General features: G+C 35.9%; 2 protein-coding genes, 1 long non-coding RNA gene, 1 other non-coding gene and 1 pseudogene across 8 annotated transcripts; 4 read left to right on the top strand and 1 right to left on the bottom strand.

Moving 5' to 3' along the window:
• The first annotated feature begins 15918 nt into the window (after positions 1-15918).
• Positions 15919-54039, top strand: IPO7 (importin 7). Its single transcript, XM_032489046.1, has 25 exons — positions 15919-16161; positions 27597-27678; positions 30765-30918; positions 31618-31776; positions 35042-35198; positions 36588-36677; positions 38465-38559; positions 38673-38757; positions 39614-39748; positions 40428-40527; positions 41353-41429; positions 41536-41652; positions 43515-43604; positions 44016-44181; positions 44363-44523; positions 45596-45724; positions 47033-47099; positions 47183-47308; positions 47750-47847; positions 48323-48418; positions 49134-49354; positions 49458-49663; positions 50422-50628; positions 52428-52544; positions 53356-54039. Exons 1-25 carry the CDS (start codon positions 16078-16080, stop codon positions 53451-53453), a joined length of 3117 nt encoding a protein of 1038 aa, XP_032344937.1. The 5' UTR covers positions 15919-16077; the 3' UTR covers positions 53454-54039.
• On the top strand, positions 43750-43934 carry LOC116666774. Its single transcript, XR_004323668.1, has one exon. It is a non-coding gene; the product is annotated as a small nucleolar RNA SNORA23 (small nucleolar RNA).
• An 8603-nt stretch (positions 54040-62642) lies between the features above and the next one.
• On the top strand, positions 62643-121339 carry ZNF143 (zinc finger protein 143). 5 transcript variants are annotated; one of them, XM_006180837.2, is made up of 16 exons: positions 62643-62739; positions 79470-79588; positions 79913-80005; positions 80839-80922; positions 81466-81546; positions 83660-83856; positions 84383-84457; positions 95744-95863; positions 97077-97152; positions 97842-97967; positions 99082-99261; positions 105865-106092; positions 108367-108515; positions 110664-110825; positions 119356-119502; positions 120340-121339. In XM_006180837.2, the coding sequence occupies exons 2-16, from the start codon at positions 79477-79479 to the stop codon at positions 120421-120423; spliced, it is 1914 nt and encodes a 637-aa protein (XP_006180899.1). In that variant the 5' UTR covers positions 62643-62739; positions 79470-79476; the 3' UTR covers positions 120424-121339. The 5 variants fall into 5 exon arrangements, with proteins under 5 accessions (XP_006180899.1, XP_006180898.1, XP_014411453.1 ...); XM_006180836.3 differs by having other exon boundaries at positions 81463-81546; XM_014555967.2 differs by having other exon boundaries at positions 62664-62739; positions 79474-79588.
• On the bottom strand, positions 106504-113829 carry LOC116666448. The gene is made up of 3 exons (XR_004323300.1): positions 112543-113829; positions 106978-106990; positions 106504-106513 (listed from the first exon to the last, which is right to left on the bottom strand). It is a non-coding gene; the product is annotated as an uncharacterized LOC116666448 (long non-coding RNA).
• Positions 121340-125880: 4541 nt separating the features above from the next.
• On the top strand, positions 125881-126450 carry LOC102524425 (annotated as a pseudogene).
• The last annotated feature ends 6590 nt before the right edge of the window (positions 126451-133040 follow it).

Here is a 133040-nt window from a genome sequence, read left to right as displayed (position 1 = left end):
ACACAGCAGAAGTCAGGAGTAAACAGAACTCTTGAGTATGCAGAAACAAAATGAGAAGTTAAGTGGTATAGCAGGAGCAGCAGATGCAGAGATAACATCCTTACATAGTGGCAGACCATAGAAAGGGGTCCAGACAAAATACCTGATCCCTGGAGCTGCCTTGGATCCACTATAACCTTCCAGTTCCCAGACGGAATTTAAACCCCTACAAAGCCTCAGTCCTACATGATTGAGATTACTGTCTTCTTTATTTTCCCACATAGCCTTTATCACTTAAGGTAATGTGATCTTTGCAACCAAAGATCCTAACTACCACCTTCTCCCATTTCTGTGCCTCTGCCGTCTCCTCTGCTTACAGTGTTCTTCCCTCACAGTCTAGTTTTTGCATATTTCAGTGTTATGTATCCAGAGTGCAGCTCAGATGCTACCTCCTCCATCCTGATATTTTAGCTGCAAGTAATGGCTCAGCTGCAAGTAATAGCTTCCTCTCTCCTCGGAGCTCCCATTTCTACTTTTAAGAATATTTCTCACTCCCAACTCTGTTATATAAGAGCATCACCTCTATTAGATTAGAAGTACCTTGAAGTAAATACAATGACAATTGCATCTCCTACCTTCATAACAGAGCTAGATAGAGCCATACATAAAATAGGTGCTTAATTATTTACTACTCCTTCTACTGGTACGTTGCCTATCCTCTCCCCATTTCTCAGATCTTAATTCTTTCACGGTGTCAGTTATCTTTAAGAACATGGCACTGAACCAGGACTGGCTTGCACATAGTAGAATTTCAATATACATTTGCTGAATGGAAGATCCAACTTTCACTTGATATCTAGGTCAGCATCATGTCCTGTTCACTGGACATCTCAAAGATATACCCAAATATTTCAAATTAAGTATTTTCATTAGCAAAACATGCTCCTCCTACTGCATTGTTGGTTTCTTCTAATGGCATTACCACCATCCAAGTCACTCAGACTTAAAAACCCTAAGTCAATCAAACAAACCAAATCCAAAACCAAACAACAACAACAAAACCAAGCTGAATTTGACCCATGGGTCAAACACCTGGTCTAGAACCCTAGAAACATGTGGCAATTCTCCTTTTGTAGCTTATAAGAGACACCACACAGTGGTTCTCCTTACCATGGATTCCTCTGGTGTATCGCATCTACTGAGTCACATGACCCAAGTGGCAGGACAGCTTTCTCTGTTGCTTGCAGCTGCTACAGAGCATACAGTTGTTTGGGCCTCTGTAACAAGGCCCTCTCTTGCTCTTCGTCTCACTCAAAAGTGGGAGCTTTTCTAGATACTCAATAAACAAATAAAATAGTATTCCCAAAATGGTACATGCTGCTCTCATAATTAAAAGAGGTCCACCAAGCAGTTTCTTTTGCTGTTTCTTAGCATAGGGTGGAGCAACTTGGGATGCCACAAACCATTGGATCCCTAAACACTTTACTGATGTGGCAGTCTCTAAAATTTTCATGCTTTTACATGGCCTACATATATATTCCTAGGGCTTTTGGGGGAATATTTATCACTCCTGTTCACCAGGCTCAATTAGTATGATGTTTTTACTATCAGACCAGTGTGATGGTCTGTAGAATGTTAAGCGATCAAGGCCACTACAGACTATACAGTGATAGAGCAGGAGAGTTAAATAAAACAATCCTGGGGCAAGACAATAAATGGGTACTAATGTGTTTTCCACTAAAGACAAACTGGTTTTGCCCCTTAACTTTCTACAGAGCCATCGCCACTTACTAATTGCTAGAAGCTGTGCTGATGGGTTGCTAGTTCCTTGTATTCAAACTTCAAAAGAGCCATCCCCAGCAGGATATTAGGACCAGCTCCAAGTGTGCTCTTGCCAGAACTCTGAATCTGAGTCTTGGCAAGTGCCTCCATGTCAATAAATTCTCACCTATTTAGTCTTATATTCCACGTCCTTCAAGATACACTCCTTTGGTTTCTGTTGGGACATTATAGCAAAATCCTATACTTTTGGTGTGTAATTTATTTTCTCTTGGAGTAGAAGGGATATTCCCCCTCCTGGGCTATGCTGAAACATAACCCTGTTATCAGTATAATGAGCCTGGAGCAATGAAGGGTAGATCTTAAGGACATCTGCCTCAGGTTAAATCTTTGCGGGGGTCCTCAAGTGAGGGGAGGCTCTTCTCCTTCAGCTAGGGGAGGGAGCTGCTTCTGCTAGCCTGGAGGATTTTAAGAGAATCCAGAGGTTCAAAATTCTCATGCTTATCACACACACCCACAAAAAATTCTAGTGCTTATCCATCTATGTATCTTTGTCCCAGATCCGGGGTCCACCTTCTTCCTATTAGGGACTGGCTTTGACTTAAGAGATCTATTGAGGCTTTGAAGCAATGCTGCCTTTCTGATGAGAACCCAGGCCCAATTTTCAGCACAGGCTGCCCTATTATTTCAGGCATTGAGTCTCCTGAAATGCTTTTCCGAATGAAATGTCATAAAGGCCCTCTTGATTTCACAGCTAAGCTAAAGTTGTTGATTGGCTGACAGGAGTTTGTCTTTTTCCTTTTTTCTTTAAGTTTCCTAATGTTTCCAATGTTAAAAAAGTGAACCCCCTCCACAGTCCTCATAATAATCACCACCTCATACTCTTCCTGAGCTGTGGCCATGGTATACATAGCCAACATTTCCCTTTCACCTGCACCTTATCCAGATCACCCTTAGTAAATGCCGTGCTAGGCAGGTCAGAGGCATCACTAATCCAGTTTTCAACAACAATGGAGCCCTCATTAGGTGATGCAATTCCTTCCTAAGATTCTGCTTTCTAAGACCATTTTATGTAACACCTTTCTTAGCGTGGGTTGCCCTGAGAGCAGAGCCTGAGACAAAATCTTACATGATTACTTCAGAGTGTGATTTCAGAGGGCAGAAGTGACGGACAACGTGGATTAAAACAAGGAAAGAGGAAGAAGCCAATATAAAGGTGGGCTGTGCAGTTAGCTACTGTTCTGGACAATTGGGTACTAGATCCTGTGAGACCAACTGAGGGATTATTTGCAATGCATCTCAGGACTATCCACCTAAGGGAGGAAAGAGAGAAACATTTATTTGTCCATTCCTGTTCTCATTGGTTAAGGGTTGCCTCACAAGGCTTAAACCTCCTTGGCCACTTCTGGGTTGTGATGTGGAAATACCCAGCAGGTGCCCACAGGATCCCAAGAAGTGTAATCAGACAAGACCTTGGATAGGAAGTGACAGGTAAACTTCAGGCCTGGAAAGAGGTGCTGTCAAGTTGCACCTGCATGAAGGTGGTTGAAACTGCACAGAATTGGTCACTACAGCTATAGCTAGGAGGATTTGAAGTCGTGCATAAGTGCTGTATGAAAGCTTTACGTGCATTTTCTCATTTCTCACAACTCACTGAGATAAATACCATTATTATTTAAATTTTCATAATGAGAAACTGAGTCTCATTGAGCTTAAATAACTTGCTCAAGGTCATACCACCACCTGCCATGTGGTATAGTTCAGATTCAAATTCAAGCTTTCTGATTCAAATCTGAGCTTTCTAACCACTCTACAGTACTCTCTTAAAAAGTATCTTAAGCTGTAGCACAAAGCCTAACATAATGCTTTTCCATTTTGGCACTAACTGACCTTTCTGAATTCCTCTCTCATTACTGTCCTCCCCTTTCCACTTTGAAATGCCATGTACTCTCATTATTCTGTCCCTATATACACCTGCTATGCCTTCTTACTGCAATGCTCTTCATTCTAACCCATTTAGAGTAGTATCTCTTTCTCATCCTCTAAGTTCAGGAATCATGATATATAGTCAGCTGAAAAGTCCTCCTAGACTGCTTACAAATTAATAATTTTGACGTATATGGTCCTTCCTTCCATTTTCCTGCCTTGCTTTTTTCCTTCTTTCCTTACTACTTTTTTGGATCTCAGATGTGAAGAGTTGAGTTAATTATAATCTCAGTTCATAGCACATTATCATCAGTGGTCCATGTGAGACCGCCCTCTCCCTTTCCCCCTCTTCGTTTGTGACTTATTATCTCTTTCTCTTCGATGGGCAACTATTTTCATATGTTTGATGTGTATCCTTAATTAATCATTATCCTTGTAGAACATAAAATATTATTTTGTGTAAGTACTTTTAAATGTCAATTTTTAATGAAAAAAATTACTGAGATAAAGAGAATCATTTCATGATGATAAAGCTTCAGTTCCCCCTGTAAATAACACAGTCCCAAATATGTAGTACAAACTGACTGACAGAATTCTAAGAATACATTTAGAAATCCACATCATAGGTGATTTCTTTTTTTAATATTTGAAGAAATGAAGAGGAGTTAGGAAAGAAAAAGAGGACTAAGAATGTTACAGGCTGAATAGCATCCTCTCCAAAATTCATACATTAAAGCTTTAACTATCAGAATGTGTTTGGAAATAGGGCGTTAAAGGAGGTAAAGTTAAAGTGAAGCCATTAGCCCTAATCCAACCTGACTGGTGCCTTTATAAGAAGAAGTTAGGACGCACAAAAAGAGACACCAGGGGTGCAGTGTCTATAAAGGAAACACTCTGTGAGGACACAGTGAGAAGACAGCCATTTCCAAGCCAAGGAGAGAAGCCTCAGGAGAAACCAACCCTGCTGCCACCTTGATCTTGGACTTTTGGCCTCCAGAACTGTGAGAAAATAAATTTCTGTTGTTTAGGGGGAAAAAATGTGACAATGGGATATTTTTTATTTTTTAACTTTTTATTTTGATATTTTTAATTTTTAAAATTTTAATTGTTTTTTGTGGGGGGAGGTTTATTTTAATTTTTTATTTATCATTTTTTTAATTTTCAGACTTTAGAAGAAGAGTTCAAGAATTCCTATATACCCTTCACCCTTCTCAATGTTAACTTCTCAATGTTAACATTTTACCACATTTGCTGTATCATTCTCTCTGCATATATTTCCTCCTTTCTTTTTCCTGCACGTATTTTTTTCTTGAGAGTAAGTTGCAGACACGAGACCCCTTTAATGCTAAACTCTTCTATGTGTGTTTCCTAAAAATATATTAGGTCATCTTTGAGGACTTGTTTTTAGATTTTGTCAACTTGAATCTAGCACTGGTTTGGAGTCATACGATATATATTTTTGTGTGTTACTTCTTTCATTCAGCATTGTCAGGGAGATTCACCCATTCTATGTGTGTATCAATAGTTTGTCCTTTTTTGTTGTAATGTAGTATTCCACTGTATGATTTTATTTATCCATTCTATTAATAGATATTTGGGTCATTTCCAGTTTTGAGCAATCACAAAGAACACTGCTACAAACATTCTTCTGCATGTCTTTTGACAGACATAAACTCTAGTTTCTTTAGGGTGTACATCCAGGGTCATATGTATGCTTAGTTTTTAGTTGGACCTGCCAAAAACATTTACCCAAAGTGATTGTTCCAAGTTACACTCCACCTGCAATGCATGAGAGTTCCAGTTGTTCCACATCTTAACCAACACTTTGTATTATCAATCACTTAAATTTTAGACATTCTTTAGATGGTTAATGCTACTTTATGGTGGTGTTAATTTGCATTTCTTTGATGACTTAATGATGTTGAACACATTTTTATATGTTTATTGTCCCCTTTGTTTTTCTCTTTTTCTCTTGTGAGATGTCGATTTAAGTCTTTTGTATATTTTTAAATTGAGTTGTCTAGTTCTTTTTTTTTTTTTTTTTTTTTTTTTTTACTGATTTGTAGGAATGCTTTATATATTCTGGATATAAGTCCTTAGGTACTTGGATTTATGTATTTTATTAGCTTGCCACGATTTATTTATTATTTTAAAATAACCTTTTAATTTAGAATAGCTTTGCAGAATTACTGCAAATATAGAACAGAGTTCCACTGTACTCCACATCTAGTTTCCTCTATTATTAATATCTTATGATGGTATGGTACATCTGTCACAATTAATGAAACACTACCAATACATTATTATTAACTGAAGTCCATACCTTATTTAGATGTCCTGTTTTCCCTAATGTCCTTTTTGTCATCTAGGATCCCATCTAGGATGCTACATGGCATTTCACATGTCTACTTAGACTCCTCTTGGTTACGATATTTATTATTTTTCAAAACTTTATTATTATGCAATTATAGATTCACAGGAAGTTGCAAAGAAAGTACAGAGAAGTCCTTCATCCACTTTCCCCATTACATCTTATATTAGCACAATATTAAAACCAGGAAATTGACATTCGTACAATGTGTGTGTATAGTTCTATGTCATATTCTCAAATGTGTAGGTTCATGTAGCTACCACTGCAGTCAAGATACAGAGCTATTCCATAATCACATCTCCCTTGTGCTACCCTCTTTTTAGTCATACAACTTCTTTTCCCCCCTTATTCACCACCATATCTAACCCTTGATAACCACTCATTTGGTCTCCACTTACACACTTTTTTCATTTTGCTACTATTGATTTTTTAATTGACTCTATTTTTTTAGAGAAGTTTTAGGTTTATAGAAAAAGTGATTAGAAAGTACAGGGAGTTCACATATATCCCTTCACCACTCCCCACACAATTTCCTCTATCTTTAACATCTTGTGTTAGTGTGGTACATTTCTTATAACTGATGAGCTGATACTGACATATTATTAACTGATGTCCATAGTTTACTATAGTGTTCATTCTTTGTGTTGTACATTCTATGGATTTGACAAGTGTATAATAACATAAATCCACTAGTACAGTATCATACAGAATAGTTTCAGTTCTAAAAATCCCCTGTGCTCCACCAATTCATCCCTCTCTCCCTCCCCTGAGTCCTTGGCAACCACTAATCTTTTCTCTTTTTTCATAGTTCTGCCTATTCCAGGATGTTACATCGTCAGAATCATATAGTATGTAGTCTTTTCATATTGGCTTCATTCACTTAACTGTATGCATTTAAGCTTCCTCTGTGTCTTTTTGTGGTTTGATCATTCATTTCTTTTTATTGCTCAGTAATATTCCATTGTATGGATTTACTGTGCTTTGTTTATCCATTCACCTTTTGAAAAAACATCTTGGTTGCTTCCAAGTTTTGGCAATTATGAATAAACTTGCAATAAATATTTATGTACAGATTTTTATTTATATGTGAATTTTCAACTCATTTGGGTAAATACCAAGGAGTGTGATTGCTGGATCATATGGTAAGAGTATGTTTAGTTTTGTAAGAAACTGCCAAACTGCCTTTCAAAGTGGCTCTACCATTTTGCATTTCCATGCAGCAAATAAGAGTTCTTGTCACTCCACATTCTTGTCAGCATTTGGTGTTGTCAGTGCTTTGGATTTTAGCCATATACTACAATAGTTGTACAGTGATATCTTGTTGTTTTAACTTGCAATTCCCTAATGACATATGATGTTGAGCATCTTTTCACATACTTATCTGCCATCTGTCTTCTTTGAAGTATCTGTTCAAATTACCATTGGTTAAGTTACCTGCACTCTTTGAACTCTGCATGCAGGACTTGTGCTAATTGCTTGATATACATGATCTTACAACAGTCTAATGATAGAATTGCTGTTGTTCCTATTTTACAGAAAAGAAAATTAAGGCCCTCAGTCATGTCAAAACTAGGAAGTTGTAGAGTCAAGATTCAACACACGTCTGTTTGCCTTTGAGGGTAATGTTCCCTCTACTAAATCATAATGGTATTGAAGCTCTATGGCTAAATAGAATAATTTTTGCAAGTTAAAAGCTAGTTTTTTTTCTGGGTCAGTTCTCAATTAGATTGCCTTCCTAGAAAATGAAATCTACCAAATAAGCACCCGCAGGCCTCCTTCCTGGGAAATAGGTAATCTGACCTCAGGTCAGAGTTTTCCGAGAATTGGGGTCAAAGCTACATGTGTTCTGACTTTGTTTCCCTTTTCAATCTGCTTGTTGTGCTGGCTCTGCATATTAAAGGACTGTGCAAAGTAAGCATCTCTCTCCCACATTATGAGTGAGCAGGTAAAAGGAAACTTTTTCACTGTAAATTAAAAGAATAATCCTGATATGTGATTTCTCCTTTGATCTTCATGATTATCCTGAACACTTTGGGGGATAAAGAGAATATCCACCTGTCCACAGTAGCTAAAAATTGCACGAAGAATCTTCTGCTTCCAACCATGGTGGAGTAATAGTGAACACAATACCTCCTATTGTAAACAACTAGAAACTGGACAAAATATTTGTGAAACAACTATTTTCAGACTTCAACCAAGGAGCAGATTAGGACTGCGATCCTTGAGAAAAGAAAACAAATAAAGTAAGCCCTATAGTTTTCACCATTTTCTGTCTGAAGGCACAATCTGGACCATAGGGCAGGAAGGGGGTTACCATAAACAGTATTGTGGTCTTACTGAGTCATGGAGACAGAATTTGAAGTTTAGGGAGGCCAAGGTGAATGCAGATAGCATGGTAGGGTTTCTGAAAGGAGGGGACTCCACAGAAAATGAGCTCAAGAAATTCACATGGAGTCCCCCTGAGTCTTTGTTGAATATTAGGGTGTTTATATATAGTGTGAAACTTCAAAGATTAGGCAAATAGTAACCAGGAAGCTGTGAACTGAATAGTTCCTAGAGTTCACACAAGGCTGGGACATAGGCTGGGACCCCACCAGCCAGACTTCAGACACCTTGTTGATCACTTGGGATATCAATAGAACTGCAAAAGCCCATACCATAGTTTTACTGTAAAATAGTCCTATAATAAATGCCAATTCAGATTTACCCTTAGAAGCCTTATAAACAAGACTTGAAGGTGTCAAGCTGAACCACAAATAACTTAATTGCCCACCAAGGACAAAGCCCAACATTTATTAAAGAAAGACAAGAAAATTATTCAGTCAATAACATAAAATTTATAATATGTAGCATCCAATGAAAAATTACCAGACCTGGCAAGAAGTAGCAAAATGTGGCACAAATTACTAATATCAGGAATGAAAGAAGGGATATCACTACAGATACTGAAAGATTAATATGTGAATATTATGAACCACTTTATGCTAATAAATTAGACAACTTAGATGAAAGGGACAAATTCCTTGATAGACAGAAATTGCCAAAACCAACTTCAAAAAAAGTAGGAAATCTGAATAGTCCTATAGCTATTAAAACTTAAATTCATAATTCAAAATCTTTCTAAAAAGAAAACTCCAAGGTTCAGATAGTTTCACTGTTGGATTCTACCAAATATATAAGGAAGAAATAATACCAGTCCTACACAAATTCTTTCAGAAAACAAAGGAGGAAGGAGTAAATTTTATGAGGCAAGCATTACCCTTATACTAAAACCAGGTAAAGCCATTTAGGGAAAGAAAACTACTGAGCAATATTCCTCATGAAGACAGACGTAAATACCTTCAAAAATTTAGCTAATTTAGTACAGCAATATGTAAACATGGTAATACACTATGAGCAAATAAGGCTTATTCTAGGAAAGCAACTTGTGAAAATCAATTAATATAATTCACATTGAATGCAGTTTGGTGCGGCCATTGTGGAAAACAGTATGGAGATTCCTCAAAAGACTAAAAATAGACTTACCATGTGACCCAGCAATCCCACTCCTGGGCATATATCCAGAGGGAACCCTAATTCAAAAAGACACCAGCAACCCAGTGTTCATAGCAGCATTATTTACACTAGCCAAGACATGGAAACAATCTAAATGTCCATTAACAGATGACTGGATAAAGAAATTATGGTATATTTATACAATGGAATACTACTCAGCCATAAAAGATGATAAAATAATGCCATTTGTAGCAACATGGATAGCCCTGGAGATAAGCCAGAAAGAGAAAGAAAAATACCATATGATATCACTCATATGTGGAATCTAAAAAAAAAAAAGACAAATGAACTTAATTATAAAACAGAAACAGACTCACAGACATAGAATACAGACTTGCTGCCGGGGGGAGGTGGGTAGGAAGAGATAAACTAGGAGTTCAAGATTTGCAGATACTGACTAGTATGTATAAACACATAAACAAGTTTATACTGTAGAGCACAGGTAAATATATTCAATATCTTATAGTACCTTATGGTGAAAAGAATATGAAAAAGAACATATGTATATTCATGTATGACTGAAGAATTATGCTGTACACCAGAAATTGACACAACATTGTAAACTGACTATAACTCAATAAAAAATATATAATTTACCACATTAACAGAATAAAGAAAAAACTCATATAATAATATATATAGCTCTTGAAAAATATTTGACATAATTCAACACTATGTTCATGTCAAAAACTTTAAGAATATTAGGAGCAAGTGGGAACTTTTAAAATCTGATAAAGAAAATTTGTGAACAGTCTATGGCTAAAGAATAGGAAAAAAAAAACTTTTTATTTGCAGAAGACCTAATTATGTGCACAGAAAATTCTAAGGAACATAGAAAAGAAACTACTAAAATCAATAAGCTAGCTTAGCAGAATTGCAAGATGCAAGGTCAAAATACAAAAATCAATTGTATTTCTTGAAACAAGCAACAGCAGTTGGAAAATTATACTTTAAAATACCATTAACAATAATATAAAACATGGGGACATATTTAAGAAAATATATGCCAATCTGTACATTGAAAACTAACAATATTACTGAGAGACATTTTTAAAATAAATATCTAAATAAATAGAAAGATATAACATGTTTGTGGATTACAACACTCAATATTGAGATATTAATTTTACCCAAATTGATGTATGGATTAAATGCAATATCTATCAAAATCCCAACAGACTTTTTAAAATCTCTTTAAATATTTTCTCAGGTCCTTTCTTTTTCTTCTCTTTCTCAGACCCCTATAATGCAATATTAGTTCACTTCATCCAACAGACTTTTTTAAAACTAGAAATCAACAAGCTGAATTTTTCAAATGTATTTGGAAATGCAAATAACCTAGAATAGTCTAAACAATTTTGAAAAGGAGTAACAAAGTTGGATGACTTACGCTACCTGACTTTAAAGACTTACTAGAAAGCTTCACAAATCAAAACATGGCATAGGGACAGATAAATAGATCAATGGAACAGAATAGACAATTCAAACATAGATCTACACATATGTATTTAGTCAACTGATTTTTCAACAAAGTGTCAAGGTAAGTCATGTTCAAAGGGTAAACTTTTTAACAAATTGTACTAACTGGATATCCATATGCAGAAACAATTAACTCAACCCTTACCTTGCACCATACATACACAAAAATAATTCAAACTGGATCACAGACCAAAACATAAATGCTAAAACTGTAAAATTTCTAGGAGAAAACATAAGAGAAAATCTGTACAATCTTCAAGTGGGAAAGATTTATTACATAGAACATAAAAGGCACAATTATGAAAGAAATAATAGATGAATTGAATTTTATCAAAACAGAAAACTGCTTTTTGAAAGATCAATTAAAATAGAAAGACAGACTTAAAAGAAAACTGGAAAACAGAAATCTGACAGAGAGAACTGTACCCAGAGTATCTTACAACCTAATAGCAGTAAGGCAACAACCCAATTTTAAAAATAGACAAAACAGATACTTCTCAGAAGATCATAAAATGGATAATAGCACATGAAAAGATGCTCAACATTATTAAGTCATCAGAGAGATGTATACTACCCATGACATGCTTAATGACATATCCACTCCACTAGATACACTTAAAAAGACTGAGCATTCAAACTGTTGATGAAGGTATAAAACGATGAAATGCCCATAATTGTTGGTGGGAATGCAAACTTGTACAATTTCAGAAATGATTGAGTTTCTTATAAAGTTACATATATACTTACAGTACAAACCAGCCTTTTCATTCTTAGCTATTTATCAGAGAAATGAAAACATATATCCACACAAATATATGTACATAAATATACATATCAGCTTTAGTCACAATAGTGAAGAGCTGGAAGTAACTCAAAGGTCCACCAGTGATGAATGGATAGTTGTATACCCAGTCAATAGACTACCATTTAGCAACGAGGAGGGAACTACTGATACATTTAACATCATAGAAATAATCTCAGAAACACTATAGTGAATGAAAAAAAAAAAGCCAGACATAAAAAGTGCTTACTGAATGCTTCCATTTACATGAAACTCTAGGAAAAGCAAATCTAATTGATAGTTAATAGAAAGCACATTGGTGAGTATATGTGCATGGGGCTGAGTATATAAGTATTGACTGGGAAGAGCTGATGGATATAAACTATATGTCAATGATGGTGGTCTTACATGGGTGTATAACTTTGTGAAAACTTGTTGAATTGTATGTAAATTATATCCTTTTTGGTTTGTTTGTTTTTTAATGGAGGTACTGGGGATTGAACCCAGGACCTCGTGCATGCTGAACATGTACTCTACTACTGAGCCATACCCCTATGTAAATCATACCTTGATGAAGTTGACCTTTAAAGATTTTTATATGATTTAAGGCATAAACTTCAATTTTGTGTAGGTCAGTGTACTTAAAAGAAATGCAATAGTAAAATGGTCTTCATGTGACAGTTTCAACACAAGATTGTCTTTTAATCTTTCCTTGCATACACTAAGCTTTATAAAGACACATATGTACCAAACTGCTGAAAGTGCAAACTTACAGCTGCTGGGAAGGATGCTTTGCAGAGTCTCCATTTCTTCACTGCCTATAGCTCTCCTTCCTTGTTCTCTTAGCTCCTTTTCTCCTCAGCCTTTTCCTTAATACCAATAACAATTTATGTTTATACTGAGCTTTATAATTTCAAAGCACTTTCCAACCTCATTTGATCCTCAGAATAATTTGGGGAGCCTGGGGTAGAATTATTTACTCATTTTATAGATGATGGAAACAAAAAATGAGGGCCAAGGGGAAGGGAAGGATAAATTGGGAGTATGGGATTGGCGATACAAACTATGTATAGGATAAACAACAAGGACCTACTGTATAGCACAGAGGACTATATTCAATGGCTTGTAGTAACCTGTAATGAAAAATAATATATATAAATATATATATACACACACACATATATATATGACTGAATCACTATGCTGTAACCAGAAAGTAATACAGCATTGTAAATTTTTTTAAAAATTAAAAATAATTTTAATGTCAAAAAAAAATGAGGGCCAATAAGGTACAAAAGATTTAGCCAAGGCAGCACAGCTTGTACGAGCCTCAGAATGTAATCAGTAGCTCTTTTCTTAGCTTCCATGTCTTTTTTTTACCCCCTACACTTTAAATTGTTTATAGTAAAAATCTCACCAGGTATAAAAATGAATCCCACTTAGTTACAAAGATAATGATTATCTTTATTGAGAAAAACTAAATTTCATGAAAAATTTTGTCTGAAATGTTTTAGATATCGGAAATAGGCCTAACATAGGCAATATAGGATGTGGGCTTTCAGTAATTACAGGATGTCTTGACAAAATCCAGTCATGTCAGACAGATTAGACCAAGTCTTAAGATGTCTTTGAGTGCTAGACATTTATGCTCAAGGGCCTTGTCATTGGTGTTCACCCACAAAAGCCTCCAGTGGAGGCTGTAAAGGAAAGATTAACTCTTTTTATTCCCTCATAGCTATTACGGTCACTCCCTGAACCTCTCCCCCTCCTCTTACCTGCAGCCAGACAGGCTTTTTCTGTTTGACTAAAAGAACCATTATGTTTATTATAAAATCAGTTAACCAAATCACCACTGCATTGTTCCTTATCTTTTCTTGATTTTTGTGGAACCTCACCCTAGCTCAAAACTAGCTCTGAAACCCAGTGTTTTATACCTCCCTGCATTCCTTAGACTAAGTAGCCCAAGCAAGCATAGATATGTATATTCCCTTTGGCACTGGGTACTGGGATTGAGGGGTGAGGTAGGGTTCTCTATTTATGTTTATACTGGCCTAACATGGTGCTTTTCCTTTTACTCTTCCTACTCTTATTTATTGATCACACGCTCATTTCTATGCCTGCCACAAAGAGACAGACATGGTCCCTGGCCTGGAGGCAATGACATCTAAATTACCAGTCATATAAGTCACATTTTCTGTGTTAGTAGTTTAACAAAATAAAAATAAACCTATAAGTAAGTTGGGTGTGGTAACTGCGCCGCCAGCTCTTGAATGGTCCTGAAGCCAAGCTCCTTGTCTGGATAAAGGAACTCTGGCTCCCTAGACAGGGTCTAGTACCCTATGGGCTCTACTCTCTTTGAAGCATGAGACGCAGGTCCCCACTCCAGCTGTAGATCTGCAAACCTTGCTGGATCTCAGTTCCCAGTACTATAGCTTAAAAGCAATCCCCCATAACTCCTTGCTCCTTCCAGTTTCAGGGAGAGGGAATTAATGGTTTTGGAGCACTTTCTATGTGCTTTTTATACATTGTGCTATGCTGTAATTGTCACAATTCCATGACATACAAGTGAATTCTGGAATCTAAAATAGCTATGTAGTAAAGGAAAGGCTTTGGAATCATGAAGATTGAGGTATCGATGCTGTCTCAGCCACCGAGAAGTTATTACTAGTTCATTCATTCCTTTCTTCATTTACTCACTATTTATTGAACTCCTGATAGACATTCAAACTCTGTCATAGGAGGTGAAGATGCAAAACATAATTCTTATTTTCAAGGCCCTTACATTTGAGGAATGGAATAGGGAAATGAAATTCTTAGACTGTATCATTACAACGATAGATCTAGCTACAGGTTATATTATGAAAACCTTATGATCTTTCACAATTTAAGTAAAATGAGCCTTGGAGTCTTCATTTGTAAATTAGGAATAATTATACTTTACTTCTAGGCACAGTGGCTAGCACCTAAGGGATTAGTATTGCAATGCCCACTATTCCAGAGAAAGGCTTTTGTGCCCCCTTTTTCCTTTTTGCAAACTAAAAACAATAAGTGATCCTTTAACAAACTGGATTTGAAGGCTTATGATTCATTTTATACATAACTTATTACAAAAATAACAGATATGAAAAGAAATTACTCAAAATCTCACCATCCTAGAAAATCAACTATTTTCATTTGCCAGCCTTGTTCCCCAGTTTCTGTCTGTTACAAAGCTGTATATATAATACATATATATATATATATATATACACACACACATATATACATATATATACACAGCCATATATAGATGTTACAAGGTATATAATATTTATAATTTCTGATGGCTGTGAAAAATTAATTGACTGGATTCCTGTAATTTGCTTAACCATTCCCGTATTGTTCCACATTTCTTTTGAGAAGCAGGGTTCTCAAAATTCAGTGGAGAGAATGAAAACTTTGAAAACAGGAACGTCCTAAGTTTGAAATCCACACTTACTAAGTGGCCTTGGGAAAGTTATTTAACCTTTTTAAGATTGTTTGACTGTTTTGAAGAAGGTGGGTTTTAATAGGGATTTTGCTTTTATTCTGTATTTAGAGGTGATTTGTATAAAGCTCCTGCCATAATTTTAGTATGATTTTAAATATGTAAGTGATTAAGCACCTTTCACACATAAAGCTCATTTAATCGTTTGTGCTATTTTCTGAGGATAGTCTTATAAATAGGATTACTTGGGTCAAAGATTATGAACATTTTTATGGTATTTAGAAATTCATCTCAAATTGCTTTTCAAAAGGCTTCCTTCAATTACACAGCTGCTAGCATCACACATTGCATCAGACTTACCTTATGGCCACCATAGGTATATTATTACGTGAAATCTTTGTAATTCATTGTTTTAATTTTCTTTCTGTGTACTTTGAACATTTTTTCTTTTTGAATAGTAAGTCTCGTCCGTAGGATCGACAGCTCAGGGCCACGTGGGCTGCGGACCGCACAAGTGGACTACAACTCCCAAGGTTCTCTGCGAGCGCGCCGACAGGAAGTGGCCGGAGCATCTCCCGCCTCCACGCCGAGGAGAAGAGGTTCTATCCGGGGCCTTGGCGCTTCTCTTTCCTTTCGCGCCGGTTGCCGCTGCGGAGTGCGGCGGGTCCATGTGCGCAGTGAGCGGCGCTATTCCTGGCCCAGTAGCACCCGAGTCCCGGGTTTGACCGCGTCCGCCCTGCGATGGACCCGAACACCATTATCGAGGCCCTGCGGGGCACCATGGACCCAGCCCTGCGTGAGGCCGCGGAGCGCCAGCTCAATGAAGTAAGGACGCCGGGCTGGCGGCGGCGGCAGGCGGCGGGCGGGCGGACTCTGGCAGGCCGAGCCCTCTGGGCCTGGCCAGAGGCGCGGACGGCGTGGCCGAGGGGCCCAACTGGAGGGGTGGGGCGGGGACCTGACAGCGAGTGCCATGCCAGGGCCCTGAGGCTGCTGCGGCGGCGGCGGCGGTGGCGGCGGCCAAGGCAGCCTTTGCGTTGGATCCTGAGCTGGGCCTCTGGCTGCGGTCGAGGCATGAGAGCCGGCTGAGGCGAGGCGGGCGTGACGGGCTGGACACATGGCTGGCTCGGGTGGCCGGCCGCCCTCTGGATCATTCCCAGCTCGTTCCTCGCGCCCAGGAGGGGGCGAAAGTCACCGGGAGGTTTTTCAGACGTTTCCGGGAGCAGTCTCGCTGGCGCCGGATTTGGAGGGGCTCCTGGGAATGCAGAGCTGATCCACTGGGGGCTGCGCCTGTCAGCTTGTCACTTAACTGGGCTGATCGGTGACCTGCACAACTTTCTCTCCGGCCGAGCTGTTGGGGAGCGCCTTCAGAGGCGAACCCCCGCCTCTCTGGCCGGGTGAGGGTAGTGCGGATACCTAAAGGAGTCTGATTCACTGCTCTTTTACTCTAATAACGCCTCAGTCGGGGAGGCAGGGCGATGTATTGAAAAGTGTCAGGTGAAGTGCACCCTTCTAGGTAGAGCTGCACCACTAATTTCTTGACTGACCTTGGGCAAGTCGCTCAATCTTATGATGCTGAGTTTTTCCCATTCATAAAATTAGGCCACAGCGTTGCTGGAACGGTCAAGGGAGACTGTAAGAGTGCCTTGAAATGTGCCAAGCTCCATATGAACTTCTTTTTTCCTCATATTTTTTGGGGAGACCACCCTTTGGAAAACAGCCTTATTATGTGGGTACTTTATTGTACTATCTTCAGTTTCGTTCTTTGTTTCTGAATTTCAGAAACTTATATTCTAGTGAGTATTTTAAAGACTTCTTAAAAGGATCGCTGTCACTTCCTATGCCTTCCTATGTATTTGCCCAGCTTTAGTGAGGTTTAGTGTACTCTTTTTTTTTTTTTTTTAACGTAAAGAGAAGTCCCTCTTTAAAAGAGAAATTCAGTTATTTTATACTCTTAACTGATAGGTACGTAATTAAACAGCATTATTTATATTGACTTCCAAGAGTATTTCTAATTGAATATCTTCAAGATACAATTCTGTTTTAAACATCTCTGGCCTCAAAGAACTAATATTTTAGGACCACCTACAGAATTTAGACAAACTAAGTGTAAGATTATTTCAAAACAAAAAGTTAAATCTATTTTATGTGTAAATAAAACCATTAGATCATGCCAAGAGTGATGCTTAAATTTCTAGGCTCAAAGTCACCTTGGGAGGTTAGCTTTCTTTTGGATATAAAATAGTAAGTTGAAAGAAATCCCCACTTTGAACCATTACTAAACTGTGGAGGGAGATATGGATCACTTTTTATTTTGATTTGTTTAGTGATTGACAGATTAAGATGAACATTATTTTGTTCATAATGTGTTTATGCATATAAGTCTTGAGACACTAAAAGTTTAGTAATAGTGATTTCTACCATTACTTTACCCTAAAGCACATTATTTTGACTAAACATACTTGTGTGTAGTTATTAATTTTAAAAATTATTATTTGAAAAAATTGGTTCCTTTGTGGAAAAATTGAATAATATGCCCTGCAAATTTGAAATTTATTCCTCTAGTGGGTATTGAATGTTGAGTTGTAGGTACTCATGTCTTGTAGTAGAGATCTGGGGTAAGTATTTCACAAGCTAGTTTTGGGGAGATAAATAATCAAAATAATATTCAAAGCATTTTTTACTTAACTGTTAAGCTCCTGTTAGGGTTTTGGAATACTCCAGAATAGTGAACGCTGCTTACCTTTTCTGTCGAAGAAAACTTGATATTTGGTCCGTGTTTCTGTGATTGTTAGCTATTTACATTTTGCAGAATTTCTTTCAATTATTGCACCTAGATTTTTTTCAGTAATTTTCCTTAGGTAACTTTTCTATTAATTAGAATATTTATTCTCATTTCTTATCTTGATTCCATTTTAATGAAATGCTTTCGTTTGAATACTTTTTGCCTTGACTTCCTTGTGGCAGAACTTTGATTTAGGAAATATATCCCAGATAAGTCTTCAAGAAGCTTGACTGTAGTGAGAATAAGAAAGTAACATTTTATTTCTGACAAGCTCTTGCTTTGGATAAGATAGGGTAAACCGATCATTCTGTGATGTCTCATTCATTGAAGTTACATCTTGATTCATTTAGTTAAAGAAAAAGATCAGTTGACATTTGAATGGATCTCTTCAGCTAAGTGAAGTAATCACTAACTGTAAAAATTATAAATGTTATCAAAGCATTATAGTGCAGGTAGTTTAAAAACGAAACAAAAGTGCGCTCATCTTGTAGTGATTCCATCTGCTTGTAACCCCCTCCTAGTCAGTTATCTCCTAGACTTGTTCTGTCACTTCTATCAACTGTCTCCACATCCATAAGGAGCTGATCTGACTACCACACTCTCTATCTTCCTTCTCTTATTTTTCTCTATAGTACTGATTTATCATATGTATTTTACTTATTGTTTTCCCCAGTATAATTTTTGAATTTCATGAGGTCAGGAATTTTTGTCTTTTGTTACTGCAATTCTTTGGTTGTCGATGGTAGGCTTTACTGTCTATAGATAACAATATAGGCTTTGGATCTCTTGTACCACGTCCACTTCAAGGATTTTTAGGGTGTTTATATGCTTTTTTATATTACATATAGATAAAATTAAACTTTCATTAGATTGTTAAAGACACAGTAGGGACACTCTTTTTGGCAGATATTTTCAAGATACATCTTATTTAGTATTCCCTACTGACTTACTGTGTAATATGTTACAAATTTTTATCTTTCTTGAACTGCTGTTATTATTTGGAACCCACTGTTCATTGTTGTATCACAATTTGAAATATCTTCCATCTAACAAGCTTTGCCTTAAAGATTGAAGAAAATCATTTAAAAGTATAAGTATAATTGAAAACTCCCTTAGCCATTTGATTTTTTTTTAGCTACTGAAAGATTTTTATACTTGCTGGAGGATATTAGAAAAGTTATTTAACCTCTAAGCATCATTTTCCTTATGTGTAAGATGAAAGTGGTAATAGTATGGTATGTCATTTTGTTGTGTGTGTTGAGTGAGATGATGGATGTAAACATTTTGGGAAAGCATTTGGCACCTATTAAGTTCTCTCCACATTATTTGAACTATTGTTTAAGTGCCAGTTGATTAACCAATTCAATAGGCAGTACATTTCATTTCCTATCTCCATTTACTAACTTAGTAGTTGTACATATCAGTGGAAAATGATCAGCACTAAGGGAGAAAGAACACAAGTACATATTATTTGGACACTGAGATCACTAGTAGATAGCATTATTGCAGCATGAAAATTGGCACTGTTATAAGCACAGTGCCTGGCACATTATAGGCTCTCAGTAAATATTTGTTGAATGCAAAGAGAAATGAGTAAGTTAGAAATGTTAAGAATACTCATCTTTGAGTTGTTAAAATAGATTTGTGTTACAGAGATCTGTCACTTATTTAAATTTTAAGCTATGTATTCTAGTATATGTAGAAGTGCAATTAAAATTATTTAGGTACTCTAGAATATGCATTTGGTATTCTTTCATTCAACATTAACTGTTTCTTACATTTGAGAGACTGCTCTTGGATACAAGGACTGTCCTTTCCTGCCTGTATGCACATGCTGGCACATGTACACACACACACACACACACACACTCAGAAATACTTGTTTCTTCATTTGTAAGAAAAAAATAACTCTGAAGGTTTTGGCAGATTACTATAACAGACATTAATGTCTCTGCTCTCTTCTTGCTTTAGCTGCCAGCATTCTTCAGTGGAAAACTTTCTATATGCAGACCTTTAGTCATACTGCTCATCTCCTTCTGTTAAGCTCTTACAACCTGAAACTAAAATTTTTCCTAACCATAAATCTCATTTAAATCTCTTATAAACCTTCAATTCCTAAGCTTAATGTGCTATAAAATGGTTATGTAGGCAGAAATGCTGCTTTTTCAAATGCTTTCTGTGAAAAAAAGTAAGAGGACTTAGCTTTAATAAGTTTCTTGATATTTTGTGTTTATCTTTAAAATTCATGAGCTTCCTAAGTCATATCTGGAATCTTCACAGATGATTGCTATTACTACTGGAAGTGATATATTTATTTATAAATGGTTAACTTTATTTTATTAAAGGCTTATGAACTGTTTAATTAATGAAAATCTTAGATCTGGAGAAATGTAAAGTGATAACACGTTTATGGGACGATTTGGCATGTCTAGAAATTCAGCAAATATTTATGAGAGTATGGTATATATTTTTGGAAGACAAAGTATCTTGTAGTCTGAGCAGGTAACATTCCTTAATTAGAAATATCATAAAGTAGATACTGTTAAGAATTAGGAAGAGGGAAAGTCCCTGGATTCTTGGACTGTTAGACAGGAAGGTATTCAGTGACACAGCATGTTAAAGATCTGAAAGAAAGATAATACCATGTAAATATTTATAAGAAAGCAATTTTCTTTTTCAGACATAGTTGTTGCATATATTATTTTACTTACTGTTTCTGTCTGTGGCACATTAACGATAAGCTTGATTCAAAGTGGGTTTTTCTTTTAGTCACTGAGTAATTTGTGGGGTGGACTGGCAGGCTACCCATTAGACCATGTCCATTTTGGGGACTTTGAGAAACAGGGAAAAGGAGGCTGAAGAATTGTGCATAACAGTGGGAGGAAGTCGAGAAAAGGAAGTAAGTAAGAAGATTGGTGTTTGAGGTAACTTAGTTTCCTTTTACTTTAAATAAATTTCATAGATTTTCTACCAGTAAGCATGAATTTCTTTTATAATAAGTAAAAAGCTATTAGAAAAAGAAAGGATTGTTGACATTTCTAAATGAGGGAAGTTAAAGTAAAATGAAGACTTTGGCGGGGGGATAGGTGGGGAGCTTTTAAAATATTGGTAGCTTTGGAGAAAACAAATTTCTTATTGCAAGGTTAGTGAGTGAAATGCTAGTAAGGGGGCAGGAATAAGATTGTAGGCTTAAAGGGAGTAGGGTCAGGGGCATTTGTTTATGAGATATGTATTTTTTCTTTTTTTATAGTTAGACTTGGGGAGTAGGGGAAACTGTGGGGTAGAAGTTTTTCAGGCCTGTTATTAGTTATTAAAGTAATAATAGTTTTCTACCTATAATGTTTTATTGTCTATCTTAGAATTACATCCTTCATACTGGTTCAGGACCTTATCTTCCTACAGCATAGATCTGATCATGTAAAAACTTCCCCCAAAAGTTCACACTTAATAAATTTTGATGTGGTCACAATTTACGTATTCATTTTTGTCTTTCACTGTTCGCTTTCATTCTCTGTCTCTTTAACATAACCCATACTTCTTTTCCTTTTAAAAATCTTTTCTCTGCTCTCTGTGGATTCACGTTCTTTAGGGTCTAATAAAAAGTGACCTGTCAGTCTAATTAGAATTAGTCTCCCGTCCTACTTTATAGTGGTGATCTTTTATCTCTATAGTATCTGACACTTTGTAAGTACTGGTAAGTGGAGTTAAAGTAGATAGAGATGGAGTTGGGGCTATTGAAGAATTTTGATGAGGTGGGTTAAGGATGAATGTTGAATTATCTGGGCTGATGAGAATAATTAGAAGGTAAGAAATTGTTTAGAAAGGTAGTTTTTTGTTATGGTTAACAGTTTTTAAACCTGAGTATTAGCAGTTTTACCTCAACTAATGGCATATAATGACCCATCTGTTGCTTTAGTTCTCCTGGTTCTTTGCTAGAAGCCTGCAGCTTGAAGAGGGACCTATAATTAGTATTAGCATCCAGAAGTTACATTTATACTTTGACTCATATGAAAGATTTATTGTAGCATCTTCTGAAGCCTAATCAGTATTTGCCGAACTGTTGACAGTAACACCATAATTACTCACATTTTAAGGGGTTTATGTGATTAAAGATTGATGTTAGTGATATTTTAACTTAAATTTATTTTTTAAATTATGAAATTACAAAGATCTTTAAAATATATGATAATTAATAGCTGTAATAATAGTTACCATGTGAATTTAGAAATTCTTCTTAATATGTGATAGTTTGTTATATCCAAGAATGCCAGAAAGTTGTTGATTAACCAGTGGTTGAAATAATATTTTTTTCCTAATTTGAACAGTTAATATATGTCTTTATTTGATTTGTGTTTTATAATTTTACAGATCTGTGGGCCCTTTCCTTCCTGTTTTTAAACTTTATTTTGAGGTATAATTTATGTACTGTAAACTTCACTTGTTTTAAGTGAAAATTAGTGATTTTTAGTAGATTTATTGAGTTGTACAACTATTACCACCACAATCCGGTTTTGGAACATTTCCATTATCCCAATATGATGCCTCTTTCCAGTTTATGGTAATTCCCAGCCCAGCCCCAAGCGATGGCAAATCTACTTTCTGTCTCAGTTTTCTTGAGGATCTGATGTCTGATACTTAGTACTAATTTAAGTCCATTTGTTAACCTTCTTTGGGAGAGTATAAGGCTTCCTGCATTAGAGATTTCAGTTGGATGGGGCCAGTAGATAGATGTCCCAGGTTGAGATTGTTTGTGCTAATCCCACTGACAGTATCCTTTCTTACCCTTAGTCCTAGCTCAATTGTCTGAAAGTAACACTTTTTTTGTCAGTTGCACTTTTTAAATTTATGCTGGAGTGTTTTAGAAGGCATTCAAAGTGACTTAAAATAAGAGTAATAAACTGATAAGTGCTTCTTTCAATGTTTAGTTTTGTTGATTTTTTTAAAAAAATTAATGTGTTGAATTCAACCACTTTAGTATCCAGTTCAATAGTTTTTAGTATATTCAGTTACACAGCCATCATGACAAACTTTAGAACCTTTTCATTACCCCAAAAAGAAACCCCATTCCTCCCTGACACCCCCAGGCCATACTAACTGTCCATAACCTATTCTGGAGATTTCACATAAATGAAGTCATACAATCTATAGTCTTCTGTGACTGTCTTCTTTCATACAGCGTAATGTTTTTGAGGTTCATGCATGTTGTAGCGTGTATCAGTACTTCATTCTTTTTATTACTGAATAATGTTGCTTGTATATATGGATATGCCACATTTTGCTTATCCACTCATCAGTTGATGGACATCTGGGTTGTTTCCACTTTGGGGCTATTATGAATAATGAATGTTCAGATAAAAGTAGTCTTGAATTTTTTTCTTTTAATTGAGGGATAATTTATATATAATACAAAACTCAAAAATATGCACATCTCAGTGAGCTTTTACCTAAGTATCACTCTCCAGATGAAGATAGATTGATAGATAAAACATTCCCATAGGCCTAGAATTTTTGCTTGAAACTCTTCCTAATCATACCTTTCTCCAGATTACCATTATTCAGACTTCTGTTAACTATAGATTGGACTTGCCTGTCCTCAAACTTCATATTAATAGAATCACATGCTGTGTGATATAGTCTGCCTTCTTTCTCAACATGTTTTTGAGATCTATATTATTGCTTGATTCCATAGGTTGGTTTTATTTTTTTAAGTTGTTGTATAGTATTTCATTGTACAACAATTTATTTATACATTCACTTGTATTATTATGGACTTAAGCACTTACTTCTTTTGGATATATAAGGGTGGAATTGCTAGGCTGTAAGACAGGTGCGTGTCAGATACTTAATCATTGTACCGTTTTATACATCCACCAGCAGTGTGAGTTCCATTTTTTTAATATCTTCACCAGTGCTTTGCACATATTGTTTTGGGTTAGGACTGTCTTGTCCAGTTGTACTGATTCTTTTGTATTTTGATTGCATATATTTGCTAATTTTTGTTTTGGAGTGATTAACTCTTCCTCAGATGTTGCAGATTTTTTTCATCATTATTTATACTGATGGAGGGAGCTTAAAAAGTTTTACTTTTTATCTCTTTGACACTAAAACTATTTCATGGCTTTCATCTTTTGATATCATGCTTAGGTTTTTCCCACCAAGATGTTAAAAAATATTTACCTTGGTTTCCTTCAAGTACTCTTCTGATTTTTTGTTTGTTTTGTTTTATTTAAACCTTAAGAAGTTAGAAATTGGTAAAGGTCCTTTGTTAATGTAACATTTATGTAGTACCTTTTGTGCTATAGGAAGATACAGTGAGGGGCATATGTTCACTTTTAACTCACATATAGCTAATTATGTGTCCAGCCAACAAAAACAGTGGTGCTTTGTGTGGTTTTCATTGTTTAAAAGTGACTCCTAAACATAAACCAACAATTTCACTTGGGGTTCCAATTATAGAAAGCAGTCTTTTTTAACTCAGAAGGAAAGGCTTAGTTTTGGGAACTTCAAGAGAATGTTGTATATATATATAAAAACAACGTGCTGTATTTTATGAGTGATTAAAGGAACTAAAGTAATTTGACAAAATTGGTTTATGTCCTACTGACTTTAGAATATACTTTCTGAGAAAGATGAGATTCTCTTGTGTATGGGTTTGTAAACAACGTAACATTTAGTGTGTCTTGATATTTGCTCAAATATTTTCTGTATATATTCCTTGGAGCTAGCCTGTGAAGTAGATTTTGTTATACTAATTTTGTAACTTTGATCTGCTGAATCAATTTGCTCAAAAGTTAAAAAATGTAGGGACTGACATCCCCTATATTTATTAACTGATTCTAGCAGTTCATTCCAGGAGTTCATAATTTGATGCAGGATATAAGATATATACTGTAATACTAATGTCCTAAAACATGCCATAGTAGTGGCCTTTGTGGGCTTATCAGTCTACCCCTAAAATATAATACACTTTTTTGTCCTGCACTGCCCCTAGGTGATTACAGCTACTTCCAAGGCACTTTTTTTGTTGTTGATTCATTTATTCTTTTAATAAATATTTGAATATTTTAAATGCCGAACATAAGAGGAACTGGGTATACAAACAATAAAGTCCCTACTCCCAGTGGAGCTTGAAGTCTAATAGGAGAGGCAGATATAAAGCCACTCTATGGATATAATAATTGTAAATATGTAATAAGTATTATGAAATAAAAAACCTTGGCGCTTATGAGAGTAATAGGGAGCCCATAGTGATCAATGAGGAAATGCTTCTTTAAGGGAATGTTTCAGCTGAGATAAAGAATGTGAAGTTATGGACCAATTAACTCTGGTGAAGCATTAGAGAGAAGAGTGTTGTAGGTAGAAAGTCACAGCATGTACACAGACTCTGAAATGGGGTAATATGTTTGTTGTTGAAAGAACCTAAAGAAGGCTGCTAAGGTGGGGCAGTGGGGGATGAGAAGGTTTCTTTCAATGAGGCTGAAGAAATGAGCAGGGATAAGATAATACGTGGCCTTTTAGGCTTAGGAAATAGAGTAGAAAATTGTTAAAAGGTTTGTTTAAAGGGGATTAGTTTAGAATTTTGAAGATCATTGACTACGAGATGGATAATGGTTGGCGGGGGTGGATAATCTTCACTTGGACTAGGTTGGTGTTAATGGGAATGGAGAAAAAGGATATATTAATTATACAAGCATTTTGGATATAGAATTGACAGGGCCTGATGTATTGAATTGGGATAAAGAAAATTGAAGTATTAAAGATGAGATTCAGTTTTCAGACGTGAATAACTTTGAGGGTAGTGATGACAGGGTTTGGGAGAGATGATACAAGGAAGCCGAAACACAGCTTTTAGGGAAAAAGATGATTTGGACATAATTTGAGAATCCTGTGAGCTAACGAAGGTAGGGATGTTGAATAGGTCTGTTACAGTGATCTGGACTGGAAATAACATATTTGACATATTGATAGAATTTAAAGATAGGCGTTGGATGAATTCAGCTGGAGAGTAGAAAAGATAGTCTAAGTCCTGGCACCAGGTTCTAACATTTGTAGATAGAATGAGAAATGAGCCAAGGAGCATGAGAAGGTACCAGGAAAAGTGGTGTATGAATTACATAGGTGTTTCAAGAAAGTGATAGTGGTTAACTGTTCAGATCTATTTAGAGTACTGGAAAGTGTAAATTCCTCCCCTTCATCTACCTAACTGTTTCTGTTCATATCTTAAATTTAAGCTTTACTTCTGGGTTAGGAGTTGTACTTTTGGTTTTTCCATAGTGTCTTCTACTTCCATTTACCTTTATTATCTTGTTTTCCTTCTCTGTTAAGTTTCCATGAGGTCATTGGAGCTTCATTTTCTTGTTCAACCCTGTATTCTCAGCTTGAGGCATACTGTCTTATACCAAGAACACCTAAATAAATAATTTGTAGAGTGACTGAATGAATGAAGTATCACTCTGGGTCTAATGTGGAAGACATTTTTTATATCCAAAGGGAAATTTTTCTGTTTGTAGAATGAATGAAAAGTCTGTAAAGAGGAAACTTTAAAAAAAAATCACTATTGTCCATGTGAACATGTGTGGAAAAATACTAAAGCTTGGACTGAAAGGAGATGACATTATACCTGGTGGTTATATCAGAGGAGAGGGAATGAAACTGAGAAAACATACAAGAAGGGATTTCAGTTCTTTTTAAAAAATCAAAAGCAAATATGACATTTAGGAATTAGTAAGTAACTCTTTTGTACTGTTAATGAAACTAACCCATGATCATAGCATAAAATTTGGAAAACAGAAAATATATAGACTAGCTCCTCTATTAATCCCATCACCCCAGATATAACTTACTGGCATTTTTGGTGTATTTCATTCTTTTCTGTATATGTTGCATTGCATATTCATATAAATATACTTCCTAAATGATCATGATATAGTTTGTATCCTACTTTTACTGTATGTTCAAAGCTGTTCATTGTTAATATTCTATTGAACTGTAACGTGCATGCAGAAAAGTGATCATGAGGGTATAGCTGATTAATTTTCACAAACTATACACTTTTATAAAATAGCCATATAAAGAAATAAAGCATTATTAGCACTTTGGGAACCACCCCTCAGGCTATTAAGTTTTACTGATTTAGTTTTTGTCTAGCTACTTAATAGAACGTCTCTATGGAGAAATTATTACTCAAGTGGGAAAATAGGTTATCACAGAAGTCAGTGTTTTTAAACTGCTGCCACCTGTGTAGGTTAAGGATGCCACCTGGGATAAATGGAAAATGCAGTGGTATCAGGCAAATACAAACATCTGAAAGTTTTAGGAGTTCGGTTACTGAATTTTTTTGAGTTCCTTATACATGAGTGATAAAAAGTAAGGCTGGGACCAACTTGTGGAGGAGAGCCTTTTGTACTAGACAAGTCATGAAATAGAGTACTGTGAATATTTACTTTAAGAAATTTAAAATGTTTTTGTTTGTTTGTAGGCACACAAGTCTCTGAATTTTGTTTCAACACTGCTTCAGATTACTATGTCGGAACAACTGGATTTACCTGTGAGACAGGCAGGCAAGTTTTCTGAATTATCTTGTTTGATGTATGTAAATAATATTGTTTAAAAGGTTCACAGTTGAATAGCAGAAGTATCTTTAAAGGCCCTTCAGTGATTCTCCTTCCTAAACATTGGTTTGCCCTCATGTGTTTACTACAAGCTGCTGCAAGTGCCTTGACATTTGGTGGCAGGGTTTAAAGGAATGTGATATTTCATTGAATTGAAAAAGAAGCTGGAAAGAATTTGAGGGGGTTTATTAAAAGATTCTCACTATCCCCTATTTCCTTCCATGATGGATGATTCTAAGATAGAAACCTTTTTTAATGCAATTGTTCCTTATTGCTATTTGCTATTACTGTTTTGTTTTAACTATTTAAAAGGTACTATTTCTGACTCGTGGACATAGAAAACAAACTGGTTACCAAAGGGGAAAGGAGAGGGAGGGATAAATTAGAGTTTTGAGATTAACAGATACACATTATTATATATAAAATAGATAAACAACAAAGACCTACTGTATAGCACAGAAAACTATTCAGTTTCATGTAATAGCTATAATGGAAAAGAATCTGAAAATAGAAAAATAAAAGGCACCATTTCTTAGTTCCAGTTTTAATAAGATATTGAGTATCAAATGAAATCTATGAACATGTGGCATACTACTTCTGATATTATCTGTTAGTCTGAAGAATAATGTAATTCACATCTTTAATGTCTTGTTACTTAATTTATTAGCAGTAGGAAATATAAAGTGCCAATAACTTCACTATTCTAGAAACGCCAGTTGTATTCTGGGGTTGTTTCTTCCTGTACTTTTTCCCTATACCAATTTTGTTAAAAATTTTTTTCCCTTGCTTTCTTTATTTAATGTATAATAATCATTTTCCTTTACATAGTGTTAGTCTTAAAATGTATATTTTAATGGCTCAATAATTAACCATAATGTGCCAGTGAACCATTTCTCAGTTTAATCTCAGGTCTGTTTGATTAACTATTGTATTCCCAGTGCCTAAAGTATTGCCTGACACACTGAAGATACTCAGTAAATGAATAAATGAATATAAGTTGCTTATGATTTTTTTAATTGGTATATAAGTAGCATGAAAATGGAACATTTTTTTGTGCCCATAAAATTCAGTAATTTCACTGGACCCTGGTCAGCAGTAAATCTTTAAAAAAATTTTCTCATTAAATAGGATAAGGTTATTGTGATTATCTTAACTATCATTTCTTTTAACTAATGAAGTTGACATTTTCCCATTTATTTTTTTTAGATAAGAATTTTTGCCTTTAAATCTCGAATTTTTACTAAAATGTTGAAAGTGTTTGGCTTTTATGAGGGATCCTTAACACGTTAGAGACTTGATTATGTGTATTAGTAAAATTAAATTCCACTAGAAAGTTGTTTATTAGTATGTACAAAAACCAGAAGCAGCCAAACTATGGAATTGGTCTAGATTTTAAAAATACAATCATTACTTTAAAAATTACATTCTTGTAATAGTAGAATGATACTCTGTAGTGCATAGCGTATGGTGGTTTCATCTGCTAGAGTTTGAAAGATTCGTTCGGTCTTTGTAGCAGAGTTCAAGCATTCTGGATGGAGTAGACTGAATCATGAGATTCTTGCAGTGCACTTCTCACTTATTTATGTGTTTTGTTGGACCAAATAATTTTTAAAATACTGAATCAAAATTGTATAAAGTATATATAGCCAATTCCTTTGTGCATTATGATAGAAATACTCAGAGGCTGTATCTGGAAGACATAGGGGCTGTATCAAGTCTTAATTTATCTTCGTTCTGTTTTGGAGCTAAAGAATAAAATGGTATTAATTTGAAATAAGTCAGTTCCACATACTGAGTCAGTGTTCTTTACTGTAGATGTGGTTTATCTTAAAGCTTTTGTTGAAGGTTATTTTAATCTGTAGTTACAATTTTTTTGAAATGCTATAAGATGGGGTATTTTAATTTCCAAGATAAAGCAAAATAGAATATAAGAATCGTAATTATATCAGTTACTCTTATTTGAATAGATACAGGACTCCAGGTAAGAGTTAATTACTAATCAGAGAAGAGTCAATGTTTTGCAGAATTTAGGAATTAGTTAATTTTGAATAATTTCCCTTTCCTGTACACCCTGTACATCTGTGATTGAGGAATCTCATTTGGGTGGAGAAGGCTGGGTAAAAAGCATTGTTAGCAAGTTAGTTCAGTCAGAGTTAATTAGTGATGTACAGGATGGCAGTATGAGGACTGAAAGAAAATAGTAATCTTTAATTTCTGAACACAGCTAATTCTGCCATAAAGTAACATGAATTTAAAGTGGTGTGATTGTGGTGTATGATTGAAAGGCTTAGATTTATAGTCTAGACTGTAGTTTTTCTGTGATAAAAAGGACAGCCATTATGTGTCTTGGTCACTCTGCTGTGACAGAATACTGTAGACTTTATGGCTTACACACAGCAGGAGGCTGGGAGTCTAAGGTGGAGGCTTTGGGAATTTCACAGAACCTTGTGTGGTAGAGGGGAGGACGTTCTCCGGGGTGTCTCGTACACGGGCGTTAATCCCATTCATGAGGACAGAGCCCTCATTACCTGATCACCTACCAGAGGCCTCATCCCTGCATCACATTGGGGGTTAGGGTTTCAGTATGAATTTGGGGGGCCACAAACATTCAGCCTACATAGCAGGGTTATTAATTAGAGAAACTATCAGTATGTGTATGTGGTTTTGTTTTTAGAGGCTTCATTTAGAAAATGGATTTGGTAAAATTAAATTGCTTTCCTATGGAAAACAGATGAAAAATATTATGTATAAATGGGATATAAAATGGGATGTAAAAAGTTTTGTTCATAGTGTGTTTACTTGCAGGATCTCTTAGGCTATACATTTAATAACTTTGTGAGTGATTATTGTAGCTGAGCATTAAATTTGTTTTGATTATAAACTTTTAAAATAATAGAATGCAGTATTTTGATTTTCAAAAGAATAATTTTACTAGCAATGGCTGGTCTGAAAGAAATATATTGAAGTGTGGACACAGGGATATTCACAGTTCTTTCACAGTAAATACACTTTTGTCAAACTGATCTATATTTTAGGTGTTATCTATTTGAAAAATATGATAACACAGTATTGGCCTGATCGGGAAACAGCACCAGGGGACATATCCCCTTATACTATTCCAGAAGAAGATAGACATTGTATTCGAGAAAATATTGTAGAAGCCATTATCCACTCTCCTGAGCTCATCAGGTATGTATATATTTTAAACTTAACTATTGTTGCAGGTATGTAATTTGCATGGTTTGGGAGGTGTAGAAGGAGGTATTTTCGAAACATAAAAACCTGTCATTTTTGTAGCAGAAAACTTAATAAATGCTGTTACAGGAGAATTCTTTTGTTTTCTTACTGCAATTTAATTTTACATTATAAAACCAAAAACTTTAAACTTCATGTAAAAGCTTGTGAAACATATTTTGAGCAGATGAAAGGAGGTATAGAAAGTTATAGAATGCTGTCATATACTTTATAGTGGATGGTCTTTTTTGGGGGTGGGGTGAGAGGGTAATTAGGTTTGTTTATTTGTTTTTAGAAGAGGTACTGGGAATTGAACCCAGGACCTCATGCATGCTAAGCGTGTGCTCTACCACTTGAGCTATACCCTCCCCCTTGTATGGCCTTTTGATATTTGAAAGTTCTTGTTTTTTACATGATTTTATAGAATTTTTAATGAGAATAGTTGAAGTTCTAAGTGGAACTTCTCAGTTGGTGATAGGTGTGAAAAATAAAATTACCTTCATTTGTAACATTTGTTGGGTTTCTTTTAAATTGGTAGTGACAGTTTTTGCTCAGTGACCTGTTTTTTCTAAACAACCTTTTTCTTTGTGTGAATTAGCAAAACTTTATCTAGGTAACATTTCTTCCTCCTTATTGTTTATTTTTGAATTTCAGGGTACAGCTTACTACGTGCATTCATCATATCATCAAACATGATTATCCAAGTCGCTGGACTGCCATTGTGGACAAAATTGGCTTTTATCTTCAGTCTGATAACAGTGCATGTTGGCTAGGCATTCTTCTTTGCCTCTATCAGCTTGTGAAAAATTATGAGTAAGTGTCCCTCTCAATTCCTGTAGAGTTTTAAGAAGTGGAAAAAGCTTGGGAAATTTAAGCTAATTGGTTTGAACATCTTATATATATTAAAATTAGTGAATTACATGTTGATTTTAATTGTATTTTCTTTTGAAATAGTATTCTTCTGATTCTGCAGTCTTTTCTGTTGATTCAACTATGAAACTCCTTGTGCCCTTTTTCCTTAAACATTATTTGTTTCCCTATTCAAAACCCAGGTTATCTCTAGCTCCTCAATATGGGCTCCTAAGTTTGTGCTTGAAAAGGCCTAAAGATAAGCTTCCCCCCCCCCGAATACATTGAACATTAGAGTTATTATTTCTGACTTTCTGTGATTTTTATCTTAATTTGGGTTCTTGATAAGTTTCAAGAACCTACTTAGAATTCTTTAAGAAGAATATGGGGATTTCAATGATCAGTTTTAATCATTGTGTTTGAAGGATTCATAGTCACCTGCTTCTGTGTTTGCATATTTGAGTAAATTATAGTTCACGTAAGTAGTATTGGTAAGAAAGATTTAGGGATCATTTTAGACCTGGGTTTAGGGACCAGAAAAAAATCGAACCTTGAAAGTTGAGGTATAGTACTAAAAGTAGTAAGCCAGATGTTGCAGAGATTTTCTCTTAAGTATATGGTGAACGTGGTGAAATTGGTAGGCACTTGAAAGTTTTGATAGAAAATTATGAGGAAGGAACATTTACACCATGATGGTGACTTTATTTCCAGTTCTAACAGCTACACAGATGCCATTGTGAGCCCTCTAATTCTGGGACTTGTAGTTAGCCTCCGACACCCTTTTTGGGTCCTAACTCAAAGTGGCTGATGAACTGCTGCTTTTGTTCTGAGCAGGAGAGAAATATACCATTTACAGCACTGGTACTGGTGTTTTCTTGTGTTCCCACCAGCTACCCATCTTCCTGCTAAGGAATGTTCCAGCTGTTGCTCCAACCTCTGTCAGAGTGCCAGTTGTTGTAGTTCTGGTAAGTGAGTGACCAAAATGAGAGAGAATAATGGTAATAAGCTGTCATTGTCATCGAGGAGGTTCAAGTCTCTCCTGTCCTATAATCTTAGCAGGAGAGAGTGTGACAGGCATTTTTTTTAAATGGGAGACATAGGAGGCTGCTACAGTATTGGAATTCCAGTTCATTTTCAGCCAGTGTTTGATTGTGGAGCACAAGGTTTTCACAAGGGATCTGTGTGGACTGAAACATTTCTAAGAAAATTCATGGAGAAATTGAAAGTTGTGGTGGCCTTCAGGAGCATAGATCCTCAGGAAATGCTTGTCAGTTGAAGGAGCATAGAAGGAACATTTGAAGAGGAAGGCATGTCACACCACACAGAGCAGTATGAACAAAGTAAGAAAGGTACAGAGGTAGAAATGATACACTGTTCGTAGTGGGTAGTGAGGAGACCACTAAATGGCATGGATAACTTTTGTTGAGAGATTGGGATCATTTTGGATTGGTAAGTTGGGATCGTGTTAAAAAGAGAATTTTGAATGCCACGATGGGGAATTTGCATATGATCTTTCAGATACTGATGAAGCATTGACTTTTTTTTAAATGGAAAAGCGATGGGCTAGTATTTGAGAATTTCCTATGAGCATGGTTCACCAGATTGACAAACTGTCTTGTGGTAGTACGCTTTTAAAGTGTCACATTTTCATGCTTTCAGAAACTTGCAGGTCTTATGGAATAGTATTTGTTTTCTTCCATAAATTACTTTCATACCCATTAGTCTGGATTAGCAACTAGTAACCACTCAACTTCCAGTCCACTACTCAGTGTAGAGAAGGAGGTAGGAAAGAAGAATGTCCAACATGGAATGGGCATTCAAACCCTCTTAATGTGGGTAATCACCTGGGTTGGATAACAGAGAGAGGTGCATAGTATCATATAGTTCTCACTTTATTGTTAAAAGGAAGTTTTGTCAATAATTAATATACTTTGTCTAATCAGGTTGGAAGTACAAATGGCTTCCTTTTGTAAATTGTTTTTGTTTTATTGACTGAAAGAAATGTACAGATAACCTTTCAAAATGTATGCTAGGTGTAATTTCTCAGTACACTAAAATAATATTTAAAACAATCTGTCAGTTAATTGTTTAATAATATTAATCATTATTAGTGTGAACATTTCTCTTGGTGTTTTTTATTCTTAGAAGTTTACTCTGGTTCTCATTTCAGCCAGTAAGAAAAAAGAATCAAGCCTTTTAAGAGCGTACTTTAACCTTTTAAAAGTGTTCTCAGATATTCAATTTTTGACATTTTCTCCCTTCAGAAAAGCTACCAGTAGATAAAACTGGAGGCTGGTAGGGAAAACCAATTATTTTAAAATTAAAAACAAACAAACAATAGACCTTTTAACATTACTGTTAAAATGCTCTGGAATCTATATGGGGGAGTGTCTCAGTTAGTCAGCAATTCTTTACCCATATCCTTGGAGCAAAATGTGATTCAGAATTCAGGATTTTTCTGAAAAGGTAATCAGAAGGTTCACATAATACATGTTGTGTAACACTCATATTGAAATGTACCGTACCAGTACCCAGAGGTCAAACACATTATTATATCTGCTATAAAATATGTGAATATTCACTCCAAAATGGGATAAATAGAGATCATAAATAGCCTGTTGAGATCAGGTTTTGTTGCCAAAAAGGTTACAAAAAAACTGATTTATACTGCTTTTCGAAGTAGAATATCTGCTTTATAGATGCCACTTCTGCCTTAATGCTCTTGATAAGTAATTTATTTAACGATGATAATATATAATCTGTTTCATATTGATAAGCTGCTAATGTTTAAAAGCCATATTATTGTAGTTTCTCAGTTGTATCACTATTCATAGTTAGAGCATAGTGAAGTGGTTAACAGGGCAGATCCTGAAGCCGCTGAGGTTCATACCTAGACGTATACACTGGGAAAGATACTTAACTTCTCTGTGCTTCAGTTTCCTCTGCTACAGGGGTGAGGATACTAATGGGACCTTAAAGAGTATTTACCTCATAATAAATGCTCAGTAAACTTAAGATATTGTTATTATTTGAGGTTTTTCTCAAGTTGCTTTTGCTTGTGGTTTGATTCCATAGGTTTTTCTTTTTCTTTCTAGGAGTATAAAGTTGCTTAGGAAGTATTTGCTTATATTTGTATGAACAGACAAATAGTTTAAGTTTATATGTCATAAATATGTAAGTAAAATTGTGAGTAAATTCTCACAGAATTAGTTTGTATTCCTACCCAAAGGTATAAGAAACCAGAGGAACGGAGTCCATTGGTAGCGGCAATGCAGCATTTCCTGCCAGTTCTGAAGGACCGATTTATTCAGCTTCTTTCTGATCAATCTGATCAGTCTGTCCTCATCCAGAAACAGATTTTCAAGATCTTCTATGCCCTTGTTCAGGTAATTTTATAAAGTAGTTTTTACATAAAAAGTCAGCCTATCATTTGCCACCTTGAACAATGATAAAGAATTTCAGCATCTGAATAATTTCATTTGAAAAACTAAATTAAGTGAATGATTTGCTAATTAGATATAAATTGCGAAAATTATAAATACATTAAAAGTCTAACCAAGCACACTTTCCCGAATACAGAAACAACTCTAATAAACCTTAAATTATAAATAAATGGTTAATCTTAAATTCTCTTAAACTATCCAACACTGTTTACAAAATTAGTAAAAAATTTTTATCTTTCAACCTTAAGAGTTCACGAGTCTGAAAATCAGTTACTCAATTAGAGTTTACATCGTACATTTGCTCTGATATGCCAAATATACAGAGATTGTCCCAATTATTACAAAACCTATTCCTGAGCTTAACACAAAAATAACTAACACTGTGACTTGACTGGTACACAGTAATGGGCTTTATTATCTTTGTACCTTGTTTTAAATCTTCTTGGGATAAAAGATCCCACTAAGGAAATTGTTGTATCTATATTTGCAGTGGACTGTAATTACTTATGAAACAGAGTTTTTGACTAAGATTAAAATTCTGGTTCTTTTTGTGCCTTATAAGGCATAAAAATATTCATCTCTTCTACGAGGACTTTGGTTCATTTCATATTATTACTTATTTTTTAAAATCTCATTTAAAATAGACCTGTGACTTTACTTCCACTAAAATTATTATAACTGACTCACTCCACTGTTTGGTTGGATTTTTCATGTCTTTGCTAGATCTTTAAAGATAATCTAATATCTCCCTAATGGCTCTTTCTTATTTAATTATTTAAAAGTGATTTGGATAGACAGTATCTATACTGTTAGCCTTTTTTCCCCTGGTAGAATCACAACTTTTAGATTATAAAAATAAGTTTTTTATTAATTGTTCTACGGCATAGGACCCACTTAATTTTTTGAGGCTAGCATATCCTGAATTCAAATATAGTCCTGTCTCATTTGTGAAAATAGAGGTCCTAAAATCCTAAGTAGTATATTAATTTTATGAGCCTGCTTTTAAGAAAAACTCTAAGAATACTAGAATAGAAATTTCCTTATCTTGATAAAAGATGTTCCCTAGAAATCCACATTAAATACCATACCTAATGGTAAAAATAAGATACATTTCCAGTAATTTGGGAATAAGACAAGGATGCCTACTGCCTTTGCCACAGTTTACATTGTAGATAACAAACCATATCAGCCAGATGAGAAATTTGCTTATGTACTAGAAACAGGAAATGCGAGTTGAATGAAGTACTTTTTGTAGATTTTGTGAAGACTAAAAGAAAGTTGGATTTTCTTTTGTAAGGGTCTAAAAATAATTGACTCTTGATTTTAATTTAGTATACACTACCACTGGAGCTGATAAACCAACAGAACCTGACAGAATGGATAGAAATTTTAAAGACTGTTGTGAACAGGGATGTACCTAATGTAAGTCTCTGTGTGTTCTCTTGTATCATTAAACATAAATATTTAGTTACCTTTTGAGAATTTTAACTGACATTTGTTTACTATTACATTCTTTATGAACTTATAATTTGTGATGCAGATTTTTTAAAGAGAAAACCTTTCATGTGTTTACATATGTGCATATACTAAGTGAAAAATTGTAAAGGGTTATTTCTTACGTTATTTAAGTGCTTGTATCTTTGTTTATTCCATCGTAATTCTCTTTTCTTCAGTTTTTAATTTAGTTCATAACATGTATCACCTGACACAACTTTTTTTCTTGTGATGAGAACTTTTAAGATCTCTACTCACTTAGCAACCTTCAGATAAATAATACAGTATTGTTAACTACAGTCACCATGTTGTACATTACATTCTCAGAACTTTTTTATCTAACTGGAAGTTTGTACCTTTTGACCATCTCCTGAAATTTACTGTGGTAATCATTTCACAGTATATACAGACATTAAATCATGTTGTACACCCTAAACTAATGCAATGTTATATATCAATTATATCTCAAAAAGAAACAAAGATTCGATAAAAAAAATTAAAGAAACAAAGAGCCCATAGCTAGATTTTAGCCTGCTAATTTGGTAGGCACACATGAATAGGGGAAGAATTTGATTTACAGGTTGGTCAAACTTTGTAGTTAGTAATGTTATTTGCTTTTTAAATAACAACTTTAAAGAGATATAACTCACATACTATAGCATTCACCATTTCAAAGTGTACAATTCAGTGGTCTTTAGTATATACAGAATTGTCTCTATTTTTTCCACATTAATGACAATTCGTAAAATAACTACAATTTTTCAATATAACCTAGTTTTCTAGAGAGGTAGGGAATTTACAAGTCCTGAATACCTAGTGTGTTTTAAGTTCTTTTACATACCTTACTTATTTAATCTTCAAAAAACATCCCTCTGAATTTATTTTAAACAGAGACATGGGAAGGTTATGTAATTTATCCAACATAACTTTATTAGTGGATAAGTGAGACCAACTTACTGTTTTGTAGTTTATTGCTCAAACTTTTATCTTAAAGAAAATACAGAAGAAATAAATAGGACATCTCCCATTGCGTAGGAAACTAATTTGGTTGGTTATTTTCTGTACATATTTAACTTAAAGTTATATTTTATATTTTTTTCTTATAATTTATAATAATAAGGATGCATATATAAGTAAACATTTTGGTGAGTTATGACAGTCATAGGCATCCATGTAATGATCACCTAGAATGTTTGCTCATGACTGGGTCTAGTCATTCCTACCATCAGCACCATTCTGATTCCTAGCACCATGGATTAATTTTACCTTTTCTAGAACCTAATATAAAGGTAATTTTTATAATTTTTTGTATCTGCCATCTTTTGTTTAATATACTTTATGGTATATTCATGTTGTGTTATGATAGTTTGTTCCTTTTTATTGCCAAGTAGTATTCCATTGTATGGATGTCCTACAGTTTATTTACAAGTTAATAGACATCTGGGTGGTTTCAGGATTTTAGTATTACAAATAAGGCTGCTATGAATGTTCTTACATTAGTCTTTTTGTGGTCTTGTCCTTTGCAACTAAGTAGTGAAGCAGTGAAAGTCCCCTTTATATTTAAATAAGGCTTTGTACTTTTCCGAAATCTAGCCTTTTATTATGAAAGGCCGACATTGGAGGAGCTTTAATGTTTTTGTGAATCTGTCTCACCTCATGCTGTTCTTTTAGATTATATCATCTCTTACTATCATTAAATAAATGTCTCTTTAAAGGCAACACTTCAAGTTGAAGAAGATGATAGACCTGAATTACCATGGTGGAAATGTAAGAAGTGGGCTTTACATATCTTAGCAAGGCTTTTTGAAAGGTAAATTCTTTTCAGTATAGGATGATTTAAGTTTATTTTTTCAAGCATTTGGTTTCATAAGTGCTAATATAAAGCATTATAAAGACATAATGGGTATGTTAATGTTCTTTTAGATATGGAAGTCCTGGCAATGTTTCCAAGGAGTATAATGAATTTGCTGAAGTATTTCTGAAGGCGTTTGCTGTTGGTGTCCAACAGGTAAGATTAAGATAATTTTTCCAAGTAGAAACATGGCATTACTGGTTAATTTGTCTTTCTTACTTCTAGCTTCTTTGGCATCAAAAGACTGTATGTAACAGTCTTTAACATTTTGAACCCTGCAGTAATTCTCAAGTGCTTTTGGTCTCAGGACCTCCTTATGCTCTTAAATTATTGAGAATCCTGACAAGTTTCCATTTGTGGGTTATAATTAGTGATATTTACCATATTAAAAATTGAAGCAAAATTTAATGGTATTAATTTATTTTAAAATAATAATAAACCTATTATATATTAACAGAATAAGTGGTTTTTAATTTTGGGGGGGATGGTAGTTAGGTATGTATGTTATGTATGTATGTATGTATTTTTAACAGAGGTGCCACTGATTCAACCCATAGTAACATTAGCATTATTATGAAAATAGTTTTGACCTGTCACACCCTCTGAGACTACATTTTGACAGTTGCTATTCTGAAATACCAAGGGAAATTAGACCTGTTGGCAGACATTTAAATAAGTAGGTTAATGGTTTGGGTAAAATTTTCCTAGAAGTTGATTTTAACGATAAAGTGCTGTCTCAGCATGTTGTGGAATGTTCAATAAGTAGCATATGGTTTTCTTTTCTTTTTATACTTAATCAGAAGCTAGTCCTTTGACACACAATATTACTTCAATTTGTTTGTTTAAATACCTTGGGAATAAATACGGTTCTCTGATACATAATTTCTTGAAAGGACATGGTTGTGAATTTTATGGCGATAACCTGGGTAATTGTCATATATTTTTGCTGGCTTGTAAGTGGTTAAACTTACTATTTGAACTTTGGTTTTTGATCAGAAATTTTTTTTCAAAGGTTTTATTGAAGGTGTTATATCAGTACAAGGAGAAGCAATATATGGCTCCTCGAGTTTTACAACAAACCTTAAACTACATTAATCAAGGAGTTTCTCATGCTCTCACCTGGAAGAATCTGAAGCCTCATATACAAGTAATAGATAATTTTCTATCTGAACTGTTTTTCTAGAAAATGTAATAGAAATAACATTAATTAGCAAGAAGGTTGGAAAGAATTCATTTTTTGTTGAATTGTGTTACTCGGTCTAGTTTCGATAATTGTTTTGAGTATAATAGAAAAATGATGCAACACCTTGACAAACATTAGAAAAGGTATTTTGTGAGCAGTCAGATTATCTTTTAATCTGAAACTCTTATGTTTAAACTTGCCTTTAAGTTCTGACTGTTGGACCATGATTAGTTAACATTTTAGTCATGTAATTTGGAGTATTTCACCAGATTAATTTCAGGGATAATAGACTTACGTATAATTTCTATGAGTAGTTTATTTGCTTTATTTGGAACGGTAGGATTTGATGGACTAAAATTTCATATTATATTTTTTTGAATATTTAATTGCTACCTATGTGCACATGTGTTATTTTATAATTACGTGTTGCAGAGGGTAAGAATGTGTTTATGCTGATAGTTGATCTGAAAATGCATTAAATGCTTTACTAAAGTTTGATATTAAGCTTTAAAACACATTTAACTCTATAACACATAAAACCGCATAATGAATTACTTTTGTTTTAGCACTTTTAACAGAAATTTGAAGGTTTAAATTTGAAGACTCACTTAAGGTTGTTACTTTCTTAATTTTTAAATTCCAGGGCATTATCCAAGATGTTATTTTCCCATTGATGTGCTACACAGATGCTGATGAGGAACTTTGGCAAGAAGACCCTTATGAATATATACGCATGAAGTTTGGTAAAGAATTTTCACTCTTTTAGAAACAAGTATATAGGTAGTTAAGGTTGTGATAGTAAACCTTGAATATTAAGTCCTCATCTATGGTATTGAAAAATCTTTTGTTTTTAATGTAATTTATCCATTGTTTAGACTTTTGGGGAGCTATTCATTAGTTATGGCATTTGATAATGATAATCTTCATTTTTAGCAAACACAAGTAGTGTTACTAAGTTATAAATATTGAATGTGCTTTTGGCACATGCCAAAACTGTTAGAAATTCAAGGTTACCCCTAACACTAAGTGTCCAAACTATACTTCTGAATCCCTTGGTCATGTGTGTGGAAATTGAGAAGATGCATACTGGAAGCTGGAGTCACATGGAATCTCTGCATGGAACTAAAGAATTGTAATTTGGCTAATGTTGAGTATTAGTCCTTCCCCCTACCAAAATCTTACATACTGTTAGAAGTTGGTACTTTTGTGACCCCATTGTGAAAATTCTCACAGTAGTAGGGTTTTGTATGAAAGAAAATAATCATTGTGAGAAATTGATAGATTGAGATTTAATTTGTACAAGGAAGACAAGGAATTAGGCTTTGGCAGAATTATATGGGGATCTGGCTTCATTTTCATACTTACCTTGTGTGAAGTCTGTTGAAGAAATTGAAGTTACGGTTTTCTGTATATTTTTTATGGGAGAGGTACTTAGGTTTATTCATTTATTTATCTTTGGAGGAGGTAACTAGGGGTTGAACCTGGGACCTCATGTATGCTAAGCATGCACTCTACCACTCGAGCTATACCCTCCTCCCATCTGTATTAATTTTAAATTTATTCTCTAGATGTGTTTGAGGATTTCATCTCTCCTACCACTGCTGCCCAGACACTTTTGTTTACAGCCTGTAGTAAGAGAAAAGAGGTAAGTTATTTAATGTGTGGATAACTTTTGCCTTAATATTTAAAATTTGTTCAGATAAGGATTGTTAAGATATCCAATAAAGAATTATTTTTCTCTTTTTATCTAGGTACTGCAAAAGACTATGGGATTTTGCTACCAGATTCTTACAGAACCAAATGCCGATCCTCGAAAAAAAGATGGAGCCCTGCATATGATTGGCTCTTTAGCTGAAATACTTTTGAAGGTATTTCTTCGTGTGTGTGTGCAATTAGTTTATTTTAATAACAACATCAATTGAGATACAACAGAAATGAGGTACAGTTCACATACCATACGATTTTCTGATTAAAAGCGTACAATTCAGTGGTTTTTCTTAAATTCACAGAATTGTGTGACCATCATCTCTAATTCCAAAGTGTTTTCGTCATCCCCAGAAGAAGCCCTTTTGGCAGTCGCTCCCCACCTTCTCACAAATCTCCCAGCCCTAGGTTATCTCTAATCTACTTTTTGTCTCCTCTATGGATTTGCCTATTCTGGGTACTTAATATAAATGGAATGATAAAACATGGTCCTTTATGAGCGGCTTCTCTGATTTAGCATAATTTCTTCAAAGTTCATGCATGTTGTGGCATGTGTCAATACTTCATTCCTTTTTATTGCCAAATAACATTCCATTGCATTGCTCTGCCCCATTTTATACGTTCATCAGTAGATGGACATTTGTTTCTACTTTTTGACTATTACGAACAATGGAGCTGTGAACGTTTGTGTACACAATTTTGTGTGAACATAGGTTTTCATTTCTCTTGGGTAATACGTCCCTAGGAATCAAATTGCTGATCATATTTTGAGAAACTGTTTGACTGTTTTCCAAAGTGGCTGTACTTTTTCGTATTTTCACTAGTAGTTTGCAAGGGTACCAGTTTCTGTGTCCTCAGCAACACTTACTATCTTTTTAAATTACAGCCATCCCATTTGGCGTCACTAGTATCTCATTGTGGTTTTGATTTACATTTCTCTGATGGCCAGTGATACTGAGAATCTTTATGTGCTTATTGGTCATTGTATATCTTTGGAGAAATGTCTGTTCAAATTTTTTGTCTATTTCTTAATTGGGTTATTTGTCTTTTTTATTGTTGAGTTGTTAAAGAGTTCTTTATAGATTCTAAATACTGGAAATTTTTCATAAACAGTTGATCCTTGACCAGCACAGGTTTGAAATACCTGTCTGCCCATTCTTCTCTTAGTTTATAAAGAATAAATTAAAGGTCGTGGTTATTTGTTGTGCAGAAGGCTAGGAATCTTGAGTGAGTTCTCGGTACATTCAGGTTTTTGTTTTAGCTTTATATTTTTAAGTAATTTTAGACTTATAGAAAATTTGCAAGATAGTTCCCATTACTTTTCACCTAGCTTCCCCTAACGTTAACATCTTAGATAGGCATGCCACAATTCTCAAAACCGGTAAATTAATATTGATATGATACTGTTGACCTAATCTAAAAACTCCTTTCACATTTTATAAGATTTCCTACTAATGTTCTTTTTTTGGTCCCTGATCCAGTCCAGAATCCCACATTGCATTGGTTGTCATGTTTCATTAGTCGTCTTCATTTTTTAAAGTGTTTATCAGTTTTTAAAGTTGATTTAATATGCAAATCAAGGAACTCTTCCTAAAAGCTTGTTACCATTTAGAAAATACCCTGCTTTAAGATTTATGAGAGTATCTTTAGATACTCAGATCATTACCATGAAAGCAGGATATTTCTCAGTCTATGTTGTATTCTTTTAGAACCTTTCTGGAGAGGAAAGTTTTATAAGAAAAAATGTTTTATAAGATGAGAAATAAAATTACCATTCTTGCATTACTTAAACACCATGGATGTTAAGATTTGGCGTAATTGCTTTCCAACAAACAATTAAAAGGGTAAAAAAATGTATTCAGTTGTTTTTAATGTTTGAGAATGAGAAAATCAAATATGGGTCTTGGGGTTCAAAATTCCAGAATAAATGTATGTTTTGACATCAGCTGTCATATTTAAAAACTGTGTATCTATTTGGTATTTGAGATGATTATATTTGGAACTTTTTTTATTACTGTTTTTACAGAAAAAGATCTACAAAGATCAGATGGAATACATGTTGCAGAATCATGTATTTCCTCTCTTCAGCAGTGAACTAGGCTACATGAGAGCGAGGGTATGTGTTAAAGCTATGTTGATTTATGTATTTATGTCTTGTAATCCATGACTGTTTATGTGGACTTTTATGTGGAACTTTTTAATGTTCACTTTAAAGCCATCTTTCATTCTAGTTTTCTGTTTTGTGTGTCTTTAAATGGCTGCTCATAAGGTGTGCATAGTTTTCGTCTGTGTCTGATAGCAGTGTCTGTCTGTGTTTTGCATTCAGATCTTGCTATCCACACAAACGTGATGCAGCCAAAGAGTAAGTTGGGATCATAGTACTGGTCTAGTGTTATGTCTTTGGACATTATCTACCACTGGCCAGCCTCCAAATTCTCACACACATTACTTTGGGAATAGAGATATTGTTGCGTGGGGAGATTTAGTAAGATACCTATAGTAACTCACTGCATTTTTTTAAAAAAAGGCTTGCTGGGTCCTTCACTATTTTTGTGAAGTAAAGTTCAAAAGTGACCAGAACCTGCGAACAGCCCTAGAGCTGACACGAAGATGTCTGATTGATGATAGGGAAATGCCTGTTAAAGTGGAAGCCGCCATTGCACTTCAAGTGCTAATCAGCAATCAAGAGAAAGGTAAAGGATTTATATCTCAAAAGTAGTGCAATGTGCTTACACATAATTGTACAAGGCATAATTGTAGAAACTGGACACTTTTTATTTGAAACTATTTCTTGTTTGCTCTTTTGTATACATTATCAGGTTTTAAGGAGTTTTAGCTGTTTTAGCAAAAAGTTTTTTTCTTTTTCTCTTATAGCTAAAGAATACATCACACCATTCATTAGACCTGTCATGCAGGCTCTTCTTCATATTATAAGAGAAACAGAAAATGATGATCTTACCAATGTAATTCAGAAAATGATCTGCGAGTACAGTGAAGAAGTTACTCCTATTGCAGTAGAAATGACACAACATTTGGTATGTTACTTGAAGCAATCATTAATGCATTATTTTGCTTATAGCAAGTTATTTTCACAGAGCTTACAGTGAAATACTGTCAGGCAGTATTCTAAGCCCTTGAGATACATATGTATGTGTATGTATGAACTCATTTAATTCTCCCATAATCCTATGTGAGGAGTACTTCTATACTGAGAGAAAATGTGAGGTATAAAAAGGCTAAGTTACTTGCTCAAGCTACAGGTGTGGGGCTGAGATTCACACCTGAGCTGTATGCCTCTACGATGCATAGTTGTTAACTTGTATTCACGTTGCATCATGACTACCTTGTCTGTGTGGTCTGGGATGCTGTGGACCAACTTAAAGATGAAGTACAGATAATAATTATAAATAGATTTTTTAAATGAAATTTGTGTAAAAGGTTATTTTATAGTTGGCCTTTGTTAATTTTAATTGTACATAGCCCTAAACTTCTGAGAATTAACAATGTAAATTATTTAAGGATAATAGAAAGTATGGACATGTGCCCAACAATTCTCCATTCATATTCCCTATACAGTGATTTATTTGATGCAGTTTATATTCTTGTTAAACATTGAGGTTTCAAGAATCTAACTCTTGGTATTTGCTGTGGATATTTTTAAAAGTTGATTTTGAAATGGGTAAGGACATTTGAATAAACATAGTAGTGTTCATTAAATGAGTATATTGCATTTATAATAAGCTGATTATTATGACTCCTTATAACTAATAACTTTGCTCAGAATTTTTCAAAGTGATTGAGTTCTATGGCAACAAAAACCTTGGTGGCTAATAATATTAAGCACTTTTTATGCCTTGCCTCATTTAATCTTCACAGTATCTCTAAGATGTCAGGAAAAAGAGGTCAAGTAATCTGTTTAAGGTCACCTAGTAAGTGGTAGAGCAGTACCATAGATTATAGAGCCAAGGCTCTTAAGTAATAATTGATCTGAAAATGTTGATCAGTTGTGCTGTCCCAGTGAGAACACTTTAAAAATTAAAAGTTTTAGACAAAAATATGTTTGTACTGCTTTAATGGCAAACCTTAATTATCTTCTCTTGAATCTAGGCAATGACATTTAATCAAGTAATCCAGACTGGGCCAGATGAAGAAGGAAGTGATGACAAAGCAGTTACTGCTATGGGAATCCTGAATACCATCGACACACTTCTTAGTGTGGTTGAAGATCATAAAGAAGTAAGAAAATTATCCAATGTTGTAAAGGTTTTAGGGAATTTTAAGCCATTCTTCACTAACTGTTCTATACTTTTTGGAGGGCTCTGACTTAATATAATTCTCTGGTCATCTTACATACCTTGATTTTGCAATCTTGTAACTAGTACCTTTTTGTTAAGGGATATGATTGGTACCTTATAAATAATTTAGGATCCTTAGAAGGAATAGGGGGGAGGTGATAGCTCAGTGGTAGAGCACGTGCTTAGCATGCATGAGGTCCTGGGTTCAATCCCCAGTACCTCCGTTAAAAATAATAAATAAATAAACCTTGTTACCTCCCCCACAAGAAAAGTTTTAAAAATTTAGTTAATTAGAGGGAATAGGAAGGAGGTATTTGAATTACCATATTTTTACCTCAAGGTTCAGGATTTTGACTTCTTAGGATTGCCTTTTTCAGATCCAAAAGTGTGGTGATTCCTAAGAAAACATATTCTTTCTAGTTTTCCTTCTTAATAAAAAATATTTTTAAAAATTGGGGTCCGATACGCATAACATATACCACCTTAACCATTTCAAAGTGTGCAGTTCAGTGGTATTAAGTACATTCACATTCACCATCATCTTCCTAGTTTTCTTCTTTTACTGTTATCTTTTGGAAAGGTAAGAGAATTGTAATCATGAATTTTAAAAATGGAACTATTTAAAACATATAGGAAAACATAAGAACATAGAAAACTATAATCAATATCCCTTACCCACCACCTAAATTTATTAGATTTTAACATTTTATGGTATGTCTTTAGACTTCCAGTAAGAAAAAGTTTCAAATAGACATGATTGAAACCCTTGGGGCACCACTTCCTAATCTCATTTTCTTAATTCCTTCCCTTAGAAGTAAGCACTGTCCTTTAAATCCATAAATCATATATTTTCGGATTATCTACAAATTGCCTTTTGCAACATGAAATTTTTAGTTAACTATTTTTGTTCTAGATTATAATTGTAGACAGGTAGAAGCCATGAGGAACCCTATAGCTACCTTATGGTTAACAAATCATTGTTTACTGTATTTGAAGAGTTGAAAATACGTTGAATATATGTATTCGAAATGGATATCCTGCTTATATATCTCATTGTAATGATATTTCATTAAATTTCATTCCCAGATTGAGTCACACACAACTTAATAATATGGGTCATTTCAAAACAAAGGCTTAATGATTTCTTAACAGTATTGACTTTACATTTAAATGCATTAAGTTATTATATATTATTTAATAACTCATTCAGCCTGCTGCAATTCCACATGGTTTTTTTCTTTTCTTTTAGATAACCCAGCAGCTTGAGGGAATCTGCTTACAGGTCATTGGAACTGTTTTACAACAGCATGTCTTAGGTATATATCTCTGATTGTGCTAAGAATATACTGCTGTTTCATATCAGCAAGCATTGTCCTAACGACTCAATGTTCTCTTTTAGAATTCTATGAGGAGATTTTCTCTTTAGCACATAGTTTGACATGTCAACAAGTGTCACCGCAGATGTGGCAGCTACTACCTCTGGTATTTGAGGTTTTTCAGCAAGATGGCTTTGATTACTTTACAGGTAAGTCAAGGCATAGAAATACTGAAGCTCTCCCTTTGCCCCCCCTTTGTATTCGCTCTTAGTATGTCACTTTAACATACACTTTTGAATATTCTAAGTGCTTCATTAGGTAAGTTATCAGTAGCAATGAATACTCAAGGACGCACATAGCATTGATTTCCGTTATACATTTTGATTTGGTTATCACTTGAGAGTTTTTCTTTAGCACATATCCTTACCCTCCTGCCCTTTGTCAGTTTTTCTTTGTATAATCTTATATTTAACTACTAGATATAAAGGAGTGTATTTTAATAATAGGTTCATTTTTACATTTAATTATAAATGAATAATTAAAGATGAATGTTAGGGACAAAACATTTAGATTTGCTTTTACTGAAATTTTTCAGAAACAAAGCACTTATGTTAGTAAAGATATTTAACTGATGCTTTTTATTAATACAGATATGATGCCTCTACTTCACAATTATGTAACAGTTGATACAGATACACTTCTGTCTGATACCAAGTATCTTGAAATGATATACAGTATGTGTAAAAAGGTAGGTCATTTTTTAGTTATATAAGACCAAATTATATTGTTTCTAATAGTTTGGAAATAGATACCTATACCACCTTTTCTATTCCAGAACACGTATCCTTAACACTTAGATTCGTCTAGTGCTAATGAGCATATGTAGTCCATGCTTTTATTTTTCACTAGGAACACTTTTGCCATCAACCGACTGCCTCTTCTTTCTGCTCCTCTTACCCTCCATTGTCAGTATTTTTTAGATACAGTGGTTGTCAACATGCTGTAGTCCAGAATGGCATTACAGGGGAGGTGTTTCGATTATGTAGAGAAGTATGACAAATAGATGAACAACTCCAAATCCTTATAGGTGCTTTAGATGATAGTCTGTACAATGAATATTGCAATTATTTGTATTAATTAGAATATCTTAAATATTTAGCAGCTGTAAACTGATTTAAAGGTTTTATGATACCTCCTTGCAATTTATATTTTGTGTTGATCAGGTTCTCACAGGAGTTGCAGGAGAAGATGCAGAGTGTCATGCAGCAAAATTGTTGGAGGTCATCATTCTGCAGTGCAAAGGGCGTGGCATTGACCAGGTGAGTGAGGATATTAATGATTCATGTTTGAGACTTCAGAGAGACTCTTCACTTCCACATTTTCTTTTCAGGCATTTGTTATATGTCTTTTCTATGTTTATGATGACACCTAGATACCGTTTTGAGGGGGGTAATTAGGTTTATTTATTTATTTATTTTTAATGGCAGAGACAACATTTTTCAATTGTTGGTTTAAAATTTAATGTTTAATAAATCAAATATTTAATATGTGTGGATATATGACTGGCAAGTTTTATGGCTACTAATTATGCAAGATAAGTTTTGACTTAAGACTTTTTTAATAGTATATCGTAAGAGTATTGTTTGCTACATTATCACTTTATAGTAAGATTTAATCATTACATTTCCATGGTCAGTTTCAATGGGAATTTTTTAATCCAACATAGTGTAAGTTTAATTAAGGCATACAATATGATGAGTTGATACATGTTTATATTACAAAATGATTACCACAGTAAGGTTAGTCAGGAATATTTTGAATCCATGGCTGCTATTGTGGTGAGTCTCTAATATTTCAGTGAAGACGGTTCTTTCCCTAAAATTAAATTCCCACTGAAATGCCTCAACAGTAAAGAATTATTGGATCACTTAATGGAAAAGGGGTTAGTTGAGGCAACAAGAAAGTTAATATGGGTAGAATAGTTAGGCTGCTGTTACTTACAATTTTGGAATATTTTGCTGTCTTTCTTGACAGTGTATTCCCTTGTTCGTGGAAGCAGCTTTAGAGAGACTGACAAGAGAGGTGAAGACAAGTGAACTTCGAACAATGTGCCTGCAAGTTGCCATTGCAGCTTTGTATTATAATCCACACCTACTTCTCAACACCTTAGAAAATCTTCGCTTCCCTAATAATGTTGAACCAGTCACAAATCATTTTATTACACAGTGGCTTAATGATGTTGATTGTTTCTTGGGGTAAGTGACATATATTGAATCTTTCTATATTTAACTTTGTACAGACTCTGCATTTTTTTTTTTAAAAGGGAAAGGAAAACATCTTTCTTTTATTATATTTTAGGCTTCACGACAGAAAGATGTGTGTTCTGGGCCTTTGTGCTCTTATTGATATGGAACAAATACCACAAGTTTTAAATCAGGTTTCTGGACAGATTTTGCCAGCTTTTATTCTTTTATTTAATGGATTAAAAAGAGCATATGCCTGCCACGCGGAACACGAGAATGACAGTGAAGATGACGATGAAGCTGAAGATGATGATGAAACAGGTAAGGGATTTGCAGTGGAGGAAGCCAGGCTTATTAGCTGGTTAGAAATATCACTGGGCTTGTTTTTTTTAGCCCTTCTAAAGAATTGTAGCATCAGAGCCAAATGCTTTCTAGTTCGTTCAGGAACTTTCAGCTGTGTCCCCACCACATAAAGCAGTTGTAGGCATTCATGGGTTTTAGTGGTGGCAGGTTTTTAGTGTTGGCAAACATCTATCATCTCTTAGTTCTAAAACCTAGTTGTACCTCCACTATAAAATTAAGTTTAGATGTTGACTAATACATTTCACCTGTAAGGCACTGTAGGCTACAAGAGTGTAAATTGATACAGGATATTGATTGGTTAAGAGAAGTTATTGTAGTTGTTCAAAAATAAGATAACTGCCACCTTTTGTCTTTTTTCATTTACTGTCTAAGCCAGCCTTAAAAAAAGGATCTCAGAAAAGTTGCTCTGTGGATATAACAGAAACTGTGTTACTTTACTTTTGGTGTTTGTTTTGGTATATACTGTTAAGGCTCAGAGCACACTAAGTGCTGATTCTTTTATTACTATGTAGTCCTCAGAGTTGTGGCTAGTTTTCTTAGATTTCTGTGAGAATTTGTTTTTCTATTTATTGATGCCTTTGTATTTAAACACCATTTCCTGGAACTTTTCCTTGAATTTATTTGGTTGTGATTTATAATTTATCAACAGTTACCACTGTCTGTTGAGTAACAGAATATTTCAGTGTTGATAAGAGCAACTTTTTATGACTTGGCAGAGGAGCTGGGGAGTGATGAAGATGATATTGATGAAGATGGACAAGAATATTTGGAGATTCTGGCTAAGCAAGCGGGTGAAGATGGAGATGATGAAGATTGGGAAGAAGATGATGCTGAAGAAACTGCCCTGGAAGGCTACTCCACAATCATTGATGATGAAGATAACCCTGTTGATGAGTATCAGATATTTAAAGCTATATTTCAAAGTAAGTTAACTTGTTATATGTAATTCCTATGGCTCCATATGATTCACTTTCCTGAACTAATCTGTTCTTGTTTTAACATGTCTGCCTCTTAAAAGGAGGGATTTTTGGGTATATCAAACCCAAGCTAGAATGTGATTTAGAATTGTTAGGCAAAGTAACCAAAGTTATTTCTTCTGTTACCTTAAAGATTCGTGGTATTTTCCTTAACCTATTTTACTTTAATTTAGATTATAATTTTGAAATATGCACATTATAGGAAAAATTGTATAGTTCAAAAAGTTTATACAATGACAGTTTCTCTCCCACTTCTGATTTCCTGCCTCCTAGCTTTCCCAAGGAATATCTACTCCTGTATCTGTTTCTTGTGTTTATGTATTTGTGTATCTCCACCCCACCCTCCACCCCCGACCCCGGGCCAAACCCATCCTTACCTGTCTGAGAACTTGAGAACTTACAACATTAATGATCTTGGAATACCTTTTCTTTTTTCCTGTGTCACAGTTTGTGGCTATTAAATACTAGGTGGCAGTTTGTTTTACCATTATTTACTTGGATTTCAACAAAATGTAGTATCTGTGTTGTATCACCCAGCTTAAGAAATTAAAATTGGTGCTATATTTGAAGATCCTTTCCCTCCAGAGTTAACTATTGTGCTATTTGTCATTCCTGTGCATTATGAACTTTGATGTAGAATAAATTCTCTGATAACCAAAGCATTAGTTTTCCAAGCCCATGACAAAGCAACTTTGATGCACAGTTGCAGAAATGCAAGGAATGCTTTCTGAACTACATGGCAGGCCACAAGAATTGATTGAGGTGCCAAGAACTACTGACTGGCTTTTGCCCATGACTTTGTATCTTGTGGACTTAAACACATGTTCATCCCTAAGGGATGGTTTATAATGGAGGGCTCATGCACAGTAAATGCAATAAAGTAGAAGTAGAAAATCATGAGGAAGTCAGTTTTCATTCTTGGAATTACTCTGTAAAAAAGTATTCTTCTGTGGAAAGCCTTTATAGAGAACATTTTCTCTCTGTCCTTCACCACACACACCCTTTTATACAGTGACTTAATTGAAATAGAGAAATACATGGTCAGACTTGCTACCATTATCTATCAATGTATCCATTGCATGTTCTCATGAAACATGAGATTTTAACACCTGGTCTTGTAACAGGCTGGGAAAATTTATCCCTTCACCACAGATTGAGCTTGACCATTATTTAATCTATAGTATAAAAATGTGTAAGCATTTTAATTTTAACTGAAGTACTGTAGAGCTGCCTTTACCTATGGAAAGACAGTCGTACATGTATTTAAGAAAGGTTTTTGAATGGGTAATAAAAAAAAAAAGGCATTTATTTTGTACCATTCACCCCTTGCATCTACTTAATGCTTCTGATTTTTGTTTTTTAATTTAGGGATTTGAGAATTCTATCCAGAGTAGTCTTGTTCATTTTCAAGCTGCTTTAACTCTGAATCTTTTAAGGGATTCAGTTAATTTTATTTCTAAAGTTTCTCCAGCTTGTTACTTATTATATAAGAACTAGTTTAGGTCCTAAATCCTTATTTACTGAGATAATTATGATAATGATTAGATTTTTGAGGCCAAACCAGACACTCCCCCCCTCACCCCGTGTATTTTGTTTCACAGGTAACTTAAAATACCTTAAATTATTTTATTGAGAAAATATAAACTAGACCAGAATTTCAGTACTGGAGGTAGAATAGAGGGAACAGAATAGAACTACCAGGACTTTCTTATTGTCACCCTTTTTTCTCTGTTTCTTTTTGATAGCTATACAAAATCGTAATCCTGTGTGGTATCAGGCTCTGACTCACGGTCTTAATGAAGAACAGAGAAAACAGTTACAGGATATAGCAACTCTAGCCGATCAAAGAAGAGCAGCCCATGGTATGTTAATTGACCACAACCTCTGTTAAATGCAATTAATGACTTGATACAGCTTTAAAATTTTATAATAAATGATTTAAATTATATAAAAGCTACAATTGTTGCAGTTGATATGAAATTCACTCTTAATCTGCAGGTATGAAAAAACAAATTCTGGTTTTGGTCACAATTTACTGATTTTAAGTGTAGTTGAAGACTAGTTTCAGCATGCTTTATTTTAATAAGGTTGCTAAAGCTCATGGGGTCAGTTTGATAGTAAAAACAATTCTATTAAAAGTGTAAATTGAAAGTTACGAAAAAGGCAGTTTCTTAGAAGTACATTAAAGACATGTATCGTTTCTTTTCATCATTAAACATTTCAGTTTGTTTTTTAGACCAGGACATTTTAGATTACACAAAGCCTAAATGTTTTTTCTATAGGTCTTAATATGTGGGTCAAACTAGTTTAATATTCAAAAGGGGGTCCTCCTTATAAATCATACACAGCTTAGGTTAATTAGCTGATATTATCTTTGGAGATTGGATCCTGCTGATTCAGTATTTGACTCAAAATAGAGTAATGAAAAAAAAGTTTTTTAAGACAATGGCAAGTGAAAATTGGTTAAGAAGTCTTCAACAAGAGAGTTCATCTTCTCTACATAATATACTCCTCCCTTTCTCCGTATACATTTGGAGGAAGAACAGAGGCCAAGGTTTAGAACTTCCTAGCTGATATTGGTGGTTAAGCTATTGTTAATGTCTGCCAGTTCTTTCTGTTCTCCAAAGTAGTAAGATGACCAAATGCTCTTTTAAACTTTTATTTGTTTTCTAGAATCCAAAATGATTGAGAAGCATGGAGGATACAAATTCAGTGCTCCAGTTGTGCCAAGTTCTTTCAATTTTGGAGGCCCGGCACCAGGGATGAATTGAGTTATCACTTTCTTTCCTGCAGTGTGATTGTAGTGAAGAGCTTGTGTTCCTCCTAGTAGTGGTTCCAGAACTGGTTCATGTTATCTACTCTAAACTAATTGATCAATAGATGGACAAAGAAAACCCAGGAGGTGGGACCTGATCATGCAACTTGGCACTGAAAATGAAACGAGAGGGATTTTGGGGGGAGGGAGTTAATGTGGGTATTTTCTTTATTTTTTGAAGAAAGTAAGATTCTGACTGAAAGTTCAGGTGACACTGTGGAAATCTGCAACAAGAGGGGATGTCATGAAGGCAGCTTTTCTTTTTCTGAGGAAAAAATAGGCATGGGCTACAGGACTATTTAAAATGTCTCATTTACAGTATAAGCTCAAAGGTAGATGTAATTTTTACACCTATGAGTATTTGTCCGATTTCTGTCTCTTCCACACCATTGGGTATCTATTCTTTATATGTAAATAAGATAAGGTAATTGATAGCCTTATTCAACCTTCATCATTTTCATTCATCAACGATGGTTCCTATGTAGATTATTGGACATTTATTGTAGCACTACATAACTGATTAAAAAAAATCTGTAAATGAATTAGCACTTTCATATTGAAACAAGCCTGCTAGCCTATGTATAAAATAGCAAAATGTTTGCTGTTTATAAAAAGATGGGATGTAATGGGGCGGGGGGGCGGGGGTAATTTCAAGTTATTAATTTAAAAATGAACTAGCAGTTTTGTACCTGGTGACTTTGTGGTGCACTCACCTCTGATAGTGACTTGAATTCGGTGTGTTAAAAGGGGTTAGTGATATTCCATTGCTGCTAAAAAATGGCAATTCCCTCTTTGTCCTGTTTTTTCTTAAAGCTCTCAGTGTACAAGGGATATTTGGATACAAGACCTTACTGTAACAAATAGGAAAGGTGATATTTGAAGCATGTAAATTGGATATAAAGTTCTACTCTTAAAGAGTTGATCAAAGAGTATGGCTAAAAATCTATATATGCAATCTATTAAAAGAACTTAATTCGGCTATTATGTCTTGATTCGATTGCAGTTTTTTCTGAATTGTAAATTTTTTCCTCATGGATCTGTTTATCCTGTACCTAGAAAGTGCAAAATGCACACTTATAAAATTTGACATTTAACACCTCCTCCTCCTTCCTCATCTACTCTACCCCTCTTGTTGATTGTGGTATCTCATCTTAAATAGATAGGCTGAAGGCACACGGTTCCCTCCAAAAACCACTATTGATACCACTGCAAAACAAGCCAGCAACAAGACAATGTAGAGAGGTTGGCTTGCTTCCCTCTCTCCTAACTGCATGTTCAAAAATAAGCCTTTATTTATCTTAAACATCTGTCAGATGATTCATACATTGGGTTATTTTTTTATATACATGTATACACACAATATTTCAAATTGAAAGCAAACATCTCAGTGGATTCAAAACTATTAAGTGCTGTTGTCTATAACAGACTAGAAAATTTATAACTGTAAAAATGAAACAGATACACATTATTTAAAATGCATAATGAAGAAAACCCATTGGTGGTGTGTTTTTCTTGTATGCCAATAATTAAGCCACTACTGTTGGCACTGTTTGGTTTTCTATTTTAACACTGAAGGAGTGAAAGTATTTCCTATATTTATGAATTTACTATGAAAATCTTGGCAAAAAAAGAAAAAAAAGTGTCTGTCTAAAATGTGTGGGTGAAAACTGTTAATCAAGTGTGTTTCTACTTTTTTCCCCCCAAGTTGGACACCATCTGTATACCCTAGGTTGTTTCAGGGGATTTCACTATTATATAAAGATCAATAAAATTAAAATGGAGTAGTTGTATATATGCAACATTGTGTACAGAGGGGAGATATTGAATAGTATTAAACATTTTTGTCTTCCTTTATCTTTTATCCCCTACCTGATATCTAGTCTACTTTTTTAAATTTCAGACTTCACTGCTCTTTGAATTGATAATTCCAATTTTCACATTGTTATTGGAAAACCATATCTAATAAAGGTTTTAGTTACTCCCACGCACAGTATGAAAATTCTCGTTTGCTGAGGTTTTGTTTCAAGAAAATGTATTGGCATGTCTTTGAGAACAAGTTTTATTGTCTCTGTCATACAATCCAAACTAATATCCGTTTATGGATTTTGATTGAAATTAAAGACCTTCAAATTAAACTATATTTAATATTAAATATTGTTCAAATGGTAGTTTCTAATGCATCAAATATATACCTGTTATTTTCAGTACTTCCTTAAAAATCAAATTAGAGTCTCTTATAGATTATGGATCTCGGAATATTGTGTCTAAATAAGATTATAGGACTTTTGGATAACTTTTTGAGAATAGTATTTACAAATTTGTAATTAGTTGCAATGTAGATTTTATTTATTTAACATACAGCCTTTCCCATAGTTTCACTAACCTATAACTTTTTTTTTTTTAATTTATACTACAAATTAATTCTGGTTTTATTGGGTTTGTCTTTTTTAATGGCTGACATTAGCATAAAATCTTCACTTTTTTGTAAACTTAAGCCATCCTTTTTAAAAAAAGCCCTTTCTTTGTCAGTATTAAATAAAGGAAGTTAATGTGTTTCTCTGCAGGTAACAGAATGGTGATTACTAATCTACACACTTTATGAAGATAGTGACTGCTATGCTTACCTCTGGAAGGGAACAGAGTGTAAAGAAGGGGTGGCCAAACCCCAGCCCTATGGCTGTATGCTGCTATTCAGTCCCAGCCAGATGTGGTCCCTGAAGCAAGCATGAAGAAAGTCATTAGGAATTGTATTAATACAAACCATGTTTTGGGGAAGATCTAGCACAGTGACTTAAGCATAGTAGGCATTCCGTAAGTGTTTGTAAAATGAATGACTTAAAATTACTTTAAAATGTATTTGTTATAAAAATGTCAGTTCTGTTCAATATAATTTTAAATTTTGGTTAATATTATTTGTGACTACCAATATCACTCCTGAATTCTAGGTTTTCCCCTTGATGAGGTTGGCCACCCTTGCCATAATAGCGTTTCACACTTTGGTGCATGTGGTTCTTACAAAGGGTAACTTAGGTACCCAGCTAGAAATCTAGGATTTTATTATTATGGCAGGAATAAATATCTTTTAAGTAACTTTTTTTGAGAGCTAATTCCCCCTCCATGTTTTTTAAAGCTCAGGTAATAATGCCTTTATGTACTTAGATTCTGCTTTCATGTATATATAAATTGAAATTTGTCAATTACACTTGGTTTTTTAATGCTATATGTATTTTTAAATGATTTCCCTTTTTTTTGAATGCTATATTTAAATGCTTCCTATCATCAGTCTTTTAAATTTAACATCCTTTTAGTAAACTCAGACTAGAAATACAAAGCAACTTCCTCAACCTGAAAAAAAGGCATCTACCTAAAGCTAATGGACCTAATGATGAAAGACTAAAAACTTTTCCCCCCTAAGATCAAGAACCATACAAGCATGCTCCCTTTTGCCACTTCTGTTTAGCATTGTACATGAGGGTTTAGCCAGGGCAGTTAGGCAAGAAGAGGGAATAAAAGACATCCAGATCAGAAAGGAGGAAGTAATACTGTATTCATAGATGACATGATCTCACAGAAAACCCTAAAGAATCCACACACACAAAGAGCTAATGACTTCATCAAGGTTATAAGACGTAAGATCAATATACAAAAATCAGTTTTATTTCTATACAGCAGCAATGAAATAAAAGTGAAATTAAGAAAATTTCATTTACAATAGTGTCCAAAAAATTCTTAAGAATAAATTTAACAAAAGTGAAAAACTTACACTCCGAAAACTACAAAACATCTAGAAGGAAAGATACCCTGTGTTCATAAATTATAAGACACTACTATTGTGAAGATGGCAATATTCCCCAAATTGACCTGCAGATTCAGTGTAATTCCTGCAAAATCCCAGCTTACTTCTTTTGCAGGAATTGACAAACTGATCCTAAAGTTTGTATGGAAACACGAGGGACTCAGAATAGTCAAAACCATCTTGGAAGCAAACATGATTTAATAATAACAATAGTACTGGTAAGGATAGATACCTTATATTGACCAATGGGATAAAGTTGAGAGTCCAGAAATAAACCCTTAAATTTACAGTCAACTGATTTTCAGCAAAGATGCCAAGACCAATGCAGGAATGAATCTTCAACAAATGGTTCTGAGACAGCTGGGAATTTACATGCAAAAACATGTAGTTGGACCTTTAACACTATACAAAAAGTAATTCAAAATGGTTTAAAGATTTAAATACAAGGTCTCAAATTCTTAGGAAAAATATAGGCATAAATCATGACTGAATTAGGCAACAGTTTCTTGGATATAACAGCAAAGAACAAGCAACAAGAGGAAAAATAGATGACTTGGGCTTCATCAAAACTTGCAACTTTGTGCTTCAAAGGACACTTTCCAGAAAGTAAAAACGAGAATGGGAGAAAATAATTTGCAAATCTTGAGTATATAAAGAACTCTTAGAACTCAACAACAAAAAAACAATTTAAAAATGGGGAAGAATCCAAGTAGACATTTCTCGAAAGAAATAAATGGCCAGTATCAGGAAACAAAAATGCTTAACATTACTAGTCACTAGGGAAATGCAAATCAGAATTCATGATGAGGTACCATTTTGTACTTAGTAGCATGTCTATAATCAAGATGGACAATTACAAGTATTAGGAAGTATAGAAATTGAAACCCTCATACATTGCTGATGGCATATAAAATCTTTATGTTTTGTGTAAAAGTGGCAGTTCCTCAAAAGGTTGAGAAGTTTCACCTAGCAATTCCACTCCCAGATATCCAAGAGAAATGAAACATGTCCACAAGAGAACTTGTACACAATTGTTCATACTAGCAGCATAGCCAAAAGGAGGAAACAACTCAAACATCCATCAGTTGGTGCATGGATAAACAAAATGCGGTATAGCTATACTGTAAGATACTTGGCAATAAAAAGGAATGTAGTTACATGCTACATGGATGTGCCTTGAAAACAAAGAAGTCAGACACAGGATTCCATTTATATGAAATGTATAGAATTAGCAAATCAATAGGTTGGTGGTCGCTGGGCGGGTGGGTGTGGAGCCTAGGAGGGAATGAGTGCTAATGGGCATAAGTGATTTCTATTGGGGAAAAGTGTTTTCAATTAGTCATGATGATTGAACAGCCTTGTGGATGTACTAAAAACTACTGAAGTGTGTACACTTTAAAATGGTTAATTTTATGGTACATGAATATCTCAATAATTTTATCTTAAAAGTCTCAAATTTGTCTAAAGTACATTCTCTAAAAAGTAACATGAAACGTTCATTCAATACAAATTAAGATCAGTTTTATTCATGGTTATGCAGCTGTCCCCTTACTGGGGAAAGTAAGTCTTAGAGACTGTACTCCCCCAGTATTTTGCTTTGCTTCTAGTTCATTTGTTTTTTTTAAACCCCATCACCCTATCAAACAGCCCTAGCTGGTGCCAAAGTTTGGTGGGCAGGTAGTGGAAGGAGAATTCTTAAAATTATTTCTCCCTATAAATCTGCATCTGTTATTTCAGTGTAATAAATACAGTGTTAGGAATTTAAGACTGAGCCAAACTCTTCCCCCCCCACCCCCCAAGTTACAGTACTCTGTTTTTCTGTAAGGTTATAGCAATCATTGCTTATTTGGAGACATAAACTTCACCTTAAAAAAAATTTTTTTTTACCTGAACTCAAAAGTGTGTTTTCCCAGAAAAGTAAAATCATTTTAAAAACAATGGTTTCATTCCTGAACTACCCACTTTACTGTTGAAACACTGCTTAATGAAACTTGCTTTTCCTTATATTTAAGCAAATATAAGCCAAAATGACAGCTAGAATCTTGTGAAGGCAGCCAGTTTCAAAGGGAATCAGATTCAAAGGTAATCCTCAGGGGTTTAAGAAGATTTTTAACATTTTGTGAACTGAGTTTATTTTCCTGGTTAGTTTGCCACTAAAATAAACTTAACACACAATAACCACAATTGGTAACCTCAGAGCTCACTTATTGGGTGATGTTTTCAAAGATGTAATTAATGAATGGGGTTAACAAGTGGTCCGGGGTAGAACTGATAAAATGGAAAAACTGCACATACTGTAATTACCATAGAAAGCCTGAAATGAGGGAAATCATGAAATTAGCCACTAACAAAACATTATCAGTTGTATTATACCTATGCTATGTCCGCATATATACTGAGAACTATTTATCTGAGATGGAAAGGAACATTTTAAGTAAACTCATCATACAATACTTCCTTAAGTATGTTCTAATTAAGCTCTGATTTATGCTTTCAATGTGGAAGCTGAGTGAGATTAACTCAGTGAACTTATTCCACAGACCAAGGATTCAACTCTGGGTCCATGAACCCTATGAAACTGCAAAGTCTTTAATGTACTTTTCCATAGCTTTCATTCAAATATCAAAGAAGTTGTCAAAAGTCCTTAAAACCATCGCTGACCACAAAGGTGAGGACTGGAGAGAGATGGGCTAACATTAAGCACTTGAAAAGTGCCTCTGACAGGCACTGTGCTACATTTATCTACATTCTCATATATGCTCCCAATCACATTGTGAAATACGTATTTTTCACAAATGAGGCAAGTTTCTTACACAAGTGACACATCTAGTCTAACTGCCACAGCTTCCAATGGAGAGCAAACTACTAGTTCGGTTTTAAATTCTTTAGTGTTTTTTAAAAAAAGAAAAAAAAATTTTTTTAATTGTGTTTAAAAAAATCTACAAATTCATGGTAAAAATTATTTTAAAAATTATTACATAAGTAATCTGATAAATCAGTCACCGTCTTCTCCTAGACATTCTTTTGAGAGTCGAATGCATCATTTCTCTGTATCTTTTCCCATATATAGTAATTGTTAGGTCATTATACAAATATGCCAAAATCAATGAGTTCTCCAGAAAGTTTTGAGTTACTGAAAGAAATGTTTTTAAAAACATTATGTAACAGGTTTTGTGGGGCTTTTTGTTTTTGTTTTTATGGTAACAGTTTTTGAAGGGGGCCAGAAATAAGTTAGTCTCTCTGGAAAATTGGGGGAAAGGTCCAGATTTGTTTAAGAACCTGGACTAGCACTGATTGGTAGTGAAATATTTTCAAGCCATTTATTTGGTAAGACGTAGTAAGACAAAAAGGATAGGAGATGATTTAGGGAAAATCTGAAGATTATAGATGGCCCTGAATACTACATACATTTGAACTCTGTTCTATAGTCAGTGGTAAATTCTGTAACACACAAAGTTCCATTACCTGTGACAAAATCATTAAGGTTTTTCCCTGAATCAGATTAGAATTGTAGCATCCTATCCATTACCACCATTGAATGTTTACAAAAACTCAGTAGGTTTTGGGGATACAAAGACGTCTTGTAACTGCAATCTGCAATTACAGGGTGATTTTTAACTTCTTTTTGAGATTCTGTATTACAGTGTTTTAATAAATAGACTAAAGGTATGGGACTTAGTAATAAATGACTAAACTGCATAAAAGTACTCTGATTCTTTTAATAACATTTCTGATTATAAAATACAGATATAACATCTGGAAGGTACAGAAAGTATAAATTAAAACACCTTGTTTGTCATCTGAACTCTACTCTGTGACAAAGGGAATCTATTAATGGGTACAAGACTGTTTTAAGTGAGCCAATTCCACCAGTTTAAAGTAACCTAATTCAATTTTATGTGTCACAGGTTTCATTTCTTAATACGGGCATAAAAATAGTAACTACTTTAAACTTCTAAAGAAAACGCATTCAGATGAGACTGAAAGTTCCGTTTTCCTTCGAATGGCGTTTGGGCACCAATTATTGCAGCTACAACTTGGTTAGGTTTAGCCTGGTACTCACTCTCTACCAAAAAGAAGGTAACGTTAAAATCTCAAACTACACTCAACGGTAAATCAACACTTTAAATTATCCTCACTTAGAAGGCCATTCCGTAATCATCTGAAATGCAAAAGACATTAAATCAAACATCATCCAGCTCTCTCCAGTTTTTCTAAGTAGGACATAAATCAGGTACGGTGAGGCCAGTCTCATTCTCTGAGTAACTCAAATCTACACCTGGCATGCCCGATTTAACAAATACTGAGTCTATACACTTTATCTCATCTTTATTCAGCCTGGCTGAAAAGCACATGAATACTTACTGAATACTCCTGAAATGACTAGTATTTCCAACAGTTTAGGAAAAAGTTTTGGTTGAGAGCTACAAGAAACATTACCTCAACCTCACAACTAATTTGTGTAAAATTCTGAATAGGTTTGGGGAGACCGAGGCGATGCTTTTCCCACTCTTCTGACTTTAATTGGCGACACACAAAAAGTAAACTAAAAAAGAAGTTAGCGACACCATTACAGACGACTTCAAAATGTAAACCTAACCAACATGAAAGCGCAAAAGCATCCGCAGTGTCGCCTAGCAAAGTCCAAGACCAACGGCCCGTTGTCAGGTTCCGCCGGAGCTCCAGCTGAGGCAGGAGGCTTATCCTCCCACCAATGCTGATGTCCGGCGTCTGGAGAGGTACAGGCCGAGTTAGCAGCCAGTCACCATCATACAGCAGCTCGCGAGAAAGCAGAGCCGCCGCCCAAGACCAAAGGCCTCAACTGGAACCGAGAGCCCCCAGGGAGCGGTCTGGCGTCCCATCCTCTTCTACTTCCCTCCCAACAGGGCGACACTCGGCAATCGCTAGGCGAAGCCCAACCGGTCTCCAAAACGCGCTCCAGCAAGCCCACCAGGAGAGCTAAGGCCACCTTCTAGCCCCTGTGGGGAAAATGGCGCCTGTCACCCCTTCTCCCTCCCGGCTAGTCACAAGGACCAGCCTCCCTCCCTCGCTACAAAATGGCGCCTCCTGCTAGGGCCCCAGAATCGGCATAATTCACTTGTCAGCGAGGCGGGGTCGGTCTGGGATGAGCGGTTCTATCAACCAGTCAGACACAGGAAGTTTGGTCCCGCACTTGGGCAAGCCACTCAGGCGCCGGCTGTAAGGCCAGGCGAGGCTGACGTCACGCAAAAGGGGCGAGGATAAGGCGGTCTCCTTTCACGTCGCCTAAATTTGAGCCAATGGCAAGCAGGAAGCGTCCAGTGAGTGACGTAATGACAACCCAATGGAGGCTGGGGGCGGGCCTCAGACCCGCTATGCGGGTTGCGGGGCCTGGGGGCCGGGCGGCTGTTTCCTGTCCTGGTGCATGGTGGTCGGACGAAGGAATTGTTGGAAAATTTTCGCGGAGGTTCGTATATAAATGTGTTTTTACCCAGTGTGCATTATTCTCCGCCCGGCCGCCGCCCTCAGCGCGGCGGCGCGGGCCCGCTTGGGCCCGGGCTCTGACTTCGGCTGCTCAGCCTCCGCCACAGGCCCTGTCCATCCTACGGCAGGCCGCGGTAGCAGCGCCTGGGCAGAAGCAGAGTTTATTAATAACCCGCGGCCGCCACTCTGGGGCGGCGGAGCTTTTCTCACTGAGGACGCACCCCCCCCCCCCGTCTCTGCGCACTGCGCCCCGCCTGTTCCCCTCAGGGGACCGCCGAAGGGAGGGAGTGAAGGAGGGGAGGGTGGAGCCCTCGGGAGCCTAGCGGCTCTTCTCGTCTTGACCTCCGCGCGGAGCGAGTCCCAAGGCGCCACCGACGCGAAGCTCCTTCGGCTGGGACGCCGGGCCCCGGTCCTCACCAGGCTCTAGCTAGGACGCCGGCGGCTGGATTGGCTGAGGGCCTCCCCGGGATTCCCCCCACAGATCTCACCTAGAATTTCCTCCCACTCAGATCTTGCACAGATTTCTTGTTTCCCTCACTTTTGTTTTAAATTTTAATTTTTAGGTTATTGAGGCCTAACATCGATTATTAGAAATTGTCAATTTTATCATTCCCTCTTTTTATTCTGTTTTGGCCAAAGAGTGAACAAATCCTTTCGTTGCTTTGTAAGATTTTATTGTGGAACGTGAATCAGTTTTTATTCTTTCCCCTATTGCTTTGTTTCCCGCATTAACAAAGTTAAGTAAAAAGTAGATAAGAATATTATTGCTAAACCGATTATTTGTTTAAAATCAACTTCAACCTTTGCTTTGAAAATGTCCAGTCAGCTAGTGTAATCAAGTGGGGATGTGAGGAAAAATTGTAGGTTCGAGGTTGTGGTCGGCTTTGTTCTGAATCTTACGGAAGACACAGTTTTGCGAAAGTCGACAGAAATCTGTGTGTTTAACATTTTCTTTTGCTGAGTGCGTTCTTTCAGTTCATTGTTAAGTGTTTAGTAATAGAGTAGGTAATGAGATTACCCCCAAAGCCCCGGTAAGATTCGTAACTAATTTTATCCAGTTGTATTTTAATTACCTTGGAAATTCACTACTTATTTAGCAATCTCAAAATGAGTGCCTGTTTTTTCCATAGTCCCCTTTTATTTTTGAAAAATAATGCCTTTGTTGATATAATTCACATACCTTTAAATTCACCCATTTAAAGTATGTAGTTAGGTAGGTTTAATACATTCACAGCGTTGTGCAACCATCACAATTTTAAAACATGTTCATCACGCTCCAAAAACTATACCCATTAAGTTACTCCCCACTTCCCCTTAACAGTCTTCTTTTCCCCACCAGTAACCTACAGATTTGTCTATTCCAAACATTTCATGTGAATAGAATCAAACAGTATGTGAGCTTTTGTGACTGGTTTCTTTCACTTAGGGTGATATTTGCAAGGTTCATTCATGTTATCGCATATATCAGTACTTCATTTCTCTTCATTGCCAAATGGTATTTCCTTGTATGGGCATAACACCTTTTATTTATCCATTCATCTGTTGATGGACATTTAGGTTGTTTCCACCTTTTGTCTTATTATGTGTAATGCTGATATGAACATTCATGTAACAAGTTTTTGTGTGGATATTTGTTTTCATTTCTTTTGGATGTATATATCTAGGAGTAGAATTCCTTGGTTGTTTGGTCCTATGGTAACTCTATGACTAACTTTTTCAGGAATTGTCAGACTGCTTTGTGAAGTGGCAGCACCATTTTACGTTCCTACTAGCAGTGTATGAGAGCTCCCTTTTCTTTATATCCTTGCCAACACTTGTTATGATCAGTCTTTTTGATGGTAGCCATCTTAGTGGGTATGAGGTGATATCGCTTGTGATTTTGGTTTGCATTTGCCAGTGGCTAGTTGTGTTGAGCATTTTTTCATGTACTTATTGGCCATTTGTGTATCTTCTTTGGAGAAATATCTATTTGGGGCTTTTCCCCCTTTTAAAGTTGGATTGTTTACTATTGAGTTGTAAGCGTTTATTATAAAACGATCCTTTATCAAATATGTGATTTGCAAAATGTCCATTGTCCTTTGCCATAAGTTGGAATATTACTGTGAAATAAGAATTCATCATATTCTTCATGGAAAGATGACCTAGCTGGATTGGGGAATTGTGCTTCTATTATTATTTTAGCTGTTAATTATTAAATATTTATAATGTATATGCAGTTTGTGATTATTTGAGAACTTTGAGTCCTAATGCTTTCATCATTACTTAATTTTGAAATTTTTATCTAGTTTTTGTTTTTAATCTGAGGTTTTACCTAGTTCTTTTTGCTCCTGGCTTTATTTCATGACAAAATAATTTTTTAAAGTATTGGGTTGCTTTGTCATTTTTGCTTTTTATGCTTAATTTGCATTTTGAGGGGTGGCCTCTGTGAGGCAGTGTTTAAACTTTCTTATACTGTCAAAATGATTTTGTTTTTAAGATGAATTTAGAGTGAGAAATCTCCCTCCCCCTCATAGAAATAAAAAATTGAAAATAATGATACACTTTTCTTCATACTTTCCCATAGATCTAATCTCATTTTAAAACTATGCCACAGTGGGAACTGTGTACCCTGTGGCAATAACTTATCCGTTAATGTAGAGACATGGGCATTTAATTCCAAACAACTTTTTTTGTACTTAAAATACCACTTTACTTTAACTTTGGCTAGGCACTGAGTTAAGTGATTTGTTGAGTGGTTTATTTATCTACATGAACTTAATTATCTTCACTGCAAACCTAAGTCAAGTACTGGTTATCCCTATTTTGTGGGTAAGTCAACTGAAGTTTAGAGTAACTTGACCAACTATTACAGAGCAAAGCTGGGAATTGAACCTATGACTGGCTCAAAAGCCCAATCTCTCAACTGAGTTATTCAGTAACCTACCAAATACCAACCTCTTTAACTTTTTTTTTCTTTAACTTTTAAAATATAATACGTCTGTAGTTCCTAGGAGGATACAGATGTTTGAGTACTGTACATAATATGGCAGAGCACAGATGTTATTGTGCTATTTATATACATCCTTTAAAAATTTTTTTATTTTAAAAATTTAAAATTTTTTGTGGGTTTTTTTTGGAAGGGGAATTAGGTTTGTTTGTTTGTTTAATGGAGGTACTGGGGATTGAACCCAGGACCTCGCATGCACTCTACCACGGAGCTATACCCTCCCCCTGTATACATCTTTCAGTTAAATAATGATGAATGCATTTGGCCTTGTTTTGAAAATAGAGAGATTTATATATGGATGTAGTGGTCACCAAGTAGTTGGAATCATTTAAATCAATGGCAGTTTATATGCACTGTATACATAAAATACAATAGCATATTATAAGAAGTGAGGCACAATTAAAAGAGCATTGTAATAAGAGAATACATAATCTTTAATCCTGTTTTAGGCAGTTAACTAGCCATGACCGCATACAAATTGTATTTATTTGTTTAGCAGATACTTACTAGGCATGTACCATGTTCCAGGCATTCTTTTAGACACTGGAAATTCAAGGGTAAACAGGACAGATCGGGGCCCTGCTGTCGTGGAACTGAGAGTTCACTTAGAAATTCAGATAAATACTACGAAGAAGATAGAGTTCTGTGATAGAGAATAAGGGGGTGGTGGTAGAATGGATAGTTTAGACAGGAGGCGATGCTAAACAATTTGTGCAAAAGTAAGATGAGTTATGTGTGTTCTAGGAACTAGAAGGTCAACATGGCTGGATGTATATAATGGAGGATAATTGTGAAGCACTTTGCAACATGAGTTACGTTAAACTCATTAGATATTTATTGAACACAATCTTAGGTGTCAAAGTTCCAAAGACGTATAGATCACAGTACCTACCTTAGAAGGCTTACAGTTTAATTGGGAGCACTGGATGTGGGAGTAAAAAGGATTGGTTAGAGGAGGGAGGAACCTTAGGTTATCAGGAATCAGAAGCCTTTTAGCCAAAAAACAAGGTTCTGTAAACCTCACTTTTCTCACCTGTAGAAGAAAAACTGGCATGTTTTGAGTACATCTTGAGTGCGAAGGGCTTTACGTACATTATTTCACTTAATTCTTTTACAACAGCCCTATCAGGTGGGTGTTCTCCCATTTTATCAAAAGGAGAAATGGAAGCTCAGCAGTAGGTTAATTGCCCAGGAGCTGAGTGAGAGCAGGATTCAAATGCATAGAAGGCCATCATATAGGATTCAGATGATAGCCGGACTGAGATCCGGGTAGTGAGGGACAGAGGAACCATGGACAAACTAGTGACGGTTAAAGGCTGTTCCCTGTATCTGGACTGCCTTTTCTACTCTTCCTACTCCTACGAAATATTTACTTATCTTTTTATTCCCAAATACACATGTATTTGCCTTTGCACACCTGAGGCAAAGTTAGGCGCTCCTTACCACTAATGCTTCTGTTTATAGTAATTTTTTTTAAGAATAACTAGTTTGTTGATTGTTTGTTTTTTAATCTACTGAGCATTGGCAGATGGGTTTTGGCACTTGTGACCAAAGCAGACCAGAATTCTTTCTAAAGAAAATTTTTTTTTAACGGAGGTCCGGGAGATTGAAATCAGGGCTGTGCGTGCTAAACGTGCCCTCTACCACTGAGTTACACCTTCCCCTCTAAAGTAACTCGTTTTAAAACCGTGAAAATAATACATGGTGAATTTCTTTTTAACTTACAGAGTGTATACAGTAAAATTTAAAAGACTCATTACCACTCCACCCTCATCTCCTAGTCCCATTTCTGGGAGGTAACCACTTGAATTTTTAAATGTATGTACAAACATATGCAGATATTTATATACATTTTTAAAAACATGAATACAATCATAAGATATGTAGTGTTCTGCAGTTTACTCTTTCCCACATATGAAGTTTCTGGGACATGTTTCCAACCATTTCACATAGATCTATCCATCCTTTTTAATGTCTGTATGTTTCATTTATGAATGTCTTGTAATTTACTTAACCTGTCCTTACTGATGCACTTTTAGATTTTTGACTGGTTTTTTTTGCCATTATAAATAATACTGCAGTGAACTTTATACACTTACGAGAGTGTCTAGAAAAATTACTTGGTTGAAGATTTGCATTTAAAATTTTGATAGATAATGCCAGGTTGTTCTAATCATTGCGAGTTTCTACCACCCTTCCCCCACATTCTGTTTTAATTATGTTTTCACTAGTCTCCCACCATAGAAAGAGTTTCTTAAAAGCAAAGACCACTTATTTTTTACCTCTCTATATCCCTGAAAGCATGCACATTGTCTGCTGTGTGTGTGTGAATACAAATATACTTGTATACCTACATACATATATATGTGTATACATGTATAAATACATAAACTACTCAAAATATTTGTAAAATGTATGTTATTTCGTACTTTGACCTTGGTAAAGATGGAAGACCTAAAGGACAATAATAGGAGCTGAAATTGGAAAGGTAGGTAGGGGACAGATTGGTGAGTACCCTGAATGTCAGACTAAGGAATTGAACTGTAGTCCTGTAGGTAGTACAAGTATAAAAGATTGGAGGGGTAAAATGTTCGAATCTAGAAGGATTCCATCTTAAGATTCCTTTGCAAGGATCTTAAGTTCTTGCTCGTATTTAAGTAATCCAAACTGAAATGTATTATACTAGTGATTTGTTTAGAAAAGCAATGCTGGACAGATCCACAGACTAATTCTCAGAGAAAAGGCCTTGGCCTGGTATCAAAAATTGACTAATGAATGTATGTTTATATATTTATAGTAAAATATTTAAGGTATATACCATACCTTTAATCTTTTGGACTAATTATTCATTTGTTCTTAGAGCTTCTAGTGCCAGTAAAGATGTGGTAAAACAAGCATACTCATGTTGCTGGTGGCAGTGCAGTTAGCACAACACTTTAAAAAAGTAATGGAAGCAAATTGTAATAAACCATAAAAAATGCTCATTTTTTGATCCCATAATCTTCATCTTGGGAGTTTATTTTAATGATGTAATCTACTGCACCCTCCCCAAAGCTATATTTACAAATATATTAATTAAAAGATTATTTTTTATGATAAAATGATATGTGGTTAGCACATAATAAGAAAAATGCTAACTGTCCTGTAAGGGAAATTTATTTGTTAAATGTGAATTAACAGTGATCATTGTGAAGACTATTAGACAACTTGAGAAATTTTATAGAAGTGGAAACAGCTGAATACAAAATGTTATCTATACTATATTTACAATGCCATAAAAATTGTGTATGCATACGGATAGCAAGAGTTAGAGAAGAAAACTAGGGAATCAAAAGATTTGACTTGTTAAGCTATTGGGAATTATTCTTAACTTAAATTTTTATTACAATATTGTATGCAATGAAAATTTTAATGGTATACAAGAAAAATAAGATAGTTGGCAGTGTTATTGGGCTGGAAGGATGAGACACTGAAGCAAAGAAAGCAGTAAAGAGGTTATTGCAATAGTTAACGTGTGAGGAGTTGAAAAAAGAAAGATTTTGAAGGGTAAAAGTCACAGAGTTGGCAGTTGCCTTGTTATGAATTTAAGAATGAGCATTTAGTCAAGGATGACTTTCTATCATTTTCATCTGGTGTCTGGGTTTGGTGAAAATAGCCGGGTCCACATGGCAAATAGATTAGAGTGAAAAGATGAATTGACAAACCTTAATGGTGTGTATGGAATGCATTGTGTTTATTCAGACAGAGCACAACATGTATTTTGATATTAAGTGAATGATACATAAAGTGAAGATACATGCACCCCAGTGTTCGCAGCAGCACTGTTTACAATAACCAAGATATGGAAGCAACCTAAGTGTCCATCATCAGATGAATGGATAAAGAAGATGCGGTGTACATATATACAATGGAGTATTATTTAGCCATAAAAAGACTGGAAATTTGCCATTTGTAACAACATGGATGCACTTGGATGGTATTGTGCTTAGTGAAGTAAGTCAGACAGAGAAAGACAAATATCATATGGTATCACTTATATGTGGAATCTAAAAAAATGGTACAAAACAGAAACAGACTAACAGTCATAGAAAACAAACTTATGGTTACTAAAGGGGAAAGGGAGGTGGGAGGAATAAATTAGAAGTTTGAGATTAACAGATACTCATTACTAGGACCTACTGTATAGCACAGGGAACTATATTCAGTATCTTGTAATAACCTATAATGGAAAAGAATATGAAAAAGAATATATATATATATGTATGTATATAAGTGGATCACTTTGCTGTACACCTGAAACACAACATTGTAAATCAATTGTACTTCAGTTTTAAAAAAAAGTGAATGACAAGGTGAGGCATTCCCAGGAGACCTCTCCGCCCACCTGTTGTATAGTGTCTACCTGGGATTTCAAGGTGAAAGATGAGATGGAGGCTGAAATTTTTCCCTTTTGTGTGACATTTGGCCTTTCTGTTTATGACTGAGGGGAAGAAGAATCACTGGCAGGCTTTCAGGTAGGGCAATTTGATTTGAGACGTGTGTAAATGTTTTTAGTTGATGTATTATAGATCTGTTTGTAAATCAGGAGTACATGTTAGATTCAACTGGTGAGCTTTTTGTAAATGGACATGGTTCTTATTGAGGATTCTGTGGAAGACAAGGTTTAAGGAAAATATACTAGGAAATACATGTCTATTATTAAAAATCTGTTGTTTACAGTCACCTTTAGAAATTATTTTTTGTCTTCCTTTTGGAGAAGGAAAACTTTCAGAAGGAAAAGGAGATTTTTTTCCTCTTTTTTAATTGAAGTAGAGTTGATTTACAGTATTTGTTTCACATATACAACATAGTGATTCAGTATTTTTATACACTGAAATTGTTTATTTTTACCTTTTATTTTTATTTTATCTCTTTATGTAGCTGTAGTGAGATTCTTATCTTTTGCATACAAAATGTACTTAGATTATTATTTTAAGGTAAAGTTGTGGTGGTGGTTGCCAGTTTGGTTTAAATGTAATTTAAAGAGAACAAAGTAGTACATAATTACCTCATGTGAGAACAAACCACTGATTTCCTTAAATTTGCATCTTATTTTTTTACAGAAGTTAATGAAAGAGTGCTGAAACAGTGCTGGTATAGCTAGCCAGCTTGTCTGTGCTACAACTAGTAGGCCATTTTCCTTCAACTCTAGTACTAAGGTTGTGTTCAGTTTTCCACTCTCAGGTATAAGAGGTAATGTGAGACAAAAATATCTAAATATATGCAGAAATATCATGCCTTTTCTACTTATATGTTCAATGGAAGTAGAGTTGTTCTCCATAGAAAGGATGTACTCAGTGCTTCTGTTCTATATGTTCCCTCTGTTTTTTTCTGGCATGTAGATACTTCAATGTGCAAATGTTGAAAACAACTAGTGATTTGACTTGAAACATGATTCTTACTGATGGATCTGTTTGATTGAAGCATATTATGAGTTTTTTAAAAAATGGTTATCTAAACTAATCTATGTGAGTCAAGATTGTCTTTCTCTTCTTTTGGTTATTCAGACTATTGGGTGCATAAACCTGTTATTGCCATCTATTACTTTGATTTAAAATTTTGAGTTTAATTCACATTGAGTGAATAAAGTTAAAAGGTTACACTTAAACTATATATTTATAATACAATACCACTTTTAGCTTTTTTTTAATATTAGGGTTTGAGGTAAGATTTAGTTTGAAAAATAGGATTCTAACTACTAATAAAGATTTAATAGCTTCCATATTATGCACTAATTTTTTTAAATGAGGTTAGTTTTCCAAACTGAAAAAGTGGTTTGAAAAATGAAGTATACTAAGAGTAGAAGTATCCCCAAGAACTGAAATCTGAAGATTCTTTATGGTGAGGTTTTCTTTTTCCATCCCTTGTTGAAACTTTACTCCTAAAGACTGAATTGGAGGACAACCCACAGAATGGAAAAAATATTTGCAATTCCTGTATCTGGTAAAGGATTAATATCCAGAATATATAAAGAACTCTTAGCACTCAATAATATGACAAATAACCATTAAAAATTTTTTTTTTACCAGAGCCACTGGGGATTGAATCCAAGACCTTGCACATGCTAAGCATATGCTCTACCACTGAGCTATAGCCACCATAGATCCCAGTTCATTTTTTTAAATAGGCAAAGGACCTGAGCAGATAATTCTCCAAAGAAGATATACTAAAGGTTGATTAATACGTGAAAAGATGTTCAACATTAATAGCCATCAGGGAAACGCAAATCAAAACCACAGTGTGATACCACTTCATACCCACTAGGATGGCTATAATCAAAAAGACTAATAACAAATGTTAACTAGGATGTCAAGAAATTGGAATGCTCATACATTGCTAGTGGGAGTATAAAATGGTGCAACTACTTTGAAAAAGTTTGACAGTTCCTCAGAACTTTAGCATAGTGTTACCATATGACCCAGCAATTCTACTTCTAGGTGTATATATATATATGTATGTATAGTATATATGTATATATATATGTGTATATATATATATATATATACTTGAGAGAAATGAAACACGTTCACACAAAATCTTGTACACAAATATTCGTAGCATTATTTATGATAGCCAAAAAGTGGAAACAATTCAAATGTCTATCAGCAGATGAATGGATAAATAAAATGTGATACATTCATACAGTGGAATATTATTCTACAGTAAAAAGGAATGAAGTACTGATATATGCTACAACATGGAGGAAACTTGAAAACATGTTTTTTTGTTTGTTTTTAAACTTTTTTTTAATTGAGTTACAGTCATTTTGCAATGTTGTGTCAAATTCCAGTGTAGGCCACAATTTTTCACTTATACATGAACATGCATATATTCATTGTCACTTTTTTTTCACTGTGAGCTACCACAAAATCTTGTATATATTTCCCTGTGCTATACAGTATAATCTTGTTTATCTATTCTGCATATGCCCATCAGTATCTACAAATTTTGAACTCCCAGTCTATCCCTTCCCACCCTCCTCCCCCATGGGCAACCACAAGTTTGTATTCTATGTCTATGAGTCTGTTTCTGTTTTGTATTTATTTATTTTATTATTATTTTTAGATTCCACATATGAGCAATCTTATATGGTATTTTTCTTTCTCTTTCTGGCTTGCTTCACTTAGAATGACATTCTCCAGGAACATCCATGTTGCTGCAAATAGTGTTATGTTGTTGGTTTTTATGGCTGAATAGTATTCCATTGTATACATATACCACCTCTTCTTTATCCAGTCATCTGTTGATGGACATTTAGGCTGTTTCCATGTCTTGGCTATTGTAAATCTATGAACATTGAGGTGCAGGTATCTTTTTGAAGTAGGGTTCCTTCTGGATATATGCCCAGGAGTGTGATTACTGGGTCATATGGGAAGTCTATTCCTAGTCTTTTGAGGAATCTCCATACTGTTTTCCACAGTGGCTGCACCATGAAAACATTATGTTTAAGTGAAAGAAGGCAGTTACAAAAGACCACATACTATGATTCCATTTATATGAAATGTCCAGAATAAGCAAATCTATAGAGATAGAAAGTAGATTAGTGATTGCCTAGGGCTTTGGGAAGTGGGAGGTAGGGTTTTCTTTTTGAGGATAATAAAAATACTTTGAATTCAGGTTGTGGTGGTTATACAATCCTGAATATACTAAAGCCATTGAATTGTGTACCTTAAATGGGTAAATTTCATGGTATGTGAATTATATCTTAATAAAGATCATTTCAAAAAAGAAAAGCATAAACAGGAGGAAAGTTCCTCTTGAATAACATGTCTCCAGAACCTTTTTTTGTTTTGTTTTCTTTCTTCTTTGCAATACCCTTGTACAGTAGTAGGAGAAAATAGTGAATAAGATGGAGACACAGAGCTATACAATCTCTTCTCCTTAACTTTAAATTACTGATAAGTGTTAATAGCAAGCATATATGTAATGCCAGTGCTGTTCCAAGGAATGTATATTTAACACAAATACCTCACTACACCTCTGTGAAGTACCTTCCATGTACAGGTAGGGGAAACTGGCGTAGAGTGGTTAAGTAAGTTGCCCAAGGTCACATAGATAATATGTGGTAAAACGAGATTTTGAAGCAGGCTGTCTGGCTCCAGAGTCCTCATTCATAAGTATAATGTTCTACTACCTCTTATAAGCATTCTTTCCTAGGTAAGGGAGATTCGAGCTACTGGGTTGGTGATTGCATTTGTCATTGAGGTAGAAAATACAAAATGAGAATTTTGTGGGAGACTGTGTTAAGATAGAGGTGACTGTGGACCACGAAGCTCACCAAAGCCAGTAAGTAGCTAGATATATATAGATCAGGAGCCCTGAAGAGAAAAGACTAGATAGATTAATTTAAAGAACTTACATATTCCAGAGATCTTTGAAGCCATGGATACAGATATGATATTCCAGGAGGAAGAGTACATAAAATGAAAAAACTAAGACAGAAATTTGAGAATGCTCAATATTTAGGAACCCATAGGAGAAATGGAAAAGGATTAGCTAGGAAGCTGGAGAAAACCAGGAGTGTGTGGATGTCATAGAAGCCAAGCCAAGAGAATGCTCTAAGAAGGAGATAAAGGTCAAAGGTATTGAATCAGATATAAGACTGAAAAGTATCCATCACATTTTTTGTGTGTGTGTTTAACTCTTGTAACATCTGATCATTTTTAAAACTCATCCATGTTTAATTTGATGAGTTTTGGCAGTTATGTATACACTCAGATGATCACCCAAAAGAAGATAGAACATTTCCATCACCACAGAAAATTCCCTTGTTCCTCTTTACAGTTAGTCCCCCAACCTTGCAACCACATTTTGATTTCTACCACTGTAGATTAATTTTGCCTGTAGGAGTTATATTAATGGAATGATACAATATGTATTATTTTGTCTGTCTTATTTCCCTCAGCATAATGTTTTTGAGAGTCTCCAGTGTTATTATATGTACATGTATGTAGTTTGTTTCTCCTTATTGCTAGGTATTAATCTACTGTATGATTTTATCACTTCTTTATCCATTCTTTTATTGATGGACATTTGAATTCATTCCAATTTGGAACTATTAGGAATAAAACTGCTATGGATGTTCTTGTACAAGTCTTTTTATGGATGAATATTTTCATTTTTCTTGGGTAAATATACCTAGGAATGGCCATTAGACTTCGTGTTAAAGTGAAGGTTTGTGACCACAGCCAGAGCAGTTTCAGTACTTAGGGAGAGAAACCAGATCAATGGCACTGGGAAATCAGAAAGTATTCTTAGTAATAACTATTAAGGAAAACTAGCCATGATGAAGAGAGACTGGTAGCTGAGTCAGAGGCAAGATTTTATTTGATTTTATTTTTGTGTTTTAAGTTATTGATGGGAAGGAACTGGGAAAGAGAGAAGGAGATTGTTTACAGAAGAGGTCCCTGAGATCCCTAAGGAGGAAAGACAGATGAAATGCAGAGTATAGGTTGGAAGGATTAGTCCTACCTTATGAGAAGGTAATATGGTAGGAGAGAAAGAAGAAATGTGTGAAAATGGAGAGACGTAATAGGCTTGTTGGTAGAGAATTCCTCTCTGATGACTTTTGTATTTTCTGTGAAGTTGGGGGTTGATTAATTTGCTGAAAATGAGGTGGTGAAGGAGACAGGGTCGGGGATAGCAGGAGAGGGAGTAGGGGTTGAAGGTTTGAGACAAATGGAAAGTATTTTAAATAGTCATCATGAAAAAACAAAGAACTGTAAGTATGCTGGACAGCTTTGGGGATTCAGAAGAGATTGGAAGAGCCCAAGAACTTTTATGGCCCTTCAGGACTATTCCATCAAATAAGTTGTTAGATCTGAAAAGTGCTTTGTAAATATGAGACCCATACAGTTATTTCTGACTAGAGGTGTATGTTTTAACTATCCATGTTTAGTGTCCTATTCAACATACTTTTTTGGACAAAGGATCTAATTTATTATAGAGTTGTGTGTCAGGAGTGCCCTCTGTAATTTTCATAATTATCTAACAATGGTTTGCTTCCCTTACCTGTGATAGGATAAGCAATTTGGGTAATAAATATTAACATATACAGTGTTTATCTTAAGGGAAATAAAGTACAATCTAGCCTTGTAGTTTTGAAACTTTATGCTTTTTTTCATGGAGCAATGTCAGAAGTGGAGTTGGAGTGTGTCAGTACCTTTCTCTTCTGCAGCTTCTATTCCTCAAACTCCATAGTCTCAGTGAAAGCAAGCCAGGGCATGCTTAGCAAACTGAACTATGCGAATATTCCTGTAGCAAGCCATGTTGTTAGTGCTACTTTGTTGAGGTTTAGGAGAGACTTTTTTTAAGGTTCTTTTTCGTATCAGTGGTTCAGTTAAGATAAAACCATCACCAAAGTTGAGATTCCTGATGAATAGACCTAAATGTCCATTTCTAAATTCTTGTCTCTGTTCTCACCTCTTTTTCTCACAAGTATTTTTAGTTTTAGGTCTCCTAACCCTCATCTCAGCTGCCTGCCAATTTCAAATATTCCGTTTCTGAATGGTCCTGGAACTTGACAGAGCCTTCAAGTTCTAACTTTCACCCATCCAATAGAATATTCTACTTCTTTAAAATTGGGAGTGTAAACTCTGTCCCTCCACTTTACCCTTTAGCATCCCGTGGAATCTATGAAAACTACCTCATTTGCCAGCATGTTCTACTTACTCTGTACTTAACTGAATTACATTCATCATTTGGAACATGCTTACTCCCTGGGTGTATTTAAATAAAACTGTAAAGATTTAAAGACAGTTTTCCACAAATGTGAATCAAAGAAGTGTAACTGAATCAATAAACTGCAAACCGTGGGTACAGGGTAGCCCACGGTCTTTATGTTGCTATACTAAGAAACCTCCTCATTCCAGGTTAAGAAATGTCATAAGATGCAGCATGAATGACCAGACTTAAATGTAGAAGCACTTTTTTGGGGGGGCAAGGTAATTAGGTTTATTTATTTATTATTTATTTTAATGGAGGTGCTGGGGATTGAACCCAAGACCTCATGCATGCTAAGCACGCACTCTCCGCACTGAGTTATACCCTCCCCCAGAAGCACTTTGTATAGTAGTAAATTTATAAGGAAAATTTGGAATTGAGACCAGGTAAAAGAAAGGCCTAGTTTCTCTGTTAAATGTTTAGGTGAAACCGGCCTGAGGTTAGGACCTGAGCTTGACAGCTTTTGACCTGGTTTGTGTGGCTTCATGCAAAAACACATCTAGGATTTGTTAATCTGGATTTCTTTTAGTATCATTTCTTATCACAGTAAAGATTACTTGCAATTGGAGTTCTTTCTTGTATACCTGAACCATTAGATTTATGTTTTCATAATAATTTGTGGTGATAACTGTCTAACAAATTAGACCAAACTTGAAATATCTAAGAGCTTCATGTTATAAAATATTGGTCTGATGTAGATTTAAGCCACTGAGGAAAGATTAATTTTTTGTTTTTTTAAGGTATGAAGTCAGCTTAGTATTTAGTTAGTAATTTTAACCATCAATTTTAAGACATTCTTCTTCTTCTTACCCATAATTCTGGATATTTTTCACTTCTAAAATTATGAAATCTATCAAACATAAGGAGGAGTACCTGTATAAGTAATTGAATAAACACTCATATACCCACTTGGTTTTTAACAGATCCTAACATTATGCCATATGTGTCCAGACTTTTTTTTAAAAATTATGGTAAAAAAACCAACATAAAATTTACCATCTTAACCATTTTTAAATGTAGAATATAGTAATGTTAACTATATGCACACTGTCATGTGATAGATCTCTAGAACTTTTTCATCTTGGAAAACCTCAAACTCTATACCCATTGGATAACAACTCCCCCTTTCACCTTAGTACTTGACAGCTACCATCCTGTTTGCTAAGAGTCTGACTACTTTAGATACTTTATATAAGTGGAATCATGCAGTATTTGTCTTTTTGTGACTAGCTTATTTCACATAGAATAATACAGCAAGGAAGTATTGAAGTTTCAGTCTGCTCTGTGTTGTTTTGTTTTTGGTTTGGGGGGGAAGGTGATTAGGTTTCTTTATGTATTGTTAAATTAATTTTTAAATTTAATTTTATTTTTTAGTGGAGGTACTGGGGATTGAACCCAAGACCTTGTGCATGCTAAGCACACACTCTACAACTGAGCTGTACCCTCCCCCTTCATTCTGCTCTATGAACAATTACAGATTATTAAATCTTTCAGAAATCTCTGAAAAGGTAGCCCTTGATTGACTTTTATCACAGTGCCAGTACCTTTCTGTGAGCCTAAACCGTAGTCACTGGCTTTAATCCAAAGAGGGTGCAGTTTATAGTGTTTACAAAACAAAAATCTTTTAGTCCTAAACATAAATATAATTGGAAATTATTACTACTATCTGCATATTGCTTTTTAAAATATTGACTAAAATCAGGTCTTTAGACCTGGAAAGATCCTCAGGAGATCCTCTGGTCCAGTTCCCTGGCTCAAGGCAGCTAAGTTGTTATTAACTTTATTATTAATTATTGTTATTAACTCTTGTTTGAGACAACTCAAGGCCCACAGAGGTAGTGGGACCTGAAGGTGGGAAAATGGAGGAAGGGGGTTGTGGTGGTGATTGGTAAAAGAGCCATTCACTCATCCATTTATTCAGCACCTATTGTATGTCTTCTCTCTGTGCAAAGTATCTTTTAGGCATTTGAGTCAGCAGTGAGCAAACAGATAAAAATCCCTGTCTGTTCTAGTTGAGGAGGAAATAGATAAGAAACAAACAAAATAAGTAAATACATGTAATAAGTCAAATAATGAGTATTAATGCAGAAATATAATGGAGGGAAGAGGGATAGGATATATCATCATTGGTGGGTGGAGGGTACAGTTTGAAATGAGGTGAACAAGGAAACTCTCATTGAAGTGACATTGAACAAAGACTTGAATAAGATGATGGAATGATTAATTCAGATACCAGGAGAATGTTTCAGGCAGAAGGAACATCAAACCTAAAGGTCCTGAGGCAGTAGACCCAGTGTGTTTGAGGAAAAGCAAGGACACCAGTGTGGCTGAAATGGAATGAAAGAGATAGTGATAGAAAATAAGGGACAAGGTCATTGGCCTCACAGGCTAGTGTAATGACACTTGGCTTTGCTCTGATGAGAAACCATCAAAAGGTTTTTATCAGAAGAGAGACACGATCTAACTTTTCCCTTCAAAAGGACACTCTGCTGTGTTGGGAAGAGACTGTGGGGAGGTCACAGAAACAGGGAGGTCAGTTAGGATGCTATTGCAGTAGCATCTCAGGGTGAGAGATGGTGATGGTTGGATCAGGAAGGTAATGGTGAAGCTTGTGAGAAGAGGCCAGATTCAGGTTAGATTCTGAAGACTGAGTCAACAGTATTGCTGAATGATTCTAAGTGGGAATCTTCAACCATGTTGAACCCAAAGAACACAATTTATGGGAATTTTAGATGTGGTACAAAACTGATAGGCAAGACTTGTCAGTGTGCTCAGTAGTTTATTGATGAATTATTAAAAGCATTCTCTGGAATTTGGGTTTATACTCTGTATATTTTAGTGAAATTTCAGCCTATTTCAAACATTGTTCACTTCCTTAGCAGGTTTTTTGTGGTTCATAATATTCTTTGTAGATTTTATTTCATATGCATCGTTCTTTGTTCTCAATGCCTATATTTTTCTTCAAGGTAGAAAATGTTGTTAGCCCAAATAAATCGAGATTCTCAGGGAATGACAGAGTTTCCTGGAGGAGGAATGGAGGCTCAACATGTTACCCTGTGCCTGACAGAGGCAGTAACTGTGGCAGGTGAGCAGTGGTATATGAAGGGATCATGTGGGTTTAGGAATATTTGTCTTAAGGGAAAATGAAAGTTCATAACACTGTGTTTACTTCGCTCCCCGTTTAGCTGAAGTCAGCACAAAACTAAGCCTTTTTATGAGCATATTTACCTTGGTGTGGATGCTGGATACAGTAGGGCAGGGAAATTTTTTCTCTGAATGCTAGAAGAAATCCCATTTGAGTCTAAATTAAGCAGTCTGCTTTTTGACTAACTTTTATTTTAAAAAATTAACTTACACAGCATGCACGTATGATAGTTATCTAAAGAAAATAACTGTTCTTTTATAATAGATGGTGACAACTTAGAAAATATGGAAGGCGTAAGCTTGCAAGCAGTAACACTTGCAGATGGTTCTACTGCTTATATACAACACAATTCTAAAGGTATGTACCTCATACAGCCCATTGAATATTACCAGCAATTCGTAACCTTAGAGTTGGAACACCTAGCAGTTATAACCCTTCCCAGTCCCTCCTAAAGACACTGTATTGCATACAGTAATTTTAAATAGTTTCCATTTAACTTAAATTTTGTTTTGATAATTTGAGGACACCTTTTGAGGTATTTGGACGATACTCTATAGAGTATCGAAATCAGTGAGGAATAAGTGAAGGGGTGGTGTCCCCAGCCTATATTTAGTAAGATCTTTCTTGCTTTTACATTTCAAGTTATTAGTTTTTACAAAATATGCATAAAAGTAGACATTTGGTTTTGCCTGTATAACATTGATCTCTCAGTGTTTACTTTGCTTCAAGAAATAGCCTAGTTCTCCACTTCCTTGTTTTTATGGAAAGCTGCTGAGCATATGTATATGTAGTCAAGGAACTTATAACCCCCAGGAGTGAGAATGACAGTGGGCCTCACGTACACTGATGTATCTGTCTATCTTCCCAGTTTCAGCTTCCCACTGTTCAGGGTCACTGTTCCAAAGTGGCTCTGACAGCATGAGTCACGTAGTTTGCTGTGATAAGCCACTCTTCCCCTTGAACTTGTCTAATTGAAAATTGGAGGGGAGGAAGGATGGCTGAGGGAGGATTTTCTGCTTTCTGTAGGATCACTGGATGTGTTATTGAATTGCCTCAGAACAATGAGGGAAGAATCAAGATGAACATGATCTTAAGTAGTGTATGTTTTTATAGTTGATATCATTTTGAAATTGTATAAAGTTTAAAATTTTTGCTTGTGCTGATTTATTGGCTTACATCTTTTGTTCTAGATGGAAAACTCATAGATGGTCAGGTCATTCAGTTGGAGGATGGTTCTGCTGCCTATGTTCAACATGTACCCATACCTAAGAGTAGTAAGTATTTGATACTTACTTACCCTCCTGATTCTCATACTTCAGTGTTTGCTGCCTCCAGCTGCTTTTTACTACTTAAATTTGGTCCTGATCTCTAGTCCTTCTTCTCAAGGGGGAGATGGGTAGATGTCAAAGAGAGGATGCAAAGACCATTTTAATTTAACTGAGACATTGTCTCAAAGATACTGGAAAGGAACTTACTAGACTGCACTCTGGAGATAAATGGGCAACAGTTCTAAGTGAATATTTCTGTTATTTGAGCTAAATCCTACATATTTTCATTTTCTTCTTTTTTTTTTCTGCCCCTTCTTTCAACTTTCCTTATCCCCTGCTATAGAGTCCTAGAACAGGTATTCTAATATCTTTCTACCTTCAAACACTTACTCAGAGCAGCTTTGCTGAAATTATTTAAATATTTAGGATCCGTAAAGCAAGTGTAGGTTTTTATGATGTGTTTAATGGTTTATTGGCTCTGTTGTTGCTGTGTTATCAGAACACGCTTGGAAAGCATGGGATCTAAATGTAAGCATTGTTCTTGAGCAGGGGACAGTTTGCGTTTAGAGGATGGTCAAGCAGTGCAGTTAGAAGATGGAACTACAGCATTTATTCACCATACCTCCAAAGGTAAATTAGCTTTGAACATCTGTAAAATAAGAGAGCGGTTGGGTGTGGGAAAAATAAGACCTACCTTTAGTTGCTGAAGTGCTGTCATACGGTTCTTGTTCTCTGAAATACAAGATCGCAACTTTTGGCACAGTCTAAGGAAAATCTTTTCTAATTATTTGAGTTGTGCAGTAACAAGTTGGAATAGCAAACCTCTGGTCCTTGGAAGACTTCAAATAGAGGCTGCTTTTGAAATATGAAATTAGACATTTGAAAGTTGAAAGGGGTAAATCGGGAGTTCGAAATCTGCACCTCTTGGGGAGTGATGGAAATGTTAGCTATCTTGATTATGGTGTTGGTTTCATAGGTGTACACATCTATCATAATTCATCAAATTGTGTGTCTGAAATATGTGTAATTTACTGTACAGTAATTGTACCACAATAAAGGTGGAAAAAAAAGAAATATAACTATTAAAAAGATATAGGGGGATTTAGGTTGTGGGTTCAGAGCTTATAGCATGGGGAGCTTCTTTTATAAAAAATAAGAATTACCAATACAAAACTATATGTGAATATTTATAGAGAGAAAAGAAATCAAGTTGTAAATTTTAAGAACAGAATAAATACCACAAGTGTGGAAATCAAGGAAATTGAACACTGTTAGTAATTAACTGCCTGATACACTTCTCTAGATACATTTTCCCTATATAGTTTGGCTGTGTACTTTTTAGTCACCAATTTATATGGTAATGATCTTGTAATATTTTCTATAGCAAGAATAAAATAATTCACTTTTCATTCAGCTTGGCTTAGAGAAGTTTGTTTCCATTCATAACTCTTATTTTTAAGTGTTTTGTATTTTTACCTTATTTGAAAAAACCTTTATCATGTTTCTTTCATACAAGATTTCCTGGGTAGTAACTACTCTCTGAATTGACAGTACTCAATAACTAGTGCATGAGGCATATTACAAATTTATATTAACCTTGTAAATGACAGCATTTTGTGGCAAATGAGCACATCTTTTCCCAGTGTATCTACATGATTCACTCTTTTAATTGGGCCATCAAGTAATCCAGTAGCCTATTCATTATTTCTGTCCCAAATATATCTTTTCCTCTTAATAAATTACCATGTTTTGGTTTAATTAAAAAAAAAGTCTTTAGCAAGGTCCCTTCCCCTTTGTGTTGGTCTTTAAAACTGAATAAAAACTTTAAAACTATCTGAGGCAAATATGGCAAAATGTTTGTGTGTATTAACTTTGTGTAGGGAGGACCAGGGGTTTGAGGTGGAATACGTAGTAGCAGTGAGCCCAGCTCTGCAGCCAGACTGTCTAGGTTCAAATCTGGGTCTGCTGTCTTTTAGCTGTGTGACTTTGAGCAAATTATTCAACCTCCCTGTGCTTCAGTTTCATCATTCATAAAATGAGGATTATAGTAAGTATCCACGTCATAGGGTAGTTGTGAGGATAAAATGTACAAACATGTAAAGCACTTGGAACAATATTTGTTACATGGTAAATGCTCAATATTAATAAATATTAGCTCCTGTTATTTATAAAATATTTTATTATAGAATGATTGTAACATGTTTTAAAAGACTGTTGTGAAACCAAAGGAGGAAATTTTTTCAAGTTTAGAATATTTAAATTTGCTAGTAAATTTATTTATTTAAAGTTGAGAAAAAGTGAACTCAGTTTTTTTCTTTAGCAGTGGAAGTTCCTCACAAGTTCATTATAATTGGCTAGATTTATTATTTCACAATGCTCTAAGAATATTGGTATGGTTATTTAGAGGAGGAAAAAAAAAACCCATTGAGTCATACCGTTATGAGTTCAGATCCTGGTTTCTCTACATACTGATTTTGACTGTTAATTATTAGTTTTTTTAATTCCTTTGGTCCTAAGGAAAGTGAGTTTGTTTCCCCAAGCCTCAATTTCTCGTTTGTACAGTAGTATGGTAAATATACCTGCCCATAGAATCGTGACAATTGAATGAAATAACACACATAAAGCACATGGGTCCTGCTCATAGTAGCTACTCAATAATGAAGTTCATTCCCTTCTTGCTTTAAATATGTAACTGTTTATCACACTACCTTTAATTTAATATCATTCTCTTCCACTCCCTCAGATAGTTATGACCAGAGTGCATTACAGGCAGTTCAGCTGGAGGACGGCACCACAGCTTACATCCACCATGCAGTGCAAGTCCCGCAGTCTGACACCATCTTGGCAATTCAGGCTGATGGGACAGTGGCAGGTCTGCACACTGGGGATGCCACAATTGACCCCGACACCATCAGTGCTTTGGAACAGTACGCAGCAAAGGTACAGCATTTTACAATGTGAAGAACATCCCAGATCTTTCATTAAAAGAAAGGAAAACAAAAAATAAGACATTAGAAATTCAAAGTAAAAATTGGACAGCATCAAGAAGACCAGCACTTATCTTAAAAGAAGTGAACAGTAGAAAGAAATATTTGAAGAAAAATAAGAGAATGGAGTAAGAGCTTATAGAAGAGAAATGGGTGGCAGGTAACTCACAAAAAGTTACATTCAAGGAGAAGTGCCGTAATAATGAGGTATAGCTGGAACTGCTTATCAATTAAGAAGTAGAATTAGAGATTGGAAAAGGTGAAGGAAAGTCTCAATTACGTTTTACATCAAAAGGGCTTTGTGTTTCCCTGCATTGAAATTATATTGTTTATATAATTTAAAAGGTTTCCCAAAACTTTATAATGGAAATTTTCAAATATACGCAAAAATAAATTATAATGAATCCCCATGTACTTATCTCCAGCAGAAACAATTATGAGTATGTAAAACTTTTCTAAGCTTCATTTTATTCTTACAGGTGTCCATTGATGGAAGTGAAAGTGTAACAGGTTCTGGAATGATTGGAGAAAATGAGCAAGAGAAAAAAATGCAGGTATGTAAGATTACTATTTTATATAAAAATCTCTTTCTCTTAGCATTTCTAGGTCTTTCCATGGATGAAAGCAAGAATAGTGAACTCACCTCTCTAAGAGAATGTTACTAATTCAGAAAAGCAGTTCATGCTTTAGGCAGTAGCTTTCTCAAACTACGTCAGGGCTCAGAATTCAATATATAGATGCAAGTGCACTAAAGAAATAGAAATATCACAGAAAGGAAGCTCGTGTTCTGGAATCCAAGGCAGTTTTGAAGATCAGGTGATCTTCTGTCTGTCCCACCCATGGCAGTTTGTGGATTCTTTTTCTAGGATTTCACCTTTACTGTAACTGACTAACCCTCACTACTTTGCTTTCTATGCTTTTTGTTTCTTCTGTTTACAACTGATTCCCTCCATACTTTGCTTTGCAACTTTCAGAGAGAAGGTCCAGCCTAGCTAATTCTCATTGTTCCTCCTGGGCAAAGCTGTTTCTACTTTTTGTACTGGACTGCTTCCTGGGATGCAGATGGCCATAGGTCGGCTTCCCTTGATTCAGATGCTCACCCTGGGTCCAGTCATTGGCTACCCACTTACCCAATAATAGCCTGAAGCAGCAGTGCCTCTCCAAGTCTTGTAGTTAAGTACAAAGTAGTCACAGATACATTTTAGGAGATCTGCAAGTCAAAATTCAAGGTTCTATTTTGAATTATGTGTCTTCGTGTTTGTGTGTGTGGGTGTTCTTGGAGCTTATATAATCATCGTAGTATATTCTTGCTTTAATGATCCACCTTTTTTTCTCAGCAGTTATCTCTAATATTTTGCTGACTGCTCCCTCAGAGTAGTTTTTTGCATTCTTCCAAGTTTTCTCATGTTTAACTCCTATTCTAATGTCATTGCTTCAGGGCTACACTTCTTAACTTGAGCATTAGCATCATTACCTAATGCCTTTGAGTAGTAGGGGGTTATCAGGAAGATTTTACATTTATAATAACTACGTAATAAAATAACAGGAGTCACTGAAATCACTGGTAAAAATATGATGCTTTTAAACATTGCTGAATAGCCAGTATTTCTGTTTACCATCTGAAGAGATGCTGTTAAGTGGCAGTAATATAAACCAGTTTGTAATTCACTAAGCCCATCAGTTTTGAAACTGTGTGATTCTTGGAAAATTTTTCATATCTTTGAATTCATAAAATGAGACTTTAATATTTTTTTATACTGCAGTATGTCAAATCAGATCTAAGTCAGAGTTTACTAAAATGCAAACACAGTGTAAATATATACAAGAGGGGGAGGGTGTAGTTCAGTGGAGAGTACATGGTTGCACAAGGTCCTGGGTTTAATCCCCAGTACCTCCATAAAATAAAAATAAAAATAAAAATGAAAATAAAAATAAAAATCCCCCCCCCCAAACAAACAAACCACACAAGAGATGTAGGTCAGTGCCTTGGAGTGGCCCAATAGAGTTCTCTTATTAGCGACTAACAATTAGATTTTTAAGTAATAGAATATTTTTAAAGAAAGATGGTTGTAACAACACTTGTAATAAACTAATATAGAATAGATCTTACCAAAAAATGAGTGAATTTACCATTGGGCCATTTAACATTATAATATACTATTTTCATAAAATTCTGTTACCATCAATAATGAATTTCTGAACCCAGAAATGTACTAGGAATTCAGAACCGCTGAAACAAAATGTCATAAAAAGCCCCATTACTCTTTATCTGCAGACATATGCCCATTTAGTGTTTGTTCCAATAGACAAAGAAAGAGAAGAAAGTTGAATAGGATTTTTGTTTTGACTGTAGCTTTTTCTCCTTTGCCCTTTGTACTTCTCCCTTACAGAATAGATCTGCGCTGTCCAAGATGCTAGCCACATGTGGCTACTGAGCACTTAGAAGGGTGGCTAGTCAGAATTGACATGTGCTGTTAGTAAGATAAACACTGGATTTCAAAGACTTATAATGAAAAAAAGAATTAAAATATCTTATTACTAATGTTTCCTATTGATTACATGTTGAAGTGATAATATTTTGGACATATTGGGTAAAATAAAATAATCGCTAAGATTAATTTCACCTGTTTATTTTTACTTTTTAAATGTAGTTACTAGAACATTTTAAATTATATGTGTGGCTTGCATTTGTGACTCATACTTCTCTTCATTAAGTGCTGGACCAGAAGTTCCTGAATCTTCCATCCTCTAATACGATTGAGTACCATAGTCGAAGTTGAGGGCCCAGTACATGATATTAAAAGGTCAAAATATCCCCGAAGAACCACTGCAAATAAGCAGCACCTGTAACTTCATGGCTTGTCTTTCGGTGTTCCTCCTACTTCTGCCAGAGTTGCTTAAGAAGTTGTAACTCTGTGCCTGGCTGAACTTTAAAGAGGTCTGTAGGTAATGCAATAGATTTTTTTTGCAGTCTTCTAAGCTTTAGATTTTTTTCATTGTGAGAGAGTTTAGAGCTCTTTCTTTCATCTGTAACATAACATATTAGTTGTGCTGCTGAGCTGATCTCTTACTTGAAACCAGATTTCACAAGAAAGACCTAGAGCATCTGTGCTCATGGGAAGACAGTTTTGCCCTGTAAGGGACATTTGGTAGTGTCTGGAGACAATTTTGGTTGTCACAGTTGGGGGCATCTACCAGGTAGATGTCCTTCAAGGCATAGGACACCACCACCTCCACACCCCCTGCCCCCAAAGAATTATTCAGAATGTCAGTAGTGCTGAATTTGAAAACACTCATCTAAAGTACTCTGTTTAAGATGCCCAGGTGTTCAGTTGTAAGAACTGTAAGGATGATGGAATGAGTGTGTTTTGGGGAGACTATGACTACTGACATTGCTCTCATGCTGCACCACCCTAGTTAAGCAGAAAACAGTATGGTGTTAAAGTGGTAATCCGTAATAAAACAAATCTGAGTTAAGTTTCCATTCTACTATGTAGTAGCTTTGTGACTGAGCAAATTACCTAACTTCTCTGGATCTGAGAATTTTTTTATCAGCTAAATGAGAATAATAATCATCTTTGCTTTATTCATCTCGTGGGATTATGAAAACCAAGTGAGAGTTTCATTCGATTAATATTTTAGGTAATATATGAGAACATAATTTGTAACTCTGCAAGCATTACATTATGCAGCACTGTCGATTCTTTATGTGTTCTGTTAGAATCCCAGGCCCTTTTTTGTGGTTTCCATTAGTTTTGACTTCATTTAAAACTAATTTTATTTGCATTGGAGATCAGAGTCCTTTGGCTTGGCAGTTTTAATCAGAGCTGTAATAGTTGGATAAGACAGAAAGCTAGTCAGGCTTGCTCAAGAAAAAAGAGATACGTTGTACACATACAGCAGAGCTTACAAGAAACTAAGAGCAGGGGTGTGGGTATAGCTCAGTGATAGAGTATGTGCTTAGCATGCACAAGGTCCTGGGTTCAATCCCCAGTACCTCTGTTAAAATAAATAAGTAAATAAATAAACCTAATTACCCCCCCCAACAAAAATAAACAAATAAATAAAAAGGAACTAAGAGCAGGAGCTGCTGAGCAGCTGGGCTTCACAGGAACCAGCATTGCAAAGGAGTCAGGACTGGAGGCTGATCTCACTCCCTTTTCTTCCTTCTGTCTTTTTCCGTGGCACCTCTGTTCCCTTCTTTTCTCTGCAAGCAGGCTTCTTCTGTGTCTTCATTGAGTTTGCATTTGGTTCATCACAGTCATGCTTTCTCAGGTTTAACATCCACAAGCAACTCAAGATTTCCCTTTATTTCTTAGGTCAAATTCTTAGGTTTCAGGAAAGGAGACTCTCTGGACTCAGCTTGATTTTTTTTAAGCCAGACCATGTAAGGTATAGGTCACTGGCCAGCCTCAAGATATGCCATCTTCTCTGATTAACAGGGTTTATGGCTAGGGTGGCAGATTTTCCCAGAACATGGGTTGGATAATTACCCCAAAGCCTGTTTGGTAGAGACAGTTTGAATGTGGATCATATTTCATATATATATTTGCTGTACTTTTATCTAGCTGTGTGATCTTGAGCAAGCGAACCTTGCTTTTCTAAAGCTCTTTTTTTTCTCACCCCTAAAGGAAAGATGTTGAATCCGTGGTTATTAGTCAAAGGCTAACATGAGGTTGAGCTGTGGAGCTGTTGAAAAGTAATCCATGACCAAGACCAGCTTCCAGAGGTTTGATCAGTAGATCTGGGATGGAACTGAGAATTTTTTTAAAGTAACATTTTTAGTGTTTGGGTTTTTTTTTTTAATTTAGAGAAGTACAAAGGAAAAAACCCAAATGATCAATTATCTTACTATACAAATAGCTATTGTATACTTAAATAAAAAGATAATCGTGTTTATATTTAGAAAATCCAAATGGTAAAGAGAGAGAAAAATAAAAAGTGCAGTGATTATCTGCACCACTACCCAGTAATCATCATTTAAGAAATGTGTGGTGGGTTTTTTTTTGTTCTTTAAAGTCTTCCTGGCAATGCTGACATGTCCCATGGTTCCCTAAGGTCCCTCTGTTGCCGCCCTCCATTTTTTTTGAAGAATGACTTTTTTTTAATCCTCAAATAAAAAAAACCCCCAATCTCCTTTTAAACAATTAGTATAGAAGCAAATTAGTTCTTTGGTAGCAGGTTTTTATGAGGTTTTTAAAAAAATATATTTCTCAAATTTCTCTTAATCTGTAGTACATCCCTTCCCCTTTTATCCTTTTTTAAAAATTGAAGTAGAGTCAGTTTACAATGTTGTGTCAATTTCTGGTGTACAGCATGTTTCAGTCATACATATACATATGTATTTCATTTCATATTCTTTTTCATTATAGGTTACTACAAGATAATGAATATAGTTCCCTGTGCTATACAGTATAAACTTGCTATTTAACTGTTTTATGTATATAGTTAGTATCTGTAAATCTCCGACTCTCAATTTGTCCCTTCCCATCCCCTTCCCTCCTGGGTAACCATAAGTTTGTTTTCTATGTCTGTGAGTCTGTTTCTATTTGTAAATAAGTTCATTTGTGTCTTTTTTTAGATTCCACATAAAAATGGTATGATACGGTATTTTTCTTTCTCTTTGTGGCTTACTTCACTTAGAATGATGATCTCCAGGTCCATCCATGATGCAGCAAATGACATTATTTTATTCTTTTTTATGGCTGAATAGTATTCCAGTGTGTGTATGTGTGTATGAATATACATATACATATATATATGTATATACACACACACCACAACTTCTTTATCCAGTCACCTGTCGATGGACATTTAAGTTGTTTTGCCACACTTCTGTAATTCCTTTCTTGAAAGAGAACATACTTTTAAATATAATTCAAGTTGCTTTCATTTTATCCTCTCCAAAGAATGTAAATTGTTTACATCCTAATATACAAGTTTATATCCATCAAATAACAGAAGTTATATCTGCCATGTGCATTTGGCTATTATCATAAATAGAATTTATGTCCCGAACCAGGCAGCAAAATGCTCCAGTTATCCTCAGCCCTGTCAGGTCTCTCTGTTGCTACAGAAGCTCTGCCAGTTAGTTCTGCTGGGCTGCAGCATCATGAATCCTGTTGGGCTAATAGCCTGAGCTCTAGAGCCAGTCTCCTTTAAGTCCTACTTCCCAGTCTGACCATGGACAAGTTACATTACTTAACCACTACAAGCCTCATTGTCTTATTTGTAAATCATAGGTAATATTTAATCCACTGGGTAGTCATGGAGGACCAGTAAGAGCACATACAAAGCACCCATCACAGTGTATCATATAAATACAACTCCTCAATAAGTGGTATTTAACCCCTTTATTACTGAAGTTACTATAAAATTCAGTCTTAGACCCAGCCCTCTATTTACCACTGGGATTCTCACCTCCTCAGAATCCTAGAATGTTAAAGCTAGAAGGGACTTGATATTATCTATACTGTACAGTCGTTTTTAAACTCTAATTTTATGGGGGTCATAGGGTTTCTTTGAGGTCCTTCAGGGACTAGCAAAGCTGAGCCAGCCACACCTGCCTGGGCCAGCAGCAGTAAGAATGCCTTTATCTGCTTTACACAGTAGAATGCTGTGTAAGATTTCATCCAGCGAAGGATTTTGACTCCTTAAAAAAAGTTTAAAAAAGAAAAATTACCACTGATTTCATATAATATGTTCTTTACTGAGACAGGCAAATAGGCCCTGCATGAGTTGCACAAGGTCACATAGTGAATTTTTGGCAGAGCTAAGGTTATCTCTTAATTCTCAGAAAATACATTAAGTATAAATAGTAATGAAGTGATTTTCTGTAAATGGTTTTAGAAGCTAATTAGTATTTCACCAATAGCTTCTAAATGGCTCTTGAGACATTTCCCTTATGATAATATATCAGGTTGTTTTTCTTTTGACAAGGAGTACATATATCTGATACTTAAATACCTGTTATAGCTTTAGCTTATTAATTTAGCTTTTGAATTTTGGATTCTGTCCATTTTGCCCATAAAATATCTGCAGAATCATCTATTGCTTTCTTTTCCATTAGTCATTGTTCCAGGCTGTTTTTCATCACTTCTTCCCTCCATATTTATTATTATACAAACTTCTTTTAGTCTTCTTGCCTCTGTTGTCTTTCACTTTGTTCCACACCCATTACTGGAATTTTCTTTCTGAAGCACAGAGCTGATCTTGGCCAATCCCTTAATTAAAATTTTTTCATGCCTGCCTTTTATTTTTGTTATCTAGGTTGCACCTCAGAATGGCACCTAAAACTTCCCAAATGTCGTCCTAAACTTCCCTTTCTTTTTTGTGGTATTTATTCTGTTATACGGACATAATGCTCATTAAGTTTCCATTTCTTCCAGACACACTTCCATACTTTTGGTCATGCTGTTCCTTCTTCCTGGACTGTTCTCCCTTCCCCTCTTTTTCAGCCTCCAAGTTTTACCTCTGCACAGCTTGCCCTACTAACCTTCAGCTCTCCCCACTTTTTAATTTAGTCCCCATAGAACTTTGCATAGACTGCTGTGATAGCAATTACATATTTTTAAATTTATTTATTTTTGGGTTTTTTTGGGGGGGAGGGAGGTAATTAGGTTTATTTATATACTTATTTATTATTTATTTTAATGAAGGTACTGGGGATTAAACCCAGGACCTCGTGCATGCTAAGCATGCGCTCTACCACTGAGCTATACGCTCTCCCTGCAATTAGTATATTCATTTATAGGACAATTTCACTAGCTAGAATGAGAGAGAGCCCTACTAAGGCAGGGACCATATCTTATTTATCATTGTATGAAGTAGGTACTTAACCAGTCATTTGTCAGACATTTATTATTTCAGAATTTCTGCCATGGAGGAGTTGGGGGTGGGTGGAAAGGGAAGTTAGTTTGGAAATAAGATAAGAGGAAGGTGGTAGACACAAAGCAGATTCCAAGTAGAATAAAACAATTTATTCAAGAATTAAGAAGATAAATGTTAACTGAGATTGAGACATAAAGGGCTTTACAAGGAAACATTTCCAGTAAAAGGGGAGAGAATCCCATCCCATTCAAACATTCTATGTACGGAGATGAAAGCCAGAGAGGTTTTTTGACTGTCTCCCTTGGCTATTTGGAGATTTTTCCAAATGTTGTATGCTGTTGGGCATTACTGTTTCATTGGTTTTCTTTTAAAAGTTTCATTTTGCTGGTTTGGTGTTGCTGTAGCTACTCATTCTACTATACTTTGTGAGGATGCCTTTAAGCCAGGTCTGTTTTGGATAATTAGAGCTACTAGTGGAAATAGTTCTGTTGCAAATACCCCTCACTAATAATGCTCATAATGCATCAAATGCTAGTGACGTCAGCTGGTTTAGAGAGAAGAAATTCTGTTGTTACCACCCTCCCTTCCCCCGTGCTGGCATGCACTCAGAGGCCTCAAGAGTTCTTCCTAAACCGGAGCTTCTGCCCCCCATGTCACCCACTACCCGGAGCTCTTGAAGCATACAATGCAGACATTAGAATGGGAGCAGAAACAAGCATGTTTTTGGAAAACATTTTCAGTCCTCATCACAGGTTATGAATTCAGTCTACTTTATTGTTTTAGCTTAATTAAATTAGGTGCCAAACTCCTAATGTCTATTTTGTGCCAGAATTAAAGCTTTCTGATAAATTGGCCTAGGAGGGAACAACAGAAAAGATTCAGATGTGGGCCTCTCCAGCCTGGTCTGAAGGTGTGAGCTGTGGGACTTAATCTGTTGGACCTGGGAGATGATAAGCACACTCACTTCCCTGGTGCTTTTAGAGAGGAAGAGGAGGAAACAGCAAGAAGGACTCTTTTCTTGTCATTTGGAGTCTCATTTTCAGTTTATTTCTGCCTTTAGAACTAGTGTAAAGTGTAATTCCAGTGCTACTAAGATAAAAATACACACTAATATATGTACATTTAAAAAGTACTAAATGGAAACACACCAAGATGTTAACAGTAGTTTTCTTTAGATGATGGAATTATAGTTCACTTGAACTTTTTCTTTGGACTCTTTGCTGTGATAGGCAAATTCCTCCAATGTATATGTATTAATGTTATTGTCAGAAAAATTACTAGTGAAGTTTAAAAATAGTAGTTAATTTTTAAAGGATTCATAGAGGCTCTTCTGGTTCTTGGAGATAAACTTTCTTATTCCAACTGTTTATTTCCTTTTCTTATAATTAAGATATATTTCACATACTATAAAAATTTACCCATTGAAAGTGTGCAACTCAGTGGGTTTACTAAATTCACAGAGTTGAACAATGATCACAACAATCTTAATTTTAGACCTTTTTTAACACCATAAGTGAGACATTTAGTTCCTTTCAATTCTGTTCATATATTTGGTGGTATAAATCCTTTTACCCAGCACTGTGAGATATGAAGGCATATATGACATAGGCTTTGACTTCAAGGAGCTGTTACACTAATAGAGAAGAGAAGGAAATACAATTATCTTTAAAATAAGACAGTGGGGTCAAATTCCCTGCCTGTGATGTAAGCTAAATTATTACAGATATGCTGAGGAATTGAAGAATCAGCTCTGTTTGGAATGATGAGAACAGGCCTCTTATTGGTAGGGGGGTGGAATTTCCTAGGCAGAGAAAATGTAGAACTGTATCATTTTTTTGTAAAGATACTTTTCAATCTATAAGCCATTGGGAATTGTGCCTCCATTTTTTCTAAATGTTTTAACAACATAGGTCTACTTTTATTCAGAAAATTATGATCTGCAACATTTAAGGGAATACACTGCAGTACATGAGCATGGATAATTACTAGCTTATAATTTAGCAATTACATCAAGATCCACTACTTGTTTTTTAAATGATTTAATGGTTACAAGGAAGAGCCTAAGGCAGACTCTGTATAGTCATCCGTGTCCATGTTGGGCATACTGAACCACTGTCCTCTATACTGTCATCATCTAATACAGGGCCTCTCTGTCCTCCCAGCCTTGTCCTGGCCTTGGGAATTCCTCCACAGCCCCCACTCCCCACACTCCAACATTTAAACGTGTACTGCTATAGTAGATCATTTCTCAGCATGGTGAGGACCTGACCATTCCCAGAGTTTAGATAGCTATATTCCAAAAGAATAGAATGATTTTTTTTCAGGGTTTTTTTTTTGTAAATTGAAGTATAGTCAGTGTACAGTATTGTGTCAATTTCTGGTGTACAGCATAATGTTTCAGTCATACATATACACACATTCGTTTCGTTTTCATATTCTTTTTTATTATAGGTTACTACAAGATGTTGAATATAGTTCCTTGTGCTATACAGTAGAAACTATTTTGTAAATAGTAGTTAGTACTGCACATCTTGAACAACCAGTTTATCCCTTCCTATCCCCGGTAACTATAAGTTTGTTTTCTGTGTCTGTGAGTTTGTTTCTGTTTTGTAAATAAGTTCATTTGTGTCTTTTTTTTAGATTCCACATATGAGTGATACCATTTGGAATTTTCTTTCTCTTTAGAACAGAATGATTTTTAAAAGCTATCTTAAAAAAAATGAAAGCTATCTTGTCACAAAGGAAGAAGTTTTTAAAATGTATCTACCCTAGAAAACACTTTATTTAATATAAGTGTTATTCTGTGAATAAATTAAATCTATTCAGTCATAGTTTTGTGAGGATTGAAAATACCTGGGTTTACTTTAAGATGGAGGAAACACTCATTATTTAGAAACTTAAATATTTAGTAATATAGGTAAAAATAATTTTTATTAGTCCTCATACTGGAATCAGATTCTGTAAAGCATATTCATTTCCTTAAGAATGGGGATTTTTTTTTAAATGGGGATAAAAAGCAATAGGCAATTAAAAATATATTTATCAAATTTTTATTTACCAAAAATTCCATGTTGATATGCAAGTGGTGAGGTGGGACAGAATCTCTTTTGGAAATAAGAGAGTTCTCTTTAATGGAAACCAAAAAGATTCAAACAGCTCTTCAGAAAAAAAGCCATTAGGATCATCTGTTTCATTTTGTTATGCCTTTTCAGACTTTTCTTTCAGCCTTTAGCGTCTGTTGTATCTCTTCAGTCATGATGATCGTTGCTCCATTATTTTGAAGTTTTTATGATATAAAAATGCTTTTGGCACAGTGATTTTTGAGCCATGTGTGACAATGTGTACAGATAAGATTTGGCAGCATTGTCACCACATGCCCATAGAGTAGAAAGTCATTCTTCAGTTTTCATGGTATTTTAATTTCTAAAAGAGATGATCATCTTTAAAAAGCCTCTGACATCAATGCCCTTGTTTAAAGTCTTGGACAGTTGAGTTCCAGAAAAATGATCATCTACTTAATATGCAAGTGCAAGTGCAGACTAAGATAATATGGATTGTAATGTCTCCCACAGGTGACTCAAATGACCTCTCTCTTTTTCATTGCTTTTGAAATTGAAAATGATTTTTACATTGTTTTTAGGAGTGTGTGTGTTTGTGTATGTGTGTGTGTGCGCGCGTGTGTGCACGCGTGCGTATCTCCCTGGAGAATGTTAAGGAACAGCTGCATACTGTGGATGCTGCCTGGCTTCATTTTTCTAAAGTGGGAATCAGTCTGTGAGCTCTGGGTACTCCCCCTTGTGGATCTCCTTATGACTTCTTCCAGGGGTGCTGACTGCAGGCTGTGGAACAGAATTAACCTGCTGGCTCAGCATGATAGAATCTTCATAAAATGATGACCCAAGTCTGGAAACCACATTACAGTTTTGTTTTTGTTTTTGTTTTTGAAAACTGTAACTTATCTGATTTATTTCTGCATAAAAAATTTAAATCATACGTTTTGCTTCATCTAGATTGTCTTACAAGGACATGCAACAAGAGTAAGTGCTAAATCTCAACAAAGTGGAGAGAAGGCATTTCGATGTGAATACGATGGATGTGGAAAATTATATACAACAGCTCATCATCTTAAGGTATATACGACGGACAGGCTGTGTCTGGTTATGAGAATACCTAGGACATTAAATGCCAACTAATATGCTTGTAGCATTCACAGTCCTTTGTTCTCCCCTACCTATCAAGATAGAAACGCTCACACTCTTACACAAACACACAAAAGCCTATGCAGTTGCTGGAAACTGTCAGCTCTTTGAAGGCGTGGACTATGTTTTCTTCATCTCTGTCTAGCTAGTGTCCAGCACACTACTTGTCACATGGTAGGTACTCTACATATTTATATACATTTTTGTCAAATGTGAAGTTTATGTAATTATATGAGAGATGTGTGTATAATCACACTGTCAACAGTGATTTGCTGCAGTCCTAGCAAAAGTCGGTGTTAATTGTCCTGTCTGTCAAATATATAGACCAGGTATTTTGAATACAGGTAAACATGACATACTGTGACTTGTAAAAATAATAGCTAACATTTACTGAATAGTTTCCAGTGTGTCAGGAAGTGTTCATTTAGCATATCTGGAGTAGCAGGCCTCAAGCCCATCTCCACTGCTTATCAGTGTGTGACCTGCCGTGTCACTTGACTTCTTAGTACCTAATTTTCCTTATCTGTAATACTAGATGATAAAAGTACCTCCCTCAGCGAGTGGTTGTGAGAGTTAAGTAAGTTAATTCTGTACATGTAAAGTACTGAGACAATGGCCCGGCATGCGGTAAAGATTTAGTAAATGTTGGCGATTGTCCTGAGTATTCATTTGTCACAGCAGCCCTCTGCTGTAGGCACTATTATGTCCCACTTTTCAGAGAGGACTTTGAGGCTGAGCGGAGGTAAGTGCCTTGGTTGTACCACTAGTCAGCGGTGAAGCCTTGCCGCAGATCAAGGCCCTTCCACACCGTTAACCTTACATTGTGGACATTATGTAGCCTCTCCCTGTACTCTGCTCCTAGCTCTCTCCATGTGCATATTCCATACAGACACCTTTGACCACTCTAGAAAAACTCAAACCTCCAATATTCCTGTTCTTATTTAAAATGAATACTTCTTAACATACAACATTGAGAATGATTGAGCTATAGTTTTTGAAAAGTTATCTTTTGTTTTTGAAAAAGAACATACAAACAACAAAATAATTCAGCAATGGGGGAAGAAAAAAAAAGAGGTCTGTGTGGAGACGGTCCACCTGAGGAGTGCCTCAAGGAAATAGACTCACTCCTGCATTTTAATGACAGGTCCATGAGCGGTCACACACAGGAGACCGGCCTTATCAGTGTGAGCATGCAGGCTGTGGGAAGGCATTTGCAACAGGTAAAACATGAATTTTCTTTGTTTCTTGGTTCCACTTGGGGTGAAGCAGAGACAGGAAGGAGGCAGGAACTGACCCCTTGATCTGAATTAGGCACACAGTAACCAGTTTTCCAGTCTCTCCCTTACTGCCTTTTGTCCTGCTTGCTCTGCTCTCTCTCTGTGTTCTCATTTTTCTCCTCAGACCTGTTTCTGCCTATTGTGTTCATATTTCACTCCACACTCTCCTTTCTTTTAGCAGGAAAAACAAAAGCCGAGCATGAAAGCTGACACAGAGTTTAACAATAGGACAGACCTTAGGGAACCATGTGGACCTGAGACTTAGCAGTGGGTTGGGTCCTGCCCAGGAACACATCTGGCCTGGCCAGGACCAGTGCCAGGCCTCCTGGCTTCTACCCTATTTGTCATTCCATGTCTCTGTTCTACTTCAAGATTTTGGGGTATGAATTGTGAACATCTGATAAGATTGGGGCTCTTTAAAAAAAGAAACAATCTCTTCTAGACAGAAGTGAAACCATTGAATTTTCAGCATGACAGTCCTGAGCTGTCATACTCTTGTACCTTTTTGACAGTTACTCTGTTCTGTTTGTATTATATCCTTGGTATTTACTATATTTTTCAATAGCTTAATCTCTCTGGGCATGCTTAGAGGGGTCTTGTGTAATTAAATTTCTTTTAAATTTTTCTTAAAGGTTATGGATTAAAAAGTCATGTCAGAACTCATACAGGAGAAAAGCCATATCGGTGTTCAGAAGATAATTGTACTAAATCTTTCAAAACTTCAGGAGATCTACAGAAACATATCAGAACTCATACAGGTACTGGTGTGAAGAAACACCCTATCTAGGCCAGGAGTTCTTAATCTGCAGGGAGGGACCCCCAGTTCCTTCTTGGTTTAGTAGTAGTGCTTCTCCAGCATTAAGCTGCTGCTCAGAAAAGCGTCTGAATGCCTAACAGCCCCACAGAAAGACAGACTTGTTACTTCCTTGCAATTATCTCTCCTACCCTTTAAATTTCCTTCTCTCCTTTTCCTCAAGGATACTTTGTTCTTATCTTCCCTACCCTCCCCTCGTACTGGATTATTTGTGGATTGGTATTATAAAGGTAATTATTTGCTTTGGATCAGAGCTGGAAGAATTTCAGAAACTGTTGATAGGAGATGCTGTTATAAGCTATTGATTAAGTAATATAGCATAAGGCTGTTTAATTTGAGATTTTACTACAGGTCTTTTCAATATAGTATGATAACTTTGTACTCAAATACTTCTATTCTGAGATAGTTTAGCAAATTTCCATGGATGATTCTTCCACTCATTAAAGTTCAAATATGATCTCAAATTGGCTTTACTTTACAATGTTCAGGAACAAAGCTGTAGGTCCCTGCTTCTATTTCATTCATGCTCTTATTTTTATCCATTATGTCAGAGGCAAATGTTTCTAAGCTCCTGAGATTCATAACATATTCAGCAAATATTTTTGATGCATGTTATGTACTAGACTCTAGATTTTAAAAAGGGCAAAAATTCTTTCTCTTCAAGTATTATAGAATAAATAAAGTAGTAGGTAAGCTGTTAGGGGATTCTGGGGTTGTCCTACCTTAATCCTTATTCTTGACTCTGTTTTTCTTTTGTATTTCTTTATGATATATATTCCTTTCTCTGCTTTTCTAGCTCATTTTTTAATATGCCCCCCTGGATGGTTCCCTCTCAGAAAGTAATGTAATCAGTGATGAGTTTTGAACACTATTCAGGTTTTCCTATGGAAATTTAAGTTTGGAGTAGATGATGCCGTTTACAGGGGGGAAAAAGGAAGCTCAATACAAAAAGGCTAGAGTTTTGAGCATGAATGATCCTAGGCAGAACTGAAGGATAAAACGTTGGAATTTTCTATGTATTTTTGCACAATTTAATTTATTTCCCTTTGTGTTTTCAGGAGAAAGGCCCTTTAAATGTCACTTTGAAGGTTGTGGCAGGTCTTTTACAACATCAAATATCAGAAAAGTGCATATTAGGACACACACAGGAGAAAGACCTTATTACTGCACAGAACCAGGATGTGGGAGGGCATTTGCCAGTGCAACCAATTATAAAAACCACGTGAGGATACACACGGGTAATGGTCTCTCTTTCTTGGTCTTCTGTCTTTCAAGGCTCTGTTTAACTCCTGCCTCTCCTATAAACCATTTACAAATAATCTCCCTCCTTCCTACCACTTGGCATGGTAGAAAGAGATTAAGCAACTTGAAAAAACTTCACCTTAGCATTTATACATTTATTTGACAGTTATTGAGCATCTGCTGTGTGTTCCCCTGCCAGGCATCAGAAATACAGAGACAGACAAGACACTGTCTGGGGCAGGTGATTTGGGGAGTGATAGTAGACATATAACTGCCACAGAGTGTCTCCCATTACGTGAACAAGATGCTGTGGGAGTAGAGAGGGGAGCAGCCATCTCTGTGGGAGTGGGACAAGATGCGGGAAGGCTTTCCAGGGGAATTTGATGTTTAGACTGAACCCTAAAGTTTGCCAGGCTGAGGAAGGGTGTTCCTGGCAGGGAAAATGTCACAGGTAAAAGCACAAAAGTATGAAAAAAACATGCATGGCTTACCTGAAGAACACTGGGTGTTCCATATGACCAGAAGCATGGAGCAAAAGTAGAGGAGTTCAAAGTGAGGTCAGAGAGGGAAGCAGGAGCCTTGTGTGTTATGCTGCCATGGTGAGGGTGTTTCTTAACCTGGACTTTGTGGTGCTTGAGGGACAGACAGGGAGAGGTGGCCTCTGTGTGTGTGTGTGTGTGTATATATATATATATATATTTTTTTTTTACCAGCTTTACTGAGATGCAATTCACATACTGTACAGTTCATCCATTTAAAGTATATGATTGAGTGTTTTTTAGAATATTCATAGTGTTGTACAACCGTCAGCACAATCCAGTTTTAGAACATTTTCATCTCACCTGAAAGAAACTCCATACTTGTTAGCAATCTTCTCCTACCCCCTGCCCCCAGCCATAAGCAGTTACCAATCTACTTTCTGCACCTATGGATTTGCCCATTCTGAGCATTTCATATAGATGGAATCATACAATATGTGGTGTTTATTGTCTGGCTTGTTTCCCTTAGCATAGTATTTTTGGGGTTCAGCCATGTCATGGCATATATCTGTGGTTCTTTCCCTTTTAATTACTGAGTAGTATTCTGTTATATGTATGTATCATTTTATTTATTCATTTACTAGTTGTTTTTACTTTGTGGCTATTATGAATAATGCTGCTATGAGTATTCATGTACAAGTTTTTGTGTAGGATGTATGTTTTCTTTCCTCTTGGATATATACTTAAGAGTGGAATTGTTGAATCCTATGATGACTGTGTTTAACATTTTGAGGAATTGCCAAAATGTTTTCCAAAGTGGCTGCAACATTTTAAAATCTCACCAGAAATATATGAGGGTTCCAGTTTCTTCATATCCTAGCTAATAGTTATTTTCTGTCTTTTTGGTTATAACCATCCTAGTAGATGTGGAGTGGTATCTATCTCTTATCTCGTTGTGCTTTTGGTTGGCATTTTCTTGATTTGCTAATGATGTTGAGCATCTTTTTATATACTTATTGGCCATTTCTATATATATATTTTTGGGAAATGTCTGTTCAGATCCTTTGCCCATTTTTTAAATTGGGTTGTCTTTTTATTGTGGTGTTATAAGAATTCTCTATTATATTCTGGGTAAAAGTCCCTTATTAGGTGTGTGATTTACAGATATTTTCTTCCATTCTGTGTTTTTTGTTGTTGTTGTTTTTGTTTTTGTTTTTTTTTACTTGTTAGTACCTTCTGCAGGACAAACGTTTTTAATTTTGATGCTCCACTTTGTGGTTGAATTTTTTTTTTAATTTAAGTATAGTTGATTTACAAAATTGTTTTAGTTTCAGGTTGTATTTTTGATGGGAATGGAAGGTAAATGAGAGAGTGCATTAGTCTTGTAAGAAATTTTTTAAATATATTTTTATTATTGGTGTTGAGTAAACTTCTGATAATTCAAAATCAAAGGACACTTTTATAGGATGGAACTTTAGTTGTGTCAGTTGGTATTTCTTAGGCTGCATTCTACAGACCCCTGGATATCTCTGGAAATATTTTCAGGGATCTACAACAATCCTTTATCTTTGAAAATGGAACATTAACAAGTTTGAATACTGCCATGGACAGAGGGGACGCCTTAGGAGAATTTAAAGAAATTTTGCTTTTTTTAGAAAAAAAATCAGTCAGTATTATAGAAAGAAGTTAAAGGAAAATGAGACCATAAGCAGGAAGCTTGGTTAAGGGCCATTAGAATATTTGCAGTGAGTGAGATGGAGAAGGATAAAAATGAAAGACATTGAAGAAGTGTCAGCAAAGGACCTGGTGACCAGGTTAGTCGTGAGGAATAAGGAGAACCCCTTATTCTAGCTTGTATGATAGATCTGACAGTAATGCTAAGATGGGGAAGAGCAGGTTGGGAAGGGAAGATAATGGTGTCAGTTTGCAGTATATAGGTCTCTGAGTATCCCTCACCACCTGAACTCTCACCATCTATATATTTGTTGTAATGGTTTACAGAATTTTTGCTCAAAATTTATCATTCAAATTGAAAATCCACTATAATGAATCTACTTGTACATGCATTTTTTATAAAGGGAAAATTTTTTAAGTTACATGTGAGTCTAAGTGAGAGAACGTGGAATACACTGAAGTCATATTTCTGATACAATCATTTTATGCTTACGTTGTGTAGAATACATTATGGCTGTCATCTTTCTGACGTTATATGTATGTTCACTAAGAAAATGGAAAAGCTTGTGAAAACCTAAGAGGCCTGGGAAAGAAGACTGTAGATTAGAAGAATTGTATTTTCTGATATAATTTTCATTCTTTTATATCTTTATTTCATTTTTAAATTACAGTATATTTTTTGTAGTGAAGAAAGAACAAAATTCCTATTTGATGCTGCTCTGTTATTGTGTATTATACACAAACATATACCTGCTACTGAGTTCATTGAATGTTAAGTAATTAGATAATTGGGGTTCCTTTTTGGATAATTGGTATTTTAAGTGCTTCCTGTTATGCAGACATTCTTGGTGGGTTATAACACAGATGCTTAAGAGCCTTTTTGTGATGGTTGGGGAAATTGGCTGGGATTTTTAGATAGGCTGGGGGAACATTATTTTTCCTATTTAAAGTAATGGAATATAAGCTCATTATCTGAAAGTTAGCCATTCAAGAAATTTTATGGGCAAATTAGAGTCTGGTAAGAGGGATGCCTACATTAAGTTTGGCTATACTGATCTTTGGAACATGCAGGTAGAGTAGTGCTTTCAAATGTGGCTGTACATTGGATTCACCTCTTAAAAACAGACTGACTCCCCGGATCCTATCTGCAAAGATTCTGACATAATTTTATTGGGGTGAGGCCCAGGCATCAGTATATATTAAAAACTCTCCAGGTCTTTTATATGCATGCATGGTTAAGAATCATTGAAGTAGGAATATCAAGTAGATAAATGTTGGTCTGAACCAAGAAGTAGGTCTGGGCTGAAAAAAAAAGACTGATTTATGATCATCAAGTAGATAGTAGAATAAAAGCCCGCATTATGCTATGAGTGGAGGGTAAAGAATCAGCTGTGTAAAATGCAGTCCGTTCTTGCAAGGATGGTCAGATGACCCAGTTGAGATGGTGCAGCTAGCCCTTAGGGAGCCAAAAGTGCAATTCAGATCCATTTAGTCTTCATGAAAAGATGCTCAGCATCACTAACCATCAGGGAAATGCAAATCAAAACCACAATGAGATACCATCTCACACCTGTCAGAGTGGTTGTTATCAAAAAGACAATAAATAAGTGTTGGTTAGGTTATGGAGAAAAGGGAACCCTTGTACACTGTTGGTGGGAGTGAAAATTGGTGCAGCCACTATGAAAAACAGTATGGAGGTTCCTCACAAAATTAAAAATACTACCAAAAAACTACTGTATGATCCAGCAATTCCACTTCTGGGTATTTTTTCCAAAGAAAACAAAAACACTAATTCAAAAAGATATATATACCCTTGTGTTCATTGCAGCATTATTTACAATAGCCAGGATATGGAAGCAAACTTAGTGTCCAGTGATAGATGAATGGATAAAGGTGTGATGTGTACTCATACACATACATATATACATACAGTGGAATACTAGCCATAAAAAAAGAATGAAATCTTGCCATTTGTAACGTGGATGAACCTAGAGGGTATTAAACTACATGAAATACGTCAGACAGAAAAAGACAAATTTCACTTACTGTGGAAGCTTAAAAACAAAACAAATGAACAAACATTAACAAAACAGACTCATAGAGAAAAACTGGTGGTTGCCAGAGGGGAGGCGGGTCGGAGTGAATGAAATAGGCAAGAGAGATTAAGAGGTATAAACTTCTAGTTATAAAGTAAGTCAGAGATGCACAGCATAGGGGATACAGTCAGTAATATTGTAATAACTTGGTATGTTGAAAGATGGTAACTAGACTTAAGGTGATTATTTTGTAATGTATAAAAATATCAAATCACTATGTTATATACCTGAAACTAATATAATACTGTAAGTCTATTATAATCCCATTTTAAAAAGTACAATTTCAAAACAAAAATAAAAAACAATCCCCCCAAAAAACAAATTTATTTACATCTTGACTGTGGTTTGGTGCCACCTAGTGGCAGTTTCTGCTCCAGCCTAAATATCAACAGAGCTGGTCTCTGAGTTGGAATTGCCTGACATTTCCCTGCCTGGCCTTGCCTTCATTTTATCTCCCCCACAACCATTCCCCAAGATAAGAACTTTGATCTTCCCTGCTTTGAAAATGCAGACTGGGCAGAGGACAGGAAGCAATTTCAATTACTTAATGTCCAAGACGTATGTTACAGATTACATTAGTGTGAGATTTTACTATTTTAGGGTACTTTTACTGTGTTTGAAACCATGGAAAAAGATGGAGTTAGCCAAGGAAGGTGTAAAGTGAGAACAAAATAGGATAAGCATATGTATACACACCTATGGACATCCTAGAGATTACATGAGTCCACACCAGTACCTCCATTTCCAACAGTTCAATATTTATATGTCCCTTCTTCCATAGAGAGAGCTCTGGTTTCCAACAGCATTGACATATTTACTCATTGCTCAGTCTTTTATTACATCTAAAATAGTTTCGGGGGGAAGGTATAGCTCAGTGGTAGAGTGTGGGCTCAGCATGCATGGGGTCCTGGATTCAATCCCCAGTACCTTCATTTAAAAATGAATGAATGAATGAATAAATAAATATGCCAGCCAGCCAGCCAGCCAGCCAAATTTCCCCACACACACAAAAAACCGAAGAAATAAAAACCCAAACAAACAAAACTTTTTTTAAAAAAGCAACACAACTGGTTGCAAATATTAAAAAAAAAAAGTTTGAGTCATTTTGCCCATAGCGCTGCAATAAACAAGCCTCCAAGAAGAGCTGAAGAATTTGTTTGTAGTTCTCCCCACCCCAGCCTAGTCCAAGACTGAGAGCATTAGTCAAATACTGTGTGTATGAGTTAATTTAATTAGTTTATTCTCCCCCCTAACCCCCTGACCCTGGCCCCCATACTCCTTCTAAATGGTTAAAAGTATTCATTTAAACTACAGTTAGGTTAATTTGTTCCAGTTTACTTTCAGTTCTAGGTTCCCCCTAGTGCATGTTAACAGTGTCTAGATATTTTATGATATTAAGTAATTATTTAAAATTTTGTTATTTTTTTAAAAAGCATCCATCTTTCAGATATACAATCTGAAATATTTATGGATGAGATGGAATGCTATCTGGAGCTGTTTCAGAATGAGCCAGGGTGGGAAGAGGGGGAGAAATGTGTGTTGGATAAATGAAACTATATTGGCTAATTCAACTAGTTGAAGGTAGATGATTGGTACATAGGGGTTTATTGCACTTCATAGTTTTGTGTACATTTAAAATTTTCAATAATAAAAAGTTCTAAAAATATATGTACTGCTTATATTGTTCTCAAATTGTTTTATGGAAAAAGAATTACAGTTTTATTTCCCTTTGTATTGAGTTTTTAGTGAATATTCAGTAGTTTTTGATTGGATGCAAGAAGTCAGATGAAGTTAAGATGAAATGTGTGTCCTTTTAGATTTACTGAAGTGTCCAAAGTATGTCTAATAGACTTTTTAGAAAATCTTTTTTTTTTAATTATCCTTATAAAACCCTTAGGGTAAGCTATATTAGTTATAGTAATAATTGCATTTATTATTGTTGTTATTAGTATAATACCATTCGTGATATCTAGGTTATCTAGTTAGAGGTAACAGTAACAGTTTCATCAAAGCTTAGAGTTAACTGGGCAATAAATATCTCCATCCTTATTTTTTACATCCCTTGTAATTAAGGGGAAGAGTGGTACTTAGGCCTGGGATGAGTCAGGGTGCGGACCACCTTTTGAACCAAGTTGAAACCATAGTTAGGGAATCTTTTCTTGTGTGCTGCCTCACAGCAGGAGAAGAAAGGGATTTGACAGCTGTTTGTTTTTGCCACTAGAGGCTCCCACTGCCCGCACCCTCCCCCTTCCTCCTTCCCCCAACTCTTCCTCACCCTTCTAGAAGGTATGGAATGATTATGCCCTCATAAGTAAAAGTTAATTTTTTTTTGGTGCTGTTCTTTACTTAGGGGAAAAGCCATATGTTTGTACAGTTCCTGGATGTGACAAAAGGTTTACAGAATATTCCAGTTTGTACAAACATCATGTTGTTCACACTCACTCCAAACCGTACAACTGTAACCACTGTGGGAAGACATACAAGCAGATCTCCACGCTGGCCATGCACAAACGGACGGCCCACAATGACACTGAGCCCATCGAGGAGGAGCAGGAAGCCTTCTTTGAGCCTCCCCCAGGTGAGAGTTTTTCCATTATATCCATGTCTGTGTTTGGGAATCAACATGAACATAATTTATGATTCAAAGCATATTCTCAAATCATAAGGTTCCATTCACATAGTCACACAAACATTTACAGCTGTGATAACTGCTATCAAAGAAAGGTACTTAATGCTCAGAGATGTGTAAGAAGGGAAGTTAGTCTGATCTTGAAGGTCAGAGAAGGCTCCCCTGAGGAAATGATTTTTGGAGAGATCTACAGGGTGGAGAGGCGTTAACTTGGTGGAGAGGCAGGGATGTGGTGAAAGGGGAGGTGCTAAATGGAGCAAATGCAAGAGGATGTTCCAGATAGAGGGACTGGCACATGCAAAAAGCCCTGAGGTTGGAGAGAGCAAAGTAAATTGGAGAGACTGAAAGAAGCCTGGCCAGCGTGGCTCTTCTACCTGGGAAGTGGTGTGAAATGAGGCTGGATAGCAAGGCAGGGGCACTATTTGTGTGTTGAGGATGTTCGTCTTAATCATAAGAGCAGTGAAGCACTCCTGAATAACTCTTAGTTGATTCATGTGCTATTCAGTAGTGTTGTAGGAGATAAAAACATTCATTTCAATGAGAATTAACTCCTGGAAGAAATATTTTAGGGAATTAGATTATATGATTTCAGTTAAATAACTCAGCATAATTAAATAGGTAAAATGAAGTCCGTTTTTCTAAAACGAACAAAAAAACCCAAAATAAAGGTTGTCCTGTTTCATTGAGTACCTCCTAAATGAAGTATATTTGAAAATTAAAGGAAAACATCTTTACTCATTTTTTTTTTAATGGAGGTACTGGGGATTGAACCCAGGACCTCATGCATGCTAAGCACACGCTCTACCACTGAGCTATACCTTCCCCCCTCTTTACCCAATCTTAACAGCTAATATTGAAGGATTGAAAACCATTTAGGTGAAAAAACAAATGGTTGGAGAACAAGGAAAAGAACAGATCATTCACTGCCTACTTAGATAATTCCTTGTAGTTCTGATTTGTTTTAGGTATCAGTCATGTGATAGTAAGGAAATAACAGTTCCTTCACTCTTGAATGCTATACTGTTTTCTAGCCAAAGCACTGTAAGTGTGCATGGTTAGATATCACAACAACTGCTGAATGCTTGCAGTTAGACTTTAACGATGTCAAACTTAGGTTTTTAGGCTGTTTTTTTTTTAAGCTTCCTCAGTCTCTTCCTTAAATGTTGATATTTCAGATTGTCAGAATTTCTTGTGTTCTGGAAGATAATCTATAATATAATAACATACATTTTATTTAAAAAAAATTAAACCAAGATTATCTTTTCAAGAATAATGATGGGTTGTGTCCTTTTCTCCTGTGTGATCCCCTAGGTTTTGAACCCTTTGGAAAAATGGCATAATAATAAGTATGATAAATAGCTGGGAACAGAACAAAAAGAAATGAGTAATGAGTCATAGAGATTATACCGTGATGACTGTAGCTATATGAGTGCGGGCATCAACCATAATTTTTAGAAGTACTCTTAAATTAGCATATTAAGTCCTTCTTGAAGGAAAAAAAAAACCCATATTTACCCTTTTTCTGGTCTTCCGAGTGGTGGAAATCCTCCTGGTTGCCAAGTATGGCAGTAATGGACTATTGAAATTGCTGTTTACTTGCTGGTTCTCTGTGAAATAAAGAAATGGATGGGGATTCCTGTTCTGTTACTTATGAAATGATTAACCTCACCCCAGATAATATTGCCATTACAGTGTCTTTACACAATGATGTCATTGTGTACTGATGACTTGCAATCAATCACTTGTGTTAAAGAATAAGTAACTTAGTGTTAGTACCTTGTGTTTACACACCATTCTGGTTTTGTGGTTAATGTTTATGAAGATTGTCTTATCATTTTTAACAGCTTCTTAAGTGACTGCAAGAACTTAGTGCATACCTGCCATACTGGATAGTTAGTATTCCTGTACAGCTCCCTCACTCCCCACCCCAACACACATGCACAGTATCACGTAATTATTCCAACTAAGAGAATAAGAGAGGTCTCCCTAAATTAAAACAGTTACATTTTCTGTGGAAAGTTTGGTTTGGTTTGCTTTGATTTGATTTGGCTTTGCAAAAGTGGAGGTGGAGAAGTTGGCAGAATGTGTTGGAAGCCATTTATGTAGAATTTGATATGTATACTCTTTAATTTTTGTCAGTTCCTCTGTAATATTTAAAATATCCTCTGTTTTCTAAACAGCTTGGCTGGTTGATCAAATAAAGAATTCATTTGTTTTAAACAGGTCAAAGTGAAGATGTTCTTAAAGGTCCCCAGATCACGTATGTTACAGGTGTAGAAGGGGACGATGTTGTGTCTACACAAGTAGCCACAGTAACCCAGTCTGGGTTGAGTCAACAGGTGACACTCATATCCCAGGACGGGACTCAGCATGTAAGTACCCACCAAAAGCCAAACAAGTTAAATAATATTTCTCTGAGTTTGGGCTTGAAAGGCAGATTGGGTCTCAATTGAGGAAATCCCTGAATTATGGCAAAAAGTTTGGAGTTTAGCTTGTAGGCAGTGCTACATCTCCTGAAGCTTTCCAGTATTCTAAGGAAAGAGACTGCATGCAGAGAAAGATTAGTAATCAGAGAAGGTCTGTGACTATAGAATTCAGATGGTGTTACGGGTGTAGTTCAAAGGTGAGGTGATGAAGCTCAGAACCACAGTGAAAGCAAGGGCTTGAGAAGTAATGGATCCATGTGAAACACAGTTCAGACAAGGGATCAGATTTGATGGCTGATTAGATCCAGGTGGTGAGATTGAGAAATCAGCAGAGGTTTGGCTCAGGTGGTGAGGACATCATTAAAAAGATTTTGGGAAGTCAGTGATGGGCAAATCTGTAAAATCTCCAAAATATGGCTCTCTCCCTACCTGGAATCACGGGAATCCACTTATCTAGCTTCACAGAATTAATAGAACAAGTATCTTGATTTCCCTCAGGAAAAGTAATGGTTGTTGTTTGATAGTCAAACTTGTCATTGTTTTCTAGATGCCACTAGCCTAAAATAATTCAGACTTGATTTCATGTTTAATTTAAGCTCTAGCAAAGGTGATCTTAGTACCTGGTGGAGATAGATACATGGGGTTCTTTATCCTCCCGTATCTGCGTTTTCCATGGAGAACCCTTTTCTTACCCGTCTCTCTCAGAGCTTTACCTGCCATGATAAGCCTGCCCTTTGTGCTGATGTTAACCAGGGGGCAGAAACATATTCAGCACAGGAAAACACAAAGCACTTCCACTATCTTATTCATCCCTCTTCCCCTTACTTTTGACATCACTAATTCCACACAGTACTCTTTGTCCACTGATTGGCATGTAAGATTAAACATATTTACTAACACAGTTTTAATTCAGCATCAACCCTAAGACTTTTCTTAAAATTAGATCATCAAAGACACAGGCTTTCTGGGGGTCATTTGATCTGACCTCCCTATACCAGAGAAATTCCCTCTACAGCAGCCCCAAAATAGATGAGGCAGTTTCCCTCTTAAGAGACAGCCTGTTCCATTGTTGGGTAATTCGAATTTTTATCAGATTGAAACCAACTGCTATGTCATCCCCTCATGGCTCTTCTCTGACCATATAAAATGAGTCTAATCCCTCTTCATATGTTTTGAAACAGCTATTTTCCCCACCCCAATGTTGTATTTTTTCTAGATACAACCTTCACATTTCCTTTAGGAATTAGATTTCTGTTCCATTCCTTTGGTCAATTAAACAACTGAACATTTATTGAACCAATGCCAGACATTTTGGTAAATTTAGTGTGGGGAGTTCAGGAAAGTAAAGGGTATCATAGTCTAGTAGGAGAGGGACATTCCTAAAATGAACAATAATTTCTCATAATGATGGGATAATCAAAAGATATATAAAGTGTTACAGCAATCTGGAGGAAGGAGAATGATTCTCCCCAAAGGAATCTTGGAGGCCCATATAGAGAATGGCCATTCAGTTGGATCTTGAAGAATTTTCATGAGTTAGCGAGACAGTGAAGGAAAGGGCAAAGTGACAAAAATAATATATGACACACTCTGGAACTGCAAGTGGTTTGTTGTGGCTAGAGTGCCAGATTTGTGTGCTGGTTTGGAAGTAGTGAAAAATTAGTCTGGAGAAGCTGTTAATGCCAGATCATGAAAGGTGATGAATGCCATCTAAGAAATCTGAGTTGCAGTGATGGAGAGTCACTGGGGATTTAAGCAGGGAGTATAATGAAGTGTGTTTGATTTTTAGAAAGGCAACAAGGGAGAGGATTATTGGGGAAGGGTTAGACTAGATACCTGGAAGGAAGTTGTATTATTGCAGAATATTATATGAGTGAAAAATAGGGGTCTAAATTGGCAGTAGAGATGTAGAAGAGGAAATACATTTAAGAAATACTGTTTTTCTGATGACCTCTTTTTAAAAGTTTATTCCATTGTAAAATATTTCTTTGGTCCCATAGAGTAGACATATACAAAGATTAAGCCTAGTCCTTAATAAAAATTGCCAAATAAAACAGGCAACATTGACTGATTGTAAAATGCATTGTATTGCAGGTCAACATATCTCAAGCTGACATGCAAGCCATCGGCAATACCATTACAATGGTAACACAGGACGGAACGCCCATCACAGTACCTGCCCATGATGCAGTCATCTCCTCAGCAGGAACACACTCTGTTGCAATGGTTACTGCCGATGGTACAGAAGGGCAGCAGGTAATTGCTTTTTTCTATTTATCAATATCAAAACTGTTATTACATAGATATGCAGTGTGATATAGTAGTTAAGCATACAAACCTCAGATTGAATCCTAGTTTTACAACTTCTTAGCTGAGACTCCTCTGAGTCTCAGTTTTTCCTCATCTGTAAAATCAGAGTAATTATTGCACCGATCCCATAGGTTAACAGAAGGATTAAATGAGATAATACATGTAAAGTATTCAGCCCAGGTGTGTATTAAGTGTTCATTAATGGTCATTCTTCCTATCATCTCTGTCAACATCAGATACTTAGGGAAATTCATTTGCAAAATTTACTTTATTTAATTTTTGAATATGTAATATATTCACATAGTTCAAAAAGCAAAACGTATATACAGGTATGCAGTGAAAAGTCTTCCTTCCATCCCTGCCTCCGTCAGCCTAGTTCTTGTCCCACAGAGATAATCATAATCCACTTTTATCAGTTTCTTGTGTATTTTTCCAACAATTCAGTAAGCATGTATAAACAAATTAAATAAATAGTCATCTCCCATTCCCCCTCCACTCTTTTTATGGGAGTAAACTCTGTAGTGTTCTTCACCTTGTTTTTTTTGTTTTTTGTTTTCTTTAACCTTAGTAACACATCCAGAAAAATCTTCTACTTCATTATGTAGAGAGCTTCCTAATTTTTTTTAAGCTATATCATATTCCACTGTATGGACACGCCATAATTTTCTTAAACTCTTTTGCTGTTTCAAACAATATATAACCTTGTGCACATGTGATTTTGCATGTGTGTGAGTATCTGCTATCAGATGAATTCCTATAGTGGAATTGCTGGGTGAAAAGACATATGCATTTGTAATTATGTTAAGTGTTGCCAAACTTCCCTTCTAGGGTTGTGCCAATCTACATTTTTACCTGCAGCACTTGAGAGTGCCTCTTCCTCTTCTGATAGTCAACATAGTGGTATCAAACCTTTGGGTTTTTGCCAATCTGATGTCTCTTTGTAGTTTTAATTTTTCATTTCTCTCAAAATATATGATGTTGGTTAATGTATTTAAAAATTGTTCTTGTCCTGTGCTGAAGGCAATGCTGAGTTTCACTGCAGCTCCCTTACACTGTTCAATGAAAGAGTCTGTCAAAATTAGTAGCTGTCATTCTTCCTAAATTCATTTATAGATTCAATACCATCACAATCAAAATTCCAGCAGGCTTTTTTGAAGATACAGATAATTTGATTCTAAAATTTACTGAAAAATGCAAAGGACCTATAATAGCCAAAACAATCTTGAAAAAAGAAAAAAATTGAAGATCTTCTACACCTTAAATACAAAACTCAGAATCATAAAGCTTCTAGAAGAAAAGTGAATGTTTTTGTAACCTTAGGGTAAAGATTTCTTGGACAGGATACAAAATGCACTAACAATAAAATTTTTTCTTTTCTGATAAATTGGACTTCTTCAAAATTAATTCTGCTCACCAAAAGACAACATGAAGAAAAAGATTAGTTAAGCCCCAAACTAGGAAAAAGATATTTACACTATATATATCTGACAGTGGACTTGTATTGAAAATATATAACAAACTTCTATAAATCAATAATGAAACAATGAACAACCCATTCAAAATGAGCAAAATAAATAAGTGAAATTCTTTTAAGTGAGCAGATCATTTGATTGCTTATTTGAATAGACCCTTCACAAAAAAAAATACATGAATGGCAGTTAACAAAAAAGTGATCAACATCTTTAGTCATCAAAGAAATGCAAATTAAAATCACAGTGAGATACCATTACAGACACAGGGAAATAAATGGCTAAAATAAAAAAAACTAACAAAGTCAAATGTTGGCAAAGATATGAAGCACGTAGGACATGGAGCACACTCGTGGGAGTGTAAAATGATACAACCACTTTGGAGAACTGTTTGGCAGTTTCTTATAACTTCGAACATACCTCTTCCCTGTGACTCAGCAATTCCACTAGAATGCATACCATATGATTCCACTTAACACGAAATCCAAGAACAGACAAGACAAATCCATGGTGATAGAAATCAGAAAGTGCTGCTTGGCTTGGGGTGGGGAGGGAATTGATGGAATGGAATATGAAGGAATGTTCTACTCCTGTTTTAGGTGGTGGTTTCACAGTTGTATCTAACTGTCAAAACTCAACAGAACACCTAAGATCCATGCATTTTTATTGTTTGCTTATTGAACCTTATGCCCAAACAAAAACCCAACCACTAGCTTTCAGGCTGTCTTATGGAATGGTCCCATCTAATCGGTTTGCAGTCATTTCCATGGCTCCATGATTCCTGGATGGGTTTATAGTCCAGCTTGGGTAAATACACCTTGTGCCAATTACAGTTGTGGGTCTGGAAAGATAGTGATCCTAAAGCAGACATTCTTATGTACCTTATCTTTAGCCTGTGGGCCAAGAAAATTCTCAAGAGAGGAGGCTTTGAGAGCTAGAATGAAGCCAGGCAGCTTCCAGCAACCAGGGATATATCACATTGTGGGTAGGGGTTGGCGGAGGTCACTTGAGGACCTCTGCCACCACTGCTCCTTCTGCTGTAACTACATGTAGGCTGTTGGGTGAATGTTGACTATCCACTGGTATGTTTGGACTGACTCCACCTGTGAATTATCTGTAACATTTAAATTAGCTATAGCTTATTTCTTTACATGTGTGGGAAGAAAGCAGTCAGTCCTTCCCTAAGTTTTTTTTTTTTTTTAATTAAGGTAATTGCATTTCTCAGACTCATTTTTCCAGGTGCCCCTGGAAGCCTGGTTGGCAGGTACAGATGGAAGAGTATATGCTTTCCATCTATTTTAGTTAGTTAATTTCAGATTACGAAAGTAATATATATTCCCAGTGGAATAAAATACAGAGTCTGGAAGAACCCCCACATACACAGTCAACTAAATTTCAATAATTAAAATTTTGACTATTCAGTGGGAAAGTTCTTTTCAACAAATGGTGCTGGAAAAACTGTACATCCACATGTAAAAGAACGAAATTGGACCCTTACCTTATACCATATATAAAAATTAGCTCAAAATGTATTAAAGATCTAAATTTAAAACCAAAGCTATGAAAGTCTTAGAATAAAACAGGTGAAAATCTTCATGATCTTGAATTTCTTATGTATGACACCAAAAGCACAGGCAATGAAAGAAAAAAAAGATAGATTAGGAGACTGTTTCTTACATGTAGCACCAAAATAGTAGGCAGTGAAAGAAAAATTAAATAAATTGAACTTCTTCAAAATTAAAAACACTTGTGCATCAAAAGCCACTACCAAGAAAGTGAAAAGACAGTCTATAGAATGAGAAAATATTTGCAAATCATATATCTGATAAGGGATTAATATCTAGAATATATTTTTAAATTGTAAAATAAAAATAGTATTACATGGGAAAAATATCTAGACTATATAAAGAACTCCTATAACTCAACGAGAAAAAAAACAAGCAACTCTATTTAAAAATGAGCTTAAGACTTGAATAGACATTTCTCTAAGATTTACAGATGGCCGGATTAGCACATGAAAAGATACTCAGCATCATTCATCATTAGGGAAATACAAATCAAAACCACAGTGAGATACTGCTTCACCCCCATTACAATGGCTGTTGTCCAAAAAACAGAAAATAAGTTTTGGGGACAATGTAGAGAAATTGAAACTCTTGGGCATTGTTCATGGGAATGTAAAGTGGTATGGAAAACAATATGGCAGTTCCTTAAAAAGTTGAACATAGAATTACATATGATCCAATAATTCCACTTAAATGTTTTCAAACGAATTTGAAAATAGAGACTCAAACTAAAAATCAGCTATTTGTTTATGTTAAAATAACTAGTGTCAACATTTAGGACTATTTACTCCATTTTTCCTGTGTGGGTGCATGTGTGAACAAAGTTAGGTTTGTGATATAATTTTGTATGCTTGTCATCCACCTAACACTGCATTCTGAGTACATTCTTGTATCAATTAAATGTTCTTTTATTAACTCATTCCGCATACATAATTTATTGTATAAGCCTCTGATTATTTTCAGAGGAAACAAATTCTAGATGTGGAATTTTTGGATTAATGGTATGAACTATTTTAAGCTTCTTGCTATATATTGCCAAATTATTTTCCAGAAATTTTTAACAATTATGCCATGGATCTAAAGGTGTTCTTGTTTCACTGTACTCTTGCTAGCATTGAGAATTTTTATATGTATATATTTGCACAATTCACAAGTAAAGGATAAATTGTATTTTTAGTTCTATTTGTCTGACTACTACTGACGTTGAACATGTTTTTCAATATTAGCCTGCAGTCTGCTTTTTCTTCATTGAGGTAAAATTTATGTACAATGAAATGCACAGATCTTAAGTGTATAATTCAGTTAGTTATTAAACACACAACCATCCCATCCCAAAGAAGATACAGAACATTTCCATTACTCCAGAAAGTTCCCTCAGGACCCCTTCCAGTCAGTCCTCATCCAGTTGTTCTGATTGTTCTTGAACTTTGCATAATGGAACCAGACTATGAACTCTTTTGTATTTGGGTTTTTTCTTTAACAGAACATTTTGGAGATTATCCATGTTCTTGTTTATAACATCAGTTCATTCATTTTTATTGTTAAGCAGTATTCTGTTGTAGGAATTTATCAAAATTTGTTGATACATTCTCCCCTTGATGAACATTTGGGATGCTTCCAGTTTTTGATTATTATGAATAAGGTGGCAGTAAAAATTCTAGTACGATATTTGTAGCCATATATTCTCATTTCTCTTAGATAAATACCTGTTACTGGAGTTGCCGGGTCATAAGGCAGAGGTATATTTAACCTGGTACAAAGGTGCGGACAGTTCTCCTTAGTGGTTTTGTCTGTCATACACTCCCATGTATCACTGTATAAGAATTCTGCTTGTTTCATATCATCAACATTTTGAGGTGATACTCTTTAAAATTTTAGCCATTCTAATAGATGTAAAATGGTATATCATTGTGTTTTAATTTGCATGTAGATTGCTTAATTTTTTAATATCTAGTACTTTTCTAGATACCTATTCTTTTTTTTTTTTAAATCAAAGTATTGGGGATTGAACCCTGGACCTCGTGCATGCTAGGCTCAATGATCTACCACTGAGCTGAACCCACTGCCCCCCATTGTTCTTGATTTTTAATTTACATCGGTTATGGTCAGAAAACACATTCTTTAAGATTTCATTATTTTTAAATTTGAGACTTGTTTTCCATGTGTCTTTCATTGATTTCCCATTGTATTCTGTATGTATTTGAAAAGAATGTGTGTTCTGCACTTATTGGATGTAGCATACTATACATTAGGTTAAAGTGGTTGGTACTGTTGTTCAAATAGTCTATAACCTTATTAATCTTTTTTATCTTTGTTCTATGAGTTACTAAGAAAAAGGAATTAATATCTCCAACTCTCATTGTGGATTTGTATCTTTCTCCCTTTTTAGTTGTTATTTTTTACTTCCAGTATTTTAAAGCTCTGTTATTAGGTACATACATATTTAATTTTAATTCCTCAAATGACTTTGTAATTATACCCTCTGTGTTAACTTTTTTTGTGGTTTCTCCAGGGATTACAATGTGCGTCCTTAAGTTATTGCAGTCTGCTTAGACTTAATATTGTACCGCTTTATGTAAAGTCTAAGAACCTTGACACACCATATTTTCATTCATGCCCCTCCCTACTTTTTGTGCTGCTGTGATTTTACATTTACATATGTTATAACCTCTGTAGTACAATATTATATTTTAGCATTAAAGTTAATCTTTTAAGTTACAGGACAGTAGGAAGCATAATATTTTATACTTATCCCAAATTTATCATTTCTAGTGCCTTTTATTCCTTTGTGTAGATTTGAGTTCCCATATGGAATCATCCATTTAGCCTGAAGCATATACTTTAGCATTATTTGTAGTACAAATCTACAGTGACAGATTTATTTGAAAATATATTATTTCACCTTTTTTTTTTTTTTTTTTTTGGTTTGTTTTTTTGGGGGGTGGAGAGGAGGCAGTTAGGTTTATTTATTTATGTTAATGGAGGTACTGGGGATTGAACTCTCAGTCTACCACTCAGCTATACCCTCCCCCCTCACCTTTCTTTTTGAAAAATACTTGTTTTGAAGGATATTTTTGGTATATGTAGAATTTTTAGTCAGCAGTTATTTTTTTTTCTTTCAGCTCTTTAAATTGTCCCTGTCCTTCATTATTTCTGATGAGAAATCAGCCATCTTTATCATTGTTCTTCAGTTATCCTCTTGCTGTTTCTAGATTTTTTTCTTTATATTCCTTTTTTAGCAATTTAATTCTGATGTGGTTTTTCTTTGTATTTCTCTGCTAGCCGCCTTATATATAATTATAAGAATATATAATATTATGAAACATTATATAATAATTTTGGGGGGACTTTTTTTTTTTTTTTTTTTTACCAGATTTAGGAAAAGTTTGGCCATTCAAAAATTTTTATTCTGCCTCATTCTGTTTCTCTTTTCCTTCTGGGTCTCTAATTGTATGTATATTAACTTGGTGGTGTCCCACAAGTTGCTGGGGATCCATTCTTTTTTGTGTGTGTATGTCTTTTTTTTCTTAGTTCTTCAGATGGATAATTCTTACTGATCTGTCTCTAAGTTCACTGACCTTTTCTTTTGACATCACCATCTTCTATTATGCCCATACTCGTAATTTTAGATATTGTAATTTTCAATCATAGAATCTACTTTTTTGAAAATAGTTTTTATTGTCTACTGAGATTTTCCCTTGTGCACATTCGATAAGCCTTTTAACATATTTATAATAGCTGTGTTAAAGTCCTGGTTTGCTAATTCCAACATTTTGGTCATCTCAAGGTCTGTTTTTGTTGACTTCATTTTCTCTTGACTCTGGGTTAAATTTTCCTCTTCTCATGTATTAAAATTTTTTATTGTATTCTGTACATTATGGTTGATACATTGTAGAGATTTTTAATTTTGTTCTCTCTCTCTGAAGAATACTGATTTTGTTCTTATCAGGTAGTTATTTGTGGAGGCTGTTTTATCCTTAATTAAGGTGGGTCTATTTCAGTTTTGCCATTTGGTCTCAGAGTGAATCTGTAGTCCTGGGACATAATCTTTACTTTACTCCTAAAGTGTGGCCCTTAGAGTTTCAATTGAAAGCCCAAGGGGTTTTCCAAGCCCCTCTGACTTGGTGGGATTGAAATTCTAAATCCTGTCTCTCCTGCGGTATCACTGAAATCTCAGCTTTTCAGCCTTCTAGCTGCTGCTTTTTACTAGATTTACTGGAACTTCCAGTTCTGAGGTCTTAAAGAATTGAGGGGAGTTTATATGCAGGTTTGGGGGCTCCCTTCCCTCTGGTTTTCTCCTTTCTAGGATACCCCTCTCAATACATAGCCATTGTGGCATCCCTAGACTCCATTATTTGATACCTTTAGCTGCCCTGTGCTGCTCAGACTGATGAGTGCCCTCAGGGGGAAAAGCTGTTTAAACCTAGTTGTGACCCAGTGTGGTTACCTTCTTTTGAGAATCCCCTCCATTTCCTTCTGCTTTTCATTGTTCACCAATGCCTTCAAATAGTTGCCTTTTCATATTTTTTCCACACTTTATAATTGTAATATAATTGACAGGGTTAGTCCAATATAAGCTACTCCACCATTGCTGGACTGAAGTCTGTTGCTAGACTATGGAACATCACTGGGATTGATCCAAGCTAAATATCTATTAGCTTTAAAATCTAGCATTTTCAGTGGATTAATAGCCAAGTAAAATAGCAATTTTATTTTTTAACCTATTCTTTCTCTGAGTTTGACTGAACAAACTTTTAAAATACCATACAAGAGAAGTAGTTGATGCCATTTTCTGTGTTACCTACATAGAAAAAGCTACATGTGTGGTTTAAGAGCCATGAAAGCACTTTTAACCATAATGGCTAGCTGCTTCAGAAACAATATGGAAAGATTGCATGGAATCTAAAAGAGGAAAGGAGAATAACAAGATATGTTGCTATTTTGTGAGTAATGCTACTGGTCCTTTGTTTTCCTAGTGAAATGGAAATCTAATTTTAAATGTAACAGATAAACAGGAAAAAATAGTATGTCTACCACTGATCAAAAATCAGGAATAATTAGACATTTGAGGTGTGAATTAGTCCACATATGTAACTTCCCTGGCAGCCACTTAGGGATAAGACTTCAGACACAGTCACGTCTCTCTTGGCAAATGGAGCCTGGTATAGCGAATCCACTTCTCCAGTGTCCTCTACTCTGTTTTGCCATTGGCTCACTTCATAACCTTAAATCAGTCCCTTCTTTCTAAGCCTCAATTTCCTCAAATAAAAAAAGAGGAGTCCAGTATAGACAATATGTAAGGTCTTTTCCAGCTTTAGGCTTCTAGAAGTCTATGGTCAGAAGAGGTTTTCCTTTTGAATTTGAGGACAAATCCCTTGCATTAAATGGATTTTAACCTATTTAAATTATAGTTTTAATTCGTCTGTGTATTTTTTGTTCAAGGTTGCAATTGTGGCTCAAGACCTGGCAGCATTCCATACTGCTTCATCAGAAATGGGGCACCAGCAGCATAGCCATCACTTAGTAACCACAGAAACCAGGCCTCTGACCTTAGTGGCAACATCCAATGGCACCCAGATTGCAGTTCAGGTGGGTACAATGGCCGTTCAGGTGGGTACAATGGTCTCAGCATTGTACACTGTGCCCTTATGCATAACCTTCACGAAGGGAGGGCATAGAATAATCTATATTACTTAGCCATATTAAGGAAATTGCTGTCTTTGAAGTAGACTCAAGGAGACCACAACTTTGTTCTCTACTATCTTTACATATTCTAGGGGAATTTGTAGCAAGAAAAATAAGGTTCCTGGTATATATCCCTATTTGTACCTGGGCAGCCATCTTTACTCTCAAAATAAAAGTGTAACTGGGCAGGATTGTATAAAGCACTTAAGAGCTGTTCCTTGGAAATGAACCTCATGTAAACACAGACCCTAAGTCAGTCCTCCGAGAATCACTACACAGTGCTATTCTGTGGTGGGCAATGTCAGAAGACTGTGAAGAAACCATTCTCTGGGAAGTCACTGAATTCAGGCAGAGAATGCTAGGTGTAGATTACCTTTCCTTGGGAAGGTTGGTTTGTTTTCTTAATGTATTTGCTTGGAAAAGGGTTAGAACACATTCAGGAAATTCTAGCTGTTGGTTTTAATTTAGTTTATGGGCAGAGAAGCTAAAGGCTCAGGAAGCTCTCTGAATATCTCCATTGGAAAAGATCTTTTGTTCCTTCAATTTGTGAAGGCTTATCAAATACCCTAAATAAAGAAACTGCATTATTCTCCCCAGCAGGAATTTGTTTTTGTGTTTTGTGGATCGGCAGTAGTACCCTAATAAGCCCAGGTGTCAGAATTACAGAGAGCACTTTTACTTCTGGCATATTATATTTCTTTGGCATTATCTTAACTGGTTTTGTGTATGTTCCTGTTTCAGCTTGGAGAACAGCCATCTCTGGAAGAAGCCATCAGAATAGCATCCAGGATTCAACAAGGAGAAACGCCAGGGTTGGATGATTAATCCTTTGAACAGTGGAGCAATAAAGGAAGAGGAGCCTTTCATCTTAAGAAAGCAGAGATCCATGAAGCCCGGGCCCAGGAAAATTAGAAATTTTCCATTCCTGAAACACTGTACACATTTTTATGCAAAAGTGGAGAAGGTTTTATTCTGAACACTTTTGTGTATATAACCCTTGGAATAGATTTCCCAAACTGATTCATTGTGTACAAGGAAGTATGAAATTAGGGCAATGCAGTAAATTTTTATGTTACTCTTTTATCAGATTACAAACTCCTAGAGTCAACACACAAGACCACTGATGTCTTACAGAGTCTTATGATGGATTTTTAACTTACTGTGAAAATAAATAAATAAAGGCTATATCTGAAATGTCAAAGGTTCTATTCATCAAACAATCATAATTCCAAAAGCCATCATGGACAATAAAGGATGTAAAGCCTTCAGATAGTTCCCTCAGCTAGTAGAGTGTCTGCAGTTTTTGTTCTACTGTATACTTGTCCATTTTTATTTGTATCTCACGGTTTGAAGACTATTCATTATAATTTTCCATCCCTGTTAAATACCAGCTCTTCAAGCTGAAGTGCTAATTATATTAGCATTACATTGAATTATGTATAAAATTACAAAGTTTGGTTATTTAAAATTAAAAAGTTGAATCCAGTACTTTCTTTTTGTTAAAGATTCTCCTTAGTGTTCAGTTTTTTGTTACTGTTTTTTAAAAATAATGAACTATCAAAGTTTGACCACAGGTTGGAGCCCGGGATAACAGTGCTGTAATTGGAAATGGCTTTACTCTGAAAATTAGGTTAGTGGGTTGGTGTAAATTATTTATTTTTGCTTATGTACTTTTGTTTTAAAGCTTATTTACCCTAAAGTTTATTATTAATTTTGAATACAGCAATTTTTTTACATGTTACCTTTATATTTGTTTCATTAAATTGGTATGGGTATGGGGGAAATGTTGCAGAAAATACAAACGTAATAGATTATAATCCAGCACACATATATTGAGAGTATATTGTGTATCAAGCACAGAATAAGTACTTTTGCATACATTTTTATCTACTCATAACAATTTAGTCAGATATATAGGATTTATTACCCCACTTCTGTACATGAGGAAAGTGAAGGTACAAAGAGGTTAAGTGTCTGCACAGGGCAAAGCCTTGTGGACTCAGACTTTCTGATGCCCATGTCCAAGGTGTTTTTTCACCACATCACAACTGCCTTCTTGGATGATAACAACTTATGGCAGAGATTATCAAGATGGGCCTTGGTGATTTTTGATTGCCTAGTGACCTGAGCACCTGAAGAACCATCTCTAATGTCGGAAATTCAGTGTAGGGCCCAGCAAGTTCCAAAAAAAGCAGGCAGAGTCTGTGTGAAGGTTGTCCTGCAACAATCACTCCTTTCTGTAGCTTGTTTGCCAGAGAGCTGAAATGGGGCTGTTTTTCATTTCAGGCTTTACAGTAAAAAGGAAAAAATGCTGTGCTGTTCTATTTAATATAAATGTTATCTTTGATCAGGTTCTTTGAAGTCTGGCTAAAAAGGGTCATGACTTAGTCATTTGAAATGGGAAACCCTTCGGGGTTGGGCAGGGGATTGGCTGCTTTCCCTTCAAAGCTCTTCATAGATGTAAAACATTAGAGAAGGTCTTAGTCACCCACAGTCTTGGTCTCCATTCTTGACAGAGATATTTAAACACACACACAACTCCCTGCTGAGGCCCAGAAAGGGGCCAGCACAGGAGGATAGAGGAAGAACAGAATCTCGAACTTGGGGGGGCTCTCCTGCCTCCTGGTCCAGGGCCTGGCTGCTGACAGAACGCTCTTCTGCAGGGCCTGGCCAGGTCTGCTGTGCTTTCCAAAACTGAAACCCAAGCTCAGCCTCCCCAGACTTTCCTTCCCTCTGCCTTTGTTCAGATTCCAGGGTGTTTCTCCCTCACTCTGGCTCCTTTATCAGCTAGATTGGGCAGAGCTGAGCTGGATGCTGCTGGGGGGCCTGCTTATCCCTCAGCTTAAAAGAAAATGCCTTCCTCCTGGCACCAGAGAAAAGGGCAGAGGGGTGCTGCTGGTTTGTCCCTTACCTGTCTTTCCAGGGAAGGGACCTCAAGAGCCGAGAGAGGTGGCATCTTGCCCCCAGGGGGCAACTCCAGCTGACGCACTAACAGTTGCTAGTAAAGCTGGTGTGGGATTCTTCTCAGGGCAGGGTGCAGAGAGGAGCCGTCCCAAGTTGAAGAGTCCCCGAAAGGCACGTGATGAAATGCGAGAACACGAGCAGATGGACTGATGGGCGCACAACTCTGTAATGTGATCCAGATAATGCTCAGGGCAAGCCTTTCAGTCCGAGAAAAACACCCCCACTCTATCCCAGGACACAACTTGGGGCCACTATAAGGGAAAGTACATTGCTACAATCTGCACTCATAAGAATTTAGGAAATAAAGAGGATTTGGCTTCCTTAATCCTCTACAGGTGGCAGCTACCCAGAGGGCCAGACTGCTCCCTGTGCCTCCACTTCACCCCTGGCCATTAGGGGCAAACCGACTTTGGACAGTCTCATGTGCTGCCTTCCTGCATGGCAGCCCCAGGACGAGGTAACTTGGGAAACCACGCACTCAGCGCTGAAATGGGCTGGATTCCATGTCTCATCCCAAGGAATTTACATTCCAGTATTTCCTGGCTCAGATAAGTTGTAGATCAGTCAAGCACCAGTGAGCAGGGGAGGGGGTGGGTGAAAGGAAAGGTGTACAGCTGGAGTCTGTTTTCAGGGAGGGAAAGGAAAGGGAACACATGGGACATGGAGAAAGGCTGCCCCAGCCCCTCCCCTGTAAGCACTTCCACACTTAGGTTTCCTTTAAGGATGCGGGGGTGGGGGTGGGGGATCCTTCAAAGAATACTCCAGCCAAATACGCTCTTTTCTTTGGCCTGAGGAACAGGGTGTGTGACCAGTATGGTTGAACATGACCCTGCACTTGGGATTTGATGCACTGTGGTTGCAGTCTGGAAATTCTTAACCATTTTATCTTTGACTCTTTGTTAAGTGAAGTCTCCTGGAACAATGGAGCAGGCACTGGGAACTTGGAGCCTGCACTTACACAGTCCCCATAGTCCCCACTCACCCACCCATGGCCTCCCTGGATGGGTTCTCACTGCCACTCCTCTGCCTGGCAGGGGCCTGGAGCCAGAGTGGGATGGTGGGTGTCATGGTGGCGGCCATCCTCACCCCAGCCTGGCGGCACCACAGTGGTCCTGTTGGGCAGCCAACATTAGCTGAGTCTGGACAGGGACTAGCTCTTGCTCATCCTCATACTGGATGCGTCCCAGCTCTGAGTTTTGAAGATACCTTCAAAAGATACCTTTTGAAGAAGCACGTTTGCTGTGGGCTGGGGTGGAGGCCCGTGGGGATGGGAAATTGGTAGCTGTCAGGCTGAAGTGACACCTGCTCCAGACACCGATGGGGTCCTATGCCCCGGAGGCCTCTTTCTGTAGGCTCTGTGCCGGTGGCAGGGGGAGAGGGGAGCCCACTTCCTCCTATTTTTCCTGAGCCTGGCTGTTTGTGGCTTCTAGCCAGCTCAAGGCACCCTCCCAGAATGAGCCAAAAAATGAAAATGGTATAATTTCAGTGATTCTAAATACAAGTTAAATCCTCTGACATTTTCACTGAAAACTGATAATGTACAATATAAAGATGAAGGGTAAAATTCATGCTAAAAACTTAAGTCTTTAATTTTTCTTAGGACTATGTTGAATAGCAAATTAAAGGCACATGACAAGTCAAGAGACTGCAGAAGAAAGAAAAAGCTTACGTATTCTTTTATGTGTATGTGTGCTGGGGGCTAAAATATACGTAACATAAAATTTACCATTTTAACCACTTTGGAGTGTACAGTTCAGTGTCATTAAGTACATTCACAAACATCACCACCATCCATCTCCAAAATATTTTCATCTTCCTAGACTGAAATTACCCACTGAACAAAAACTCCCCCTCCTGCTCCCTCCAGCCCCTGGCAACCACCATTCTACTTTCTGTCTCTATGACTTTCTTTGGCTACTGTTAAGTACCTCATATAAGTAGAATCATACATGCTATTTGTCCTTCTGTGTCTGGCTTTATGTACACCTATAACAGCCCCTTTTTCCTGCTTTTTGACCAAGAGGCCCCATATTTTCTTTTTGTCCTAAGCCCTACAGAATATGTAGCCTGCCCTGCTGAGGAGAGTTCTTCAATTCTCTTTCTGCTGTCACACAAGAAGTGTGACTCGTGTTTGGGGAATATATTATATGCTTCTCTTTTTAGATTATGGGCTCCCTTAGGATAACCGAGAACGTCTACTTCCCCATAACTCCTGGAGGTCCTGCAAAGCAGGTCACCTCTAGCTGTACTCTCCAGCTCTAAACTCACCTGGAAGTACAGAGAGTCCTCAATTCTCCATGCAGCAGTTTCATTTGCCTCCAGAGCATGGCTAAAATGGGAAGACAGAAAGTAAGTCATGCTGAGAGGAAAGAACGCTCAAGGTTCAGGATAACTGCACGAACAGTTAAAATGACAATTATCTGGCAAAAGTTTTTCTTTTTACTTTTCTGTGTTCAAGTAAAAGAAAATAGGATTCCTACTTTAATGTCAATCCCAAATTTCTCCTACTTTGCCTTACTTCTGCAGGGTTTCCCTGGACACACAGAAGGCATCCAAAAAAGCTCTCCAGAAGACAGAACACCCTAACTAGTCTGTCTAAACGCCTATCTGCCTAAGAAAGGATGTGGAAAACAACTCTCAGTTGCAGACTCAGTCACAGTGCCCTCCAGATAATTTCTGCAATTTCTATGGAGAAAGAGGTAAAATCTCTGCTGTTGCAAGGGAGCTGCCTTATCTTTTTAAATAGGGGACTTTTACTCCAACCCAGTGACAGGACTTTTGTGCCAATGAGGACCCTGGGAGGGCAATAGGCCCCAGCTGGGAGCAGCTCTTACCCTCACTAGACCTTCTGCCCATATGAAACTGATTAGCCAAGCGTTTTCCCCACTACCTTAGAGCTTTTCTAACATCCTGAAATTACTTAATGTTCTTTTAAACAGAAAATCAGGAACAACAAGAAAGTGGACCATTTTTTCTGCAAAGGTGATCTTCACTATTGTGAAACTGGTGAAACTTTGTGGGTATTTCAAAGTCAAAAAGAAAGGAATTATCAAGATAAATCAGGAGTCTGCACCTCTTTGGGAGCGATGGAAATGTCAGCCATCTTGATTGTGGTGGTGGTTTCACAGGTGTACACATCTAGTAAAATGCATCAAATTGTACATCTGAAATATATGTAGTTTACTGTATAGAAATCATACCACAATAAAGGTGTCTAAAAAAAGTTAAATAGGATTTAGGTTGACCTCTAATATATCTCTATTGAAATAATTAAATTTTACAAAAAATTTTTTTAAAAAAGAAGGAATTAGTTTAGTAATGAAAAACACTAGGGTGAGCCTTGGGGTCAGCTACCAGCAGGAGTCACTAAGTAGGTTCAGGGAGCAATGGTGGGGAAATAGAAAGGAACCTGTGACTGCTGGCACTGTCGTCAGGTACAGGGCACGATCAAGAGTGTTATGCTGGGCTTCCGCTACGAAATGAGGTCTGTGTATATTCATTTCTCCATCAACGTCATTATTCAGGAGAATGGTTCTCTGACTGAAATCCAAAATTTGGGGGGTGAAAAATAGTGTTCGGATGAGGCCAGGCGTTGCTTGTTTGGTATCTCAAGCCCAGAAAGATGAGTTAGTTCTTGAAGAAAACAACATTGGATTTGTGTCAAATTCAGCTGCATTGATTCAGCAAGCCACAACAGTTAAAAACAAGGATATCAGGCAATTTTTGGATGGAAATTTTTGTGCAAAAGGAACTATGTTTCTGAAAAGAGAACAGTTCAGCAGGCTGATGAGTAAGATCTAAGTTGTCCAGCTACAGAAAGAGCAGGATGCCAGATGATTCTTCAGACTCATTTGTGATATTTTTAAGGATGCAATAAAAGCTCTATTGATTTGGGGGGTAAAAAGAGTACTTGTCTGCAGCACTGCTCATAATAGCAAAAGTTTGAAAACAGCCTAATGGCAGACCTTAGACAAAGTATGGGAGAGTCCTGCTGCTTTAGGCTCCTCCAAGCCTCAGCATTGTGTGGGAGGGTTCTGGTGGGCTGCTCTGGGGAGCTCTGGGACGGACTGGTCACATGATGTTGTCGGCTGAATAATGCCACCCCCAAATATGTCTGTGTCCTAATTTCCAGAATCTGTGAATGTTATTCTATATGCATTAATATGAAACAATCTTTAAGAAATAGTACATGAAAAAGCAAGGTGCAGAAGAGTATGCAATATATACCATAACTTCTTATAAAAATATTTTAAAGATTATGTGTATTTGCATAAACCATTCATAAAGGATACAAGAAAACAGTAATACTGGCTGCCTCTGGAGAATAGGCTGGAAGCAGGGGTAGGTAGGAGAGAGACACTTTTACTGTATACCTTTTTATGCTTTTTGAATTTTGTATTATAAGCTTTTTATTATTTTAAAATAAATAAACTTATTCTTTGTTTTCAAGAAAGAATCTCAATGACAGGTCCTCTCCCTCAAGCAAATGGTACTTTGTTAAAAGATTTTCTGTCTTTGGTCATCAAATTTGAGCTACAGGGCTTAAATATAAGGCTGGCTGATGCAAGTTGATCATAATAGTTTGAATTCAGGTTTTACTGTTAGGTTTGAAATGTAAAAGTATGACTGACTTTTAGCAATACATTCTTTAAGGATTGGTGGACTACTTGTCTGGGCTACTCATCCCTAAACATTCAGCCATTTTCAGTGTAGGACTGCACCCTGCAGCCCCATAATTAGAGAGGCCCACTCACTGATCACTTCTCCAGGACAGCCTGACATAATGGACGGGCACAGGGAAGGGACCTTGCCCCTGTTCAGATCTCTGACCTGAACAAAAAAGGACCTAATTTCCTTCCAGTTTCCTTGGGAACTCACAAGCTGACAAGACAACTTCAGCCCCCCTTTTCTATAATCAGCATGTGCTGGTGCTCTGGAGAAGTTTAAAAAAAACCCTCTGCCTGTAGAAGTTAAAAAAAACTGTTGCCTTTAACTACCCTCTTCGGCTAGCTTTCTTTCTCTTTCTTCCTTATTGGGTATCAGAAGAGGATGAGGAGGAGATTTTTATTCCAAAGCTCACTGTTTCTTACTCATACCACATGTGCTGTGACTTCAGACTTGCTCATTCAGAGGAAGAGGGGCCTGTTTCTAGCCCCACCTCTGAAATCAGAGAGTTAGAACTTAGCCTAATGCACTCAACCACTAGGAAAAATTTTCAAGTTTTTCTAACAGCTCTTCAATCAGTGACAAATCAAACTGAATTATAGACCAGTTTTAACTATATAGCAATGAGAATGTATGGTCTTTAACTACATGTAAAAGTATGAATGATCCTCGGAAATATAATGCTGAGGAAAAAAGCTAGATGCAAAAGCATACAGGCCAAACTATTCACATTATTTGAAGTCAGGACAGTGGATACCCTTGGTAGGGCCAGGGCTGGGGATGAAAAGAGAGCCCAGAGGGGAGTTGAAGGGCATGTGAGTAGGGCCAGGCATTTAGAAAGCTGATTTAATGCTCTGCTTTCACCACCTTAAAGTTCTTAATAAATTTGAACATTGCATTTTCATTTTTCATTGGGCCCTGTAAATTATGTAGCTGGATCTAGGCACTGGTAGTCTCCTATTTCCTAATCTGGGTGTTGAATTTGTGAATATTCAACAAACCATACATATTTTGATACGTTTGCTTTTCTGTATGTGTATTATACTTAAGTATAAAGTTTAAAAAACTGAACTATAGACTATTTTAAAAATAAGTCAATGAAACATTACTTAAGGAACTCAGCCAAAGTTGTATTCACAAGAAAATTCATGACCTTAAACACTTTTACTGTTGAATAAGAAAAAAATAAAAGTTCATTAAAAAGCCGACAACACAGCAAATTAGAAAGGGGGAAAAAGTCACAGCAACTCAATTTAAAAAATAGAGTAAAACAAAAAACAAAAAGTCACAACAAAGCAAAATTTAAAGAAGGTAAAAGGAAGAAATTAATACAGATAAAAGCAAAATAAATTATTTCAAAATCAGAAAAACAATATAACACATTAATAAATCTAAGATTTAGTTTTTTGGTGTGGGAGGAAAGCAAACAAAACTTATAAACCATTAGCTAAATTGATAAAAAAGATAAAACATAAATATACAAGTTAGCAATGAGAAAGGGCTTACAACCATGGGTACAGAGGAAATAACAAGAAATACAAGTGAATACTTTGCCTAATCCTATGCTATTACAATTTAAAATCTGAATGAAATGGCTAATACTCAAGGAAATGTAAATTACCAACAGGGACTCAAAAACAGCAGAAAATCTAAACAGATAAATAATCATGAACAAAAACTGTCAAAAGCTATACTTTAAAAAAAATAGTAAATAAATAAATAATTTAAAAAAATAAAATAAAATGCTGAACCTAGACATGTTAAGGAGCAACTTCTTTCAAACTTTCAGGGAATCAATCATTCTCATTCTATTAAAGCTATTCCAAAGTACAAAGAAAGAAGCAAACATTTTGGTTTCATGAAGCCAAAATTTTACAAAGACTATACAACAGGAAAACTATGAATCAGTTCCATTTATAAATATAGATGCAAAACATCTAAATGAAATATATGAACATAATTTTGCAGTATAGTTGAAAAGCAACTTGACTACAGTTTATTTCAGGAAGGATAGAGTGGCATAATATAAGGAAATCCATTAATCTAATTCACCACAGAAATAATTTAAAACAAGAAAAAAGCAGAATAATTAAGAGAAATGCTAAAAATGTGATATGATTGAATAGTCATTCCTCACAAATATTCTGACAAAAGGAAAAGAACACTTTAATATAACAGATATAAGTCATGTCTATGTGCACACATATACATATACACATCTTATCAAACAATATTATCCTTAATATCCCCATTAAAGTCAGGAGCAAGACAAGGATGCTCACCATTTCTCCTATAATTAGCACCATGCTCTAATCAGCTGAGCTAACCAGCCACTAAACACCTCTCTTGTTATTTAATGTTGTTCTGGAAGTGTTGGTTAATGCAATTAGACAATAAAGTAAGAGTCATAAATACTAGGAAAAAGGAATTACCAATTATATGATTGTCTACCTAGAAATCCAAAATAATTAAACTAAAAACTTGTTAGAAACAATACAGGAGCACAGAACGTATTCTGTGTGTTTATTTTATCCTTGCCATTTTTCTGTGCTATTGTTGTTTCTAACAACTGGTTGAGAAGCATACAGACACACAGGCCCCCGGAAGTCAGCAGAGCTTGGTAGTGCTGGGTGGGTGTGGGGCATCAAATACAAGACCTGGCTGCTTCAGAAAACTTGAAGGCAAGGCAGGTGATGCAGTCAGCACTGGCAGCAGTGTGTGTGAGCAACTCTATGCCCCAAATTGAGCTCCTAACTCAGCTAATATTCTGAAGCTGGTAACCAGGGACGAAGCCTTTTATTCTGTACTGAGAAGTGAGCCTGTAATAAATCAGAGGGATGCTGGAAGCCCCTTCCTTATCAGCACCTCCCCAAAGTCTGCAGCCAGAGCACAGAGTTGCTTGTCTGAGATCAGCAGGGAGACCAGTCTAGATGAAGAAACCAGGCTAAGAAAACCGGAGCACAGGCTCCTTTCCCAAGAGCAAAGCCAGAGGAGGGAGATAGGAGATAAGGAAACGAGGAAAGGGAAGGTGGGATCAGGCATCAGTGAATGGAAAGAGAGGAGAGCTCCAGTACGTCAGAAAAGGCAGAGTAAGGATCCCCAGGACTTGTGCCATATTCCACCTGCCCCATCCTGTTTTAGAGCAATGATCCAGCTTTTCTCCTGGCTCTCTCTTTAGTTGGTCCCTAGCCCTTTGTCTTGTTCTCTCAATCCATACAACAACCTTAGAAGTGAGATCTTTTGATAATTTTGTATATTTCTCCAGATGTCTTCCCTGTGGTACATATATTTGCTTTAGGTTAATTTTTAAAATGGAATCATTATACAATTTTGCAACCTTTTCTTCCATTTTATCTTACTATCTTTTCATTTCGTACATATAGCTCTATCTCATTACTTTGCAAACTGTGATTACTAAGTATTTAATGCACATTTAGGTGGCTTCCAATTTTGGGTATTATAAACAATGCCTAGAACACAATTCCTCCAGATCTTCATTTGGCTGATTGCCTCACTTCACTCAGATTCCTGCTCAAATGCTGCCTCCTCAGAAAGGCTTTCCTAGATCATCCTATTTAAAATAGCACCTCCCTCCAACTCTCTACCATTTCTTAATCCCTGGCACCTCCCCCCTTTTTTTTATAGCATTTATCACTACTTGATCTTTTTTGTACATTTGTTTACTCATATATTGCCTGTCTCCAACAGAGATCTCAAAGTTTCATGAAAGTAAGGACTTTATTTCATTTCACTGCTGTGTTCTTAGTTTCCAGAAGGGTGCCAGGCCCATGGGGCCTCGTTAAGTATTTATTGAATGAATTAATACAACGATAAACATTCTTTTACATAATCTTGGAAATCTGTACAAATGTTCAGTAGCATTGCTGAGTCAATGATTATAAACATTTAAATTGTAACAGAAATTATCAGAACAATCTTTCAAAGATGGTACCAATTTACACCCACCCCGTGGTAAATGAGAATGCATTTCTCCAAACTCTCTGCCACAATAGATAATATCAATCTTTGTAATCTTTCCTCTTGATTTTAGAATTTAAAATACATGTGGGTTTTATGGTATAGCAAAAAAGTAGATGTGCCAAGTCTGACTGTCTCTGGCTTCCATTCACACCGTACAAGATGTGTGCCCTGCTGTGCACGCTCTAGCAGCAAACTGCTGGTTCCTGTGACCCTATCTTCATAAAGTCTCCCAGTTTAGTTCTCAGCCTCACCTTACCCTATTCTTGCAGGGGTAGAAAGAGCTAGTCTCAGTGATACCGGCTCTATGTGTGTGATACAGGCATTTAACCTGTCTGGGTTTAATTTTCTTCATCTGTAAAATGTGAATGAAAATACCTCTCTCGGAGGTTTCCTATAAAGATTAAATAAAATAAATAATGTAAAGCATCTGGCTTAGTGCCTACCATATAGCTGGCACTATAGCTTTCCCAGCGCCCTCCCAAGCACCCCAGCTTTTTCTAGCACCTAGGACATTTCTCATATTCTGACCTGTGTAAAGGTAAGGGGCAGTGTGTAGCATGTGGACGGTGCTTGAACATAGCAGGCACTCAATAGAAGATGCCAGGTAGAGTTGAATTCTCCATTCAGGAACTAGTTCATCCTTACCGGTGTGTTTTTTTCCACGTACATATTTACATCACCAATTGGCTGATCGTATGACACACTGCTGGGTACTTTCTACCAACTAGCTACTGGATGAGATCATCTCTCAGTCCTGTCTGGGCTGAGCAAGGCCTTTTACAGAACTTTAAAACTGACTCACCACTGAGTCATCAAAACATAGCAATACCCCAAAACACCCCTGTTGCTACACAAAAGACCAGCATGGGATAGCTGCCTTATCTCCTTTTCCTCTCCTACTGAGTCAGGGCCCCTTGATTCACTGGAGAGGACTCATCACATCGTCTATGCTGCAGTAATCTGAACAAAGCTGGTTTAGATAATCACAGTATGGCTAGCAGACAACTGGCAGTCCTTGTGGTCATCCAGGTCATTTCCTGTGTACGTCACTAACCCAGGAGGAGAGGCAATTAATCAATTACGAGACTGTGTATTTAGCACTGGCATTCTGTTAGGCACTCATGATTCTTCCTGTTTATAACATTTCTGTGAAGCGACCTTTTCAGGTACTGAAACTCATTAAGAATACAGAGAAAAGCAGCCCTTTGAACTCCAGTAAAGAAAAAAAAAAGTAAAGTTGCAGAAAATGTGGCTACTTAATTCCATTCCAGTCTAAAGGAGTTTTAGCCAACAGGAAAAATGATGTTTTGGCTAACTGCCTCACAGAGCTTTAATTTTAAATGTTGGTTGAGAACGCCTCTCTTATCTAGGAATGATATGGCTAGTGGTCAGCATTTTCTCTTGGGAAAAGTCCTAAAGCTAGCATCATTGCCACAGACCTTACTGATTACAGTAGACTATTAAGTCTTTGAAAATCAGGGTGACTGTGTAAAGGCCAAGGTAACTGGGAGCATCCCTGAAGGCTTCTTTCACTAACAAGACTGGTTATAGCCAAAGTTTTGTGTATGTACAGACACAACTTTTAAGTACTCTAGCATGGTCTCTCAGAGTTGAAGCCCCCAAGAAAAAACTGAATGAGAATCTTACATCCTCAAATTTTTTTGTACATAAACTATATTATTGATATAATTGTATATAATGGAATCCACCATTGATCTTATATTATTGTTATAAGTAAAAATGAAAATAGTATGTTAGTAATACTTAAAGATGAATTAGGCATGATAATAAATAATGTTCATTTCATTAAAAGACAAACTTTCAAGTGGTCA

Source organism: Camelus ferus, chromosome 10 (genome assembly GCF_009834535.1).
Source record: "Camelus ferus isolate YT-003-E chromosome 10, BCGSAC_Cfer_1.0, whole genome shotgun sequence".
Lineage (NCBI taxonomy): Eukaryota > Metazoa > Chordata > Mammalia > Artiodactyla > Camelidae > Camelus > Camelus ferus.
The sequence above is the reverse complement of the archived record's forward strand: the minus strand, read 5'-3'. Positions and strand labels throughout refer to the sequence as shown.

Bases quoted from the DNA above. Each gene is read 5' to 3' on its own strand.
- IPO7 (XM_032489046.1), top strand. From the start codon at position 16,078: ATGGACCCGAACACCATTATCGAGGCCCTGCGGGGCACCATGGACCCA. The intron at 31,777-35,041 runs GTAAGTGTCCCT...TCCTACCCAAAG, and splicing joins CAGCTTGTGAAAAATTATGA to GTATAAGAAACCAGAGGAAC. The intron at 36,678-38,464 runs GTAAGTCTCTGT...GTCTCTTTAAAG, and splicing joins TGAACAGGGATGTACCTAAT to GCAACACTTCAAGTTGAAGA.
- ZNF143 (XM_032489042.1), top strand. From the start codon at position 62,698: ATGGTGGTCGGACGAAGGAATTGTTGGAAAATTTTCGCGGAG. The intron at 95,864-97,076 runs GTATATACGACG...TTTTAATGACAG, and splicing joins CAACAGCTCATCATCTTAAG to GTCCATGAGCGGTCACACAC. The intron at 97,153-97,841 runs GTAAAACATGAA...TTTTTCTTAAAG, and splicing joins TGGGAAGGCATTTGCAACAG to GTTATGGATTAAAAAGTCAT.